This window comes from Hypomesus transpacificus, unplaced genomic scaffold (genome assembly GCF_021917145.1).
Source record: "Hypomesus transpacificus isolate Combined female unplaced genomic scaffold, fHypTra1 scaffold_320, whole genome shotgun sequence".
NCBI classification, from domain to species: domain Eukaryota; kingdom Metazoa; phylum Chordata; class Actinopteri; order Osmeriformes; family Osmeridae; genus Hypomesus; species Hypomesus transpacificus.
The window spans coordinates 1-102,101 of NW_025813848.1; the positions used below are offsets into that span (position 1 = coordinate 1).

Here is a 102,101-nt window from a genome sequence, read left to right on the forward strand (position 1 = left end):
ACAGTCCACCCCCCATTATAAATTCATGATGCAGAGCTAGTCAATAAGACCAAACAGATTCAGTTACAGCATCCAGGTATGAATGGATGACTCAGACACAGCCAGGGATGATGTCACACTGCGGCCGGGGTACGTGATTGGCCGGGATTGGCATTGTAATTCTCCACTCCGTGTTCCAAAAAAGCAAGGTGCACCCGTCCTTCCGGTGGTGGGGAGCCGGGAGGGGTGGGGCGCCAGGGAGGGGTGGGGCGCCAGGGAGGGGTGGGGCGGCAGGGAGGGGTGGGGCGGCAGGGAGGGGTGGGGCGGCAGGGAGGGGCAATACATTAGTATTCATGGAGCAGGCCTGTGAAGAGACGTCTCTTTGGGGGCGCATCGTCTCACATATTAGATCTCATCTGGAGAATCACTTGCTGCCCCCCCTCCTTCTTCTTCATTCCCCTCTCTCTCCTTCCAACACTCACTACTCAACTACTTAACCCTCCCAAACACACACAACCCATAAACACACACGCATACAGACACACGCACCACCACACGTACACACACACAGGCTAGCTCCCCTCATTTTACCTCCGCAGTCAGCATGATGGATTACCCTGGCACTTTTTCTGTCTCTCTTTCTCTCACACACACACTTGACAAGAGTGTGTGTCACAGTGTGTGTCGTCCTCTCTTCTGTGTCTGTCATTACTGAACGGGTTCATTGATTCTTCTCTGTATTTTACCCTCATTTCCATGTTTTTCCATCTTTCTTTCGGTCGCTCACATGAAGAACGAAGTGAACTAGTGTATTTGTCCCCTGGGGAGAATTCCCTGTGATGTCACATCCAGCTCCTGTGATGTCACATCCAGCTCCTGTGATGTCAGCTCCTCATCCCGTACTCTGTCTAAACACATGAGGGTAGCTTCATTTAATTTGCCCGATACAGTGAAACTCTCAGACACACCTTGAAAATGCTAACTCTGTCACAAATCAAGTGCACCTCATCTATGTCTGGTTAGGATCTCTTGAAGAGAAGAGACTTGCTGTCCTTTTCTATCTGTTCTCCTCTTTCCCCTCACTCTTCTCGCCCCCCCCCACACACACACACACACCTCCCCCCTCCTCTCTCTCCTTCCTTTGCCTTATTCCAACGGGGGTGGAGGAGCTTTTAAAGTAATTCTTCTCCACTCTTTTAAGTAGCTCTCTACCTCCTTCCGGAAGCATCCCACCCTCCCGCCGTCCCATCCTCCTCTCCTTCATGTCCTTATATTAAGGGGACAGGACTGAGTCATACTTTGTCTGAATGAACGGCTAAGTAACTCTCAGCTCTGTGAACTGAAATTAAAGTAGCAAGCACCCTTTAATACCCCATCCATGTTACAGCTCAATGAATTGTTTCATTAGGCTTGATGGACCACAGGACTATGGGAGGACAGGCTGCAGCACACACTCACACGTACACACACAGCCACACACGCACACACACTCAAGCACACACACACACACACATACATACAGGGCAAGGCAGTGAAAGGTAAACTTGATTCTGTAACTTTGTGCATGTCTTGCAGAGTGATGTCCGTCCACCGCAGTACGAGAAACAGCTTGAGAAGACCTGTGTGTATGTGTGCATAGAAGTGTGTGTGTTTACATAGGTGTGTGTGTGAGTGCATAGGTGTGCGTGTACGTGTGTGTGTTTTGCACTGCACCACCCGCAGAAATACTTCCCAGGCGATAATGGGGGAATTTACGAGACACTTTAAACCAGTGATAAAGTTCCTAACGAGAGGTCCAGAGCTGGCTCTTATCTGGGCCAAGCGCGTTTGCTCAGGTAACCTCCTCCTACGATTGGGCGAGAACAGTCCACGACACGCTCTTGAACGTCACCCAAAGAGTCAACAGGAGATAGCTGGGAATGGGGAGGGTGATCATACCATATCCATTCCTTGTGGACTCTGTTCATGAGAGTCATGGTGTTGTCCAGTAAGTACAAAACAGACAACTAGTAGGAGTTTTGCTGTGGTTACAAGGCATCAATAAAAAGGCCTGCAGTCTCTTCTGTTCTTGTGTGACCTCTTTGGCTGGACAGGAATGGACGTGTATGTGTGTGCGTGTGTGTGTTTGTGTGTGTGTGTGTGAAAACAGGGCTGTGTTTGGGACGGGACTGTTTGGCCTGAGAGAAAAAAACGATGCGTCAAAAAACATCAACAACCAAAACAAATGTGGCGTTGATTGATTTGTGAGCGTTGCATGCTGGGAAGGAGGCTGGGGTGTGGATGTCACTAGGGGGAGGGGGGGGGGGGGCATGTTGTTATGGTCGATGCAGTGGACAGAGCACCAGCTTCTTATACAGTTCACAAGAAGGAATGTTAACATCAGAGGTCCACGCACACAGAAACACACACACACACACGCACGCACACACACACAAGCCAGCAGACTATACACAGACAGACACATATATACACAAACAGAACTGACGGCGTTGTGCATTCACTTGTGGAGAATTCCAAAGTGCATTTTTACACAGAGATAAGATTCCATTCTCCTAAGGTCAATGTTTTTGAGAGAGAGAGCAGTGAGATGGGGGTGGTGGGAGAGGGGGAGAGGAAAGGGGGGGGGGGGGGCATTTATACCCCCCCTTATACATGCAATACAATGAAAGCTAAAAACGATATTAAGAAGCGTAGTACATGACTTTCCTTGATTAAAGTCACTGATTAAATCCTCATGGTCAAAGTTCCAATGCAAAGACAAAGTTTCACTGAGGAACTATTTCAGACTCCCTAAAATGTAGAGATACAGTTTATAGTCTAGAGTTATCATTGCTCAGATGTGTGTCTGTGTGTGTGTGTGTGTGTGTGTTGTGGGGTTGGTTGGTTTCCTTTGGGTGTGGTCCTCACTGACACCTTTCCTGTCAATCCTTTAACTTGCTGCACACACACTTTGTTTTCCTTCCCAGCTACATGACGAAGAGATACATACACACATAAACACACACACACACACACATACACACACTGTCCTGACATAGCGTCCCTCCCTCCTCTAGAACACATTCCAATGATGTCATCAGTGCAAATGCTCAAGACAAGGTCGCTGAGCGGGCAAACATGGACCAGTGTGTGTGTGTCAGTGTGTGTGTGTGTGCGCATGGGGGAGTGTTCGTCCTTGTTATCAAGACAATGATATTATAAATGAGTGTGTGTATGTGGAGGTCAGAGGAGAAGATGGAAGAGATATGGAGGACACGTATCAGGCTCCTCTTCCTCTCTCTCTCTCTCTCTCTCTATTTCTCTCTCTCTCTATTTCTCTCTCTCTCTCCCTCTTCCCCTCCCTCAAACTCCTCATCGTACATCATGCAGTCCACATCAACAGGTCCACAGACAAAAGGAAGGTTGCCCCAGTCCCCCTCACGTGTTGATCTGTGGTGTTCTGGTATGCACAGTGTGTATCGTACGTAAACTTTCTGTAAGTAGAGAAGTGTGTGTTTATGTGTGTGTGTGTATTTGTGTGTGTGTGTGTGATAACAGGAAGTGTGTCTTCTGTGTTGACACAGACATGTGTGGTTGAGCGGTTGAGTGAAATAAACAGATAAATAAACACAGAGCCAGGAGCAGGGGAGTGTTTTCTGGAGAAAGGATGGATGGGTAGGAGGAGGAAAGAAGATTTTTCCGAAACCCAAACAGGAACACCTGCAGGCCGCCCTGGGGCCAGGCCCGTCGTCACGACAACCACTCGCAGTGTGTGTAAATAGTTTATAGTGTGGAAGGTTGAAGGGGGGGAGGAGAGGGAAGGGGGGGTTGAGACAGAGGGAAGGGGGCATAGGTTAGAAGCAGGGAGGGGGGAAGGAAGAACAGGTGGATTGGAGGTGGGGGTGGCGGTTAGAAACAAAACCAGACAGTGTGTATGAGTGAGAGACACAAAAGATCGTTGAAAGTGAAATCGGTTGGAGATAAGAGATGGACAGAGAGAGAGTGTCTGTATGTGTGCATGCATATGAATGAGTGTGTAAGTGTGTGTATGTGTGCATGAGAGTAGGCATGTGTGTGTGTGTGTGTGTGTGTATACGGCATATGTGTGTGTGTGTCTCTGTGTTATTTATGTATCATTCCGTCATAGCTCCAGATGTTCAGGGTCACAGGAGGGCTGTGATCCTTCCCAGTTGTGTCCAGGTGTGGTCTGCAGTGACACACACACACACACGTACATGTACACGTACACGTACACACATACTCATGAACACTGCACATGCTCACAAACTGCACACATGCATATACACTTGTATAGTACATATATAAACACACACATGCAGCATAGAGGGAGGGGGTGGAGGGGGCAGGGTAGAGGGTGGAGGTGGAGGGGGCAGCGTAGAGGGTGGGGGTGGAGGGGGGCAGGGTTGAGGGTGGGGGTGGAGGGGGGCAGGGTAGAGGGAGGTGTCCTTTTCCCAGTGTTATCAGTCCTCAGTGTTTACTCAGATTCCTGCTCCCTGATATTATCAGTAAATAAGTCTTAGTCCCAGAGAGATGTACTCTCAGGCCCAGCCACCAATGACCCCCGCCACACACACACACACACTCTTCTGTCTCACCCTCCATAACTCTCTCACTATCTCTATTTCTTCACATTAGTCCAGTCCTAATGACTGTGGTAATGACAGAACAGAGCAGTTTAATGAACTTCTATATCACCCACTGGTGTGGCATATTGCCCTTCACTGTCTTCCTGCACTCCTTCTCACTCACTCACTCACTCACTCACTCACTCACTCTCTCTCTCTCTCTCTCTCTCTCTCTCTCTCTCTCTCTCTCTTTTCTCTCCCTTTCTCTGTCTTTCCCTTTCTCTTATTTCTTGCAAGAGGACAAGAGGGAGACATGGAGGAGAGAGAGACACAAGAGGAACGGGAAGAAACTCAAAGGTTTCTCTCTCTCCTCTCGCTTTTCTCTCCCCTCTCATGTACCCCACTCCTCTCGTCCCTTGCTTCTCCTCATCTCTCTTCTTCCCTCGCTACTTTCCCTCCCTCTCTTCCTCCCTTTCTCTCTCCCAGAGACAGAGTGATGAGACAGTAGAGAGCAGACAATGTCGGTTCACCCTGGTAATTTGGAGAGAGGACGGAAGTCCCCCCCCCATGCACACACCCACACAACCCCCACCAGACAGAAGACTGCTGGTGATTCACCAGCCAGCGTGATGAAGGGTGGTGACCCCAATTTGAAAGAGGGAGGAGGAAGAGAAGGAGAGAAGGATGATGGGTAGAGGGGGGTGAGGAGGCGACATACGTCAGTGTCTCTGGCTAGTGGGCAGATGTCCTTGTCCCAGACTCAAATAACTCAACTCTCAGGGAGTGACTGAGAGAAAGAAAAGAATAAGAGAGTTCGAAATATCTAGAGAGAGCAAGGGGGATAGAGGCTGGGGGGTGGGGGGTGTTGAGAAAAAGGAAAGGGAAGAGAGGGGTATGTGAGAGGAATCCAGAAATTGAGATTGGAGGACTGTGCTAAAGGGGCAGAGGGGTAAAGGAGGGTTATGGGGACGGGAGAAAGAGTTCAATTATAAGCAATTAGGTCTGGCTTCAGGGCAAGCATGAAAATACATTTTTGATGATCTCAAAGAACGAGACAGAAAAGAGGGAAGGAGATAACGTGAAGGGAGAGAAGAAGGAGAGGGACTTGGGGCGGGGGGGGGGGGGGGGGGGGGAAGGAGGAGGAAGAGTATGAGGAGGCTCTTGTGGGAAGATCCCTGGTCTTCAGACAGACAGTTAATGACCATAGGAAGTCAGACCCTGGTAGGAATGTGATGTGCAGGCTGATTAAATAGCTGCCCTTCAAACCAGACAGCTAGCCTGCTTCCCCTGCTGGCACACACACACACACACACACACACACACACACACACACACACACACACACACACACACACACACACACTGAAGAGAACTAGGCTCCCAAAGATTACTTTGAAGTCATTGCTTTTGGAGAACTCACAAGTTCTTCAAATGGTGGAATGGTTCTGGTTAGAACCTCTGTGTTCTACCGTGAACCATAAAAGGTTCTTCAAGTTTGTATTTTTCCTTTGAGCACAACCTAAGAACACTGACTGGTTTAATAAGAGTCACACCTCCACTATGTGACTGTGTGGTGATGCAGGCCGGGGGGCCGGGGAAGAACTCCCTCTGCCCTCCTGCTCATCGGACAGGAATGTTATTCAACATAACAAGATGCTGGAAATAATAACAGTTTTAGCGGGCATAGTTAGAGTCAGTTTTGGGTCCTTTCCCAAAAGGAAACCATGTCTTTGATATTGACTGTCGACTTCCTGTTTTTAACTAATTAATGATTGGAGCTGTGAAGTCTCATCATGGCCCGATTTTGAACTGCTGGTTCTGAACGCCTGGTTCTAAATGCTTGGTTCTGCTACTCTGGCTGCCAGGAGGCCTGAGGTTCTAACAGGTCTTCTGCATCATGAGACAGTTCATGTTTAAAGATCAACAACATGAAACAACACATTTAGGCAGACCTTATTGTCATGATAATAATTGCAAATTAGATTTCTAACGCCACATTCTCGACCCAATAGGATACATTGTACACAATGTGAATTACAATATAAATGATCTCCCAAAACTTTATTGGACTACACCAGGGCTACCCAATCATGTTCCTGGATTGCTTCCCTGCTGAAGGGTTTCCTTCCATCCACAGTTGTTTATCTTATCCACTAGTTAATTATTTGAATGAGGTGTGCTGGATGAGGATTGGAATGAAAGTCTATTGGTCTGTGTCTCTCCAGGAACATGGTTGGGCTGTCCGGATATAGACTATCCCAGTAGGGACAAAAAACTGAAGATGGTGTGGAAATTGCCTACATGTTAAAATAATGCCCCTGTAAGCAATTGATACTTGCCAGTGTCTTCATTCTGGACCAACCTGGAGAAGCTGGCATACTTCTGGAGGATTCAGCGAACAAGGCAGTTCTATCCTGCCGTTCTCTGATTGGCAAATGCCAATGACATCACGGGGTCCAGGCCATCCAATCAGCAGAGAGGACCTGTGTCAGCGGCCATCAGCATCACAGACAATCATTAGCAGCTTCTTCCTGTGTTTAGTCCTGGGGGAGAGGGAGGGGTGCTCAGGGGGTCCCTGGCCTTTGATGTAGATACATGAAGATAACTTTAATCTCCAGCTAATTAGAGACCCCCTCCCCCCACACACACTAAGACCACCACCCTCCTCTATCCTCATATGGTTTCCTGTCTAGACCAAGAACCATAACAACCCACAACCCCTCCACCCAAACCTGACAAGCCCCCTACACCCAAACTTGCCAACCCCCTTACACCCAACACTGACAACCCCCCTAAACCCAACACTGACAACCCCCCTAAACCCAACACTGACAACCCCTCCACACACCCCCAACCCTCCTCAAAAAGGTAAGAGACGTTTCTCAAAAACAACTAAGACATCACTAATAGTGAAGATAGACCTTCAACATCCAGGCCTTGCCATTCTATTTAGAAGTACGGCACAGAACTTATCTTGGGCCTCTAGTCCAATCAGTGCTGTTGTTTGCATTTGAGGCTCCGGTATCCAGGGGCTCTCAGCTGGCACACTCACCCATCCAGCTCTTTATCTTCCTGGCCACTTGAGCCACGGAAGTTAGCCTGCCGCAAGCAGCGCCTGGAGCTCACAATCACTGGAGTCGCTCCAACATTCCCCCGCTGGCAAGTCAAACAAACCTGGAGGTCTGGATGGCTGTGACTCAGTTCTTCATGTGTATGTGTGTGTGTGCCAGTCTGTGTGCCTGCCTGTTTACAGGCTCCGGCAAACAGCAGCTAGTTTGATGAATGTGCCATAGTTTCATACACAACATCCTGCCTACCTTCCTAGCGCCCCACCAGCCCAGGAGACCCTCCATCGTGTCTATCCTGATCCTGCAACCAGGTTAGCTGTGAAAACACACATATTCATATCCACTCCTGTAGCGGTTCTGTCCCCCGTTAGCCCATGTGATGGGCTGCTGTTGACGTGTGTCCAAACCTGCCAAGAGGGTTTTGCAACAGCCCAGTGGAGCGAAGCAAGAAGCTGTGTCTGCTCCCATTTACTCTCCAACGGGCTGTGGGAATTCCTCGGTGGACCACAGATGTCATACTGGACGCTGGACACGGTCACGTGTAGAGTTTTGGATCCAGAAACATCCAGAGGTCACAATATGAGGCGCATTGGATTTGGGCCCGAGTTTCGATTCTCAGGACTGGCCCATTGATTAAATTCTCCTGGTATAGTCTAAACCAAGCACACCCCAAATGTTATTATTTAAGTGTGTTCTGTATGTGTGTGCATTGGGGAGGAATTTCTCAGCCTTGCAGCAGCATAGAATCGGGATATCTTGCAGCGTCCTAGAGGTGACCAGCCAGACGTTTTAAAGGGGACAGGAGTGGGGTTGGGAATAATGTGGGGGGGGGGAGGCCTGGGGCACACAGTGATTAAGTGGATGTGGCCATGTATTTTTATAAGTTATCACAGACACTTTACAGGAAGTGAGAGAGGGCCACAAACAGGAAGGAGCGGAATGTGTTTCCTGTCCGCTCATGGTGTTAGACGGAGCAGATTCCTTGTACCAACGTGACACACACACACATTTGTATATAGTTTTCACACACACATATACACACACGCACACACACAAGGATATTTTCCACTGGAGTGAGGGTGAAGCAGAGTTCCAGGAGAGAGCAGCAGAGAGAGTGGGTAGCGGAGAGACAGGGTGCCCCTATGCTCTGTGGAAGAAAGTTCTGTCTCCACTAGAACAAAGTGACCATCAGTTTAGGTTCTGGGTATTAGCAAGTATGAGACAACCAGCTGATTGGAGAGTGTTCAACAAACACATCAACCAAAAAAATGACCATCTCAGAAACACAACGGTATTAGCAAAGTCCCTCTGAGGCATGAAGGTCACAGGACAGAATTTATAGTATAGAGGAAAAACAATGATAACATATTTGACCTGCGTATAGACCCACGATTGTCATCAGAACACTACATAGGTTACAGTAGAAATGCATATGTGTATATGAATGAATAATAAGATAATACACAAACAGATAATAAGGAAGATAATAAATAATATCAGCTGATCTACTGATAGTGATACATAAGCACATCCAAACATAGATCTCTCCCCCAGCGGTTCTCTCCACAGTCACGGTTCACATTAAACTCCCCACAAATTGACTTGGGAAGCCTCATAAAATGATCATTCAACAAACAACAACAAACACAGACAGACACAAACTAAGATCCTCTCAGGCACACGCGCAGCTGAAACCTCTCACAACAAGACGAATAAATCACTGCAACCAGACTTAACATTCAGATGACTTGTGCATTTCATCCTTGATCTTTCAAACGAACAAGCGCCTGTTAGTGTGTGTGTGTGCGCAACGGAGTAGCTGGCTGCTGCAGGCAGGCCAATCACAGTTGCCCGAGAGCGAATACAAAATTAACATTGGTCGTCCTTGAGGACTTCCTGATTGAATCACAGAGGGTCGATGACGTCATAGGGTTTCACTGTGTGTGTGTGTGTGCCCATGGGGATGAGTCACACTTACTCTTTTCATTGATGATTGTCTGTGCCTCAACAGAGTGGTCAGGATAACCAAGACCCGCCTAATGGTATTCCAATAAAATGATTTACTGGAAATGCACAAACACACCTTTTAGGCAGATTAAAATACTGCTGTGTAGCCCATGATAAATTTGTTTCATAATAATGACAAATCCATAAGTCCTATATATGCACTCAGGGAGATGTGACCAACTCCAGACCTTAAATGGAGTCACATTCAGATTTTCTGTTTACTTTTACTTCCATTACTGAGAAGACAATATTTACTCATCTGTATTTGGGCAACTTTAGATATATAATAACTGACTCAGGGAGATGGAGCAAGCAGAGAAAATCGAGTGACAAGGCCTGCTAAGGACCCTTGTACCAGCCTCCCTCAGAACTGCATGTTTGGTATGGATGGGTGTGTGTAGTGGGGGGACACTTTGACTCCTGAACTCTGGTCCCGCAGCCCAATCGGAATCTCAACATATGGGCCTACCACTGGTAGTTCAGTTTATCAGACGTCCTAAGTTAAATCTTACAGGCTGATTTAAGCAAGTGACAAATTTATTCAAAACTAATATTGTGCTTGTAAGTGCTTATTTACATTTAATAGAGTGTTATTTTTAGTACAGCGTGAAACATAACCCAAAGGACTTGGTAAAGGCAAAACAAAAGTGGCAACCTATGAACAAAAACTATATTTGCACTCCCTCTAGTGGTGGTTTAACTGCTTGGCAAAATAAATCTGAACGGAAGTACATAAAGAAAAGTTGAAAACAAACTATTAAAATACGTCTCAGCCCAAAACTCATCTGCCCAACAAATTGCAGTCTGAAAACCCGCCAAACGGGAAATCAATTTCATTTTTCTATCAAACATCAAACGAGTAAGAGATTACGTCTTGGCATCTGAGGAGCGCTTCTTTCTGTACTCCTATAGGAGTATGCAACTCAGAAACCTGAAAATTTAGCACATCAATGTCCGAGGCTCCAAACTTGGCCTTAACTTTAACTTTTTCGTACATGTGGAACTCTACTTGTCTGTTGGTCATAGCTATGAGCGTTCTCATGAAGTTCTCTCTCATTTCAGATCGCACACGCTGCTCTTGTTGGAAATGAACGGAGTCTATCACACATCCCGTAGAAGCGGAGATTGTGGTTTGGCAAAGGGCAATAAATCTTGGGGAGCTACGATCAAAACCGCAGCTGTTCGGATCCGGGCCTCGAGGCAAGCGGAGCACAGATACCGGAGTTCTCATAATGTTTCTCTGGAAGCACAAACAAACAATTAAGATCACGAAGATCAGATCACAAATACGGAACTGACAGTCACAGACACAATAATGCACATACATTGTTAGACAAGTTGGGATCTAACAATAGCTCAATTTACTCAATTACAACATTAACATAAAATAGCCTACACGTTTTCAACTTCTCCACCTTACCAAACGTCGCTTGCTACAGTTCCTTTAGTTCTTCTTCTTTCCGTTTTTATGGAAATCATCGGTGTTTAATGGCGGTTGGCATGTTACGTTATTGGTGCTTTACCGCCCTCTTCTGTGCTGGAGTGTGTATCAGAGACAACGATGCTTAACCATTCTCCTTCAGCCTCGTGTAAAGAGAATCCCCCCATTGCAGTGGGCTACATAGGAAGCTGTCAGAGCAGTTCATTTTTGCCACTGCTATACTGACAAAATGGCGTCGTAAACAGTAAAGTCACGTGACGTACGGAACATGTCGTTCCCAAACCACTTTTCTTCATGTTGTAAATGTTATATCCTCTTTGTCACTGCGATATCAGTGCTTTGTCGGCACAATGGATCTAGCTAGCAAAACAAACCCAGCCCGCCAGAACGGAAGTGGATTGCATATAGGGGAGTAGGAAGTAGAGCGGAAACGGCTCATGAACTTGTCAATAGCAAAGCCATAGAAAAAGTTTTTACTGTATTAGCCTATCTCTTAAGATGCCTTGTGGATTTATTTTAAAGAGTCATGGAGATTGAAGGCATGCAAACACCCCACATTTTCATCTCTGTGGATGAGGTGGGTTTCAACTTGCCCAAAACATGGCGAGAGGAAGGAATGTGATTGGGAAGAGAGCCACAGTGGATGTCCCGGGCCAGAGGGGTACCAACATCACAATGTGCGCAGCAATATCCACTGATGGAATGCTATTACACAAACCACTAATTGGGCCATACAACACTGAGCGTCTCCTTGCATTCCTGCTTGATCTCTATGGAAGGGTTGTGCTAGGTGAGGAAAGGGATGCAGAGAGAAGAAACCAGCCAACATTTGTAATTGTATGGGACAATGTGGCATTTCACCACTCCCATGCAGTCACCGAGTGGTTTGCAGCCCATCCCAGAATGGTGTCTTTTTTCCTCCCATCCTACTCTCCATTGCTCAAACCCATAGAATGATTATTTTCCTCATGGAAGTGTAAGGTTTATGACCACCATCCACATAAACAAAGGTCCCTCCTGGACGCAATGAATGCTGGATGCCTGGACACATCAGCAGAAGATGGCTAGGGATGGATCAGGCATGCCAGAAGATTCTTTCCAAGGTGTATTGCCCCAGATGACATAAGATGTGATGAGGATGAGAACCTGTGGTCAAATGCAGAAGACCAAGTAGAGTAGCATTCCTGTTCACTGATACAAACGGGGCGGGGAAAGGGCTGCACAGACGCTCATTTGGAATAGACCAACCGGCCTTGGGGAAAGGGGGGCCGGCCAACAGTGTCGCTTAATCTGCTGCCGACATTTTATTAGAGGTTAAAAAAATGATAAGGCAAGCGGCCCTCCGGCCCAGAAGTGTCTCGGCCCAACGGGAATTCTCCCGGTGCTCCAGATGGCCAGTCCGCTTCTGCTTTCAGCGTACTTTTCATACTTCATCCCCAATTAGCGGCCCACGGGCCAGATCCGGTGTTGTGTCCCAACTGGTTTTCAAACTCATAGACATAAGAAAAATACAAAAATAGACAAGGGACACGGAAAATGGAATGCAACAATAGAAAAGAATTAGCCCATGGATCAAGGCCACATGATCATCCTAAAGAGGTGTTCAGGGGGACCAGGGATGATGTGGTTGACAAGCTGACACCTACTGAAGAACTAGATTAGGTTGAAATATAATAGCCTACCACTGGTGGTGAGTGTGAAGTAAGTGTCGAACTCAAGATAAAACAGATAATGACAAGTTAAACTTCACTTAACTTCACTTGGCAGGCACACACTGATGTGTGGCTTCAGCCCCAGTCTTTCAGTCTAGTGAGGAAATCTGAAAAGGATACACCCACCTTTCTCCCACACACACACGCACACACGCACACACTCACACATACAGAGGAATGACGACACCCTCATCAACTCTTGACCCACGATCAACAGTACTGTAGAGACATGACTCATATTTGGCTCTAAAAAACGACGTATTCCTCGAGGCCAGCATCAGAGATAGAAGGTGGGGCTTTGTGGCCCTAAAATGTTATATTGCCCTGAAATCTTGAAATCTCTCTCTGTTTGCATAAACTGTGGGACTACTCTGAAGGGTTCACAATGAAACAGTGGAATGTGATGTCATGTATGTTAGGTATGGGACAATCCTTTTTCAATACCTTTGGAAGATTATTTCCCTCATAGTATTTACTCTTTCATTCATTCCCTTCCAACATGGTCCTTGTTTTCTTTTTTTTGTATTGCAGTTATACTGTTCCTGGTTCTTCAGCGTTGCAGCACAGCTGGTAAGATCCATCAGCAACTGTTTACGATAAGACCTTGTGTGCAGCAGAGATTGGTGCCTGATGTTTGCATCAGTTTCTGTAAATGTTAGTCAGAGATTGCAGGTTGGCAGCAATGTGTCTCCGCAGGGCATGTGTAGTCAGTGTTAACTCCTGGTACAGGCAGCCTCCTAATTTCTCATGGTTTTGTGCTGTATGTATAAACACTCTGTGTGCGGTTTGTAAATGCAAGTTATGTGGTATATAATGTTTACTGGTTATCACAGAGCTTTGTTGTTTTTGATGTGGTCATGCTGGTCTCGGGAGTGTAGATGGAGACAAGGAAGAAGGGATGGAGGGAGGCAGGCAGGTTCCAAATGGTAGAGAGGAAGCTTTATAAATTTAAGTATGGTTAAAAAAAGTACAGTCGAGCACAGTACAACAGTGCATTATGGTCATCTTGAATAGGTGTTCAGGGGGACCTGCATGGAATAATATGGTTTAGCAGTTTACTCATTATTTACTGGAGGGAGTTCATATACTTTTTGCATGCAGTGCATAAGGACTAATATGCCACAGACTGGTAACCTTTCTGTGGTTTTTCTTTATCTGATCAGACTGATCCTTAAAGTGGAGTCTGATTCAAACAGCCTACCCTGGATTTTACTGCTGATACTCTTTAGTTGATTACTTCAGATCAACAGGGTTGTGTTTTGTTGCGTCTCCCCAAGACCTCTAACACAAGTCAGCCACTGTTGGGATGACTTTGCATCACTATTGTAGAGCCAGAGACTGAGGCAGTTGAAAACAACATTTCTACTGTCATTCCAAATGACATATCAAGGGTATATGTTTAATTTGAACATTGGTGTTGGGAGGGAAACCTTTTTTATTGCCCTATATGCTAAAACCCCCTATGCTCTGCAGCTATTTATTAGTGGGGATGTTTCAATGATTTTTTGACATTGCCCCCCGCTACAAAACGAACTTATTCCATGGTTGAGATTAAATACTGTGGTGACCAGGAAGCTTAATTTGGCTTTGACCTCGTATGACCCAAGAAATGCACAACCAGGGATAGGTTAAGCCAAGGTTGGGCATTTAGTGAGCAAAACTTAAGTTGAAACAAAACAAAAACGTACAGTACAGTAACTGGCAGTAATTAGGCAGCTCCAGCAGTTCCTGCCAGTCAATACCACAGCTGGCAAATACTGTCCCCAACCAACACCCATCACACCCTTTTGATCATGTGAGTGAGGCCAGATAGGTGATGCTGTGGTACCACTGTACTATCCTGTCTGCGGTGTTGAATGTATCTCTGTTTTCAAGCTCTTGGTGCAGAACAAATTCCCCTCGAGGCAATAAAGGTTTTCAATAATGGTTTTCATTCATGCTGCAGTGAGGGTTGGGCTGAGGTCATGACACTTGTTGTTACACGATTGTTGCAAGGCAGGCCGGTCTTCCTCTTCCATATTTAATAAGTTAACTGGGATACCATGCACTCACACTTAAATGATAGTTATGCACAAAGTATTTTGTGTTTCATAAAAAACATTTCTATGTGAAAAAAAAAGATCTATGTTTTGCCCACAGAACAGAATATGTTTCAGCTTGATGTCCATGACAATCCCAGGTAATAATACTAGGCATAAATAAGACCAGACGGAATGCTTCTACTCATTTATTGGTGTGTGTTTATTTTGCCTCAACTGATTGGACAGGAGATGTAAGAAACATCAAGTGATAAAATTCCCCTACGTGGATGTGGGGCCAAGTTGGGTAAAGGATGTCATCCTGTCCATAATTTCTTCCTGCCCTGGACCCAGACTATCACCCATCTCGCATTCCTTCTTCCGCCCACCCTCTTCCTCTCTCCCTCCCTCCATACCTTCCTCCACCCACCTTCCTCTCTCCCTCCATTCCTTCCTCCGCCCCCCCTCTTCCTCTATCCCTCCCTCCATTCCTCTCTCCCTCCCTTCATACCTTCCTTCCTCCGCCCCCCCTCTTCCTCCCTCCCTCCATACCTCCCTCCCACCCTATTCCTCTATCCCTCCCTTCATACCTTCCTCCTCTGCAAGACCAGAAGCGGAAGTGGGAAACTGCTTAACTTGGGTAGTGAAATGAAAATGTTCATTGACAAAACATACAAAACCCATCTCACTTAACTTCCGAAGCTGTAAAGTAAGCCTACATAACCCTGACATCGATTGTTATCACTGGCATGTTTTACGTCTAAAATATGAGAAAGGTGTGAAACTGTATAATTCAAGCCAACTGTTTATTTCAGGCACTGTGAGAATCTGCACCTGGAATGTGGCTTTGGACAGTTTTTCCACCCCAACAATGCCACCTGTTGTGAAGGTACGCTGTACAGAATGTGGGCAGATGCTATGAACTTTTTGGCAGTGCGTGTGTATACATTACTGTAGGTAGCTGTTCTGTGTACTATGTAACACGATACCTTCTATTTACAGGGCACTTAACTTTTGGGTTGAGCCAGGGTGCATCGCAGTGCTGTCGGGACCAAGCCTACAACCCTCTCAACGAACATTGTTGCAATGGCAGGGTGCACATCAAGCCTAAGGGTCAAGTCGACTGCTGTGGTTCAGGTCCGCAAGTCACCCAGCAGAGAACACATTACCTGGATCTTAGAAAGTTCTGTAAATAACCCCCCCACAGCAGTCAATATTTCCACATCTAGTTATTTAATGAAAGGTTTGGTACCAATGCTACTTGTTTTGTGCAACAAGCTTTTGAAGCCCAGGGTTTATAGTTAACTTATGATGACATTTAAACATACTATACTGACATTGATGTGTGTGATAGAGCAATGTGCAAGACTGTCATAGGTCAACCAATGACCCTGGTGTTGGCACCGAATAGCTTGTCTGTCATGTCAACTGATATCAGCAACCCTTAGGGTTCTTTGCATCAATGGAGCTGCAGTGAGTCAACAGTCCGCCTTGTCATCCCCATGCAGAGCTGTGGGACCAACACACCCAGCTGTGCTGCGGTAAAGAGAGGAAACTGCTGGACAGAATGACTGTACACAGCAAATGCTGCGGAGTCGTTCGATTTGACAAACGGAACGAGACTTGCAACGACACCTTGGATGTGGAGCCCCGTACTTGCGGCACAGGTTAGTCTACTGCAAGGTAACACCCGTACAGACATACTGTATGTAGATGACACCAACATCTACATCTGCATTAACCAGGGTCCCTTGCATATTAGTCTGGCACCAGTACAGAGAGGTTTAAACAAACTAGTTCTACAAATCTGTAAATCTGTACACTTCATTTGGATGGTCCATCTGTTGACACACTAAATGTTATCATTAACTACTCAGTAGCATGTCAACAATGTATCAGTTTACATTCAACAAAACTGTTTCAACAGATATGTAGTTATGCATTCAACTAACTGTATGTTGAAACTGTGTTAAATGTCAACTGACATTGTTGACATGATACAGAGTAGCTACTTACAGCTTATAATGTGCCAGACGGACTATCAAAACGCAACACACACACTACAGACAGTTAGATGAATATTGGTTTATGACCTGTTGAATACAAGCTTTGAACGTCAGCAGACACTTTCAGTCAAATTTGTAGATCAACACTTGAAATGCACCTGATAGTCTACAGACAGTTAGTTGAATGCATAACTACATATCTGTTATAACAGTTTTGTTGAATGTAAACTGATACATTGTTGACATGCTACTGAGTAGTTAATGATAACCTATAGTGTGTCAACAGATGGACCATCCAAATGAAGTGTTACCAAAAAGCAGACAAAAATGTTGACTTGTCTGACTGACAAGCTAACTTATATATCGATATTATAATATGTCATACAATACCAAAGGCAGCTGGATGACTAGCAGCTGACAGGTTCAAACTGGATAGAGACTGTCTGGGGAAATGCCACAGGATGCCACTGCCTTGCTTTGATGTTCTGCTCTGAATACGTCAACATTCCCATTTTTCCAATTTTTCCCATTTTCTTAGTGGTTCTGAGCATCAATTGATGCTCACCCTTGCACAAATTCATTTTCTTTCATCTTTCCACAGAGTCCTGGGACGCAGAGAAACAGTTGTGCTGCGGCCCTGAACAAAAGATACTGAACAAAATTAATGATCAGAATCTATGCTGCAGCTATGATCAATACGACCCCAAAACACAGTGTTGCACCAACAACTTGAAGGTGGTGTCCCTACATGAACTGAAAATCCAGTCCACTGCAGGTTGGCGCACACACACAGATTATGTCACCAAAGGCTGTTCAAAGATGTCAATCTGTAACAGTAATGTTGATCTGTTAGCCACGGCCCCTTAAAGATCAGTGCCATTATGCGGTGTGGAGATATCATAATGCAGTGTAAACATGTATTATTATGATTTTTATATATATTTAAATATTATTTTACAAACTGCAATTAATAGGACAAATGTCAATTGTCAATACGTACAAGTTTTTTTTTAAGCTAAGAAGCCTGACTAGCAAGCTAGCTCATCAAACTGTATTAACACACCAAATGCAGCTGCCATGTCACATGACCTGCAGGATAGCAGAAACAAACCCAGACCCCAGAATGGACCGGAGAGATTCAGTTATATAGACTATATTATTTCTACTGTACAACCAGGTCAAAATATTTAGACAGACTGATTTGATCCTTTATTTGTTCACAAACCACAATACTTGCTTTAATTCAAAAACATTCCTGAAAATGAAATTACAATCCTGATCTTTCAAAGCTCACCATTACGTCAGGGTAATTTGTAATGCTATTTTTAAGTGTTGACTGTTGGCACATGAAGGAGGTTTGGGATAGTGTCTAAGATTACAGTTGGGAATTTTTTTACAGAAGTGATATGTAATCTCCCTCATTCTTGGTCCTCCCCTCTTGGTCCCCCCCCCCCCCCCCCTCACAATAAAATCTAGGTTTAATATATTATGCATTTTAGGTATTCACTTTTAAGATATTATATATTGTTTGCAGTAGCTGTTCATATAGAATTATTAGGGTTTATTTATAAATGTTTATATGGAACCACCCCGTAGGACTTGATGCTAAACTGGAAACCTGTGAACCTAATGATGTATCCAGAAATACAGAGCTGACTCAGGTAAATCAAATCTTCAGCTGAATTCTGTCCTAACCACTCTCTTTACACACTTACCGTGGCCCTATACATTCCAGTCATCGCACAAGCATTCATACAATCTAGTTTACGTAGTAATCTCCAGGATTTGCAACAATGAGGCTAGATGTAAATATAGTGAGTAAGTGCTACTGGCTATTGCATCCTTTTATGAAAATATATTGTTGGAATGTTTTCATGCTTTACTGGACAGTTTTTTGATGATGTGTGAAATGAAAGGCAGGGAAAGAGAGAGAGGGAGAGGGGGGAAACACATGCAAAAAGGGCCAAGGTCAGATTTGAAGCCAGATCTTGTAGGGATCACAGGGAAGAACAGGGCAGATCCAGTACAGCCGAGTGGGGCAGAACACAGGTGAAGCTTGTAAAGGTTCTCAACTGAGGGAAGTGGTCGAAGGCTGAATTCAGTCTGAGGTAGTTACTGAGTCTACTCTGCTTTCATTTCGTAACTGGTGAAAGTTCTTTGGATACACTATTTGTGACCTCAAAGTAACTGCTGCGATCAAGCCCCGCCCTGCCTATTTCATCTGGCGTGGCCACTGTTCTCTGTGTGTGTGTGTTTGACGGAGAACTTCCATTCTTTCGTGTAACTTGTGCTGGGCACTCGACTGCCATTGCTCAGACCAACCACGTTGGTAAGACTTTGTTGCCTTATTCTATCTTTCTGGGAGATTACTTTTCTTTTACAATACGAGAGTGTTAGCCTGCGCATGAGTGCAGTGTCACATTTGGTGATTTTTCATACATGTGCTGTCACATCCTATTTTTCTCTCTTTTTTTGTGTGTGTTTATGGCTTGTGTTACGCGCTTGTGTGTTGTTGCATGTGCTTGTTTGTTTGTATGTGTCTGTGTGGGGCCAGCATGTCTATGTGAATGAGTGCAGGTCTGTGTGTGTGCATGCTCGTGATTGCCCTCTGACTGGTGCACGTCTCTCTGTCTGTTAGGGTAACCAGGGAGATCACATCTGTGAAAAGGACAACAACCATCCTCAATCTGAGACCTGCTGCAATGGACACAAGTGAGCTTGTCTTTTTGTTCATAACTATTTGAGTAAGAGAGAGACAGACAGAGGCACTTAAAGGCAGAGAAATAGGTAGTGAGACACAGAGACATGGAAAATGTAAGGGCAAGAATTAAACACCATTGTCATTATGTCATTTCGAAACAGAGGGAGACAGACAAAACAGAGAGTCGGTCTTAGACAAAGAACCAATGTGAAAAAAACCTGTTAAAAAAAAAAAAAAATCAGTCAATCATCTCCAGTCAGATGAGTAAATCTGATGCAATGTCTAGCAATGGAAAACCTCAGACATTCTGGAAAGCAAAGTACATTTTTGCATGAAAAACAAACAGACAGGACCAATTAAAATGTCTTGCTAGACTAGGCATTGCTAGACTGTGTCTCCTCTTTTTGCAAGTGGGTCACTCCTCCAATAATGTGATAAACATTTGAACATGCCTTCGGTTAAGTATCCATGCCTGTAAATGTGTCGAAGCAAACTCCCTGTCTTAAGAATGTTATGTTTCCGTCTGGTCTGCTGGCTGTTTCTGTGCCATGACCATTCCTCCAGTCTGCCTCAACAGGATATGAGGTAAGGTCCCATACTCAGGGTGGAGAGCAGTTACTGGAGGTTTCTGTTAGATTTCATCAGAAAGGGGTGAAGTGATGAACTAATGTGCTATTATTATAAATATACATTTGGATGACCATGATCATTATGATTAATAATATCATTTTGTCATCATTAATTATAATATTTAAAGTCAGAGAATAATTAACTGAAAGTATGAACAACTAGTACATTCACCTTGTGTAATGTGAAATGCAACTATTCATATCGCTTAATAATTTATTACCATTCATTACCATTACATTCTGTGGTATGTAGGCTAAATTATAATTTCAACACTGGATCACACTAGTTTGAAAGGTGGCAACTTCTTTCTTTTTTGGAGCAGATTGAACATAAAAGACAATTAAATAATACACACAATGGTAAATAAATACTGGAATATACAAAATAATAACAAATTCAATGGCAGAGGTGAGGTAAGTGTTGTCAACCAAATGAACAACAGGTCAGAGATATTAGGATTGTGAAATTGTATTGGGATGTGGACACATCCGTATGTGCTTTCTACCACACGATAGTATCACTGAGCAGAATGAAGCATGGTGCGCGGTGATATGGTTGTCGGGTACAGTTAGGAAGTTGAGTTGTGGTGAACCATCCCTTTAAAGAGTAACTAAACGCTTTGCTGGGGTAAACCTCTATGGTCAAATCTCACACGTCTTATTTAATCAACCGTGATCTTGATTCTGACAGATCAATGCAAAAGTGTTTTTTTGATTACATTGTGGTAAATCCCAGCTTGTTTAACCCCTAGTGGTTAAAGACTTTTGAAGACATTTGTGATGTCAGAGTGCCTTTTTGAGGAAGTCTGACATATTACAGGGAGGGACTCTTGTCTGAAGTGCCCTAATATGTGCTTGCTCTAAAGGCTATCCAGTAAACATGGATGACAGCGTGGGAGTTGCGCTTGTAGCGCACCACCCTAATTCCTGTTTGTAACTCTAACCCTGTTATGATTTTGATTCTGATTGGAATGGCCCAATATGTCAGGTATTTACCTCGCTATTTGGTTCATTTGCAAACAAAGAGCAACAAATAGCCGCATGGGCTTTTGTTTGAATCACCATTTGCTCACAAGAAAGGGTCTGTTCTAGGTCTTATTGTCGTGTTGTTGGGAATCTTTAAGCTAAGTGCTTTTACCTCATAAAGCTGCTCAAGTACTGACACATGCTACATTGGGTGTGCTTATTGCACATCTACCAGGACAATAAAGCGAATAAATCCATTGTAAAACTTGATAGCGTGAGATGAATTACTCACCTGAAACCATTTCTGAAGTATGCATTTGACCGCAGTCTGTTCTATCTTTGCAGGCACAAGACTATCAGGACCACATGCTGTGGAACTAAGGACTACAACTACTCAGACCTACAACTAAAGTGCTGTCACGGCATTCTGTATAACCTCACCGTCTTGGGCTGGAACCCACAGAAGGCCCAATGCTGCGGGAGTCTTCTGCTGAAGGAACGATCTAACTCCACCCAGGAATGCTGCATCTCCTCCCAAGGCAGGTCCCTTGCTTACAAAGCCCAGCCAGGACTTTCCTGCTGCGGACACCACTACTACAACACCTCCCTGTGGTCATGCATTTCGGAGTCCCTGTTTCCATTGTGCTCAAGACAGAGATCCGGCCTGAAAACTGGAGCAAATAACCATAGAGGTCAGTGTTCCATCTCAGCATTGGGTTTAGCATGCCTTGTGTTTGTTGTCTATGGACTTTAGCATTCAGACATAGATGAACCAGAGGGTTGGCTGCCATGCTGGTAGCAGGCAGACAGAAGGAAGAACAAAAAATGCAAGAGTTCAAGAACTACTTGAGGGGTCTAGATGTGAATAATACAATGGTAGCAGTGACAATGATCTGACAAGCTGTGCTTGGAAAGCCGGGGTTGAGTAAGTCTACTGCAGGATGATGAGCTCATGGGTGGCAGGTGTGAAGGATTCAGGCAGGACAGGAACACAAACACAGGGGACAGTGCCGGTCCTTCCTATAGGCGACATAGGCAGCCGCCTAGGGCAGCATGAAGAGGGGGGCGACAATATCCCCAGTGCCTCCAGTTAAATGAACCCTCCCGCTGTCGGGCGGTGTAGGTAAACCTTGCCTAGGGCACCAAATGTGCTAGGACCGGCACTGACAGGGGAACCAGCAGGGGGTGAAAAGAGAGAGGAACTTGAAAAGTGCAGTGGCTGTAACACCCTCTTACTGTAATGTGTCCTGTTCATCTGTAATCCATCTAAACAATGTTCAATGCAAACAACTTTATTAAGGGTCTCAACTGACTGGGATACAACTTGTAAGGCTAGTGGACTTTCCTCGTCTGGAGCTTTGTGGAAAAGGTAACCTTGCAATACTTTTATTAATGTGTCTTCTACCTATGTCGAGTATATCTATATTTTGTATTATGTTTTCACATTTCAAATAATTTGTGTCATTGTGTGATGTGTGTGCGTGTAGTGTTCCTAGGGACAGTGAAGTCAGCAAAGGACAACAATCGCTATGTAGAAATGGTGAACATGCTTCAAATAAACGGGATGGGAGAGGCTCGAGTCATGACTAACTCTCCACCAGTTCACTTGCGCCTCTCTGACTCTTCTCGTCTGTTGATTGGGAAGATGTACATGTGGAGTCAAAATAAGACATACTTCTCTGAGCTCAATGATCTCTCCTCTATTCACTTCCTCTTCTCCAGGTGCAATGGCAAGCACTGACCTTCAGCCAACTTCACCAAGTAATGAAAAAAATAAATAATTACATTTGTTAAATGACAAGATAAGCCCCGAACCCACATATGTTTTAATTATATGGTAGGTAGTTTGTGATATCAAACGTTTAGGCTAATGCTACTTAACAAATGTCTCAATCTAAATCACCCCAATGGAATGATCATAGTCACATAAATACATAGCAGGCTTTATAGAACAGACCCCTGGAATCTGTATGTTTAGAGAATCCTAATTATGTTTTTTTTATATATACAGCAAAGGTATGCTACTCCCCCCCCCCCCCCCAGTATATGATTTAGGATCATATACTGTATTTGCAGGAAGCTATATGAGAAAGTAAACAAGTCACGGTGTTGAATGTAAACAAGTTTGATATTGCTGGTCATTTTGCAGGATCCTCTAGTTGGCCAGTTTTGAAGTAGAAGTCATCAGATGATTTGCAACATTGAACCATATTTAAGTTGAACAGTCAGTTCTCCATCTCCTCAGGTCAATTAAAATATTTTGTGGTGTTCCTGCCCATGAAAAAAAGTTTGGGTGGTGTTTACAATCATTCAGGGAACACAATAGTTTATCTATTATCTCTCAAGTGTATGTATGTTTTTATATGTTCTCTTTTGACGCACTGTATTGTACATTAATATTAAATTACTCCACGTCCAGTACTGTGAAAGTTGCCAAAGGTGTGCTTTTATTATATAGCCTATATATTGTAAGATGTACCTATGTGTGAGTATATACAATATAACCCAGATAGGTTGTCTTGTATTGCCACTAGACAATAAAGCCTTGTTTAATGGAGATACAAAGAATGTGTTATCTTGTGTGTATGATCTTGATGAGTCATTCCATTCCAGTTCACCTGTAGCTTAACAGGTGCTGTTCTAACTTCTGAGCAGGCAGCATGCCAACAGAGTTCTGTCACAGATTTAGAGTTTTACCGTAAATTGACACAATTCTTTGCCTAAGTGGGTGGGACAACCAGACAACAAGGGTAACCATAGTTTCCCTAGTCCCTAGAAGTCCTGTAAACGTCTGTAGAAGTCCCAGTTTCTACATTTACATGTATTCATTTAGCAGACACTTTTATCCAAAGCGACTTCCAAGAGAGGGCATACCCTCACACATAGACAGGTCTGGTGAAACAGAACACACATCATGGCTGCTGTCCAGTCACTTGACAAACAGTATCTTGCTGATGATTAAATGGAATGGTGGAATTATGAAATAATTAGGCTTGTCCCTTTAACCAATCAGGTGCCAGATGGTACAAAATAGAAAAGCTCATCATGCTCCAGGCACTGTTAGTGTGAGAACTGTGTGGGTGGAGTTACCAGTGTCTGTCAGTGCCTCTTCACCTGAGGTCTTGAGAACACCTTACCAGTTTTAATGTACTATGAGCGAGCTAGTTCAGGCATGGCACTCGGGCAGCGAGCATCATCCGCTCATTACCACACTTGTGTTAGTTCAAAAAGGACATAATGAGTCAGAACAGGAAAAACAACGAATAAATAATACCATCCCAAGGTATTTAAGTGGTCTTGTTCTTTGCATCCAGTGAAAGGGAAATGTTACCATCAAACACAGTCCATTCTCAGACAGTCTGGGTGTTATTGTGTACGTATCTAGTCCATATTTCCAGGACAAAAGAAACCTGTAGCCCCTTTTAATTGTAGCCCCTTTTAAATCTATCTTTACCTCCTTCCTTCCTTTCATACTTCCTTTTTGTGATGCAATCCGCATAATTTGACTGGAAATGAAAATGTAACTATTTGCGTCTGACAATTTAACCCACGAGTTAGGAAAAAAATAGACTGAATCGTAACCCTTCCTGAAGTGAACAGCACACTTAGGTCTCACCTGTATCCTCCATGACAGAGATCCTCTTTAAAAGTCAAAACAGGATGTAGAGGAAATTGACACTGGATACATTTTTGGAGGATTAACATTGAAACGGTAGTGAATTGCGTGGGATAGTGTTTAGCTGCTGATATAACATACTTGATTGCCTCTGGGAGGATGTGGAAGGGGAGCAGCTCCAAATAGGAACCCGGTATGTTTTACAGAAAAGTAATCTAGGGGTTGTGTCTGATCCTGATCTTTTGTATGTGCGTCAGCTCATGTGGGCTGTGGGCGTCGACCATGAGGGTCAACATTCAAGAAATGTGGTGCTGTCCTGGCTGTTCTTCATCCAAATAAACTCTTCCAACAACAAATGTATTTTTGTCCATGACTCACATCACAAGTATTTTATGAGCAGTATACTTACTTCCCTGATTTACGAATGCTTTCATGTCACGTCCAATCAGATTGTTGTTTCTCTGCAGACTCGTATAAAGCAGAGGATCAGTTCCAGTCAACAGTATTTTTACTTTTTTTTTATCAAACATAAAATATGGTGGGAAACTGTCCACATGAAGTATCTCCGGAAGAAACTAATACATATTTGGCTTTGCAAAGCTGACATCAAAGAACAGCACTTCAGTGAAGTGGTTGAAGTTGTCATAAAGCATGCAAGGAGTCTGCGTTTTGGGATAAAAGAGAACTTGACTTAGAAATAAACAAGATACAGAACAAAGGGCAAACGCCACACGGCCGTCGATAACAAAACAAATAATAAGACTTCGCAACGAGGTCCGAGACAGCTCAGCTTATAAAACCATCCTAATAAAACAACGCAAAACAGGGGCGTCTAATATTCTGTTAGCGCAGATCGGCACTCAGATGCCGCGTGAACCGTGACAGAAGTGGCATGACTTTGTGGCTCGAACTGTTTGTTGCGCTGAGGCATAACTAGGTGTGTGTCATGATTCAACTCCTCTGTTAACTGTGTTGTAAAAGCTTGCTTTGGCATAGGATGTTTGCTATGTTATCAGATGAATGATTATGTTCACAGCTGCCAAGTGAGGGTTTACACACACATATGCACACATGCACTTACACACAAACATGCACACACACATGCGCACACACAGAAACACCTGATCACACATGGACATGCAAACACACCCGCTGACACTGACTTCTACAGACACTGATGGAACACCTCTTGAGGTCAGAGTAAAGATATGGATTAGTATACATGCCGAGAAGTGGAAATGTAATTGTTAAGAACCGACATATGAAAACTATACAAAGGAGCTCAACTATGTAGACCTCACAGTAGGCGAGCATGGAAGCATGGGATGGATAGTACACTGAAGACAACTGTGCTGGACCAGGGATCTGGGAAGTCTCATTTAATGGAAGAGCAGGACCTCATTGTAGACAATCTGTAAACTAATTGAACTCCTTCAGTTTGAGTTGGACCCTCTCAGATGGTATGAGTGTATAGATACACCTTTCAGATCTTCTATCCGTACGTGTGTTTTCTACACGAGTGGGCCAATAAAGACATTTTTCACAGCTGGCTGACTGGAAAAAAACGTCAAATCATTTAGAACACCGCTGGTACAGAATCTTGTCAATCTCTGAACCATTTTAATCTCCCAGCGTCTATGATGTGGACAGTCAGGTCTCATCTAGGATAATCTCACCATCTATGCTGGAAACCATGAAGGACCCTTCTCATGGCTGCCCCTCGGTATGCCTGAACAGAGACTCATCTCGTTTTATCCTGCTGGGGTTTCTCATCACCTTGTACATGCTGGCCGGGGCGGCCATCTTCTCAGCTCTGGAGAGGCCAGGGGAGCAGTTTGCCCAGCAGTGCTGGGAGGGAAGGCTGGAGGGCTTCGGACAAGACCATGGGATCAGCCTAGAGGACCTGAGAGCCCTGCTGGAAGACTACGAGGAGGCCAACGCAGCGGGCATCCGCATGGACGCCCGTAGAGATCGCTGGGACTTTGCTGGGTCCTTCTACTTTGTTGGCACGGTTGTCTCCACGATAGGTGAGTCATGAGTCTGTTGACGACAGTTGCAATTGAATGGAGGGTTGTTACCATGGTCCACGAGACACACAAATATTTCTCCTTACGATTTTAAACTCAGATTTCACATGCCAGGATAAACCAATACAGTTTATTTCATACAAATCACAAAAATATAGTGGACCACTTCTCAGATTTTTCCAAGCTATCACTTTCTGTACTTCTGGCTAATCTAATGGTGTTGACATTGGAAGATAGTCAATTTCCTTTCCAAACATGCTAGATATTTACCAACCCTGAATGCTCACTTATTACGTTGTGAAGCCAGGCATCGAGCCTCCTGGATACTCACAGCTACTCACACATCAAACACAGACCTGTTGCACATTAACTTTGTGTTTGACAGTAAAGCCCCCTGGCATCATGCTATCCCTGATCTATTAGATCTATACCTATCATTTGACTGCCTGACGAATAGACTTGCAGTAAACTAATTTGTCTCAAGCCATCTGCTTATTTATTCAATCTGTCTGTGAATGTCTGATTGATTTAACTACTTTAATTTCACATGTCATCAAATCCTCCTTGTCACTTCCTTGAGATGATGTCAGACCCATAATAAGTGGATAGGTTTAAGTGTGCTCTCAAACACAACTGGATTCCTCATCCACTCATGTTAAATCTGTTATTTTATTTTCATGTAAAGAAATCATAGAAGAATGGTCGGATTCAGCAGTTTATGTGGTTGGAAAGTAAGTATATTTTGTCTGTTGTAGAATGAATCTTTATCCTCCCTTTACCTCTCTCCCTGGCCAGGTTTTGGCATGACAGCCCCCTCCACCACCGTGGCTAAGGTCATCCTGGTGTTTTACGGTCTGGTTGGCTGCTCGGCCGCCATCCTCTTCTTTAACCTCTTCCTGGAACGAGTCATCACCATGCTGGGCCTCCTCATGCATTGGTGCCACCGCAGACGGACGCCTCACTGCAGGCCTCACGGAGCTGGATGGCCAACACTGGAGGCTGCAAAGAAGGCTGAAGATGGAGAGGCTGTGGGAGGAGCTAGCGGAGACACCAGTGAGGGGCCACATGGAGATACATGGAGGCCGTCCGTGTATCATGTCACTCTCATACTCTTCGCCACCACTCTAGTGGTGAGCTGTGGCGCTGCCACGCTCTACTCCACCATGGAGGGGTGGAGCTACTTTGAATCGCTGTATTTCTGCTTTGTGGCATTTAGCACGGTGGGGTTTGGGGACCTGGTGAGCGGGCAGAGGGAGCACCACGAGGACAGCCGGGGCTACCAGCTGGCCAATGGTCTCCTGATGTTGCTGGGTGTCTGCTGCACCTACTCCCTCTTTAACACTGTCTCTGTCATCATCAAGGAGGGGCTGAATTGGACCCTGGGCCAGCTGCTCCTCCTACGAGGCTGTGCGTGTCCTGGTGGCCCTCAGGAGGATTTTTCAGGACTGCTGGTTCTCCTCTGCCCTGTCAGTCCCTGCCCCTCTGTTCACCACACCCAGCCTCACACAAACCACCGGCATCCCCAGACAACTGATCACAGCTGGGACCAACGCACAGCGGGCTCCTTGCCACATCCCACGTTTAAATGTCGATGTGCTAATGCTGTGGTTGAGACAGTGTACTGTGGAGGTGTAGGCTCCACAGAGACCACCACTGCTGTTATGACGCAAGCACATAATTCATGTAGTTAAGCCTTGACATGCCAAGCACCTGGGATTCAATATGATATGACTATTGGATTTCACTAAAACCCAATGGAAGAAGGGTTTCTTCTCGAGAGTAAAGGATGTTTATTTTATTTATATTTAGTTAATGGGCATGACACAATCAACATGGCAGATTACCTTGGCAATGAATGGACTATACTTTGACTGCTTTCAGATTTTTGGGGGGGATTTTGTTCAGATGCATTAGGTCTCATCTTTTCTTCCAATATAAAATTATTGGATTGTACTGATTATACATGGTCAATAAAACTGATTATACATGCTCAATAATCGCTATATCACTTACAACCACTTTTCTAGTGTCAAGTCAGTTCTGTGTAGCCTAAATACTTTTTGTTGTTGTAAATTATATTAAATGCGATTGAGAATAAATATTACACTATGTTTTTTAGAAGTGGGCAGTATTATGCAATATTTTCCCTTTTACTTCTTCCATTATAACAGAAAAAAAATGATTTAAAGGTACAAATATGTCTAGATTTATATTGGGCGAACTGGTCTGGCAATGCCATGCTAGCGGTTTACTGTAAACCAATTACAAACCACCTGTCTTTCCGTTCCTAAACCATTAGAGATCGACATTACATGGAGCCACTTGAAGCTCCTTCCATTTCTAAGTCAATAAATCTATATATTTGATATAAAATATATTTCATATCATACTGGATATGCTACTGTTTGTGGGTAGTACCAGGACATTGAGTACAGCAATCAATATCGGCTATAATGACGCACTATTCTGCCGCATGTTGGTGTGCAGTTGTCAAGTTTGACAGCAGGGCTAATGATGTCATTTCGCGGAGTGATCTAGTAGTGCAAACGAGTCTTCACTGGCAGAGTAAGCTGGTAACGGGGCATCTTCAGTGCAAGGTCTGACAACTGGAAACAATTACTGTATATATCTGTCAGGACGTCGGTAACGATTGTTGCATTGATTATCGGTGATTGCAGAAAACTAATTTGTTGAAGACTAAACGGGAAAATGGTGAGTAGTAAACCACGACTATCAGCACCAACACTACACAGCGATTCTAGTACCAGAGTTATAGTAGTGCTAGGCTAGTAGTAGTATTGTCGAGAAGTTTAGTTCGATAGCTCTAACTAGCTAGCTCTAGGTCCTGGCTAGCTGAGCTAACATCAGGAAGAGCGCATAGACTGGTGTAACAAAACTGGTTGTCTAGTTAACTTAGCTAATGTTGTTCTAGTCCATTGGTAAATTTTTGTTCAGTTTCAGAAAGAGACTAAGTAGTATGTTTTTTAGCTAACTAGCTAGCCATAGATTACGAACGAAATTGTGATGCACGCGTGTTATCTAGTGCGACGAGAACGTCGTTAATTAACTAGATCCAGCATGTGAACAGTTACAGGCGTGGTAAAAACATGACAGCTACGTTGTGTCAAAATAACCATACGCCCTAACGACCTGCTTCGACTTGAGCACCAGCTCCTTGGCTTTATACATGTTTATTTGAAACTGTTAATCAGACAAAAATGAAATCAAACGTCTTTTATTCAAACCAGCGTCCACCACAACGACAAACTCCCGTAACGTGGTTTGAAAACCGCAAGAGCTCTGCACCACAAGCCAGTGTGTGTTGCCGTGCTTGCGGTTACATAACGTGTTGCTACAAATTTACTTTTTAAGTTTCAGAGTTGCCACGCAAATTTAACACAGAGGCTCTAGGCCAGGGGTGTCAAACATACGGCCCGCGGGCCGGAACCGGCCCCCAAGGAGGTTCGATCAGGCCCGCAGGATAATTTGAAAGTGGAAAAAATGCATAAAAGACATGGAATTAATATTTTTAATTCGCTGCAATTCATGGATTATCCGCTAAGGGGCGCACTCTTTCCATCAGAGTAGAAGACAAGCCGCATCACTGAGACAGACTGAAAACAGCAGACGGTATCAATTAATACCTTGGTCTCTACTAGGGATGGGCGAACGATGCCTTGTAAAGCTTTGGTGGTTTCTTCCGGATTGTGCCGGCCCAAAGAGCCGAACTATCGGCGCTTTGAAAATGAACAGCGTCATCTAGCAGCCGTTTAAACTGGCTGAATGAGGTGTAGTGGTTGTCTCCGACGGTAGACTACCCTACGTTATTCAATATTTAATTAAGGCTACATGTGTTCATTTTGATCTGATATTAGTGCTCACACATTAAAATGTTGTGATACATCCGTAGGCCTTTAGAATTATGTCATTTTCTCACAGTAAAAGTTAAAGAATATCGTACGAGATTCACTGGACTGGGGCGCGAACTTGGGATCCCAGATTCGCATTAACAACATGTAGTCGTACAACGCTTTAACCAACTACACCACCGAAGAGATCATTACTTGTTAAAGCGGTTGGACGGACTTTATACGATATGGTCTTTATATCAATTAAACTAGATAACACAGAAGAAAGACATGATATTTTGGTTATTTATAGCAGAGTATGGTATAATTTTAATGGTCCGGCCCACTTGACATCTCCCTAGGCCGTATGTGGCCCACGATGCGAAATGAGTTTGACACCCCTGCTCTAGGCGTTGATGGCTGTTGCGTATTGCACCACCGGTGTCAAGCCGCAGTCTGCTGTTTGTGAAGGATCTCGGTGCCACCCATTCTTCCTCGCCCCAATCCCCTTCTCCCCGCATTGAACCAAATCACGTCTGGTGCAGTAGTAGGCTGATACCAAGGTCCGCAGTCAGTGCATGCTTTAGGTACAAATTAGGGCAGAAACTCTAAAAAGGCCTTGTCCTCATGTGCTCTCCTTGATCCTTCAAAATGGCTGTTTATGGAGACAAATAGCCCAGTGAAGCACTGGCTTTAAAATCTGTATTATTAATGCATGCTTGCTTGCTTGTTTGTTTTCTGCCTGCACCCAAGGATTAGACATGCAATTCCAAATCTCTTAAAAATCTTGTCATCTGCCAAGTAAAACAGGTTGCAGCTGTCAGTATATATCTCTAACTTAAGTGTAAACAACAGTAACATTTAAACAGGTCAGCCCCCAGGTTGCTGCAGTAGTGTATTTGATGTGTCTAGTTCCTGCTCACAGGCCACTTGGGTCTGGTGTGTTTAGTCAGCAGCCACTCTGCATCTTCACTGAAGCCCCCCTGGGAATACTCAGACACATACTGCTTTATACTCCTAGACCAGGGTTCTCCAATCCTGGTCCTCGAGGGCCGCTATGTTTTAGATGTTTTCCTGCTCTAGCACACCTGATTCAAATAAGTGGTCATTACCCCGCTTCCACAGAGCTTGATAACCACCCATTCATTTGAAATTGTATGCTGGAGCAGGGAAACATCTAAAACATGCAGGGCAGTGGCCCCCGAGGACCATGATTGGAGAACCCTGACCTACACACTTTCATTACCCTCCATTTGGAAGGCATAGTTTTGCAGTCTGTTTGTTACAACCCATGCTTTACTACTCTCCTGTCTTCCTGACACTATCTTTTCCTGTTCTCTTATCCTGCATCCTTTGTTTCCATTGTACTTTCCTTGCTTCCTCTCATCTGGCTTTCCCTTCAGCCTGACTTCCTCTCATCCTGTCCTCATCATATTGTTTACATTTAATTTAGTCATTTAGCAGACACTCTTATCCAGAGCGACTTACAGTAAGTACAGGGACATTCCCCGTGGCAAGCAGGGTGAAGTGCCTTGCCCAAGGACACAACGTCATTTTGCACGGCCGGGGAATCGAACCAGCAACCTTCTGATTACTAGCCCGATTCTCTAACTGCTCAGCCAACTGACTCCATATTGCATCCTTTCTCTCCTCTCTGTTCCTCCTCTCATCTGCATATGGCATCCTTTCTCTCCTCTGGCCTTTTTTCAGCTCAACTCTCTTCTTCATGATTACAATTCCTTTGTTATCTCAGATAAGATAGCAAGGTCATGCCCATCATAGTACACATGACACTCATGATTAGACACAAGCGTTTGCGTGTAATGTGTCACTACCACAACTCCACCCTGCTGTTGCTTCCACAAGTCATGGACAACCAAATGGACCACAGGTTTCTTTACTGCTGAAATAAAGTATGACACGGTCGAATGATGTGTTACTGCAATTGTGTCAGGTAACCATAGTCTAGATAACTTGCAAGTTAACATACTAGTTCAACATTAAAACGTACTCCTGTGTAAGTATCAAAAATATAATGTTAGGGGCGACAAACCATCACCCTCAAAATAAATATTTGTAATATCTGTACATGCAAGGAATCGTACTGTAGTTTATTCAGATTCTCATTGTGTGAGACTTACCATGTTTGGTAAGTATCATTCAAAGTCAGTTTGAGGAAATTCAACGTGAATCCCACTAAGTCACACCAAACCAACGTACCGCTAGAATGGCGTAGATTCCTTAATAATTCAACAAAGATAATATTCTACTCTGTAACATCTACACACAGAACACACACACACTGACAACATTGGGAGAGGTACTAAGTGGTGATGATTAAACTGAGTGTGCTACATTTGCGACCCTGTTCGTGCCTCCCTAATAATAGTCGTGGTGGGTATTTCAGGCTGTGTCTGAGTATTAATACCTGTCCCTCATCACACATCCTCAGCCCAAAGTGACACTGTGGATGGACTCACAGGCCCGATAAGACCTCGTTGGTAATGCAGAGAATTGACCCCACACACAAATTAATCCACACCGAGACTCATAGGGATACACACAACATCAGACAGGTGGACTGAATTAGAACTGGATTAAGTCTAACCTGGGCTGTAGAGCCCTCATTAGTATCTAGCAACAACTGCCTTTTGCTGTTGTCTAATGCTTTTTTAAAACAGAGATCCCAGAGTCGATGGTGACTTTATTTGTTTGTGAACATTGACTCAAACCAAGGCAGCATAATGCCAGCGTTTTGGAATCCGAGGCACAACATCAGCGTTGTGTGTGTGTGTGTGTGTGGTCCTGCTGTTCCCACTCTTCCTGTCCATTAGGCTCTGTGCTCAACTGTAATGATGCCGGTGCAACAATGACCCCCCCCCCACGTTCCGTGTTTGTACCTTTTATACAGAACTGGGAGGGGTTATAAAGGTGGGACATTCATGCCTTGAACAGGCTGTGTAAAAGGTGCTTAACTGACCTTCTCCTTCCTCCAGGCTGACCAACTGACCGAGGAGCAGATCGCTGGTGAGTCTAGACCTTGAACCCAGAAAAAATACAACTTATCCAATCACAGATCTCTTCTCTACACCACTGCAAGTTACTAAGGGTGACTTGAAATTCGCCCCCTTTGTGATATGCTAGGCTTTCTAGGCTAGTTTTATGAAAACAAAGCAAACCCTTTGTGTTTCTAGGATCAAGCCTAAGTGATGGTGAACCTTTTAATACATGTCATACCATAACGTCACAATTCTTTGATATATTTCCCATTGTATTGTGTGTGCGTGTGCGTGCAGAGTTCAAGGAGGCGTTCTCCCTGTTTGATAAGGATGGGGACGGCACCATCACCACCAAGGAGCTGGGCACAGTCATGAGGTCACTGGGTCAGAACCCCACAGAGGCCGAGCTGCAGGACATGATCAACGAGGTGGACGCTGATGGTGAGTGTGTGTGTTCATGATCTGCTGCGTGAGCCCATCTGATGTTTATCTTATTGATATTGTACAAGATCAATTATACATGTCGAACCTAACGCTCACAAACTAACCCTGTTGACTGGACGTGTTTGTCACCATAACCAAAGTCCACTTCAGTTCCCCTCTTTACACTGTCAGTCTCAGTGTAGTTATTTTGGACTGGCTCGTGCCCTAATCAACACTCCTGTCTGTCTCCAGGCAATGGAACGATCGACTTCCCAGAGTTCCTGACCATGATGGCAAGGAAGATGAAGGACACTGACAGTGAGGAAGAAATTCGGGAAGCCTTCAGGGTCTTTGACAAGGTAGGTCTGTTTGGAACACAGAAGTTCTTCTTTGATGAAGCCAGGAAGGGGGTGCTGGGTGGATGTGACGGCTCTGTAGTCAGGTCTGGTGGGTGGCTGTAGGGTTTGGCTCAACCACAGGGAACCACTGTAGATGTTGAAATCCTGATGATTGAATTTTGACTGACTGGAAACAAACCGACCCCCCCACACCCTTTGCCCTTTCCAGGATGGTAATGGCTACATCAGCGCGGCCGAGCTGAGGCACGTGATGACCAACCTGGGGGAGAAGCTGACAGACGAGGAGGTGGACGAGATGATCAGAGAGGCCGACATCGACGGAGACGGACAGGTCAACTATGAGGGTGAGCTGCTTTCCTGCCCCCCCCCCCCCCCCCCACACACACACACCTCCTCCTCTTTCTCCTTACTGTCTCTGTAACTCACTGTTTCAATTAAATCCTCTTGGATAATGTCACTGTGTACCTATCATGCTTTGTGGTTGGTTGTGGAACTGACAGAAATTCTTGTTCCTCCCTGCAGAGTTTGTCCAGATGATGACGGCCAAGTGAATCTGCAGTGTGTGCTCTCACACCTTTCTCTCTTATACTGCTTGTCCTCCTAAGATAACTCTTGTCTTTTAAGAAGAAAACTCAAATCTAAACCACTGAAGAATGGAAACCAAGAAAATGCACTCCCCAGAAATATTTAAAAACAAACTAAAAAAAATAATCTGTGAATGTGAATTGGAGAAACTATCGCACCACACTTCAGAGTCGTCTATTTATAGAATAACCACAGCATGTGGTGAAGTTCTAGACAAGTTTCTGGATCAAGCCGTAAGCGGCGCATCCATCCAGACTTGGACCCTGGTATAATCTCACTCATCCGATCCTGACAGAAGTTTGAGGGAAGAGCACCATCGTTGAGACGGTGACCACGGTCCTCCACGAACGAGAGGGTGCTGTCTCCTTTTGCCCTGCTTAGAGAAGATATCTGCTCCAATGGGTTTCCACGCCCCTTAATGCCAATCTGACATTGCCACTCGCACGCAACAAACCGTGCTGATTTTGGACTTGGGTTCAAAGTCCCACTTGCATGTACACCTTCTGTGGCAATTTGTAATCACCAGGAGAGGGCTGTGATCCCAGGGGAGGATGGAGGCTCTGTAGACACTGGAGAGATATACATAACTATAGAAACTTATGTATTTGTTAAATATTTGTCACTGAGGGTGGTGGATCCTGGGGTGAGGAGTGTCTCTGTGGTTGAGTCCTTTTTGGTGCTTGGAAGAACATTGTACCATCCTGGAGCGATGTGTCCGCGGTGAGTGTGTGAGGGGGAAGGAGGTGTTGATAATGACATTTTTGTCTTGTCTGTTTTTTTCCCCTGGGGCGGCTTGTCGTATTTGGGGACTTTTATTTTGAAAGCAGCTCACACCCAGGAAGAAGCAGGTAGACCTTACAGTTTGAGGAGACCATTTATGGCTACCCTGAGAGCATTGCTCTAAAGATATTTAATCTGCTTTCAACAGATATACCTAATACTAGTATATAACATAAATGTCAGTGCTTTTTAATGGTATGTCATCTGATATTAAATGTATAAGTTACGTTTGTTCACAAATAATATTATTAGTGTTAGTGCAAAATGTTGCTTTACTTATTGTGGCAATTCTGTAATAGGACCTATAATGTTTTCTCCTTGGTTTCAAGATGTGCCATGAAACTGTAAAAGCCTCAACAGTCTTGCAAGACAACTTGTAGTAAATTAAACAATGAAATCTATATACATATATATGTATATATTATCAACAAACAGTTAACTTATATTTGCAGTTTAGTGTAATTAAACAATATATTTAAAGACTGTAAAGAAAAAGATACCAAATGTTTTTGCAGCTGAACCAGTCTGTCTGTCAAAGTATTGTGTTTCAGTATCCCATTGTGGTCAGTGGTTTCACCCATAGTCTGTGAGTTTCCACTGCTTGCTAACAGTATATACAGCATTTTCACATTGATATTAGCTTAATCTGTCAGGTGAGGGTGAGCAGTTTCCATAGAACACTGTAGGAGATTTAAAAGGACTCAAGTTAAACTGGGTCTTTAAAGGGATGGTTATACTTGGTTTCACAGTATTGTTAGTGAAGGTTCTGCACTGGTTAGCTTCTCGTAAGCTTTCAATTTGACTGGTTTTGCCCTTGATTGAGCGATTTGAAAGAGCGACTTAGGGACTGTAAACTTCTGAAAGTAGCTGAAAATGTGTGTTGTGTTTCTCATGAATCAATAAATTCAGCAGACTTTAAAAGTGGTTCTTATTGTTTGTTCTTACATTTATTCATTTAGCAGACACTTTTATCCAAAGCGACTTCCAAGAGAGAGCTTTACAAATTGCTTAGGTCACTGATAATAGCCGGGTTTCCCAGATTAGTTAAGAAGCTCTTAACGCTAAGAGCTTCTTAGTAAAGTTCTAAGAGCGTTCAAGAGCGCCCTTAGAATGTTCTTAAGAAGCTCTTAGCGTTAAGAGCTTCTGAAGGAATCTGGGAAACCCGGCCAATAACAACAAGATAGCCCCAAAAACATTGCGAGTAGCCAAAACATGAAGCACATATTGTGAACAACCAAAATAAGTGCCAAAGGGAAGAACCATAAGAGCATGTAGTTAAACGAAAGGCTCAAGACGCACTTGTTCCGGAGGTACAACGGCACTTAGGAATGCTTGGCTGGACCTGATGTAAGTTTCCTCCAGGATCACAATGACTCCCAGGCCATTAACTGTTAGAGGAGACATCAATCTTTGATGGTTAAAGGTTAAATGACTTGCTCAGGGTCACACAATGAGTCAGTGGTGGAGATGGAATTTGAACCAGGGACTTCCTGGTCATAAGTCTGTTTTTTTAACCACTTGACCACACAGCCTCCTGTGGGTTGCAGAAGATGTGTGTTGCAATTGATGTGTTGCAATAGATGATAGGTATGTTACTGTTTTTCACAATTGCTAAAACACATTTCTTGAAACAGTCACCCACTTTCTTACAACTGTAAACTCAAAACCTCATCTTCAAGCACTATTTACAAAACCTCTGAATCCTTTTGCAAAATTAAACTTTCGCCTCAAAACAGATTTACCTGTGCTCAAAATCAAACACTGCTCTCAAATCATAAACAAAGAAATCAAAATGATATACACTATCAAGCAGTCAGTAAACAATACACCAACAAATAGAAAACAAATTGTTCAAAACAGTTCTCAGGGATTTTTACGTAATCTCAAAACAAATGTCATATTTATCCGTCATTGTGTTTTGATGAACAAAAACATGTTCTATCATAGTAGCTCAACATTTTCAGAAATTACTACCCTGCTTTGCTTTTTGCTATTTTTTTGCTCTTTTTCCTTGAACCCCTATGGAGTACTGTACCCTGCATCTCACTACTCACAACTCACTCTTGTTCTTTGTTGATATGAACCTGCAACCAGTCAAAATCTATTGAGCAGTCAATACTGTTACTGTAACAAATTGAAAGCACTATGTTCAGGGCCATACAATTTGTTCATTGTACAGTATACAGCCTACAATGCACTGTACTACAGTATACAATACTACAGTAAAAGGGACAAAAATCAAAGGAGTAAACGTGATCAATGTGCTTCTTCTCGTCTTTGGGCTGGGTTAGGCCAGAGCACTTTGTTGACATCACAAGCAATATTTTAACAGTGTTTAACAGTATGGATGACATGTACATTAGAGTGCAGGATGTGTTTTAAAAATGAGAATGTGTTTAGAGTTTTGCTGAAAATTCTAAGTGAGATCTGCAAATAGTGTTTTACCATGTGAAATGGTTTAAGATATTGACAACAGACAGGCACAATTAGCTACATGAGTTCAGGCAACTGAGAAATTTGTTCAGCCAATGGGTTTTAGTGTTTTAGCAATTGAGAAAAACTGTAATGGTCCTGTCTGACTCTTTTTCTGGCTATCCCAGGACAGGGCCAGACACACTGGTGTCTGTCTAGGATCGGCTCATGGCCATTGGCCAGGGTGGTGCAGGACCATTCTAAGGTCCAGGATAGGCTCAGAGCATGTCAGGTCACCCAGGACTCCCTAAGAAGAACTATTTTTGTCTCTCCCAGGCTAAATCTGGATCCTCATGGGATTGTGACAGAAGCCCATGTTAATCCAGGTCAGTCAGGGTCGCGACCTCTCAACCCTCCCAGCCCCTCCTCCCGCACCTTACTAAACACCCGCCACACTGAGCCTTGCTCACCTAACCCCATTTACTGACAGGGCAGCCAGCCAATGGGGTTAGATTCACCTGGGCTAGATGTGATTGGGTGGTATGTGGGTGGGACTAATCATGTGTGTAGAAAGCAGCTCAGGTGGACCTGTTGGGCTGAGTCAGCAGGACAGCCAGCTCTCCACACCCTGGAACAAGCACATGTGACATCACAATGCCACGTCCCTGGTAGTGTAACCCAGCACTTTAACAGATTGGGTGAGAATGATGTTGCTTAGATAGAGACAAACTAAAATGTGGGAGTGTGAGACAGTGGGAAGGGATGAGTATACTGTAGACATGGGTTAAAATATATAAATACTATATGAAGTCATATGTGACATCATGTTATATCTAGATTTGCCTTGTTTGAAGATTACACCATGCCTTTAGTGCAGTTCACTTTTCAGACAATAGGTGGCACCACTGAATTGTACTACAAAAAATGGCCAAGACCAGTCATGTCCAACAGTCTTGTGTCATCTCGTCTGTGAGATTACAGAGATGGGCACCGTGGAATCATTGTGTCAGTGTGAGTAGCTCAGTCACTGTAACCCTGTTTGATAGCAGACCTGATCCCATCCCTTTTACACACACACACACACACACACACACACACACACACACACACACACACACACACACACACACACACACACACACACACACACACACACACACACACACACACAGACCTCCTCACACGTTACCTCATGGATAGGGCCACACACAGTTCTAAAGAATGGCAGAGTAAATACAAAACTGAAAACTGAAAAAAACCCTGGGGTCATTAGTTGCCCTCCCACACTCTCCCCCACACACAGGCCTTTAATCAACATCTAAAATGAGGCTGTTTACACAGGAGAAGTCAATGATCTTGACATGTGCAGAATGTGTGTGTGGTTCCCCTCCAAGTTTTGCAACTCTGCCATGTTACCTAATCCCTTACTCACATGAGGGCTGCATGTATGCTGATCATCTCTAATAGCTGACCAGGGATCTGTTCTGAGCATTCATACTAGTGCCTACTGTGCACACACACCATTATTTACTATACACACAGACCCCAGTTCCTACAGAACACACACCACAGTGCTTCAGGTTATTGTGTCTGGGGTATTTGTGTGCCAGTAGTCATAGTTCCATTGGTGGTTCCCTTGGTGGGTTCCTTGGTGGTTCCCTTGGTGGGTTCCTTGGTGGTTCCCTTGGTGGGTTCCTTGGTGGGTTCCTTGGTGGTTCCCTTGGTGGGTTCCTTGGTGGTTCCCTTGGTCCCCAGGCTATTGTTATGCACGACTTTCACCCTGTTGATCCTGGTTATGTTTTCGATCTACTTTGGAAGTCCTGTCCTTAAGATAGGTCCGAAAAGGTCAAGCAAGTTGTTAGTTTGTAGAATCTTACGGTAATACATTCTAAGGTGTTACCCAAAGGATGAAGCTTAGAAAGTGGCCCAAAAGATAAGAGCCTGATCTACACATATATAACCTCATGTTCATGCAGTTGTGTGAGAGGGAACAATGGGTGAAGCGCAAACAGTGAGGCTAGGAGAGAAAGATAATATTAGAAAACGGAAAATAAAGTAGAGAGAAGAAAAGAAAGATGATAAACAGGAGAAGGAGAGAAGAGCAGAGAGAGCTAGAGAGCTAGCCAATAGTTTTTTTCACAGTTTTCCCATCAGTGTGGGCAAGAGACATAGACAGATACTTAAAAGAGAGAGTGGCAACAAGAACATTGTATAATGCGTGTCCGTTTGACTGCTGAGGAAGGGATCTGGCATGAGCGTGAATAAGACCTTTGTTTTCTATGATGCGCGTGGCTAGTAATAGAATAAAAGGTAGTCCTCAACCATATTCTGTCACCAACCGTTCCACCCCCCCCCCCCCCCCTGCTGTACAAATTTGTTTTTCAGCTTACCCAGAATGGCATTATGGCACGGTGACAGCAGGTAAGGACGATGACAGACCTTCCCGTAGAACGTGTGTGTGTGTGAGAGAGAAAGCAGGACGTAAAAATAATAGACGAATGTTCCTTGTCTTTATATACAGTTATGATGTGCATTAAAGGTGATTTATTTCACCCTAATGGCCACCTTTAAGGTCATTAGTAGCCACATTTCTGTCCTGAACAGGTGTCTGGTGTGACCTTCTACTGCAGAGGTTGTTAGAGAATTAAAAACATGAATCTATAAGATTCAGGAAGGAACTCAATTATCTCCTCATCATTTTAAGTGTGAAGGACTGAAGAGGACCACTGCCATTTGAAAGTTACCGCAATTGGTCACCCTATTGTTATAAATCATAATAAACACTATATAATAGATAAAATGAGAAATTAACATTTCACAATAGATTTTAAGCTGGAATGTTATTATATATGTGTGTATCTACATACTACTGCGACATAACGGTTCTATATTTATTACAGATTTGTATTATTCTTTATTATAACTCTGACGGCCGTTGACAGGTAGCCAGACGATAGCCTAATGGGACTCCCAATGCTAGGTTGTGGAGTTTGTCTCTATCCATCTGTCTTTCTGTCATGTCTCCAGACCACCGTAACTGCTCTTATGTTTGGTCTTTGCTACAGATGAACTAGCTTGTGCGTGAGCTCACAAGCTTGTCTGTTTTGACTTTTGCCAGTTACACAGTTACAGTAAAGGCTCTTTCAGACTTGGCTTAAAGACAGACCGTCGATGCAAGTGGACCTACTTTGACTACACTTGATTCAGATGACATGGTATAAGAAAAGAGATATGGCAATCTCAATGCTGCAAACCTGTAGTGGTAACTCGGTCAAATTGAATGCCATCTTAGATGTTTGTAAATGCTCAATCAATTCTTCCAAGATCTGAACTCATTACCAGGAACCGGTATATTAGTTATACATAATGGATATAATACATATTTCTGTAAGCTCCACATTTACACCCTTTGTCAGCCTGAAGTTCATCTTTCAGTCTTCTCACAATGATTGACATTGCTCAGAGTTAGAGAAAATTGATTCTTGCTCCCCTTTGGAAGATTCATATCTTTGACCTGTGATTGGTCATTAACAACCCATTAGGAAGAGCGATAACCAGGAAGTGACACGTTGTTCTGTATATGATCTGGAGTGGGAAATCTCATTTTTATTATCTTTGGTGAACTGGGTCTGACTATAAGATTTCTGGCTTTTTTTTGGCTTTGTGGGTCCCAAAACACGTGGACATGTCAAATGTATGGATTCAGTCAACCTCCAGTAAAACTTTGTAAGCTTAAGCTTACGTGTAAAACGTGTGGAAGTCAAGATAAAACGGTGATGTTCTTGTGGTGAAGTAACTATCATAAGGTCAATTTCATCATGTGTTAGACACTTGAAAAAACCTTTGACCTGTATTAAATGAAAACAGGATCATGACTCTTTGAAATGTAATAGTTTTCTCTCTAAATCGTATTAGGTGGACATTTTAGCCAATACATTTTTTTTCCAACAGAGCCAGATCAATAAAATTGATTGTGTAGGGGTTCCCCAATATAATAATAACACAACAATACATTTTCTTTTTGACCATAAATAGTTTAGTTTTCACTTATGTTCACTGTTCTGCCGATATATCAATAGCTTGAGAGACTTCAGGGCCCAGGACCAGGCACACAGCGGAAGCTGTGGATAAAGAAAGGCAACAGCGACACATATAACCCTAACCCTAATAGGGATTCATCACTCAAAAAGGTTTATCTTCTGCATATCATGTCAAATGAATGACTAAGAGTCTGAATTTTTCAGATCGTAAAACATGTACGCCTAGAGAAGAAGGGATGAGGAAATAGAAAGGAGGACAAGCAGGACAAGGGAAAAGTTATTTAACAGCTGCGTAAACAGATAAACAATCTGTCATCTCCTGTTTTCTAGTAACTCACCACGGCTCTAATACTGTAGTACATCCCAGTTGGTCCATCCCTGTTCTATCTCTGTTTCCAGCCTTGTAATTGAGGCCTTTAATTACAGTGCTGGTGTTTGCAAAAGCATATTAGTCTGGAAACTCTCAGTTCGTTTTTGATTTTCAAGGGGTTTTATCATCTGGCTCAGACCAAAATGCCTCTGGACGCGATTGGATGTAAACAACCAATCAGAGCAATGAAACGTCATCTTGGTTGTTTACGAAAATGCCCCAACAACTATATCCAGTCATGGTTTCAAACCGGCTCATTATTAAATAAACGATTGTGATTGGCCCAGCAATATCCAGGCCGGATGGAAATCTGTTTGAATGGGTGGGTGGCCAGACCCATTTGCCAGAGCAAATAAAACATAATCTTGCAGATGGGTTTGGTTCCCAGGCCACTAGATACACTTATTAACTCCCCAGCAGAAATGCGGATCCATCACAGTCAATGATGCAAGCAAGCCAGATATGGAAATCTCTGACATTATATTGTAATGTGCACATGTATTCTTGAAATGTAGTTATACGATATGCCCAAGCTACAACAATACCTTTGTTTATGATATCATATTTGTTACACAACAAATTATGATAGATTTACGTACTATTTCCTCTGTTACTGTAATGTGAGCCTACAGCTAGATGTGCCTCTGCTCTCCAATAAATGAAATTCCCTCGAGCTAAAGGTCTCTAGTAGATATCCAATTGGTGCAACAGTTTTTAGGAGCACATTGACTGGCAACTTACCCCATTTGAACTGACTTATTCTGCATGAGAAAACCCCCAACATTTTCTCATAAACAGAATTGTTTTAAGTTCAGGAAAGTGTATTTCCTTCGAACAATGTCTGCCTTACAAAAATGATGAGAGACAGACATACTATAGAGGGGGTATCAGTGGGGTGACGGAGGGGAGAACTCTGTCTTAAACAGCCGTGTTCTGATTCTCTGTTCTGTGAAGCTTCCCAGAAAAGATATCTCGTTATGAATCCTTACCCCTATCAACATCCAATAACAAGGAGGAGTGAAATTTTTAGTACTAGTGCAGTCCCCATTGGCGGTGGATACTAGTGCAGTGCCAATTGATGGTTTCGCCAACACGACACTGCACATCCTTGGGTCCAACGTTCATAGTTAGACTGTGGGAGTTCAACCTCCTCAAAATGCCTGTGTGTCATTTTATTTAACATCCCACACATTGCCTGTCGAGTACATCAGGCCCAACACTGCCTCCAGCTCCAGTAACATCCTCAACGCTACTCTCGGAGAGGCTAATGTTCTCACAGCTCATTTAACGGTTTTCCGGTAAAGACTGGTCAGGTCAGGAGACTGTGTGGCGGGGTTGGGGCCTTGATTACAGTCTACGATCCTCTCATGAAGGCGATACTCCCACCTGGGAGGGGTTATGATACGCTGACACAGCAGGCATGGACATTATTATCTACGGTGGACGCTGTGGTATTTTAACCTCCAACATAGCAGGGCAGATCCAAGTGAAAGTGGTTTATAAGATTAGGGAAAGCAGGCTGGCTGAACACAAAACCACATCCAGATCAATTTCACTACTTTGAAAGTTGAATGTAGTGCAGCCAGGTAAATAAAATGTTGGTGATTTGATCTAAGTTATATATATCTACGACAGGCTATTTATATAATATCATACAGGTTTACCGTAGAGTTGTATCAATTTATTATATATTTTACCTCATACATCTGTTTACATCTAACCATATCAGTACAGGATTTTATACACAACATTTATTTATCACTTAGCATTTTCTTTTTTTCAGCAGATGTCAATACTGCAAAATCAAATATTGTTTACTCACAGTTGAACCAAAAGTGCAAGATGCAAAAACTGGCAATTGAGGACAGGCATGCAAGGCAGGAAAAGAAGACTACAGGAAAAAACATCAACACATGACTTGCTACCATTGGAGCTCATGCCACAAAACACACTCAGACACTAACACACAAAACTAAGCCACAGTGCATGCCACAGCGCTTATCTATAAAGGCTACTGTGTACAGACACACACACACAATTTGAAGACTTTTTATAGGGCAGAAATGCTGTAGACACAAATGTAGCTAAAATATCCAGCAAGATTTATTTAGGTAGCTTATAAAGTCAAACAGAAACATTGCACACGCACGCACACACAAACAAACAAACACACACACAGAGTACACGGACACATTCATACAAAGCAACACATGCGCACACGTACGTACACACACAGATATGCATGCATAATAACATCAGGTCCTTTTCTAAGACTATCTTTCCGACCCTGGCAGCTGAATGAAATGCTCTAGCAGGTGATGAGGTGAGTGAGAGAGTGGAGGAGACATCTTTGAACAAGCAGAGGTGGTTATCACAGCCCCTGGATTGTGGTGATTGGAATCATTTTGGTTTTTCTTTTGTTCATCTATTATTGTCTGTACAGGTCTGCAGGTTGAAGCTGGACTGAAGACATCTGAGTGGGAGCAGACGTCATAGGCTCCGTAATGGTGGTCCTCTATGGATAAAATTACATTCATACATCTTCTCCCTCAACATGCAGCGACAAGAACGCATTTTTATGCACACACAGACACAAACACAGGAGGACTTGGGAAAGGAATGTTGTAGAAGATTGAATTTCAGTCATATCAAGTCCCATGGGATGTAGGCCCTAGTGACCATGACAGGGACCCAGTGCAATGTTGTTGCATTACCTGGTTGACTTCTTCTGAACAGGAACCAATTATGATTATGGCGGTGATTACCATGCACGTCCAACCCTGTGACACAAGGGTTCATAGTCCATAACACTGCAGAGACAGAAACTTGACAGAAACTTGTCATCTGCAGTTCAGGCCAGTTCAGCCTCTGTTCTTGTCCAAGTCATGTTCATTCATGTAATCGGGCATTCACATATGGAGCAGTGCGGCGGCAATAACGAAAGTCGGGATTGGCAGTAGCTGCACGTAGCTTTCTACTTTGTCAACACCCACACAGAGCATTGAATCGGTACCAGCACAGCATTGCAAAGCCAGGAATCCCCGTGCTGTGCCTTTGCATAATGTGAATGCCCGTCGGGTTCTAATAAGATAATGGGTCAAATACATTATGAATACATTGTTTAAACGGTCCTGAAGCAGGTAAAACAACTCACATGTTCCTATATGTAACTCAGAACTCTAATGTCTGTATAATAGCAGAGGTCCAGTGCACTTACAACAAGGGTCATTTTGCTTTGGTCTAGACAGGACAGGACACTGCTAGTCCCACAGTCAGAGATGGGTGAACATGTAGTTCCTTCTCTGTCAGACGGAGTGGCTTTGCTCTGCTCTCCATCAATCCATCCAGTGTCTGACGCTCCTTCCATCTTTTGCCTTTTCCGAAGCTAACAATGTCAAATCTGTCCTGTCCTGTCCTAACCAATGCTGTCCCATTCCATCCTGTACAATCTTGTCCTTTTCCTGTCCTCTCTTAGCCAGTCTGTCAGGGTAAGAGGAGGGTTATGGGCTGGAGGGGGTTGGGATGGCCTGGGGTTCTGAGGTGAGGGCGCAGTGAGCCGCCGTGCTCTTCACCGCTCCCCCAGGGTAGCGGCAGTGCAGCAGGGAGCGCAGGTGGCGGAACACGGACTTGCGGAAGATGATGAAAACCCAGGGGTCCACGATGGGGTTGAGCGCCTGGAAACGGAACGCCAGCAGGTTTTCCTGGTCATCCCCTACCAGGTGGACTGCATTGACAAACCCGGCAATCTGAGGAAGCGAAAGAGGGGGATGGTTACATTTGGATTGTGATATGTGTGTGTGAGGTGGGTATACGCGTAACAGGTGTCGTCACGACGCTCGTCAGAATAGCTTTCTCCCTTTTTCTTGCCCCACTTTGTTTGAACGGTCCCCTGAGTCCTGCACACTACGACCACCTTTCACAAACACCGCTTGAATCGATTGCATATAAATTAAGAGCCATAGAGTGGAGAGAGGGAGATGAGTCTTTTCTTCTTCTCTTCGTTAACCCCCCCTCCACCTCTTCATTAACTGAGATAGATTCAACAAACATAACCTCAGTGGATGGCCTTCCCCCAGGGCTTGTTGTAGTGGAGACCAGTCAATGTTACCCCTGTTGCTAGGGACTGGGAATGATATACCACAGAGAGAGGGACAGATACAGGCAGACAGAGAGAAGGAGGGCCAGAGAGTGTATGATTCTGTGACACCAACTGACGGATGAACAGTTTTTGAGGGGGGTTTGGGTGTGGCGTTTTGGATGATTGCTCTGGTTAAGAGCGTCTGCTAAATGACTAAATGTAATGATCTTCACCGCATATCAGTCATTGTGTTTTGTTTGTGATGGTTGGGGAGTTGGTGGTAATTTAAGAAAATTGTGGTAAATTGTCCTAGTCCAAGACATTTCTCTTTAAAAGCTCACACGTGTGTCCATGTAAGTTATTTTCACCATCTCATCACAGTAACAAAGAGGGATATCCCTGGGGCGACGTTTACTGGCAATGAGGCCTTCAGCTGGAGAAAAGGGATGTAAATGAGCCAATAGCACCTCCAGGTGATTTAGAATAGCTGATGTACTGGGATAGGTCTGAGTGAGCAGAGGTGCTACATCATGGATCATAAACTGTGCCTCCCTGCCTCTCAACCTCACTGATTTACTGAGAGGGTCGGAGACTGTGAGGTGGTGAGGCTGAGGCTTGGATTCAGAGAGGCTGAGAGGAGGGGAGGCTGAGAGACCGTGAGGTTGAGAGGGACACTGCTGGGTGCTTGAATGATGACGCACCAGGAGCCTAAACACCCGGGCCCTGCTCAACAATCTAAGTAGGTGCCATGCTCGTGTGTTTATGTGTGTGTGTGTGTGTGTTTAGCAGTGGTAATAACGCAAGGACAAACATACACCCATACCACCCAGCCCCCCACCCCCCAACACACACACACTACCATGACGTCCATGGATGTCTCCACTCATCTGGGACCCGGGGACTCTGGGGAACCCAGACTGTGTGCGCTTGACACCACATCATGGCAGCTTTAGAAGCCATTTGAGGCTGCTGACGACTGATAACTGGCCTGCACGTGAGGAAACAGGACCGGTAACGGCTACCCTGTGGAGCCCATTAGCCTACATCTTGGCTCCAGGAGAACTGGGAGCTTCATAGATCCTGTTTCATTGAGAGGTCATTAGACTGGAAAGGGAAGGAGACCATAATGAAAGGATGCAGACACACCGTGACAGAGGCTGGGGATGAATTCACAAAACTTTCTTAAGATTGTTAAGAAAAAAATCTTTGTAAAAATGGTTTGGTTTCAAATAACCTTTAACGTAAGGATAACGTTACTCTTGTCTTACATAAGTCCCAAAAGGTAAAATGCTTTTTCAGTGGCAGTCCTACCAACCAGAGACCTGAGAGAGAGTGAGAGAGCGTGAGAGAGAGAGACAGAGAGAGAGTGAGAGTGAGAGAAACACAGCGAGAGTGAGAGAGAGTGAGACAAAGACAGAGAGAGTGAGAGAGACAGAGAGAAAGAGTGAGGATGTCGGACGTGAACGTTGTTTGTCTACTGTCAGCATTTTCTAAAGCACCCTCTGTGGTAACCAAGCCTGGTGAGCACCGCCACATCCTGTGTTTGCTCTGCTCCTGGTGGCCTGATCAGGATGCTGGTTTGGGCTCACTCTCTCTGTGGTGTCTCCTTCCTCAGGCTGATAAGCTGTGGCCAGGTAATCAGCTCTTTCATACGGTGTTTACATAGCGTGAGATCTTCCCTCCCATAACAGTGGATTTATGGTTAATCTAAGCAAACTGTCACTGACACTGCCAGTCAACACTGTAACTGACCTTATTTAACCTTATTTACTAGAGTGACATCATAGGACCGTCCCCTGTGTGACAGGCCAGGCCATTGAGCTCCCTCACACTTCCACTATTTTCCGTTTCCATCCTAACTTTCTTGATTGTCATACCTTTTCACACCTCCTGCCTTCTTCCAGCTCTCAGCCCTTTCGAATTACTCCCCACTCTGTTCCTCCCTCTTCTCATTTTACCAAGAGGATGAGATCAGTGCCTCCTCCAGTTCCAGCCATATCGCAGAATATATCTCTCTCCACACCATCGTACGACCACCCTATGACGTTTTTTTCTGTACTGACTGAAGTTTCCTCCTGGGGAATCCTAATGCATTCTAAAGAAACACGTTGTCAATCACAACGTTCCATCAACAGGACCAAAGCTACATGTCATGTGTTCCTGGGCCTTCCGTGTGAATGTTCCAGCTCAAGTATTCAGAGCCAGTCTCTCTCTCTCTCTCCTCTCTCTCTCTCTCTCTCTCTCTCTCTCTCTCTCTCTCTCTCTCTCTCTCTCTCTCTCTCTCTCTCTCTCTCTCTCTCTCTCTCTGTCTCTGTATCGGTCTATTTGCCTGCAGGTGCATTAAAGGAATCTACATATCCCGTCTTTTTGTGAGCTATAGAAACACGATGGTCTCTGACAATGAGTCAGCATGCCCTCTTGCTGCCCTCATTCACTGCGGGGAGAGGAGAAGGGGAAACTCCCAGGAGGGGGGTGGGGGGGTAAATGAACATGGCAACCCAGGGGCATACGGGAACGGAAACTATGACAATTTGTGCATGACAAGATACCAAATATAGATACTGTACGTGCTTTACAGGCACGTTTTTGTACTTGCATGTAGGTGTTGATAATAATCTGTTTAACCAAGCGTGGCTTTCATCATATGATAAGATCATTATCTGGCAGGCAGTGGAGCAGATGTGTGTAGAGCAGAGAGGTTGGAGTAGGTCTAAATGTGAACAGATGATGTTCTTCCTATCTGACCTTATCTGTTTCTCTCCTTCTTTCTGCACACATTTGTCTTCCCCTCATCTCTCCTCTGACCCACATGTTGCCCATTTACTCACTTCCTGTTTTCGATCTTCTCTTTTCACTTCTCTTTTTATTTCACTCATTTGTCATGTATTTGAATCATTAATCATCGCCCTCTTCTTGCAGTCAGACCTCTATCCCTTCCTCACCGCTTTCTTCCGCCCTCCCTCTATCCCCTACACTCTTTCCCTCCCACCCTTAATTTGGTTTAGAGCAATTGCTGTACATGTGCCTGTGTGTGTGGGTGTGTGTGCCTGTGTGTGGGCAGGACAAGAGGCAGCTGGGGTCTAAAGAGGGGGTGTAGATACAAACTAAGATTGTAGAAGGATAGCTTTGGACAGCTCTGTGTACGTATCTCTATAAAAACTGAGGTTTAAACCTTGCCACGTCTGTGACTGTGCCGAAAAAAGGAAGTGGAGGAGGACATGACAAGACTCAGCACTTCTACACAACCGAGAACGAACGTTTTTACAGTTCAAAGAGAAGGTTGAGCAAGAGTGTTGGCAGGGCGTGGGGGCGTTCGGTCTCACTTCCCTTCAGCTTCATTTTCCAGATCTGATTATAAGCGGCACCTTCTGCTTTTCGGTGCTCAGACTGTGAAGCTGCTGTAACCTGAGAGGCTGGGCTGATAGAGCCAGCATAGCCCTGCAGAGGTGGAGGCTGCTGCCAGGGCTGACGGTCCAGCATGGAGGGCATGTGAAGGCTGACAGCTCACTGTCCAGATGTGTGGTGTGTGGAACCATGTGTGTGATGGGGAGAGAGACAGACAGAGAGAGAGAGGACAGACAGAGAGAGAGAGAGAGAGAGAGAGAGAGAGAGAGAGAGAGAGAGAGAGAGAGAGAGAGAGAGAGAGAGAGAGAAAAGCAATGTTAGGGAGATGGAGACTGAGAGAGAAAGAGAGAGAGACAGAGAGAGAGAGAGAGAGAGAGAGAGAGAGAGAGAGAGAGAGAGAGAGAGAGAGAGAGAGAGAGAGAGAGAGAGAGAGAGAGAGAGAGAAAAAGCAATGTTAGGGAGATGGAGACTGAGAGAGAAAGAGAGGGTCATAGTATGTTCAGGCCATGTGGTTGCAGTTTGGTTCAAAACAATACGACAACAAATACCAGCAAAACTTCACTCTGTATCTTGGCCAGAACTCACAACCTTTCCATTGTTTTCAGACCTGTGTATTGAGACTGATGGACATGGATCTAGCCTCAGAAGATGCCCACAAACCACGCATTACAATGTACAATGACAGACTAGTCAAGGGTGTCATGGCCTGGGCCTTTCTTCCACACACGGCCATTGAAACAAGATGCACTGCATGTCTCCCAGACTGAAAGAGGAAATGACACATGGAGGGAGATAGAAGGGGGAGAAAGTTAAAGAGAGCAATACTGGGAAAGAGGGAAGTGTGTGTATGTGAGCAGTCAGAGAGAATCAGATCATTAGGTGGAATGAAACAGACAGTTGTCTTGTGTTAGCCTTAGTGTTAGCCTTGGCATGTGGTAGGATAGTATTCGTATTGGCAGAGGAATAGTGGAATGGAAGAGTGGTCATGCCATCTGTAGCAGGATGTACAAAGATTTCTAAACCCTACAGAGGATCTCTCACAGCCACACCACACGAGTGAGGGAGAGGGAAGTGCTTCAAAACCTCAAAGTACACTATTCCTCAAATAAAATTGGATAAAAGCATGTGCTGGAGGAACACAGTATTGTTACAACATAATATTTCAAATCAACTGGTGAGGCTTGGATGTGTAGGAAAAATACATAGGAACAACATGATATACTTTGTACGCCCTGAGAGGATGTTGGGTTGTGTTTTTCTGGGTAAAACTTGGCCATCTCTCTGCTGTCTGGGAACATGGTCAATCTGCAGTGTGATTAGAAAGTGCACACTTCCTAAATTACTCCCATCAGTCCTGGTTGTCAGTATGACATTAGTAAGCTCTCATAACAAGTCACTCACTCAGTTGTGACAATGCACACAGAGTTATTAGAGTGAAGGCTGTGCATGGTCCATAAGCTGGTTGTGGTAAACCGTTTTAATAGGTATGTAGGAGATAACAGATGCATTGCTGGGCTATGTCCAACACCTCCAACTGTGATGTGGCGTCCAAACATGGACTAGTTGATGTGTAAAAAAAAGCCTTCCATCTCTGGAATGATACACTTCTGGCCTTAGGGGTCAATGAGTTCATGAACCGACAGGCAATAAAACACATACATAAGCCTTCAGTATTTAGCTGAACTGACACACACTTGATACATTCATGAGGAGAGAGAGAGAGAGAGAGAGAGAGAGAGAGAGAACCAGAGAGAGAGAGAGAACCAGAGAGAGGGAGAGAGAGAGAGAGAGAGAGAGAGAGAGAGAGAGAGAGAGAGAGAGAGAGAGAACCAGAGAGAGAACCAGAGAGAGAGAGAGAGAGAGAGAGAGAGAGAGAGAGAGAGAGAGAGAGAGAGAGAGAGAGAGAGAGAGAGAGAGAGAGAGAGAGAGAGAGGGAGACACACAAACACAGATGCAGCCCCTGGCTATGGGATAGCCAGTCTACTTAATCGTCTGTCCTGAACACTCACCACCTGAGGTGATTGATCAGGGTATAACTTGAATGTAATTTACACACACACATGCACGCATGAGAACACAAACACACGCACACACACCAGCTGGTGCAAATACCATCGTAAACCCCAGGCTGTTAAAAAAACGTCCAGTACCGTGGCAAGTACCAGTGACCACCTGTTGACTGCTATGATGTGTGTACTATCTTTTCTCTCCATCTGTCCATTTTTAACTCTTTCCCCTCTTTCTCTTCCTTTACTGTCTTATGTTTTGTCAAACTGTCTTATTCTTCTCTCCCCCCTCACTTCTACTTTCATCTAATTTTCCCTGCCTGTCCCTTCACCCTTCTACATCTCACTGTCTCCTCTTTCTTTCTCACTCCATCTTTCCCCTGTGACCTGTCACGCTCAGTGACCAATGAGTAACCTTCCACCCACTGTCGTTCATGGTTGGTTTCTTTCTCTCGTTCACACAGACCCAGCAGAGGCAGTGTGGTTCCTCAGGGCCCAGAGATAAGTACTTCCATGTAACACGCTCACTTAGCTCCCTGAGTGCAGACTCAACTGATATCATCAGACATGGAAAACTGTCTGGAAATGAGGCAAGTCACTATGCTGTCGAAATTCTGTTGCGGATGCATAGGATAGTTGTGAGGGACGGACATGGCTGTGTACTCTGCTCAGGAACGTCATCTTTTAGGGTGCGTGACGAAAAACCTTGGAATTGGGGTCAGTGGGAGGAAGCGGGGATGGACAGGAAAAAGCTAAGTGGAGGCTAGAGACGGGGGGGGGGGGGGGGGGGGTAGATATAAAAAGATAATAGGAGAAAGGGGAGATAATTCCCATCTGTCTTTGAGCTGGACCAGGGTGGTAATCCCTATGTAAGGGATGCAAAGTTTCTGAAGTCCCAGCCAAGTGAGAATCTCAATGGGTTCCTTATCATCTGGATAGAATTATCCTCCTGGAGGCCTGTGCTTTCCGCACAGCAGGGTTCTTGAAGAATCTGGAGGGTTCCTCATGTGTGTTCGCTACATAACCCAAAACAGGGAAGTGAGCTGTCGTGATTTGAAACCCAAGGAGGGGGGCCGATATCTGCTGGTTCACAGCTTCTCTGAGCTGCTTCAGTCCTACGCTGATAGAAGGCTTGTTTACTTGAGCCACAAGATTTTGAAATACAATATGGACTGGGGTAAGAAAATTATCTGACAGTAACTTATGGCAGGTTTACAACAGAATTTACCTTCAAGGTCCCTTTTCCCACCTTCAAATGTGGAAATAAAAAGCTGTGGTTGGGAACACAAACACCTCCTCCACAGTAAAACCTTCATTACAGAAATAGAGGAAGAAAGAGAGAAATTTACACGGTGAGAACTACACAGATGGCCCTGTCCAGACAAAGTTCAGTAGGGCCCTCACTATCCTGCTCTCACTATCCTGCCCTCACTATCCTGCCCCTATTACCTCCTCCTCTATCTCCCCTGCCTCCTCCTCTATCTCCCCCTGCCTCCTCCTCTATCTCCCCCTGCCTCCTCCTCTATCTCCCCTGCCTTCTCCTGTATCTCCCCCTGCCTCCTCCTCTATCTCCCCCTGCCTCCTCCTCTATCTCCCCCTGCCTCCTCCTCTATCTCCCCTGCCTCCTCCTCTATCTCCCCCTGCCTCCTCCTCTATCTCCCCCTGCCTCCTCCTCTATCTCCCCCTGCCTCCTCCTATATCTCCCCCTGCCTCCTCCTCTATCTCCCCCTGCCTCCTCCTCTATCTCCCCCTGCCTCCTCCTCTATCTCCCCCTGCCTCCTCAGTTATTGAAGGGGTGCAGTATTTCTCTTCTGCATGTCTGCTGGAAGAGTTATATTAGGACATACCAAAAAACTGTTGGTTTGTAGCATGGGAAAGGGACGGGAGAGAAGGAAAAAGGGAGAAATTGAGGGAGGGAGAGATTAGATGCAAAGAGAACAGGGCCAATTGTTCTCCTGAGCCTGAAACTCTAACTGACACGTAACAAAAAATATCCACCTTTGACAACAACTGTCACATTGAACACCTCAGTCAATATTTGAAGGAGATCACCTGCCTCCTGTAGGACGCAGGTGATCTCTACCTTCATGTTGAATTCAATCATTCACCACTAACATTTAGGCTATTCATCCATTCATCTTGAGTGCTACGATGATGGATGTGAAGCGCAGTGCGAGGCAGTGCCATGATGAATCTTTTCTGGCTTGCAATCGTTCCATCCACCTGTGACAGTGCACTTTCCCACAACCTCAACTAATTCAAGACATGTCTTAAAGGACATGTGGGGGTGAGAGGGAAAGGAAGAAGGGAAGCGAGGCGAGCGAATCTAACAAACCGTATGAATTGGGAGTTTGTAGCAACATCAGAGACCTGGAGTAAGTTGCCAAACATATGCATGCCTGGTGTCAAACTGATCATGTGAGAAAACATCATTCAAGCAGTTTTTATTGATGACCGTCTGATTGATGCATAGCTCTTTCTCATGATATTCGTGCTGTGGTAGAGATTTGTGTGTGCTTGGGTGTACTCCCATACATAGTTACTAATACATCCCTAATCATTCCCAGATATCTCTGTATCACTCTCTGTCCACAACATATTGCATAGACGGTTCTTCTGAGTCAGAAACATTCTTAAGACACTACAAAGGGCTGGAAATCCCATCTGACCACCCCAAACCCCACCAACTATCCTGTCATCTCCTCTGAACTCCACCCAATCCACAACTTAGCGTGTCAGTGAGTTCCGTAACTAAAGTAGCTCATTGAGGAGTGTTAGTTTACACTATTTGTGTTCGCTTTACAAACGACCCTTCAGACAATAGAGTGAGTTTGACTGCTTCTTCTCCAGTTTCTGGTTCCCATGTATAAGGGGTCTCAAACACAGACATAATATAACAAAAACTACCAGTTAACTGAGCATACCAAAATATGATTCTCTTTATACAGTGTTTTTCTTTTCTTTTCTCTCACATTCTGCCACCCACTCCTTTTTTAGGCCGAATGCACAAATCGAGCAGACTGGAAACTCTGGTTGTGGTGCTTGAATACAGTTGGCCAATGTTTGAGTACTTATCGTCCGTCTCTCTCCAGATTTACAGCCTTTAGAGATATACAGGCTCATAAAGATCATTCTCATTTCAGAGAATTACTACGTGGAACACAGACAGGGTGGGGGGGAGTGCAAAAACAAATAATGAAAATAGACTCACTCTCAAATCAACAGCCTAGGCTGGTAGCTGGTAAAGGATTCAAGTACATTACCAGACTGTTTGTCTAACAAATGACTCTTTAAACCAGGCATCTCTCAATATCTCTCCTACTCAGCTAATCAGACCAGAGCACACGCACACCGAAAGGGGGTTGAAAAAGAACTCTCGATTAGGATCATTAAACATGGACGTAGCCAGATAAGGATCTCTCTTTAGTCTCATTGAATTGACTCAGTCTTAGTCTCTCCGAGATACAGATCTGTACCACAAGAGAGACGTGCTGTCTTCATGATTGCATATCCTACAATAAAACATTGTTTGTATGCACAGGACTTCAAAAAGACACTCTTGTTTAAGGGACTTCCACTCCTGTTGAAGTATTGTGCATAGCTCTAAAGTAGATTTTAATGTGGGAGTGAGTCAATGACCTGATGATCTTGACCATGTAAGAACAACCATGTTTATATTGACCTGGTGTCCTAATGGCCATGTTGAAGGGATGTTTGGGCTGGTAAAGTGCTTCGCCTTATTAGCTAGGGGGTCTTACTGACAGAGTAACTCATATACATGGAGTCCTAGTCTTTGCAGTCTGTAAAAGGTGTAGGCTAATACTCTAGCTGTGCACTGTAAGAAACCTTGTTTGTGCATCGAGATAAGGTTGTGGTAGTTAGTTTTTGACCAAAAACTACTGCGCTCAGGACCCAAGGTCGTGCAGTGTTGTGTGTGAAGGTATTTGGATGAGCGGTTTGAGATAAATAAATATAAACATGTTTGCCACCATGTTGAGATGCACTAAGCGATGGAACCATGGCTCTCATGAGAATGGGGACTGCACTGCAATTCACCCCAACTGGCTTTGTACTTGCATACAGATATGTATACCTTTTTTTGCCAGTGGCGTTTTTAACATTTTATAAGGTGAGTTGATGGGCCAAAGGACTTACGGGACTTAAAAGGAAGTATTTGTATACATTTTTTATGGAATACATAGCGGTAGCTAATGGTCTTTACCAGTAGCACCGGAGTAGGGAATTTTAAATTTTTTAAAAGGCTTAGTAAAGAAGTGAATTGATTTTTAAATTGATTTTGAGAGTGCAATGCAAACAGAACAAGATGTGAGTTACAAGGTATTGTATGTAAGAGATCTGACATCAAGCCTGATTGTAGTCAACAAATCCCTGGTCGATAGACTAACCAATCATTCAATCAACAAACAAAATGTTTATTCCAATTACTATTAAGATGGATTTAATGCTGTAGTATTGATTATGTTAGTCAGTCAGAACATTGCTGATTGATTTTTCATTTAGTAAAGGGCTACCTGGAAACCAATAGGGTCCTTAGGCTGATGACCACCCTCCACTGCATGTCTTCCTCCCACACTAATTCTTTGTGATTCATTCTTGTCATTCTCACTCACCCACTGTCTAGTTTCTTTAGTCCTCTCTCTCCCTGCCCTTTTCTCTCTCCTTTTCCTCCATTTCGTTATCTCTTCCCCCACTCCCTCTCTACCCCATTCAGAACTACCACTCTGAGCAGCAGTCCAGGTCAGCCAGAGGTCATCCACTCATCATCCACGCATCATTCATCACCATTGCCGACTCTCTCAAACAGGGAACATCCCCCACTAAACACTGCCACAGGTCAGGGGTCAATGGTTAAAACCAGACCTTAACACCACATTGTTCCTGATTGGAATGACCAATAACCAACAACCACCATCAGGTAAATGTAGCCCGCTAGTAGTGGACGATCCTGGGTTAAGCATTGAAACTTCCACTATGACGCAACAAATATGGGGGGGGGCTGGTGGAGGGGGGGGCTGGTGGAGAGGGGGCTGGTAAGTAAGTAAGTAAGTAAGACTTTATTTATATAGCACTTTTCATACAAGAATTGCTGCTCAAAGTGCTTTAAATAAAATCAACAAAAACAATAATATAAGTGTTGATCTAACTAGCCGCACTCTATCTGCGGTCTCTTGAATCCGTCTTAGATCCGAGCTGCCACTTGCAGTTTCCTTTCTGGTGGAGGGGGGGATGGTGGAGGGGTGGATGGTGGAGGGGGGGATGGTGGAGGGGGCGATGGTGGGGGGGGGGCTGGTGGAGGGGGGGATGGTGGAGGGGGGGCTGGTGGAGGGGGGGCTGGTGGAGGGGGGGATGGTGGAGGGGGCGATGGTGGAGGGGGGGCTGGTGGAGGGGGGGGATGGTGGAGGGGGGGATGGTGGAGGGGGGGATGGTGGAGGAGGGGATGGTGGAGGGGGCGATGGTGGAGGGGGGGCTGGTGGAGGGGGGGCTGGTGGAGGGGGGGATGCTGGAGGGGGGGCTGGTGGAGGGGGGGCTGGTGGAGGGGGGGCTGGTGGAGGGGGGGATGGTGGAGGGGGGGCTGGTGGAGGGGGGGCTGGTGGAGGGGGGGATGGTGGAGGGGGGGGCTGGTGGAGGGGTGGCAGAGCGCTTGTGAGTATGTGTGAGGGTCTGTGTGAAAGCGCACTCCACTGTGTCAGAGTGTGTGCACTGTGTGAGGGTGTTGTATGGTGATGTGTTTGATCGTTTCTTTTTGCAGGTGAAAAAGTGTCTACTCAATTTGTTCCAGTGAACCCATCATAGTACCGTAAAACAACAGTCAATAATTCAATTGATGACACAACTGATTATAGATTAGTTCTGATCACATCACGCTTTTCATCGTCTTTCCAAACTGTGTTTTGATCCTTCATCATCTGCTTTATCTGCCACCATGTTACTGAAGCTATCTTTAAAACAGCGAGAAGCTAAATCTATCCCACTTCATCTCAAATGAACCCTTCCATTGGCTTTTCACAAGTGTGCTGTGCAAATGCAGGACTGAGCAGCTCTGGAGACTCACAGTTATACCAGCAGATAGAAGAAGCTCAGGTTTGTTTGAAAACCTTTTGGAAACAAGGTAACTAACCCTATTCCCTAGTCTGATCATTATCTATTGCTGGGGTTGTGTGGTGACCATCATGATTGGCTAACCCCCATGGAGTCATTTGTCATTCAACTGACTGCACCAGAGATGAGAGAGACAGGAGATTGTACAGACATGTCACAAGCCCCTCCCCACCACCCTAAAACATTCACTCTTTGACCCCAAAGGTGAATCTATCTCCCTCTCTTTCTCCCTGTCTCTATATTAGTCTCTCACTCTGTACCATGCCATTCTCATTGCCTTCAGCCGAGCAATCAGCTAACCCCTCGTCCTAACTTCTCTAAAACACGCGCACACATTTTCACACAACCTCCAGTGCAGTTGTGTTTTGTTGCCATATCCTTCCTGTCTCGCTTGAAGCATCACTTCCTGTGTTCATTCCTGTGTGCTTGCTCTCAGACTGAGCAGCACATGCTGTGTCAGGGAGACAGAACACACCAGGCCAGCAAGGAGCCACATCTGGACTTGGTGTTTGGAGCCCCAGGGTTAAATCTGTTGCTACTGGAGCTGGGTACCCACACACAGAGACACTGGATTTGTTTGTGTGTGCACACGTTCTGCAAGTGTGTGTGTGTGTGCTTGTGTTTGTACACATGCTTGTTTATGTGTGTGTGTGTGTATTGCATGTAATATATGCACCACATAAACAAAACGCGTATGGACACCTGGCCATCACACTTACAGTAGATGAGCTTATTGGACATCCCAATCCATTCCAGTGTGCTTTTGTGTGGGTTGTGTTGTGGGTCATCTTAGTGTGCTTATGTGTGGGTTGTATTGTGGGTCATGTTAGTGTGCGAAAGACAAAGACAGGAGGACCCTCATTCCAGATTCTGCTCTGGTGGAGATCACACAGAGTGTGTGTTCCAGATGGACCAGGGAGGGCAACGACACAGGGCTTATCTAACCTGGCCTGGGGGGGAGAGAGGGGTATATGAGATAAGGCTGCAGAAGACAAGTCGTAGCAGTCGGCAGGAATAAGAGTCACAGGTTGTTAGACCCTCACCTATATCACAATCCCCTGGAGATGGACAATGTCACACCCCTTCACCAACACACACAGACACCATTGTTGTTATTGAGAATGGGGGCAGTTAACAGCCAAGGGTCATGCGTATTTCACTTCTACAGATCTCCACCATCCTTCCATCCCCTTCTGCAAGGAATGAGGGAGGGAGGAAAGTAGGAGGATGGTTAGGAAGGAGTGAGGAACGGAGGACTAATGGCCTTATTTGTCCTGCTTCAGAGTCAGGCCACTCCTTGATTTCCCTGCAGGCATCTGAGATCAATACCTGTAAATATCTTCATTTGCTGGAAACCAGTCACATCCCAGCTTCACCTCAGCTTCACCTCAGACTCATCTCAGCCTCCTATTAGCCTCACCTTAGCCTATGGTGAACAGAGAGGTCCAACCACCACAGCATGTCTGCCTTAGCCTCAGCCATCTGACTGTAAATACTGTAGCCCCCCCCCACACACACACACACACACAGGCACGCTCACACACACACACACACACAAACAAGCCATCATGTAGATGAGTGAGTGTGTGTGTGTCCAGGCAGACAGAGAACAGAGACACAGCGACACATTGATTAACAACATTCCTAAATTCCTTTGGATAACTTCAAAACATTTGGGTTCAAAGTTACAATACAGTAAGTAGATTGAGGGAGTAGATTTACCCTGTAAGTGACCAGAACTAATACGGCACATCAAGTCAGAGAGAGATAGAGAGAAAAAATATATAAATATAGAGAAAAAGAGAGACAGTGAGTAAGAGAGACAGACAGACACTGCAATTACCAGACACACTCTGAAATTGACAGATCGGAAAAATTAAGATAAGCAGTATCTTACGGAATTTCTGTGGGCTGGTTACATTATGAAGGACTAAACCTTTCACCTTGTGTATGTTGGGAGTGTTTTCACTTTGAGTAGAAAGTCCCTTTTCAAAATCCACAAAGCAAACACCATCCTTGTCTACTTGTCTACCCACAGCCCTTCTCTGAAACCCTGAGTCCTTCAGGAGAAATTGAGCAAACAGCCTCACAATCTCCACAAACATTTTGAGTCATAGATTAGACCAAGTCAGGGGACTCACTTTCAACACAACCTTACTAGAGGGCAAGTAAAAAAGAAAGGAAAAAAAAGATTGATCAGCTTGATCAACTGGTGTACAATAACGGGAACTGACTCTCCCTCACTCCTTCCCTCCCTCTGTCATTATGCTTCTACACCTCCTTCCTCCTGCATTTATTTTTCAGCTCCCCACCTACCTCCTCCCCTCTCCTCCTCCCCTCTCCTCCTCCCCTCTCCTCCTCCCTACCCACCTCCATCCTCACTCCCTCTATCATAGTCAGACTCAGACTAAACCATTTTGTAATCAGCCGAATGCACAATGTTAATCTCTCCATTCTCTCCTTCAACTCTACTACACAAGCTGTCTGAGAGTAGAGGCCCCAACACAAAAAAAGAGAGGGAGACAGAGAGAGAGCGAGAGACATAGACAGAAAGACAGAGAGAGTGAGAGACAGAGAGAGCAAGAGAGAGAGAGAGAGAGGGGAGAGAGAGAGAGAGAGAGAGAGAGAGAGAGAGAGAGAGAGAGAGAGAGAGAGAGAGAGAGAGAGAGAGAGAGAGAGAGAGGAAGGGAGGACTGCCATCTGTGTTCTGGCCTCAATATTGTTCCACTGCGTATTTTGTTACACCACCAAGCATGGAGGTCATTAATAAGGCCTAGAGGCTGGGTGTGGGACTGATCAATTGGACGTGGTAATGTGTGTGAGGATGTGTGTGAGGGAATTGTAAAGAAAGGTGTGTTTTCTAGAGGAGTATTTGAACAGAGTATGCATGGTCAATGCAGAATGTATACTTAGTGAGAAAGGCTTAGTCGGTACACTGGTGCATAGGGTAGGTGTGCTCACACATGATTTGGGACATGTATGTGTGTGCCTGTGTGTTCACAGATCTAGAGTTTCCTAAAGTCCTGTTTCTTTCTTTCACATATTTGGAGTTCAGGTTTCCAGCATGTTTAAACAGCCTCCATTCCCCTTGAGGCCTCTCATCACACTGCTACTAGCCCGGGGCAGCAAGGCAAGAAGCAAGACCTTTACAACACCACCACTCATACACACTGACACACACCCACACACACACACTTACACACTCAAACACACACCGCGACACACACACTTAGACACACATAAACTAACCCCCACACAGGCTAAGACAAACGCATACTAACACAAAGGCCAGGGTCTGTTTGGAGTGTGTGTGAGGCGTCTGCGTGCTACCTGGTGCAGCTGGGGGATGGTGGTGGTGTGTGCTGCAGCTGTGCTCCTCATGGCTGCTGTGGGCCTGGCCCTGGTGCTCATCCTCACACGTGAGGCCCACACACACACACACACACCTCAAGTGCAGTGTCGTTGAGTCAGTTATGTAATTATCTGCATTTTTATCCAACAGCAGTTTACGAGGCTGTACGAGAACTGCTTAGTCAGAACATTGCTCAGCGTCTGCTCTCTGTTTTAGAACCAGGTTCCTGTCTGGTGTTCCGTGACGACCAAGAACCAGCATGTCCCACTTAAACCTTCTCTACTCATCCTACAGTGTCTGACAACAAAAAACTGGCTACAGTTGCCATCATCATCTTCAGATATGACATGCGGCCAGAGTGAGATGGAAACACCACAGGCAGAAATGTGATTACGTTTTAAATAGGTCACTTGCATGTGACTTGCACACCGAAACAATCAACCACAGGCAGTCTTCATAAAAATAGATGAGATTAAGATTATTAATATGTAGTTAGACAAATGTGAGGTTCTCTGTAAGATTCAATATACAACAAACAAATAAAGCACACTTCTTATTTGACTGGTGTCTTCATTATAAAACATCACTAATGAGGATTTCACACAGGTACCATTAAGCTATGCCCGTAGGTTCAGGGAGAGGCTCTGGGAAAGGGGCCAGAGCCTGTCCACCTGGGCATGCAGGTTTGGACCACACCTGTCGTCCGTTAGGAAGGTGAGAGGCACGACAACAACATTGTCATAACCACCATGAGTTTGTCTTACTGTGTAAACAACCATACTCATGTAACAGAGAGGAGCTGGAAGATTAGCATACAGGAGGGCAGCATACAGCATAAGTGTGGATTCCATAGGGATTCAGTAATAATCCATTAACAATTCTTCTGATCATTCAGTCTGGCTCAATGAAAGAGTCATTTACATAGGAGATTCAATGAGGCTTTAAAAAACATTGATTTGATTCAGCAGAGTCACATAATCCCTAGAGAGAAGAGGGAAGTTACAGGGAATGTAATGAATTGAACTTTCTCTCTGTTTCTCCCCCCCCCCCCCCTCCCATCCACCCCCCCCCTCCCAACCACCCACCCACACACACCCACACACAGAGCACAGACAGAGCACAGACAAGAGGTCAAAGGGAACACTCACAGTGAGCGGCAGGGAGCAGACCACAAAGATGACGGTCATGGACGCCAGCAGCACCAGGTGATCCATCTCCTCCTCGCCCTGGCCGAACCACGACAGGCTCATCTTCCTCTTCCTCCCCGCCGTCACCACCGACCCCCGCCGCGACATCTGGCTCCGGTGCATGCGGCACAGGCTGACTATCACCGAGCCGTTGCACAGGAACACCACGGCGATCAGCAGAGCCATCAGGGAGGCGTACGACAGCGAGAACGCCAGGACGCTCCCCTCCTCCCCGTCCCCCGACGTCTCCATCTTAATGAAACACCAGGTGCCCGGGCAGTACTGCTTGTGGCGCCCGTACCCCATGAAGGGCAGCGAGCAGAAGCCCCCGGTGAACAGGTAGATGAGGAAGAGCGCCGTCTTGGCGAAGCTCCGGCGGACCACCTTGGAGTAGAAGTACGGGTGGCTGATCGCCAGGCAACGCTCCACCGCCATGGCGCACAGGATCAGCATGGACGCCAGGCCGAAGAAGGACACGGCGAAGGCAAAGAGGTTGCAGAGGCAATGGCCCGCCCGTCAGCCCCAGCAGGGTGGAGCGGCGGGGGCGTAGCAGACAAACACGGGCGGACTCAGCAGACAGGTGCCCAGCAGGTCTGTGAGAGCCAGCCCCGTCACCAGGATGCAGAACACGGAGGATTTGGTGCGACGCTCTTTCTGGTGAACGCCCAGGATGGCGAGGGCCATGAGGTTGCCCCACCACGCCGGCCACGAACATGAAGGTGCTGACCACCGGGTTGCCGTCCACGTGGATCCTGGTGCTGTTTTCACAAGACTCGTTAGGGAACATGGTGACTGGTGTGTGTGTGTAAGAGACAGAGCTTTAGAGAGCGGTTTTGTGTGAGTGAGAGACAGTGTGTGAGTAAGTAAATGAGTGAGATCGACTGTGTGTGTAGTGTGTGAGTGTGTGTGTGTCTGGAAGGATGTGAAAGATAAGGAACTCTCAGTGAGGAAGTTCTTGGATGTCCTCCATTAAAGCGACTCGCATTACTGCACGATGATGCGCAAGACAGGGACCTGTCAACCGGTCAGTGGATATCACACAACTGCAGCAGCACCAGAGGAAAGCCAACTTGTTGAGACCCATGGTCCACAGACACTGACTCAGAGCGTGATTCAATGGATTTTCCCTTTAAACCGTCTTAATTTCTGTTGTTTCAATCCCTTCAGTTACAGCAATCTCAAACGGTTGAAAAGTCACTTAAAAAATTACTCCCAAAAAGTTGTCATTTGAAACAGTTTATTCGGGGTTCCATTTTTGCCCGTTTTTTTAACACTACAGTCTCCGTCTTTAAACCTTAAAAACTAAGTGAATAACAATGAGTAACAACTACAGGAACGACGGCTTACCCTAAATATGGAACTCTCCTCTGCGAGAAATGTTCACCAACTGGCACTGATGATGATATTATCTTCTGCAAGTATAGTCCGTGTAGTCCTTGTCCGCAGAATAACGATGGACAGAATCGGAGGTAGAGGATGTCTTCGCTCTTCAATTTTTTCACTTTTAAACTGGCGCACGCGTTTCGCTGCTAGCCGTGATCACTCGTAAAGTTCACGTATCCTGAGAGCTGTCTGGATCCCTCGCCCACGCCCTCTCTCTCTCTCTCTCTCCTCTCTCTCTCTCTCTCTCTTTCCCTCTCTCTCTCTCTCTCTCTCTCTCTCTCTCCCTCTCTCTCTCTCTCTCTCTCTCTCTCTCTCTCTCTCTCTCTCTCTCTCTCTCTCTCTCTCTCTCTCTCTCTCTCTCTCTCTCTGTCTCTCTCTCTCTCTATCTCGCTCTCTCTCTATCTCGCTGTGGAATTACATGGAAGCCACTCTCTCTGTGGTATTACATGGGAGCCACTTTGGAATTGATCTGGCCAGTTCTTCCCCACTCATGCTTGGCAATTACAACCCGTTGTCTTGCAGTTGTTGACAGTAAGATCAATTGTCAGTGAATACAGTGTTATTGATATTGAGGTGATCTTACTGTTGCACTGTTTCTAGTGAAACATACCGAACGTTTCTTGGCACAAACTACTTAAACACCATAAGTGCACTTCTGGCTATATATTATATGTATGTACTTGGACACTATTTATTTAGGATGAAATTGATGTTAAGTTACCTGGGCAGAACGTTCGCTTAAATCCTCTCAAGTAAGTTTTTACTATTGCTACTGAATGTTACCCACAGCCAACAATATTAAGGTATCGTTTTTGCAATGCATTTGACTACTGGTGTAGTATAAGGCCTGAGAGACCCCAAAAAAGCATTGGGGATGTCTTGGCCTGGCAAGATTAATGGAACAAACCACACCTGTGTTAAGGCGGGATCCAACACTAGTAAATGAGCCATAATACTGTGCTATTACAGAACCTGTAGCTCCGGTACAGAGGACAGCATATGCTTATTATCATACCAACACATCGTAATAAAGACTCACACACACCAGGGTGTATGAATGCCAGAGATCATACTCTCCAGTTGGCTGGTTGTCTGAGCTGGCTGGTTAAACATGTCTGTTGGGTTTGGTAAAGCCAACAGTATTTATTTGTCACTCATCCTGGTTTAACACAAAGCATGTCAATAGAGTTCGAGGATTGTGTGTGGGTGCGCGGGTGCAATTTGGGAATAAGAACATTCAGTTAAACATTAAAGCGGCATTGGGGCATGAAAGACACTTGTTCTCTCACGTGAAATACACAAACATATAGACTGACAACTTGCAAATGTCTTGTCAACATGGGAAAATGTCTCCCCTCACGCCTAATGACCTGTGTGATCATCAGCAGTCCATTCCAAACCCTGCTGTTGAACTAATGGAGATGGAGACAGGCAAACTGTGTGACAATATGTGTGTGTTTTGTGTATGTGTGTGTACTGAATGCGCGTGTGTGGCGATGGATGTGCTGCAGCAGGTGTTCCAGAGCCTGTCCTGCACATGGCCCATGCAGGGCCAGGGCTCGGGGGAGGACATGGGGCTCTTGAGCGCTGCTCTGTGTCATGGGAATCTGTTTCCATCTGGACCAGAGTGTGATGAAATTGAACTGTTGCAGAGTATGAGTATCAGACAGAGAGAGAGGGAGAGAGGGAGGGAGGCAGCAATAAAGGGGAAAGAAAGTAACATTAAAAAAAGGGGTATGGAAAAGACAAAGAAGAGACACAGAAGAAAGGAGAGAAATAACATGTTTTTCCTCTTGCTCCATAACATAATTTGAATGAAAATGTTGCAAGTTAATGAACATTTATCTGGAAATCGTTTAAATACATTTTACTACTGTCATGGGTCCCCCCTAGACGAGTTCTTGGAAATGGGAACAGTACTATAAATTAACTGAAACCATTTCAGTGTCTTTTAGGGTGTCTCTGTGTGTTCTTGCGTGTCTTTGTGTGTGTTCGTGATTTGTTTGCATGTGCATTAGCGTGTGCAGTCAGCTGATTACAATCAGTTTCTAGTTACAGGGCTAGAGTTGAGTAGTGGTATGGATCAATGGATAGAGTTAAAATAATGTTAACTGAATGTTTGTTGATAGTTTGCATCCATAACTGTGGATGACACCTCCCTTTGAACGATAAACAGTTTTGTCTTTGTCTTCTTGACGATGGACGTTTATTCTAAACGTGGGATAGGATTAGTTTTTAGAGAGACTTGACATCTGTCTTTTTAATGTCATAGGTCACTTTGCGAACTTTGCACAGCTCCATGACATGAAGCCTCCAGTTAGAGAAGGCAAGGAGACAGTTGGGCCTAGCAGGTGATGAGTTAAAAGGAAAGAAATGGGAGTACAGCCTGATGTGCCCTTGGAGATTCCATGGAAACTATATTTGCTGTATTAACTTTACCATCTGCATCAGCGTATTCAGACATTAAAATCACCTGTCTGTCTCGCTAATTTCCATACTGGGTTCTTTTCCGTCTTCGAGAAGCTGGAGCCCTCTCTCACCCTGACACAGCCAGTCCAAATAAACAAGCTGAGTGAATGAGAAGAGACTGCCAAACGAGTAATGACAGGTTCAGTAGCTCTGCTTTCTTTCTGCATGTGACTGTTTATGTCCCCACCTCTCCTGCAGCCTCTCTACCTGATTGTGTGTTGTGCTGTTTGAAATCTTGCTTGGTAGGCAATTTAATGTCTTTACAAACTTTGTACCCTAACACTTTTCTCCACTCGATTCTGACCATTTGTTTCTCCTGGTGTGATTGTCTTGTAACAAAGTGAATGGCAGGAGGAAATTGCATGCTTGCCCACATTTCTGAGATGACAGAAATGCTGATATTTTTTAAGAAGTGCTTCAGAGGGAGTAGAAAAAGCCTGTTGTCGGCACTGTTACATTGAGACACTTTGAAATGTGGGTGTGTGTTATTTTTTCCTATATTTACAAACTTAAAAGTACTCAAAATCGTATTACTGTTTTGAGCATTAATGTTTGATGATACATTGTGAGTGACGTTGATCTGGGGTCAGTGGTGTTGGTTGGCTGTGATCACGTGAGCATTCATAGGTCTGATCCTGGATCACCAACATAGCAGACACAGAACTATTTAACATATAATCTGTTCAGCCAAGCCTGAACACATCTCTCTATCCCTGATCTGTCTACCGCTCTGCCAATTATAAAACTGTCCTGTTCTCTTGGGCTTCTCTATCTCTCTAGGTTGTTTGAAGGATGAAACACTTCTTCCCCCCTCCTTCTATTCCTTGTTCTGATTGGCTGGCAGGAGGAGAGGGGAAAATAAGCTAACAGATGACCATGGGCATTGTCATAGCATGGTTTACCCCGGAGCAGACTGTAAAACACAACACTGTGGCATCTTTCAATAAACATAAGACACACACGCACACACACCCACTGACACACACAGGCAGGCAGGCAGGCACGCAGACACACACACACCCAGACAAGCAGTAATAGAGGCGTACACCAGGGTTCATCATAGATTAATACAAGCACAACCAGGGAGACCAACATAAATATACCAGAAAACATTTCCTCTGTGCTCATAAGTCTCTGTTATTTACATTAGCCCATATTGAGATGAATAGGCTGGTTGGAGGTACTGGCGTCTGTCTTACTTGATTCACTGTGCAGACCTTTACTGTGGGTGTTTGGCTTTGTTCAACCATACATGGATTTAGGAGTAGTTGAATTGAGGGAGCATGCTCAGTATTGCTCTGGTCAGTGGTCATTAGAACTTGATTAGTCCCCGTTTAAAATAGGTTGGGTGTGAATGAGCAGTGAACAAGGGCTGGACAAGGGTTGGATGATGAGCGGATGAGGTGTGGACAAGAAGCGGACGAGGAGTGGATGAAAGATCACAGTCACATGGCGTGGGATGAGTCTGATGGTCTTAAATCTGCTGCATGGTTGCCCCCGCCTGGTGACCACCCATACAGAACCATTCTAAAGCCATAGACAAGTACTTACTGTCTTGGATGTGCATACACACTATGGTAGCAACGGTTTCCTATTAGTAAAGAAAATGGACCATGAAAACTGTTAAAAACCACTAACCACAACAAAAATGTCGTTATTTCTCTATATTTCTCCTCTCTCTCTTTATCTCTCTCCAAAGCATAGTAAACTCACACCCTCACCAAACACATTCAACAGAAAATGGTGCTCTCTACTGTCTAAATGGAAAAATGTTATCTTCCTGGCTTGAATTGGCCTGGGAAAACACCAAGATCACAGTCAGAACAATGTTACGTGTCTGCTTTGATGCATGTTCCTCGGTTTGAGCCTCTTCCTTCATTGTGCAAGGCACATGTGAACAACAGGAACTGCCAACAGCATGACACACACTCACATATTACATATCTTCTGGTCTGGATGAAAGGTGCCCACATAGTATACTGTACTGTGAATGACATTTTGGGCTAATGTACAATGAATGTACTTTAATAGTTGTTTAAAAGGGGTTTACAGTTTACAGAAGGGATTTGGGTCAAGCCTGATACAATGAATGCTGATTCTCCATTTGGTAGAGATACCACCTGTAGTTGTATGACACTTAACTAGGGGACGTGAAGTCTAGAGACGGGAAGTCTGGGTGACCTGGGAGAGTTCTTGTCACCTGGGGGGAAGAAGCAGTTAGTCTAAAGACGATGTGGATTCAACCGTATTGTTGTAAGGAGTTAACCAATGACAGAAGAGATTTGGTATAGTTGCATGTCGTATCTATAAAAAGGTTTGTTGAAGAATGTTCTTGGGGGTTCAGGGCCATCAGCTGCGTAGTGCTGGTGGGCTGGATTCTTCCGGTTCCATTCTAGGATGCTAGATGGAGCTTAATGGAATTGTCTATGTGTTATTGTCTTATGTTTGTGTGTCAAAGATGTTATGTTGGTGACGTTATTATGTTGACGTCATATGTCAAATAAACATTAACTCTGTACTTCACCCGACTTCAGCTTTACGGTTGATTCTCTCAAAAACTTCCACGACTGTACCAATCCCAGCACAATCCATCTCACAGTCAAGTATGTTCTTCTCCAACAGTAATGAAATCAAAGTCCTGTGTCCACACATCCACTCATCATGTGTCCAGCGATCTCCCCACAGGGATCAGAAGATCATCAAAAGCAATTAAAGGTCAGATAAGAAAGGGGCAAATAGATCTATATCAGAATTTAAATACAGTGTATACAGAATACCGTTACTCCAGTGGAACTAACAATTGCATTATGTGGGCAATATACTCGTGAAATGGATGACGCAGTTTTATTGAAAAAAGTACAAATATTAAACCCACACAGACCTTGTTATGCATCTCATTCGCCTTGGTTTAATTTTCCATGGTGATGCACATAAGGGCTGGTGTCAGTTTGATTTGCGTTGCTCTCACCTGACAATGTTCGCAAGGCTCTAATTGCCAGGTCACAGACCTCTAAACTGGGAATCGAACAGATTTCCCTTCCGCTCTCTCTCCGACCTCATGACAATACTGGCAGCTCACTCTGAGAAGATGTCATCCATCCAGCCGTCATCCATCTGACATCCTGGCCCGAGTGTAGAATCCAAGAAAACGTTCTGGACCCGTCCGAATCAGAGACTGATTCCCAGAGCTTTACCTCCTGGAATCTATTAGTTCTGTCTAACGCCTGAGCTGGGCCCAAGATGGCCACCTCTGTCTGGTAAACATGTTTCCCTTCCGGCTATGGACAAGAATCAAAACAAACCTTCAAGTTGGTTCAAGATGGAGGAGGTGGCACTCGACGAGACTCTGCATTGTTTTCCTCAAGCCACATGCGAGGAATGCTGTCTACAGACAACCACCATCTCATGACCAGTGAAGCTTTGTGTGTGCCTGTCGAAGGAATAAGGCAGATCCTCCCAGTATACCCTGACCTCTGTAACCCTAACCCCAGGATCCTGGCTGCTAGGCCTCCCAGTACACCCTGACCTCTGTAACCCTAACCCCAGGATAATGGAAGCAGAAGCAGGCCAGTTCCGAACTAGGTAGAACTGAGTACACTCCCTTGTTTAGCATTGAACAGAAAAGCGACACATGATCTTCATGATGATGTCTGTGTGATGTCTTTTATTGCCCCATATGAAGCTGCGGGCGAGTAGTACAACAAACAACATGAGACAATTTTGTACAACAAACAGTCATTAGACCTGACAAATCAGGTCAGTTTCCACATAATGTGTAAGGTAATACCATATAAAGTAATATCACATTCACTGACAGGATAAAGGACTAGTGATAGGGTAGCTTTCACATGCTATACGTTGACCCCTCCCACCTAGGAGTGTGCTAAGGTCAGGGTGTATGAGGAATTGAATGGGTTTCAAGTTGTTAAACTTCCCAACCCCGATCCTAACCCTCCCCCCTCCTTTCTCTCTCTCTCTCTCTCTCTCTCTCTCTCTCTCTCTCTCTCTCTCTGTCTCTCTCTCTCTATCTCTCTCTCTCTCTCTTTCTCGTGTGCAGTGGTACGAGGTGTGGTGACACTGGAGTGTGACTCAGCTTGGTGATGTTGTCATGTTTACCAGTTTGTGATATTGATCCTAAAAGCTTGAAGAGAACTCTGGATCCTTGGTATTTCTGGTGTCCTCTATCAGCTCTGGACTTGAAGGTCATCCCCAATGGGTAAACACTATTCCAGAGTCCTTTGGGTATGAGAATGGACTAGACATCAAAGGCTTTTACGTGGGAAACAAGAGATGCGGCGCAGAGGGAATGTAACTCTTATTTAATGGTTTTTGTCTAATAGGAAACAGATCTCTGCTCGTGGGGAAAAATAATACTAAATCTGATCAAGTTTCTCTTTAACGTTTTCAGTTTTGGAACCTGTGTCAACATGGGATGTAGTTCCTAAGAAGAACCTAAATTAAACGACCGACCCTTAGAAGAGTTCTGAAGAAAAGACGTAGGAAAACAACTATGATTTCCAGATCGGCCTCCTTTCTGTGGCAACATATGTTGATGTGGAATACATACAGGTTTCTTAATTCAGTATTTCTCATGGAATTCTCATTCTTCTTCCCTTTTTTACATGTTATTTTCTTTCTTTCTCTCTTAGTCCCAGTTTGTTTTTCTTGGCCAATTCTAATGAGTCGATAACAATCTAGTTGTTCTGTCATGGAAAGATTTGAAGCACTTATTGAGTTTGTGGATGCGTGTACTGGCTGCGTGTTGTCTTGTGGCTGTGTGCATGTCTACTATTATGTAGGCATATCAAACACACCCAATCCCATGTGAGATCACCAACCTGACTCACACAAACACACACTCTACCACAAACACATTCATCTGTTGAACAATTAACTCTGATATGTTTCAGCAAGGCTAGGCCCAGTTGGTGTACCTGCCTAACTGGATTATAAACTAAGGGTACTATAATGCGATTTGTGAATGTATCCTAATGATGGTTTATAAACAGGCCCAGTTTTCAGAACAACATGGCCTCTGTCATAATCACATCAATACCTGGGGGAAAGCTAACTGTTTGGTGCTCTCTCTCTCTCTCTCTCTCTCTCTCTCTCTCTCTCTCTCTCTCTCTCTCTCTCTCTCTCTCTCTCTCCCTCTCTCTCTCTCTCTCTCTCTCTCTCTCTCTCTCTCTCTCTCTCTCTCTCTCACACACACACACACACACACACACACTTTTGGAATAGCTGGAGAGAGTATGTAAAGATGATTAGAAACAGACCCTAGTTGGTGTGTGATGAAGGTCACAGACTTGAAGACCTCAGTTCATTGGTCCATGCACAGGAAGCATCTTCTACTCATTATTTTCTTTATTTTTTTAGGGTTTCCAAAAAACCCTGAAGTCCACGTTAAATACTCTATGACTCAGACATCCCCCTACATAACGTACAGATCATGTAGAGACAGTACAGCTACAGTAGAGAAAAAAGAAGAAAAAATGTTCTTCATAATCAATGATTGATGACATGTTGATTAGAGGCCAGAGGTCATGATGAAATGGAATGTTTCAGATCAACGTATTAAATATCTTGTTTGGCTAAAGTGTAATTTCAGCAAGTCAGCATCATGACCACACGTCTTACCCATGTCACCGTTCTGTATAGAGGTGGAGCACCCTCTCTAGGCTGGTCCCTCTCAGGAAGCTCTGTATGCCAAGGTTCAGGGACTCAGAGAGAGAGAGAGACAGGCAGAGAGAGACAGGGAGAGATTGGATTGAGATATCATAGAAGCATAGTTTATCTAAGTGTATCTGATTAAGTGTGTTGTACTTACAACTCAGTCCATTTAACTGGATGGACAATTAACCTGTCAGGATCTCCACTTGCATGTTAGAAGTGTGTGTTCTTAACCGTGGTAATTCTGAGGTCATTGTAAAGTCAAGTTATGGCAGGACTTTACAATTCAAACCCTGGAGGAAATTGTAATCAGCACGCATTCCTCTGGCACACATACATTAACACCCACAGGCACACACTCACAGACACACACACTTTTCCGCACTCACTCTTTCACCCACAACACGGATCTGTCATCCATACAAGGGCTGGACTGGATGGATGCAGTTGGGAATGAGTACTTTGTGTGTGTGTGTGTGTGTGTGGTGTGTGGTGTGTGAGTAAGCACCCAACGACTTAGGGTGTCGAGTGAATGTGAAGACATGTGTGTTGGTGTGTGATGAATGATTTGAGACAACCGTGGCTTTTTTTCAACCCAGCATGTCACTAAATCAGCATGACCACAGATGAAAAAGAAACAAGGGTGGAGTAACCTCAACCATATGCACAAATCCCGCTACCCAGTACGTACAGTATATATGTGACCAGTGTGTGTATACAGTGTGTAGGTGTGACCCTCTGTATCCGGTGTGTGTGGTGTTGGAGACCTTCCATGCCCAGTGTGACACTCCGCACCTGGTATGTGTGATGCGTGACCTCTTCACCCTCGTTTGGCTGATCTACAGTAAACTGCACACCAACAACCCGAAGGAGCTCACATGTTCTGCATTATCAACTCAGAGAACTACAGAGATGGATTTCAACCGCTCATGCTGAGAAACCACAAACACAGGGGAATAAACTACAAAGTGAATTTGATGGATCTAAAGATGGAGACAATTCCTGTAAATATTGTTGAATCTAATAATATGAGGGAGTGAGAAAATATGTTTTCAATACTTTAATGTTTTTATATTGCAATTGTGTTAGACAAACAATAGTTATGCTGTCCACAGACAATCTTAATGGGACCTACAGTCGGAGAAGACAATGTTGTCATACGAAATGAAGAGAGTAAACATGTTAGACTGACTCATGTACTGTGCCATAGTTGTGTGGCTCCCCCTAATGGCAGCTGAGATGTACAATAAAAACAATGTTCGTTACTTCACATTTTATTGTTACTATTTAGCCATCTTGAACGTCACCTTTAAAAAAAACTTTTTTTACTATTACAATCCCAGTCCTCTGGTTCTCCGTGTCACAAAGTCACCCCCCCCTCCCTCCCAGCGAGGACTAAGGGCTGTAACTTCCTGTCTGGAACAGCTTAATGACGATGCCTTCCTGTGGTCCGAGCTTCAGGGCATCGAGGGAAATGGCTCCTAAACGGTTCATCCCTGTGCTGGTCATGAACACTCCGGCGCTGGGCAAGCTAGGGGCCCAAGCGGGGTCCAGAGCGTGGGTTTCTGATCCCAAGTTCACCACCACCAGGACATGGACGCAACCCCAGGAACGCAGAAACGCCAGGATGGGAGGAGAGAAGGAGGAGGGGAGGGAGGACGAGTTGCTGGACGAGGAGGAGAGGGAGGTGCTGTTGAAGGAGAGGAAGGAGAGGCTCCCGAAGAGCAGGGCCTCTTCTCGTCCTCTGTAGTGGCTGAGAGAGGTGAAGAGAGACACCTCCGAACGCTGACGTCTCCCCTCATCCTGACGGGGGGAGGGAACAAGGGAGATGAGAGGAGGAAAGGACAAAGGACAGGTGGCGACAGTGTTAAGAGGAAGGGCAGATGGAGAGGGAGAAGAGAGGGAAGGGAAAATGCTGGACAGGAAGAATTGTAAAAAAGCGGAGGATGAACAACAGAGGAGTGAAGAATGGCATCAACTGTGTTCTCCTCACCATCTGTACGTCCGCGTGTTGACCTTGCACCAAGCCCAGAGAAACATTCTGTAAGAAACAAGAGGATCACTCACCTACACCACATGATTACTCAGCCCCAGTGAACGGTGTCAAACAATGACCTGTAAGAGAGACCACCAGGGGGGATACAGCACTGTGCGACTGATCTGTTCCATGTACAGTAGCTACCTGAGTGGGGTTGATCTCTTCTCCGTATTTCACAACAGGTGATCCAGGAAGCGTCATCATCAGGACCATGAGCACTCTCTGCAGCCGCCACGCCAACTCCTCTCCCAACTGACACACACACAGTAAGAACAATGCTCAGAGATCAGGCGTAACCACGCATCACTTGGAAAAAAGCTGAGCTAGTATTTCCTGCTTCCTACTGTCCAGCTCGGCCATGCATCTCCCATTGGTGTATCCAGGAGCGTTTCCAAGGCAATTGCCACTTCCTGTGTAGACAGGAGGTGATGCGCTTGCGGCAGGAGTGACCTTGTGACCAGCTCAACCATTGAGCTGTTGAGGGAGGAGCTGGAGGTGTTCGGGACATCTCCTTTCTGTGTTACCATCACTATCCTGCACCACGCACACACACACACACACACACACATCTGTCAGCACTGAACAAGCCATTCTGTACACTGGTTTTGCAGTGTGTCAAGATGACCAGACTACCTCTCATCATCTTGAGTGCTGAACTCCTCGAGCAAAACTCTCAACTCCACCAAAGTCTGAAACACAGTTATTTTCATGTAATATGATATTCTAAAAATTATTGTAAAAACATATACAATCTTAGCTCCTCAGATGACATATTTTCATCAGTACCTTCTGTGAGTAGGCTGTGTCAGTGTCACAGATTCCAAATCCAGCCACACCCTGGTCCAACCAGTAACGAATGGCCTTCTGGGAAATCAAGTAATAAGAGAGGTCCAGGTTAAATCCTCGATCCTATACCGACCCAGAGAGACCATCACTGCTGTACCTGGACATTGCTGTTGTTCACCAGGGCCTCAGGTGCAGCCAGATCCAGATCACACCAGTCCAGAACTACCTTTAGACCTGCAGGAAGGGGGGGGGGGGGGGGTATGTGTGTGCATATTTCCTTTTTGTTTTGTGTGCGTAGTTTGCTTCTCAGAATGATTAGGTACAGGGCTACAGTTTGGTAGAATAGGAATGTATGTTGATAGTCAATTCATAGCCATCGATGTCTCCTCTCTTTGGACAAGATTAATATTTGGTATACATGTAGGACAGTGTAAACATACCCACAGCCACTAATGTTGAGTTTCTTCCTCAGTCTCCATAAGTGACAAGTCTACACAATGATTCAGTTCTTACCAGCCTTGTGGCTCTCCATGAGAAGATGCTGGATCTGGGGTGTTGTTCCCACACTGGGGTCCACCAAAGAGAGGTCTAGAGCGGACACAGAATTGCTGAACAGTCCTTCCAGCACCACAGCCCCCACCCCCAGGGTCTGCAGGTAGGGGAGGCGCTCACTAACAGCTGGGTTGGTATAGGAGTGAGAGAAAGTCTGTCATTCGGTCAGTCTTCAAACATGTTCAGTTCTGCTATGACATGTTTTACGTTTTAAGAGTTAGTAAGTGAGAAAGACAAGTGGGCGACATAAAAGGTGACCCAAAAGCAAGCGAGAAAACTTGACTCACCTATGACACCGGCTCCTTGCGTTTCGGCGTCCATGAACAGTGCGGGCTGCAGGCGATAAAACAACGCCTTTTGCCACCACAACAGTGTCGGGGCAACCGGCCGGGGGCTCTGAACGATGATGGCAATAGAAGCACCGAGCATCGCCAGCCAACATATCCAGAAGAACCAGACCAGCCGAGAACGAATCTTCCTCCATCTCGGTCCTCCTGCTTCTCGCTCCAACTGCTCCTTGGTCAATGGTGCCCATTTCCGCGGTTCCGGTTCAGACTCCGGGATCAAGAGCGGCACTGTCTCCGACACGACCAGGCTGCCTGCCAGACCGGGACCCTGACCAGCCGCCAAGCTACCGTACCCCAGGTCACCATCCACGTTTGACGGCATTCTCAATTGTTGACTGGGTTGCTGGCGCGTGACAGAGACAACACAAGCGAGTTTGTAAAAACGGTTACAGTTTTATCTGCAGCGGTATCACTTCACTCAAAACCTCCGATTAAGGCAATGTCATATGTTCACTATTAATGAACGTCATTAGTTTGGATTTGCACAGGAAAAGGGAACGGTCCGGTAAAGCAGCAGCCCAGGCCTCGTCAGTGAACAGGTGAGGTGGACAGACAGAAAGCACCCACCCTAAACAGGCCCGTTACATATCAGCCAGGTGTGTTGATTGAACCTATTAACTCTGCATGGTACTGGGATCTGACTGCATAGCTAAGTTTAAGAAGCATCATCATCCATCAAACCAAAGACCCTTAATCCACCAACACTCACCTGGTGACCTACAGGCCTTTAACTCTCTCACTCTCTGTATCTGTTATTAACTCCCTCTGCTCTTGTTTTGTCTTTATCAGTCTCTCCCTCAGTGTCTTCCTCCTCTTCAGTGTGGATGTGCTTGTGGTGGACCTGTGGCGCTGCAGGCTGTTTCGTCTGCCTTCTGACTGGTCAGGGGTGAAGGGTGATAGAGGTAGGCTGGCCAATGGAATCGCCCCGTGTGGTAATTAGCAAGTTGGTGTCGGATCTCGCCTCACCCAGGCAACACATTGTTGAGAATCCGTGGTTGGGTGTGACAGCTTCTAACCTCGCATTGAGGCATGCTTTGATTAGAGAGGTCAGGAAGCCCCCCAGGTGTTTTCACTCCCAAAAGAGTGTTGCATCTCAGACTAAGACTTGAGCTGAGTGTGGGCCTCTTGGACCTTTTCCTGCCATTGCTGATTGTATCCTTTACCTCTGTAAACAACAGCAGCGAGTTTTGGAATTGTGTCAACCTTGGCAGGCCAGTTCCGAACTAGGTAGAACTGAGTTGACTCCCTTGTTTAGTATTGAACAGAAAAGCGACACATGATCTTCATGATGATGTCTGTGTGATGTCTTTTATTGCCCCATATGAAGCTGCGGGCGAGTAGTACAACAAACAACATGAGACAATTTTGTACAACAAACAGTCATTAGACCTGACAAATCAGGTCAGTTTCCACATAATGTGTAAGGTAATACCATATAAAGTAATATCACATTCACTGACAGGATGAAGGACTAGTGATAGGGTAGCTTTCACGTGGTATACGTTGACCCCTCTCACCTAGGAGTGTGCTAAGGTCAGGGTGCATGAGGAACTGAATGGATTTCAAGTCGTTAAACTTCCCAACCCCGATCCTAACCCTCTCCCATCTCTCTCTCTCTCTCTCTCTCTATCTCTCTCTCTCTCTCTTTTGGTCCCCTCCCCTCCATCCTCTCTGCCCCACATCCTTCTTTATTAGCGTGTGTTGCATTTGGGGCTGCATAATGGCCATAACATGGTCCTGCTACAGCATTTATGACACCTCCAGCACCCTCGCATGATCCTGCAAACCATCTTCCAGTACGCCGGGGCCATCACAAGACCCCTTCTGGCACTCGTGCACGTGAGTCCCCTTAGTCGTGCACGTGAGCCTGGCACTCGTGCATGTGACCCTGGTGCGAATGCACGTGCCTCTTGGTACTAATAAACTTGGTACTGGTGCCAACTTTATTTATTTTGTAGTAATAAAATATTTCCACAGAAAGTGAATAATTGCTTTTTTTCTGTTCACTTAAAAAAAAAATGTAAACCATAAATGTCCATGTTTAGATAGTAACTATTGGTCTGGGAACCGGATGAACCGGTGAGCTCCTGTTTTATTTGCTCTGACAGATGGGTCTGGCCACCCTCTCATTTAAATAGATTTTCTTCTGGCCAAAATCTGGTTGGGCCAATCACAACCCTTTATCTGATATGGGGCGGGTTTAATACGATGAGTGCCATTGAGGCATTATCGTAAACAACCAAGGTGACGTTTCATTGGTCTGATTGGTCTTATCTATCCATATCCAATTGCGTCAGTCCAACATTTTGGACAGTGACCAAAACATTTGTGAATTGGACTGGCGATGCCAGGCTAACTAACTACAGAAAAAGAGACTAAATACTTTACACAGGCACCAGGAGAGCAGACAAGCTCTTCAGAAAAATCTTTCTATCTGTCTGTATGTGTGATAGCAATTGTAGGAAAAGTACTGTACTATTTAAAGCATGCAGGCAGCTGTAGAACGTATTGGCGCAGAGAGTTGATTTGAATATGAAGATGATTGGCTAACTGAGGTCATGTTCTTGTCCAACTCCTGCCCACCACATGTCCTTGTTAAGTTTGCTGGACGAGTCTTGCTCTTCACCGTGGGGATGCATGGCCATGGCTTGAGTGTTCCGTTTGTCTGGTAACAGTTAGTTGGAGTCCTCAGATCCTTCAATATCCTAGAATTCCACAAGGTAATGACGCCACTGTTAGAACATCTACTTCTGAGTTTTTACACAGAAGGTTGTAGAATGACCTAACTGTGGTGAAACTTGGCTTACATAAACTACAAAATACAGTATTTTTTTTATTGAAGTGACACTGCAGGTTATATGCAATTTGGCATTATTACTGCTTTCACAGAGGAAGCAGCGATTGGTTAAAAGATTATTCCCATGTCTCCTACCATTGGTTCCTGGGGTCTGAGGGACATGGTAAGTCTCTGGTAGGCTGAGATAATGCACTCTCTCCTGCAGGAAAGACAACATAAAAAATACCTTGTAAGATCAGGATTAAACAACAACACATATCTTCTATCCTTCCACCTCCATCCCATCTCCTACAGTCCATCATCCCTTCTTTCCTCTCAATATTCTTTCTTCACCTCCCACCCCTCTCCCTCCCTCCTGTCTTACTTGCTCGTGATGCCACCTCCTGGTGGTAGACCAGGGATGTTTTCAGAGGCCAGGAACTTCATCACATACAGAAAGTCAGGATCTTCATCCCTGCCCTTCAGTATCTGAAGAATCTCTACAGGGAGAATAAAAGAGGAGAGGCAGAGAGAGAGAGAGAGAGAGAGAGAGAGAGAGAGAGAGAGAGATAGAGAGCAGAGCAGAGCAGAGCAAAAAAGGAGAGACAGAGAAAGATTGAGAGAGGAGTGGGACAAAAATGTAGCGATAAAGGGGGAGTGAAAAAGGGGGAGACAGAGAGAAGAAGATAGAGGAGCAAGATAGAGAGAGAGAAGGTCATCTTTAGCATGGTCGGGATCACCTTGAAAACCGAACAAACCTTCACCTCTGTGTCTAGCTGTGCCCATGGTGTGAACACAGCAGCTGGTGCATGCCCAGCATGTTCCTACTGAACACAGCAGCTGGTGCATGCCCAGCATGTTCTTACCTTCTACTTTGAGTTCTATGAGCTGCTCCAGCTCGGCCTCCTTCTTCAGGGCCTCCTGGGAGACATGGGGGGCTCCAGGGAAGCACACGATGATGATGCTCATGTTGTCCAAGCTGCCCTGTAGGGGGAGACAAGGAGCAGAGGCTCCATCACTATTGGCTGTCGGAGCTCTGGGTGATTACAGTAATATGAGGTCTTTTTCTCATCTCATGATGTGAGCATCACAAAGGCACTGCTGTTGATCAGGTTTAGGTACAGCTGGATGGAATTATATTGAAGTTTGTTTCCAGTAAGAAAGGCTTCTTTAGTTTGGTAGGATTCTATCGTTTGTACGGTTGATTGTAAGAGGATATTGTATGATGTAGTTTTACTACATCAAAACATTAAGTGTGAGGCGACATGAAGGAAGAACATGGTACAGTACACGCCTTGAACAGGCTGTGTAAACAGGGCTAGTGTGTGCCAGGTTGACCACCTGTCATAGGACCTTAAAGACCTGGTAAATCTCTACCTTCCAGGGGGTTAAGCCTCCTTGGTTTCCATTGATGATTTCAAGTCCTTCCTGGTCAAGAAAATACACTCGGAAAGTGTAACCACACACACACACACACACATGCATGCATGCAGGCACACACTAATCCAAGGCCTTTGTTGGCTTTTCCCTCCACGCTCTGCATTCTCCCCACCTCCTTTCCCTCCTCCTCCCTCCCTTCGGGTCCTAATCCAGTTATTTAGAGGGAGGATCCAGGTACAGGGTGTGCCTGTATTGGAGCTCCCTTGTTAAGACGACCAGAAGGAAATAGATCTGGTTGCATAACACCAACTACATAACAACCCCCCCCCCTGTCATCAGGCACCTACCAGCATGGACCAGAAGGTCAGGACAGGACGGAGTGGAGGTGGAGAACTTCTGAGAGTGTGAGTGTCGACAAGAGGTCTGTGTTATGTGGGTACAGTTTGTAGTGCAGAAACCCATTCAAAGAACTATCATCAATCCATTCATTGTATAACTAGAAGCCATTCCCCAGCTCATTCAGTATTACCAGTCTGTTTGGAGCAGGACGGACCCTCACCTTGTAGAGACAGAGGTCGATGACCTGTGAGCAGATCTCCCTCAGGTCGTTACAGACCTGCATCCTGCTCCTGACGAAGGCACATAGCTCTTCATTCCCGATGACGTCCCACACGCCGTCGCATGCCAGGATCAGGAACTCGTCCTGCGGCGAGCGCTCCAGCTCGTACACCTCGGGCTCCGGAGACACCAGCTGCTCCGTCTGCGGACGCCACTCCACCTGGGCGTGAAAGAAGTCCGGGTGTCACGTGTCGCTAATACCTCCCACTTCCTGTTTCCTGGTTTTGCGATGCAGTGACGCCTACAAACGTGGCCGTGGCCCAGAGAGACCCGGTGGTTCCTACCTCCTTGAAGTCAAAGTCCCCCAGTGCACGGGAGACGGCGAGGGAACCGTTGACCCGTTGCAGGGTTACTGACCCACCAGCATTCTGGATCCGCTCCTTCTCCCTGGGGTTGAAAGGCTTGTGGTCCTCTGTGTAAAAGATCACCTGAGAGGAAGAAGCAGGCACAAATCTCTCTCTCTCTTTCTAACTCTCTCTGCACCATGGTTGGGTGTACTGCGTTGTTCACGTGGTGGGAAATTGTAGACAATACATGGAACCAGGAGTACTTTGGTTATTTCACTGGGGGGTGTGACTTATTTCATTGCAGCCCTCTGCAATGAAATAAGTTCAACCTGGAACCACAAGGATCCTCAAAGTGTATAAGTACCCTCATTCCCTTTGAGAGTGAAGGTATCTTTTGTAATGTGAGTGACAGACAGATAGATACTTTGTTCAATCCCTTGCAAAGATGAATGTGTGATGGTGTTATAGTGTGATGGTGTTATGGTGTGATGGTGTGATGGTGTGATGGTGTGATGGTGTGATGGTGTGATGGTGTGATGGTGTGATGGTGTGATGGTGTGACGCGAGCGAGCCCACCTGTCCGTCACGGCAGAGGAGCGTGCGTGAGTCGCCACAGTTGATGAAGTAGACGTGTTGCGGGGACAGTAGGATAGCCGCCGCGGTGGAGCCACTGCGTTCCCAGTTGTCCTGGCGAGAGAGCTTCTGCATGTGCCTGTCTATCGCCAGGAAGCCCTCCCGGATCCCCTCCTTCACCTCGTCTGGGTCGTTCTCAAGCTTTACTCCCCCTAGAGGATAGCAGGAAATATGACAGCTAAAACGACTACTGTATGTGAACAGCCAAGGGCTGTTGATGATAGACACACATGCAGACTGTGGCAGTCAAACAAAGAGAGGCAGTCTCTCATCAAGATGGAGTTGAACCTTCTGAAATCTGGTTCCCTCATACGAGGGTATGAGGGATTTGACAGGCTCTGACACAGTTGTGTATTGTAGCGCTGTAGTTGTCTGTCCAGACAAACACACAAACTTGTTTTCCTCACTTTGAGGTGAAATCCTTCAGTGGCAAATTAAGAAGCTTGGCTCCTTATTGTATGGACACGTCCTCAAAAGGTTTGTCTTTCATCTAAATCATCTTTTAACGGCTTCTTACTTTGGTCAAATTTGAAACATTTGAAAAATCTCAGTGTATTTGCCAGCGAGCTGTGTCGCAAGTTTCATTATTAAAGTGCCTGACCCTTCACTTTGAAGCTGAACGTGTAGGTTGAAGCAGTTTAAGCTGCTATCTGCTTTACAGCTTTAATCTGTCCTTAATAAGTTACTGCAGGGCATGCCGTCCCAGGACAAGTGTACTCCTGTGAGACATACAGCTCCCTCACACATGTTCAAGTCTGAGCTCCCTGCTGGTTCACCACATAAGTGCAAGTAGGTTTGGTCCATATCATCTCTACTGCCTCTCCTCATAGACTACACTGTCACTATAAAAATAATAAAGCCAGAAAGGCCCCCCCCCAAAAAAAACTAAAAAAACAATGAACCAAACAACCAATCAACTCAACTTATCATTTACCAAGTCTGTAAATTTGTCTGAACGTTTACCTGTTTGGAGGATGTGTTCCAGCAGGTTCCTGGCGCAGTACTGTGCTACGGTGCTACCGGCGTGTCCGTCAAACACGGCAAAGTAGCCCCACTCAGCCAGCTCCCCCTCCAGATGAGGCATGCAGGTGTGGGCATCCTCCATCTGCACCCTCCAGCCCTGCATGCTGGCCAGGGCGTAGTTCACCTCCCTCTGTGACCCCCCCTCCGAGATGTGCTTCTCCAGGATGGGCCGGTCCAGGTAAGGACTGGGGTAACAATCGTCGTCCTCGAACTCGCCATCCTCGCCGCTCTGGTTGTCACGCTGCCCTCCTTTGAAGAAGAAGGTGACCATCTTTTCAGTCTCCTTGGCCAGCTGGCGGAGGAAGGAGGGCACCTCCACCGCGCTGGCGCGCCTGGCTGTCCGCATGGCGATGCAGAGATGACGCTGGAGCTTCCTGCTCGGCCGGGGGGTCCTTCGCCTCCTAGAGAACCTGTTAAAAATGAAACTTTATCGACAGGATCCCAAGCAATCCAAGCATTGCATCTCATGCAATAGGAAAAGTGCTTATACATTTTGTATATTTACATACTTACTGACAACAAGTATGTTTGTATTGTGTTTTTGCTTGAGACAGTAACTCTCAGACAGAGCAAACTATAACTCCTTCCAGGCCAGAATGAAGATCGATTACATTTAACAATGAGGAAAATACTTTCTACAATAAGCCGACAATACCAATTACAACTAGAAAGAGTAAACTCACCTGTACCTCCTTCTCCGGCCTTGCCTGGTCTTCAGCAGGTCCAGGACAGGCTGAGAGATCGGACACTGTTCAGCTGGAAGTTGGTTAAGATGGATACGAGTCTGTTGCAGGTGAAAGGTCCTTGGTCAGGGTCACTTCACACTGGTCAAAATAGAGGTGGCCATGTTGAGCCTTGTGTAAAGCCTTTTCAAGTTCATGGATTCCTTGAAATTATTTTTGTGTTGGTCAGTTGGTGCTGTCTGTCCTCCTCATCTCTTGTCTGTCTTTCTCTTTTCCTTTCTATCTCTTCCTCTATCTGTTTCTGTCTCCCTCTTCTTTCCCTCCCCCTCTCCTGTCCCTGTCCTTACCTTACATTTCAATTAGCCCATCTATTTCGGTTGACTTATCCCCTGATCACTCCAGCCCTACCACCTCGCTCTCTCTTTCCCTCCCTCCCACTTTCTCTTTCTCCCATCTCTCTACTCTCTCCCTCTATCCACCTATCCTGTCCTTTCTTTCTCTGACAGTTCCTTTGTTATGGTACCGGTTAATCTGTAACCTTCGAGATGGGCTGGGATTAGCTGTGCCCACACCTGTGTGGATTATAAACCTGTCAGCGTCTCTGAACAGGACATGGCTATATAGGAGATCAGCAACTCTCACACATTAGTCTGGGTTTCAAAATGCGTGAACAGATCAGCTGTTTGGAACTGTCTGTACATGCAAACCCACACTGCAAATTGTGCATATACTGTTTACATGATTACTGTATAGATGGGAATACAGTAATGTCAGTTGTATGTGTGTGTATGTATATGAGTGTAGGTGTGCTTGTGTGTCTACATGTGGTGTGTTGGTGTGTGTGTGTGTGTGTATACTGTCTGTATCTTTAGGGGTTAGCCCATGTTTTCATCTTGCTGACTGTGTGTGCATGTCTTACTGTCCCCCGTCATTACATCGTCATTCATGTTGTAATCCTGTCTGCGTGTGAGCGACAGGATAAACACATCTCCCTCTCTACAAGCGCAGCCACCTCTAATAGGATATCTGACCATATTAGTGAAGGGTCAAACAAGACCACAGAACACAAGTTACAAAATACTCCTACTGGGACTAGGATTACAGTTAGGTTTGGGGCTAGACCTGGAGCTTGGACTCAGACTAAAGCGAGGGCTAGGGTGAGGTCTAGGTCTGGGTATAGAAATGGGACTATCAAAATCTTTGCAGGACTACAGAAATGGGATACACCTATGTGTGTATGTGTGTGTGTGATGGGGTTATGGATGTACCAAAGTAACCAATGAAATTGCATTACACTGAGCAGGATTGCATAGACCCACTGCATGGATTGGCTGAGGATATACAGAGGCAGGGCTTGTCAGAGTAGTCCTTCTGCCAGACCATTTGTAAGTGCAACAGCTATTCCCACCCACTCACCAAGATGCCTGTGTGTGAGAGAGAGGGAAGGGAGAGAGACAAAGAGAAATGAGGAGAGAGGGAAGGGAAAGAGAGAGAGAGAGAGAGAGAACATGTATTTTTAATGAGCTCCACCAGCAGTGCTGCTGTACAGCAGTCTTTGTTCAGACTGGAATGGAGAGGAGAGGAGCGGCGAGGAGAGGAGGGAGAGGAGGGAAGGGGATGGAGAGTCTTTGGCAGAGACTGACAGGGAAGCGCATATGACAGACAGAGACAGGCTCCTCACAGATGGATGCACAAAATAGCAACATCACTCATGAAGGGGTGCATTAGTATGCATGCACACACACACACACTTGCACATAAACATGGACTAATACATACAGCAAACACCCATAAACACCCATATTTACACACACACAGACACACACACACACACGTGTACATGTGCCCACACATACGCCTCTGGCTCTGCGTTATGAGGCTCTCCTGCAGCCACTGTGATCAGAGAGCGAGAGAGAGCTGAGGAGGGATGGAGAACGAGAGAGGGAGAGAGGGAGGGGCCTCTGAACCAGGGAGAGGAAAGGGGAGGGAGCAAAAAGGCAGAGGAGGAGAGAAACAGCATCTGCGTGAAGAACGAGGGAGGGAGGGAGAGCACACAAGGGAGCCAGAGAGAGGGAGAGAGCAGGAGAGAGAGATCCAGAGGTGGACTGTTCTGGTAGGAGAAGGGGTCTTCCAGACTGGACAGGCCCAGAGGTGCCTGGATGGAGCATGGGCCAGGTTCTAGGATTCTCCAACTGCAGTGAGTCTGTCGGCTTTCCCTCTGCATGTTTATCTGCCCGTTTGTGAATAAATGTGCTGCATTTCTCTCCATCTGTTCTTCTCTCCCTTCATCTCTTTCTCAGCTTCCCTCCCTCCATCTCTCTTCTGTCTCTTCCGGTGATAAACCCATGGTTATAGAGAGACCCACCTTGTTATTGTCTGTACTGCTGTGGAGTCATACTGCAGATGTGTGTGTGTGTGTGTGTGTGTGTGAGTTTCTGTGTTGTCTTAAGCATGGAGGTAACACCAGTGTTTGTGTGTGTGTATGTATATCAAAGATAGAGACAAAATAGAAAGAAAGAGAGAAGGATAAAGAGGATGTTAAAGGTTTGAATTGGTTGTGACTGTGTGCTTTCATCATTCACCCCCCTGACAACATAGTCTACCTAGAACCCTTAATCCATACAGGCTGTAGACCTATAGTTTGTTTATTGTGTGTATGTGTGTGTGTGTTGATGCGGGTTTGCTCCTCTAATTTAAAGTGGTTGATTTATAGTCTGATTTCAGGCCAGCTAATGTTGTTAATGCCCCCATCCCCCCATCCCCTCTGCCAGCACCACACAGTTCTGTACTGTAGTCCAGGGCTGCATGCTAGCTAGTTGTTAGCATAAAGACAGCATTAGCTTTACATTAGTTAGCTAGCTGTTAGCTTGGAGATCAAATATCTAAGCTATTAATTAGCTTGCTAGCTGTTGGCCTAGAGGCAGCATACATCAGTTAGTAGCTAGCTGTTAGCATTAAAACAGCATTGTGTCTGTACCCTCAAACATAAGATTGGATTTCATTTTATTAAACATAATGTCCCATGGGAAAATGGGAGAGCAACATTTGTCTTTGTAGATTCCCTTGTACTTGCATGCATGATGTGTTCTATCCTTCTTTCAATTAGTAATGTTTCCTCACCAACCTTAGATGTATTTCATATTGACAGGGTGGCTTTGGATATAATGGACATAATGATAATGTTATCTCTTTGGGCTCATTTGCAAATAGACGTTGGCTGTGAACTTCTAGAAAGGACAGAGATACACAGGACACTGTCTGCAGCTTCATGTTCAACAATAGAAAACTGTCAATGTGACAATGTTCTTCTTGCAACATGCTCCTTTCCTATGTCTTACTCTCTTTTTCTCACACAGAGGAATTAGGTTCTGTCAACTCCACCCCCGACTCCACCCCTCCCTGCACAGACGGTAGGAGCGCACCACACTGCACATCAAATGCACCCAATCTCATTCAGCATACTGTTGTAAATAAAACATTCATGTATTCGGAAATAGACTTGCTCAGACACAGAACCACTTAAACTTCCACTGCCAGAACCACGTGGAGTTGGTCCACAGGTGTGTGTGTGTTCCCCTCCTCTGAAACCGACTTCTGAGTGTTTATTGCGGTGATGTATACAGCCTGACAAAGGGAGCCCTGCCTTTGTCTGTAGCTCTTTTGTTCAGAGGCTGGTTACCTCTTTCCCTTTATCTTCAGCTCTGTGTCATCACAGGAGTATGCAAATGAGCAGGGCTCTGATGTCAAACACGACACAACAGGAGATGTTTTTAACATGAGTAGCACATTCTCTTTTCATGAATTAGGAATGTTTTGCAAATGATTAGTGACACGTTTCCAGATTGTGTTTGAAAGGTGCTGTTGTTTGCTGGAGTTGTGAAACGTGCATCCAAGTGAAAGGTGAAAGGTTGTGCGTGTGTTCCGCAGGCGGGAATGAGGAGTCTGAGCTGTATGAGCTGCAGACGGCCCACGACTGGTCTGAGGAAGAGGAGCGTGACAGAGGAGGGGAGGATGAAGATTATGATGACGACGGTGATCTGGCGTCTTCCCCATCGATATGGGGGACGCCTCACCAGCACTCCTTCGAGCTCACCTTCTCCTACATCGCCATCGCTGAGGCCGAGGCCGTGGGCGCCACGCGACACCACCGCGAAGGCTCGGGACGCCGCAGGGGCGGGGCTAGGCTAGGCCGCACCCCCCTCGTGCGCACGGATACCTTGGAGACCCTCCTCCCTCTGGACTCCCCCGATGTGGAGTGGGACCCCCACGCCTTCCTTACCCTCGAGGAGGCAGAGGAGGGGGCGAGGAGGAGGAGGGAGGAGGAGGAGGAGGAGAGTGAGAGGAGGGAGAGACTGGCTGAGTCAGAAGCAGGGCCGAGGCAGTCCTCTCTCCTGGATGGAGATCTGGAGGCTCTGGAGAGGAACGTCACGCTGGGACGAGAGAGGGGGAGGAGGGAGTCTCCCCAGCATCACCATGGTGAGGGGGAAGAGGGGAGGAGGAGAGGATGGGGGGGCGAGGGGGAGAGGGGAAGAGAAAGAAAGGGGCTAGGCAGGGGAAGGGTGAGGAGGAGACGCTTGGGCATCCAGTGGGAGAGGAGGAAGAGGGGAGGGAGACGGGAAGATGAGAGCAAAGAGAGGAGAAGGTTGGATGTACAGTGTGAGGTATTTAGAGAAGTGGAAAGTATTTAGTTCATGACTTCATATCTTCCTCCTCTGTGGACCCACATGTTGACAAGTCCTTGAAAGGATCCTGACACATAAATATGAGCTAATACTGTCTGGGCATCTGTGTGTGTATTAGTAGGGTAAAACTGACAACCCGTTGCTTAATCAGATCAGATAAATTCTGATAAATAAGCCTAATTTCTTTGGCCGAGAGGTAGAATCTGCAATGAAACTATCGTTCAGTTTATCGGACACAGATTCAACTAAAATTAGAACTGTACTTTACTGTATGATCTTGTCACGATGATGTCACTTCCTCCTGTCCCGTCCCCCACCAGCAACACAGCCCCCTGAGTTACTGGAGACCCTCGTCACCGTGGATGCCACTATCATGCTGCTAACACCCATCCGTCCAGGAGGCGGGGCCAGCAGCATTGTTTCATCCACATCCTCTGCCCCTATTGGTCACACTCAGGAACTGCTGGTCAGCGAACAGTGGTTCTCGGCTCTTAGCCTATCAGAGGGCCCCACGATATGCGCCCATATAGCAGGTATGGAAGTGCCGGGCTCACAAATTGATCATTTTTACATTGTGACGTGATTGTTTTCTAATCTGCTAATCTGTCCTGAGACTAGTGCTCTTCGGAGCCTGTGTTTTAACGCAGACCAGTGAAAGAAGTTGTGTTCCCCTTTTCTGGCCCCTGTCTACAGTGTGACCTCCAGTCCTATGTCCCCATACATTCCTCATGTCCTCTGCATGTTTCTAATGGTGCAGAGCGCTCTAATCAATCCTTCAATCGATTGATTCGTCAGAGAATCAAGGCTAGATCAGGTTCCCCTCCGTCCAGGAATAGAATATTTCTTTGGAAGACCAGCCTGAGTGTTCCGTTTCATCTCCATGACAACCTTCCCTCTTAGGATTTCTGAGACCATGGATGATAATTACAAGGAAGTAATTCCTGTCTGTCTTTCTGTCTGATGCAGAAAGAGAGAGTGAGGAAGGATGTGGGAAAGGAAGACAGACGAAGGGTTGGGAAGAGATAGATTTTATCATCCCTGTTCAATGCAATCCAACTAAACCCTGTAGTTTTATTATAGAGGGTGAGGGTCTACATTCTCTCTCTCTGCTATCTCTCTCTGCTATCTCTCTCTGCTATCTCTCTCTCTGCTGTCTCTCTCTGCTATCTCTCTCTGCTATCTCTCTCTCTGCTATCTCTCTCTCTGCTATCTCTCTCTGCTATCTCTCTCTCTGCTATCTCTCTCTCTGCTATCTCTCTCTCTGCTATCTCTCTCTGCTATCTCTCTCTCTGCTATCTCTCTCTCTGCTATCTCTCTCTCTGCTTTCTCTCTCTCTGCTATCTCTCTCTGCTGTCTCTCTCTGCTATCTCTCTCTGCTATCTCTCTCTGCTATCTCTCTCTGCTATCTCTCTCTGCTGTATCTCTCTGCTATCTCTCTATGCTATCTCTCTCTCTGCTGTCTCTCTCTGCTATCTCTCTCTCTGCTATCTCTCTCTGCTATCTCTCTCTGCTGTCTCTCTCTGCTATCTCTCTCTGCTATCTCTCTCTCTGCTATCTCTCTCTGCTATCTCTCTCTGCTGTATCTCTCTGCTATCTCTCTCTGCTATCTCTCTCTCTGCTATCTCTCTCTGCTATCTCTCTCTCTGCTATCTCTCTCTGCTATCTCTCTCTCTGCTATCTCTCTCTGCTATCTCTCACCACTTTCTCTGCTCTCTTTCTCTTATCTCTTTTCCTTTTTCTTTTTCTCTCTCTCCCCCAGTCTCTCAGTCTTTTACTTTCTCTCTCCATTCTCTTTCCCTCTCTGTCCGTCTTTTCTACTCCCCCTCTCCACACACACATCTATCTCTCCCCCTCTACCCCCCCCGGCCCCTCCCTGGAACATGATTCATTGGTGACCACTCTGTTGACATGTTGTCCTGGTTCTATGTATCCCCTGTAAAACAAACCATCCAGTTAATGCAGTAGAATGTTCAATGACATTCATATTTAACTCGTTAATATTCTGTCTGTCTGTGTCTGTCTGTCTGTGTCTGTCTATATCAGTAAATTAATAAGAGTCTTGAGGGGGCCGGGCTCTACCAGGGTATTTTTGGCCAGCAGAGTCCCAACGAGGATTGCTGACGGAGCGGGTATGGGGCAGGCAGGGGGTGTTGGGGAGGCAGGGTGAGTCCAAAAACAGCTTTGAGGACAGAGCTGAGAGAGCAAGAGAGATAGAGGGGAAGAGAGAGGCGAGTCGACGGTGGAACAACCAAAATGGCCAGCAAAGGTGAGGCATCGGGGTTAAAGATAAAAGGGGATCGTTGACAGGCTTTGACATGAGGAGAGGAATGTCTGTATGAGATTACAGAGAGACACGACACGTAGCAGCCAGGGGGATGAAGTGTAGAGGTGTCTGGTCATTGATTACAGTAAGATACGGTTGAGTTACAGAGGCACGCAGGCAGGCAGATGGGCAGTCAGACAGACAGGTAGAAAGATGGACAGGCGGTCAGGGAGAGAGACAGACAGACAAAAAGGCAGGCAGGCAGGCAGGTAGACATACAGGCACACAGACAGGCTGGGTATAGTTACTGAGATCGCTAGGCTATGAAGAGGCGTAGCTACATTTAGGAACTGTGTGTGTGGACATTCAGCTGAGGTCTTGAGGAGGGGTTTGAGGCTGGCCGCCCCCACAGAGTGGCTGACCAGGAGGGGACAGCGTGCTTGAACCGTGCCCAGAGGAGATTTCAAAGATCCTGTTTGACCGGTTGATTCACTGGGAAGTTTGAGATCACTGCAACGATCGAACAAATAGAGGTGTGTGTGTGGTCACCGAGAGGACTGCTAACAGAAAGGCTTTGTTTGTGTGTGTGTGTTCTGTGAGTTCTGTGAGCTTGGGATGTTAAATGTTTTTAGTGCCGATGGTTCATGCCAATGGTTGGTTTGTTTGTATGTCATTCATTCATTCATGCAGTCCATTGTATGTATGTATGTATGTATGTATGTATATATGTGTGTGTGTGTGTGTATGTGTGGGGGGGTCTTTGCCATTTAGGAGTTGGAGTGCATTTAAAGGGTGTATTTTAGACTTGACTGGTCTTGCCTATTTGACAGTGTCTGTACTATTCTCAGAGTGTTGTCTTTTCATTAGGATTCATTATCCTCAACAGAATATCAAGCCATATACTTTGAGCTGTGAATACAACCGCCACAACTGTAGCTTTACCATTATCTTAATCTTGAATAGTCTGCCTGGTTTTTCCAAGCCAGTAAGGTTTCCAGGGTGCTGTGATTCATCTTTGCTTTGGCACTTTTGAAGTACTTCCCTGGGGTTTGTTGGGGCAACATGCAATACTTAAACATGCAGTACTTAAATCAAGTGCACCTCATGTATATGTCAGTAGCTTTGAACAGCCAGGAATTTACAATTTGTCTCAAACAAACACACACACACACACACAGCTTGGAGTATGAGTGACGACAACACCAAACCAGCCAGCCAGTCAGTTTGTTACAGCCTGTTGCTGTCTGTTACAGTAGCTGCACCTGTCCTGACAAGGAACAGGTGTGCTCCAGGAGCATTGTGGGTAATCTTAGTGTGTGGTCATGTTCAAATATAGACCACCTGTTTGTAAGAGTGTGTCAGTTTGGCCTGTTCTCAGGCTGGGCCTGGCACACTGACAGACAGATGTGGTAGACTGATCTCCAGGCTAGCATAGCTATACCAGTGCTAAGTGCAGTGTGAGGCCTTGTATTACTGTAGCCTTTGTTGATAAATGCCTTTCATGCCTTGCTATTCCTGAATTGTGTTTTGATATACAGACTAGAGCTGTGAGTTTGTGCTAAGGTAGGATACCATGTAGAGTAAAGCCGAGACTACTTTTAATAAATGTTATGTAGAGAAGGAGCAAGACAAGGAACGTTGAGGTCCAAGCCAGAATAGAAGGTTCTGGTCCTATTCTACTGTTTCTATTGAGGGAAGTTTCATTTTGACGGGGGGGGGGGGGGGGCTGGTAGCCACGGCTCCTGTTGCTGGGTGATAGGGTGTGGATAGGGGGCAGGGCAGGGCTAGCTTGAAGACTGTCAGCAGGTGCTGCCAGTTCCTTTTCTCTTCTCTGCTTTCCTCTCTCTCTCTCTCTCTCTCTCTCTCTCTCTCTCTCTCTCTCTCTCTCTCTCTCTCTCTCTCCCCTCCCTCCCTCCCTCTCTCTCTCTCTCTCTCTCTCTCTCTCTCCTTTCATCTCTTCCTTCTCTTCTTGTCTCTCCCACCCCACATGGGCTAAATGCAGCTCCAGCCCTGGCCTTTCTCTTGCTGGGGATCCTGCTAGCCTTTTCTGTACCTGATGCAGAGTGGCAGAGACAGAATCAGGAGAGGCAGAGGCAGAAGAGTAGGCACAGGCAGAGATAGAGGCAGGGATAGATAACTTAAAGAAGGGGAAGCTGAGACCGAGGCAGAGGCAGACAGGGCCAGAGGCAGGAGGGGAAGAGGTTGCCAGGGGCTGAACATGGCGTGGGTGGTTGACGTCTTGAAAGTAAAGACAGGCTCCACCTCTGTTCTGCTATCTTCAGCACCGTACAAAAATAACCCAGCTCCTCTCCTCCTCTGCTGCAGCAGCTCCAGCCATCCCATGTGTTCTATACAGTCGCAATCCACATCCCTAAACGTGTCTTTTGTCCTTGTTTCTCATCCATCTCTGTCAACCTTTGTCCTTCTCACACCTGTATCCCTTCGGTCTTTTCATCCTTGCCTTCTCCTCTCCCCCTCTTGAACATCTCTCCTCGTCCTGTCATCCTCTTCTCCCCAGTGATGGACCTGATCTACTGGAAGGACACGGAGCGCACAGGCATGGTGTTCACAGGTCTGGTGGTGGGCCTGCTGTCCCTGTTCCAGCTCAGCCTGATCACCGTGGTGTCTTCCCTGTCCCTGGCCGCCATGTGTTTCACCATCTCCGTACGCCTCTACTACAAAGTGCTGAGTCTCATCAACGTTGGCGACGGCAAGCATCCCTTCAAGTAAGGCTCTGACCCCACCCACAGGTGGTCATGCTGTTTTGGAATAGATGAGTTGCACCTCATGTACTTTGTGATGTAAATCAAGTGCACCCAGAAGTGGACAGATTTTCAGCTCCTGCTTTTTCTTTCTGTTCTATCTCTTCCTCTCGTCATAATTCCCTTCCCTCTCTTCCTGCCTCCTCCTCTCCTCTCTCTTTCTCCACTCATCCCCTCTTTCTCTGCCCTCCCTTCTCTCCTTTCTTTTCACCTTCTCTCTCTTCCTACCCCCACCCTTATCTTTGCCCCCAAGGGCCTACCTGGACATGGACATATCTCTGTCGGGGGAGCAGGCTGACCAGTACATGCAGAGAGCCATTGTGCTGGCGGTCTCTGCCGTCAACACCCTCAAAGGGCTCATCTGTGTCGGCAGCTTCTTTGACTCCCTCAAGGTGAGACATCCACCTGGGGATTGGCCAGAGAGAGAGAGAGAAAGAGAGAGACTCGGGGTCCCTCTCCTTTTGTCTCTTTCTTTCTCTCTTTCTTTCTCTCTTCCTCTTTCTCTTCCTCCCCATCTCTCTCGGTTGTCTCCCATTCATTTTCTTTTTCTGTCCCCTCTGTTATTTCGGTCTCTCCCCAGTCTCTGGAACCTTCTTCAACCTCTGTGTTTACAGGAGCTTGTCTTGTCACAAACCATCAGCATCACCTTTAAACACTCCTCGCTCTGCCCTCTCGCTCGCCCCCACTCTTTCATTAGCGTAGACATCCCTCTTCTCCTTTCCCTCCCTCGTTCACTCAGCCAGACAGTATGGTTGCCAGCTCAGAGAGGAGAAAGGCTATGCCGGGGGCATTCCACCCCTTGATTATCTCTCTCTTCTGCTCTTTCTACCTCTCCCTTTCTCTCTATCTCTCTTTTTTATCTCCCTCCCTCACTCTCCCTCTTCCTCTCCATTGCTCCCTGTTATTTTATGCTTCTCCAACTCCCCTCTCTCCCTTTCTCTTTGCAGTGCAGACATCCCTCTTCCTCTCTTCTCTTCTCCTCTCCTCCTCTGTCCACCTCTCTTTCTCTCTGATGAGAAAGGCCAGGACACCGCCCCCTGTTGTTATACCCACAATTCACTGCAGCATAACTCATTATCATAACAACCATGTTATTCTGCGTGCGTCCTCAAATGAGATATCTCCTTAGATGTGCATCGTGCAGCTCTTATCCATGATATTAGTAGCATCCATATTTTAGGCTCCTATTATTTTTTAGGTTCTCCTCTGTGTCAGGCTTTCTGTACTGCTCTGTATTCTGGACAGAGTTTTTCCCCTGGTTCTTCCATGCCTTCTATCTTGGGTTCTATCTGACATACGTTCTGTTCTGGATCATCCCTTGGCTTGTGGGTTCTCCCCTTGGTTCTGTCCTGGGGTCTGTCCTGACTTTTGTCCTGGGTTCTATCCTGGCTTTTTCCTGCTGTGGGTCTGCTGTGGGTCTGCTGTGGGTCTGCTGTGGGTCTGCTGTGGGTCTACTGTGGGTCTGCTGTGGATCTGCTGTGGATCTGCTGTGGGTCTGCTGTGGGTCTGCTGTGGGTCTGATGTGGGTCTGCTGTGGGTCTGCTGTGGGTCTGCAGTGGATCTGCTGTGGGTCTACTGTGGGTCTGATGTGGGTCTGCTGTGGGTCTGCTGTGGGTCTGCTGTGGGTCTGCTGTGAGCGTGAGGACCCGATGTCCTCGTGTATTTCTGTCCTCAGAGCCCATGTCCCTTCTGACATACCACAGAAGCACGTTGCCACGGTAATACTAGATGTTCTGCACAGTTTAGACCTTCTGACTGATCCTGACAAACCCCATGCCCCCCTCTCTCCAGAAAAGTTACACCTAAAGCTGCAATGTTGTTAACTGTAACTTATGATACTTCATAATGGATTTATGTCCAGGAAGTTGAAAAGATGATTATTCACAAGACGGTAGTAGAGACAGAGTAGGAGGTATGTGAATTGTAGAATGTAACAGAGCTGGAATGTGATTAATCTGTGCAATGAATCTAGATATCATCCACTTCCACAGTCAAACAACTCACATGACAAGGCTTCAGGAGCTTAGTCTAAACCTTTAGGGAACGTGTTAAGAATCTAAATAGACTGGGGTGGCCTACTTGTTTTCAGTATAACAGACACTGATACACAAGCCCCTCAGCACAGTCAGGATGGTAACCCTGGGGGGTTGTGAGGTTTGGCCCCCCTGGCCCTGGTCCTGACCCCCCCCCGCCCTCCAGTTTGCCTCTGCTCAACTCTGACCTGGCCAGTATGTGACATACTGCACTACACAGGGGGAACGGAGAAGGGTGGAGGGGGGAGTGAAAGAGAGGGAGAGAGGTAGAGGGAAAGAGAGAGGTAGAGGAAAAGAGAGGGAGAGAGGTAGAGGGAAAGAGAGAGAGAGATAGAGGGAAAGAGAGGGAGAGAGGGAGAGGGAGAGAGGGAGAGGGAAAGAGAGGGAGAATGGGAGAGAGGGAGAGAGGGAGAGAGGGAGAAAGGGAGAGAGGGAGAGGAATAGAGAGGGAGAGAGGGACAGAGAGAAAGGTAGAGGGAAATAGAAGGAGAGAGGGAAAGGGAGAGAGAGGGGTGAGGGTGGTCTCGTTTTCTTTGAGAGAGAGGGGTGTCTTGTTTCAGGGGTCTTGGAGATATTAAAGCCTACCGCCAATCATCACGCACACACACACACACACAGCACGCTCACACACAGCGCTGACACACACACTCTGCTCAAAATTAAGTTAATGTTGGTCTGTACAATATCTAAGAAATCTGTTTCTCATGAAGCTAACACGGGGTTTTCTGTCTTTGCTTTCTATTTCCTGTATGTGTTTGATGTCGCTGATGATGTCAGTTCCTGGCCCTGGTGTATCTGGTGACATACCTGGGAGATCTGTGTAATGGCCTTACTCTGCTGATCATTGGTAAGACACACACACACCCACACACACACCTGCACATGCACTCACACACACATTTATTCCCTTCTCTTCTCTCCTTTCTTCTTCCTCTCCAGGTGTGATTGCTGTCTTTTCTGTCCCACTATTCTACAGACAACGCCAGGTAAAGTCTGTGTGTGTATGCTGCATGTACAGTCTATTCAGGAGTGTGTGCGTGTGTGAAGGTAAGACAAAATGACAGAAACAGAAACAGATAGAAACATGTTGCCATGTTATGTGTTTAGATACCTAGACGCACATAATTTATAGGGGTGTGTTGTTCATACAGTCTTGTAATTGTTTGTCTCAGGAACAAGTGGACAGTGTCATAGCAAGAATCCAGGCTAACATTGACAACATCAAGGACATGTGAGTATGGGTGCCACCTAGTGGCCAAATAGAAGACTGACAGCATGCTTACTGGTATTTTTCCATTGCACACACTTCCAGTGAATCATGTATTGATTTTCTGCATGCATCCCTGCCACGTTAAACCTTTAGGAGAGAAGATGATCTGTTCATTAATCTCTGTGACCGACTATCAAATGTGACATACATAGCAGGGGTAACAATCTCTCTATCTCTCTCTTTCTCTCTCTCCATCAGTCTGCAGAGAATTGCCCAGGGCGGTGGCCCCCTTCCAGACCCCACCCCTGGTGGTGCCAAACCCAAAGACCAGTGAAACGACAGGAAGGAGAGGAGAATGAGAGGGGGCGATGAGAGTAGGACAAGAGGAGAAAAGGAAGGAGGAGAGGAGGGGGTGTCACTTAGATGTCTTACCCAGCAGTCTGAGTCCTGAGGGCTGGGCTCCTGAGTTTAGAGGGAGGGATGGAGGAGTGGGGGTGGGGTGGGGGGCGGTACTAAAAGAGGACTAGGTCAGTCAAAGCATGTGATTCCCGGATGAGAGTTTACTGTTTTCATGAAAAGACATGACCAAGGTCAGCTCCTCGTCTTCGTTGTCAACAGTCACCTTGTGTCCCGACCATTATGGGATGGCTCCAACGAGCCACAACTATGTTTCGAAGAGGTAACGACACCAGGGACGTGCGATCCATCTTCGCCTGAAGGCACCTGCCACAGCATGAAGAGAAGTAGAGAGGTGGGGGGGGGGGGGGGGGGGGGGGGGGGGGGGGGGGGGTCTAGGTGTCAGACTCTAGAGTTGTAGTGCTTGAACCTGTGAAGGTGATGAGTCTGCAGGGTTAGAGGTCACTAGGTCACAGCTGGTTAATCCAATGTTACAGGTCAGAGGTCACCCAGCCGGGGTTTAGTGTTTTTCACGGAACCCCCAAAACATGGAATCAGGATGTGTGTGTGTGTTTGTGTGTGTGTGTGTGTGTGTGTGTGTGCGTGCGTATGTGTACAGTAGGTAAGTTGACCTACAGCTTGCTGAACTGAACCTGTGTTACCTAAGAGCCTATTAAAATGACATCTGTTCTTTTTCTTTTCAGAAACGTCATTTGCCTTTTTTTTTATTTCTGTCACCACACATTCAAGTGACCATGAACTCCTGATTTCTATCACGTGTTCTGTTGCTCCTCATGTAGCACATCCTTCAGAGTTCTTTTTTGCCACCCTCCATATGAACATCAAATGGTCTGGAAGTACATGATGTTGTCTGATGTAGGAGTAGCTAAAGTAACCAGTGGATTCATGATAATATTGATCCCTATGTTCCCATTGGTAGCCTACTACAGTGCCCTCCAAAAGTATTGGAACAGTGAGGCGAATTCCTTTATTTTTGCTGTAGACTGAAAACATTTGGGCTTGACATCAAATAATGAACGTGAGACCAGAGATCAACGTTTCAGCTTTTATTTCCAGGTATTTACATCAGGATCTGATGCACAACTAAGAAAATATCACATTTTGTTTGAATCCACCCATTTGTCATGTGATCAAAAGTATTGGAACAGATATACTTAAAACATATTTAAGTGAATAAGACTTTATATTTAGTTGCAAATCCTTTGCTTTCAATAACTGCAGCAAGTCTGTGACCCATTGACGTCACCAAACTTTTGCATTCTTCCTTGTTGATGCTTTCCCAGGCTTTCACTGCAGCCTCTTTCAGTTGTTGTTTGTTTTGTGGGGTTCCTCCCTTCAGTCTCCTCTTAAGCAGGTAAAATGCATGCTCTATAGGGTTTAAGTCTGGAGATTGACTTGGCCAGTCTAATACCTTCCATTTCTTGCCCCTGATGAACTCCTTTGTTGTTTTGGCAGTGTGTTTTGGGTCGTTATCTTGCTGCATGATGAAGGCTCTGCCAATCAGTTTGGTTGCATCTTTCCTTAAATTGGCAGACAAAATGTTTCTGTAGACTTCCGAGTTAATTTTGCTGCTGCCATCATGTGTTACATCCTCAATGAAGATTAATGAGCCCGTCCCAGAAGAAGCCATGCAAGCCCAAGCCATGACATTACCTCCACCGTGTTTCACAGATGAGCTTGTGTGTTTGGGATCATGAGCAGTTCCTTTCTTTCTCCAAACTTTAGCCTTTCCATCACTTTGGTAAAAGTTAATCTTTGTCTCATCAGTCCATAAAACTTTGTCCCAGAATTTTTGAGGTTCATCTCTGTACTTTTTGGCAAATTCCAGCCTGGCCTTCCTATTCTTCTTGCTGATGAGTGGTTTGCATCTTCTGGTGTAGCCCTTGTACTTTTGTTCATGAAGTCTTCTGCGAACAGTAGATAGTGATACCTTCACTCCTGCCATCTGGAGGTTGTTGCTGATCTCACTAACAGTTGTTTTAGGGTCTTTCTTTACAGCTCTCACAATGTTTCTGTCATCAACTGCTGATGTTTTCCTTGGTCTACCTGTTCGACGTCTGTTACTTAGTACACCAGTAGTTTTCTTCTTCTTCAGGACATTCCAAATGGTTGTACTGGCTATGGCCAATGTTTCTGCAATGGCTCTGATTGATTTTTCATCTTCTCTAAGACTCACAATTGCTTGTTTTTCACCCAAAGACAGCGCTCTGGTTTTCATGTTGTTTTCACCTCTGAATACAGTCTGCATAGACAAAACCTATCTTACCCAATCTGAACCTGAGTGTAGACATTCAGTGGTATTTATTGATTGAATAATGTATGTAATAGGACACACCTGGGCAACAAAACACACCTGTCAGTCACATGTTCCAATACTTTTGCTCACGTGACAAATGGGTGGGTTTGAACAAAAAGGTGATATTTTCTAATTTGTGCATCAGATCCTGATGTAAATACCTGGAAATAAAAGCTGAAACGTTGATCTCTGGTTTCACATTCATCGTTTGATGTCAAGCCCAAATGTTTTCAGTCTACAGCAAAAATAAAGGAATTGGCCTCACTGTTCCAATACTTTTGGAGGGCACTGTATATGGTATGGAAACAGTTTGCCTCCTGTGTCCCAGGTGATATTAGAAGTATCTATGCTTGACACCAAAGAGCTTGTGAACAAAACAGAAAGAGAATCAGTCATGCATCAAATTCTATTTAATTGTTGATCCAGTCAGTCTTTACTTTCATCTCCATCTCCTCTTCTTCTCTCTCTTTATCTCCACCTCCTCTCCTTCTATCTCTCCAAAAGACATCCATAGTGCTCACTAACAGTAGGTGCCTTTCTAACTCCATATGTAAGCCTAGCCCACCAGTAGTGCATGGCAGTTCTATCTACACTGCTTCATCTCAGCTATTACCTCCCCAGAAACTCCAAACAGCCTATTCAGTCTAGAATGATAACATGACATCTCAATGATGTCATTCACAACGATGTGTGTATCATTGCGTGTTTAAAGATGATCTCCCACTTGCGATGTCCCATTTCCAAGGAATGCAGCATCTGAGGTCTATGCTCATCTCTGTTAGTCTCCTGCACTCCTCTCTGCCTCAGGACTGTGTGTGTGTGGACAGTGGTCCCATGCTGGATACAGGACTGTGTTAGAAATACACCTCCTGTAGTGCTACCCTCCTGCAGGTTTTTAAAAGGTGTACTTCAACCGTAATTATACTTATTCTGCATCTGCATATCAGCCAGCAAACTATGTCAATTATGATAATAGGGTTTAATATTATAATTATTGATGTACAAAGTCATATAATGGTGTGTTTGTCAGATTGGGGTGTGTGGGACTGGGACTGGAATGAAAACCTACAGCAGGGTAGCTGTCCAGAAGCAGCATTGTAAGAGAGAGATGCTAGAGGGATGTTCAGACTCTAGTAAACTTCATTAACACCATTTCTGGGCCCAGATTGCAGAACAAAACAAGTATCTCCTTCTGGAGTCCTCTCGTATGGTTGGTCATTGGTTTTGTGTTGGAATTTTTTCAACTGTTTATGTTGCATGTCAAGGTATGTTGGGATTTTCAACAGGAAGTTTCAATGACAGAGACCTCACAAACAGCGCCCACTGGAGATCAGATAGAGTGGTTGAAATTGACGTGTTCACTTAAATCGGTAAATCGTGATTAGTCGTCGTCGTCGTCCCCCCCCCCCCCCCCCCCCCCCGTGACATGTATTACCAGGGGTGCCGTAACGGGATGGAAGATAAGGACGACTTTAAGGGCCCTGGTCAGACAGGAGGCCCAGCAGAACCCCATACTTCCTGTAGGATCTCGATGTTGGGGCCTGGAGTACAAATTATTAAGGGGACTCAAAAAGCCTAGCGGGCCCCTGTGTATTACAATAGCACTTTCACAATGAACACTTGTCGTGATCTGTGAGCTCTTACTCTCATCAGAGTGTTTAGAGCTATACACACTGCATTTCTCATTGACATTTCGGCAAGCTTTCTGCGTTTGAAGGCTGAAGATGTCACATTGTATGAGTCAAGAATATGAGATCTTAGTCTTTAGTCTTATTGTAAACATTTGCCGTAGTTTTATTCCACACTCAAGGTTTCTTTTGTATTCAGACCAATCGAGAGTGTAGCCCAACTTTTAACCATGCAATAATACATTAAAGAATCTCTTAAATGAAATAAAAATGAATAAAGATTTTGACATGAATTTCGTGTTTGGTGATATCCTTTTGTTATTTTTCTAAATAAGAGTCTTGCATCCATGATGCAATATGGATCTTTAGCCACAAGGAGGCGACATGGGTCAACCTAACAGCAGCGCACACCTGTGTCTCTCCCCCTTTCTAGACCCTGTATAAAACAAGGCCGTAACCATGAAGTCAACATTCGGGGGGACGAAATCTGCTGGGGAGTCTGAGGGTCCCCCCCTGCAAACCTTTTACGTTTAGTTATGAATATAGGCTATTTTTTTAATATATATATAATTTCGGACATCGTGCGTGGTTGCTTGTCGTAGCGTAGCACATTTATATTTTATTAATATTTTTATATCAATATATTGATATATTTTTTGACCAGATTTGAAAATGGGGGGGGATGTTTGGACAGTGACTCCGCAGGATTTATTGTAGCCAACACATTGTAGCCAACACAAGTGACACTGGGATATCTTTAGACGCATTCAAGGGAATCACCCGACTCTAAAATAGACAAAAGTGACAGAACAGACTAAAAAAGCACACCAGCTTTACTTACATTATCGTTGCTAGCCACAGATGACTGTATATAACACAGTGTCCTTACCTAGGCCTAACTAGAAGGATCGCCCGCTGCGCTGTTGAAATGTCAGAGAGTGAGAAAATAGATAAGATAACTGCGTTTTTAAAATGGCAACACGAGGACAAGTCTCAACATGACTCAGTTGTCTTGCGGCGATCCTAAACTAAAGTCTCCGGAAACATAATTTGTCAACTTGGGCCTATTAAACCATAATTCACTAGCAATGTTTTACTGGCTAAGGCCAACAGTATTTTTTGTTAGCTTATAATGTATGTTGATACAGATTAGGCTATATCAACGTTTCCTCGTGTGTCCTGTAGGCAACCTTTTAAGTAGTCAGCTTGGATAACGGATGAATGAGTTTATAATCATAGGTTCTAAACAAACGATAGGCCTATGCAAAATCAAGCCTATACTTCCAAAATAAACAACATGAATAATTAAATGACAGGCTACCGCCCACATAAAGTTGCGTACCCTCTTCAAATCCAGGCGCGCTTCCTTTCTAAACTCCGATGGGAGTTAAGGGAGGAGACATGCAAATAGATTGAGTTTATATAGTAACCCGTCACTCCTCTGTGTAACGAGTGGATGCAAATGGTCCAAAAGTAGCCTACATTTCGGTAGCACACTAAAGGAATAGCAGCCGTGGGAACGGGGC

The 102,101-nt window shown here is 45.4% G+C and overlaps 8 protein-coding genes across 11 annotated transcripts; 4 read left to right on the plus strand and 4 right to left on the minus strand.

Moving 5' to 3' along the window:
- Nucleotides 1-8,906: 8,906 nt before the first annotated feature.
- gemin7 (gem (nuclear organelle) associated protein 7) lies at nucleotides 8,907-10,858 on the minus strand. Its single transcript, XM_047016161.1, has one exon. The coding sequence runs from the start codon at nucleotides 10,848-10,850 to the stop codon at nucleotides 10,464-10,466; it is 387 nt and encodes a 128-aa protein (XP_046872117.1). The 5' UTR covers nucleotides 10,851-10,858; the 3' UTR covers nucleotides 8,907-10,463.
- Nucleotides 10,859-13,115: 2,257 nt separating this feature from the next.
- si:ch211-195m9.3 (galaxin) lies at nucleotides 13,116-23,646 on the plus strand. 4 transcript variants are annotated; one of them, XM_047016169.1, is made up of 12 exons: nucleotides 13,122-13,191; nucleotides 13,304-13,342; nucleotides 14,912-14,951; nucleotides 15,606-15,679; nucleotides 15,793-15,927; nucleotides 16,299-16,457; nucleotides 17,398-17,571; nucleotides 18,393-19,125; nucleotides 19,435-19,508; nucleotides 21,438-21,784; nucleotides 22,393-22,461; nucleotides 22,580-23,646. In XM_047016169.1, exons 1-8 carry the CDS (start codon nucleotides 13,158-13,160, stop codon nucleotides 18,476-18,478), a joined length of 741 nt encoding a protein of 246 aa, XP_046872125.1. In that variant the 5' UTR covers nucleotides 13,122-13,157; the 3' UTR covers nucleotides 18,479-19,125; nucleotides 19,435-19,508; nucleotides 21,438-21,784; nucleotides 22,393-22,461; nucleotides 22,580-23,646. The 4 variants fall into 4 exon arrangements, with proteins under 4 accessions (XP_046872127.1, XP_046872125.1, XP_046872126.1 ...); XM_047016170.1 differs by lacking the exons at nucleotides 21,438-21,784; nucleotides 22,393-22,461; nucleotides 22,580-23,646 and having other exon boundaries at nucleotides 19,435-19,509; XM_047016168.1 differs by lacking the exons at nucleotides 18,393-19,125; nucleotides 19,435-19,508; nucleotides 21,438-21,784; nucleotides 22,393-22,461; nucleotides 22,580-23,646 and having other exon boundaries at nucleotides 17,398-18,167.
- Nucleotides 23,647-26,401: 2,755 nt separating this feature from the next.
- Nucleotides 26,402-28,426, plus strand: si:ch211-261a10.5 (potassium channel subfamily K member 13). Its single transcript, XM_047016160.1, has 2 exons — nucleotides 26,402-26,735; nucleotides 27,531-28,426. Exons 1-2 carry the CDS (start codon nucleotides 26,402-26,404, stop codon nucleotides 28,424-28,426), a joined length of 1,230 nt encoding a protein of 409 aa, XP_046872116.1.
- Nucleotides 28,427-29,257: 831 nt separating this feature from the next.
- Nucleotides 29,258-36,650, plus strand: calm3a (calmodulin 3a (phosphorylase kinase, delta)). Its single transcript, XM_047016162.1, has 6 exons — nucleotides 29,258-29,447; nucleotides 33,580-33,610; nucleotides 33,880-34,023; nucleotides 34,258-34,364; nucleotides 34,573-34,708; nucleotides 34,887-36,650. Exons 1-6 carry the CDS (start codon nucleotides 29,445-29,447, stop codon nucleotides 34,913-34,915), a joined length of 450 nt encoding a protein of 149 aa, XP_046872118.1. The 5' UTR covers nucleotides 29,258-29,444; the 3' UTR covers nucleotides 34,916-36,650.
- Nucleotides 36,651-44,222: 7,572 nt separating this feature from the next.
- Nucleotides 44,223-64,216, minus strand: ptgir (prostaglandin I2 receptor). The gene is given in 3 exon segments (XM_047016166.1): nucleotides 44,223-46,297; nucleotides 62,601-63,332; nucleotides 63,334-64,216. Coding segments are annotated over 3 exon segments (1,071 nt in total). The 5' UTR covers nucleotides 63,427-64,216; the 3' UTR covers nucleotides 44,223-46,051.
- A 9,029-nt stretch (nucleotides 64,217-73,245) lies between these two features.
- On the minus strand, nucleotides 73,246-76,736 carry si:dkey-202g17.3 (4F2 cell-surface antigen heavy chain). The gene is made up of 10 exons (XM_047016164.1): nucleotides 76,594-76,736; nucleotides 75,825-76,227; nucleotides 75,499-75,663; nucleotides 75,143-75,219; nucleotides 74,986-75,063; nucleotides 74,833-74,888; nucleotides 74,544-74,733; nucleotides 74,344-74,451; nucleotides 74,155-74,202; nucleotides 73,246-73,964 (listed from the first exon to the last, which is right to left on the minus strand). The coding sequence occupies exons 2-10, from the start codon at nucleotides 76,204-76,206 to the stop codon at nucleotides 73,557-73,559; spliced, it is 1,512 nt and encodes a 503-aa protein (XP_046872120.1). The 5' UTR covers nucleotides 76,207-76,227; nucleotides 76,594-76,736; the 3' UTR covers nucleotides 73,246-73,556.
- A 1,673-nt stretch (nucleotides 76,737-78,409) lies between these two features.
- On the minus strand, nucleotides 78,410-82,951 carry ppm1na (protein phosphatase, Mg2+/Mn2+ dependent, 1Na (putative)). Its single transcript, XM_047016163.1, has 8 exons — nucleotides 82,542-82,951; nucleotides 81,522-81,730; nucleotides 80,943-81,086; nucleotides 80,600-80,818; nucleotides 79,527-79,644; nucleotides 79,046-79,160; nucleotides 78,817-78,880; nucleotides 78,410-78,589 (listed from the first exon to the last, which is right to left on the minus strand). The coding sequence occupies exons 1-8, from the start codon at nucleotides 82,945-82,947 to the stop codon at nucleotides 78,560-78,562; spliced, it is 1,305 nt and encodes a 434-aa protein (XP_046872119.1). The 5' UTR covers nucleotides 82,948-82,951; the 3' UTR covers nucleotides 78,410-78,559.
- Nucleotides 82,952-85,417: 2,466 nt separating this feature from the next.
- rtn2a (reticulon 2a) lies at nucleotides 85,418-97,342 on the plus strand. Its single transcript, XM_047016165.1, has 10 exons — nucleotides 85,418-85,481; nucleotides 86,641-86,694; nucleotides 87,212-87,760; nucleotides 88,287-88,499; nucleotides 92,748-92,955; nucleotides 93,245-93,383; nucleotides 95,802-95,871; nucleotides 95,964-96,010; nucleotides 96,197-96,255; nucleotides 96,493-97,342. Exons 1-10 carry the CDS (start codon nucleotides 85,451-85,453, stop codon nucleotides 96,566-96,568), a joined length of 1,446 nt encoding a protein of 481 aa, XP_046872121.1. The 5' UTR covers nucleotides 85,418-85,450; the 3' UTR covers nucleotides 96,569-97,342.
- The last annotated feature ends 4,759 nt before the right edge of the window (nucleotides 97,343-102,101 follow it).

What these genes read in the sequence shown, in the direction of transcription:
- gemin7 (XM_047016161.1), bottom strand. Translation starts at nt 10,850, where the DNA reads ATGAGAACTCCGGTATCTGTGCTCCGCTTGCCTCGAGGCCCGGATCCG.
- si:ch211-195m9.3 (XM_047016168.1), top strand. Translation starts at nt 13,158, where the DNA reads ATGAAACAGTGGAATGTGATGTCATGTATGTTAG. An exon ending in GATGTCCATGACAATCCCAG is followed by an intron (nt 14,952 to 15,605) that starts GTAATAATACTA and finishes TGTTTATTTCAG; the next exon opens with GCACTGTGAGAATCTGCACC. An exon ending in CAATGCCACCTGTTGTGAAG is followed by an intron (nt 15,680 to 15,792) that starts GTACGCTGTACA and finishes TTCTATTTACAG; the next exon opens with GGCACTTAACTTTTGGGTTG.
- si:ch211-261a10.5 (XM_047016160.1), top strand. Translation starts at nt 26,402, where the DNA reads ATGAAGGACCCTTCTCATGGCTGCCCCTCGGTATGCCTGAACAGAGAC. An exon ending in CACGGTTGTCTCCACGATAG is followed by an intron (nt 26,736 to 27,530) that starts GTGAGTCATGAG and finishes CTCCCTGGCCAG; the next exon opens with GTTTTGGCATGACAGCCCCC.
- calm3a (XM_047016162.1), top strand. An exon ending in GACCGAGGAGCAGATCGCTG is followed by an intron (nt 33,611 to 33,879) that starts GTGAGTCTAGAC and finishes GTGTGCGTGCAG; the next exon opens with AGTTCAAGGAGGCGTTCTCC. An exon ending in CCTTCAGGGTCTTTGACAAG is followed by an intron (nt 34,365 to 34,572) that starts GTAGGTCTGTTT and finishes TGCCCTTTCCAG; the next exon opens with GATGGTAATGGCTACATCAG.
- si:dkey-202g17.3 (XM_047016164.1), bottom strand. Translation starts at nt 76,206, where the DNA reads ATGCCGTCAAACGTGGATGGTGACCTGGGGTACGGTAGCTTGGCGGCT. An exon ending in TGAACAACAGCAATGTCCAG is followed by an intron (nt 75,064 to 75,142) that starts GTACAGCAGTGA and finishes TTGATTTCCCAG; the next exon opens with AAGGCCATTCGTTACTGGTT. An exon ending in ATGCATGGCCGAGCTGGACA is followed by an intron (nt 74,452 to 74,543) that starts GTAGGAAGCAGG and finishes TGTGTGTGTCAG; the next exon opens with TTGGGAGAGGAGTTGGCGTG.
- ppm1na (XM_047016163.1), bottom strand. Translation starts at nt 82,947, where the DNA reads ATGCGGACAGCCAGGCGCGCCAGCGCGGTGGAGGTGCCCTCCTTCCTC. An exon ending in TCCTCTGCCGTGACGGACAG is followed by an intron (nt 81,087 to 81,521) that starts GTGGGCTCGCTC and finishes TCTTCCTCTCAG; the next exon opens with GTGATCTTTTACACAGAGGA. An exon ending in GGGACTTTGACTTCAAGGAG is followed by an intron (nt 80,819 to 80,942) that starts GTAGGAACCACC and finishes TTTCACGCCCAG; the next exon opens with GTGGAGTGGCGTCCGCAGAC.
- rtn2a (XM_047016165.1), top strand. Translation starts at nt 85,451, where the DNA reads ATGGGCCAGGTTCTAGGATTCTCCAACTGCA. An exon ending in CACCCCTCCCTGCACAGACG is followed by an intron (nt 86,695 to 87,211) that starts GTAGGAGCGCAC and finishes TGTGTTCCGCAG; the next exon opens with GCGGGAATGAGGAGTCTGAG. An exon ending in GATATGCGCCCATATAGCAG is followed by an intron (nt 88,500 to 92,747) that starts GTATGGAAGTGC and finishes TCTTCTCCCCAG; the next exon opens with TGATGGACCTGATCTACTGG.